At 51.2% G+C, this 140,613-nt stretch overlaps 4 protein-coding genes across 7 annotated transcripts; 3 read left to right on the forward strand and 1 right to left on the reverse strand.

Annotated features, from left to right (window-relative positions):
- Window positions 1–715: 715 nt before the first annotated feature.
- Pla2g6 (phospholipase A2 group VI) lies at window positions 716–52,646 on the forward strand. 4 transcript variants are annotated; one of them, XM_038343495.1, is made up of 17 exons: window positions 716–811; window positions 9,762–10,107; window positions 22,059–22,274; window positions 23,247–23,430; window positions 26,185–26,372; window positions 29,319–29,415; window positions 30,249–30,431; window positions 34,102–34,210; window positions 35,224–35,388; window positions 36,829–36,907; window positions 43,503–43,666; window positions 45,292–45,442; window positions 49,428–49,564; window positions 49,832–49,986; window positions 51,083–51,250; window positions 51,640–51,713; window positions 51,937–52,646. In XM_038343495.1, exons 2-17 carry the CDS (start codon window positions 9,899–9,901, stop codon window positions 52,079–52,081), a joined length of 2,424 nt encoding a protein of 807 aa, XP_038199423.1. In that variant the 5' UTR covers window positions 716–811; window positions 9,762–9,898; the 3' UTR covers window positions 52,082–52,646. The 4 variants fall into 4 exon arrangements, with proteins under 4 accessions (XP_038199423.1, XP_038199422.1, XP_038199421.1 ...); XM_038343494.1 differs by lacking the exon at window positions 716–811 and adding an exon at window positions 895–1,414; XM_038343493.2 differs by lacking the exon at window positions 716–811 and adding an exon at window positions 5,591–5,891.
- An 836-nt stretch (window positions 52,647–53,482) lies between these two features.
- On the forward strand, window positions 53,483–82,972 carry Baiap2l2 (BAR/IMD domain containing adaptor protein 2 like 2). The gene is made up of 14 exons (XM_038343610.1): window positions 53,483–53,613; window positions 54,371–54,446; window positions 54,860–54,946; window positions 55,502–55,563; window positions 68,630–68,701; window positions 68,924–69,040; window positions 69,604–69,750; window positions 79,375–79,527; window positions 79,799–79,937; window positions 80,055–80,268; window positions 81,618–81,740; window positions 82,001–82,208; window positions 82,530–82,573; window positions 82,727–82,972. The coding sequence occupies exons 1-14, from the start codon at window positions 53,563–53,565 to the stop codon at window positions 82,800–82,802; spliced, it is 1,569 nt and encodes a 522-aa protein (XP_038199538.1). The 5' UTR covers window positions 53,483–53,562; the 3' UTR covers window positions 82,803–82,972.
- A 1,823-nt stretch (window positions 82,973–84,795) lies between these two features.
- On the forward strand, window positions 84,796–88,755 carry Slc16a8 (solute carrier family 16 member 8). Its single transcript, XM_038343726.1, has 4 exons — window positions 84,796–85,009; window positions 85,659–85,802; window positions 86,006–86,785; window positions 88,433–88,755. Exons 1-4 carry the CDS (start codon window positions 84,796–84,798, stop codon window positions 88,753–88,755), a joined length of 1,461 nt encoding a protein of 486 aa, XP_038199654.1.
- A 1,978-nt stretch (window positions 88,756–90,733) lies between these two features.
- On the reverse strand, window positions 90,734–111,555 carry Pick1 (protein interacting with PRKCA 1). The gene is made up of 13 exons (XM_038343995.1): window positions 111,377–111,555; window positions 111,115–111,212; window positions 110,049–110,160; window positions 101,586–101,714; window positions 100,026–100,092; window positions 98,888–98,977; window positions 95,551–95,604; window positions 95,183–95,245; window positions 94,368–94,501; window positions 94,021–94,113; window positions 92,997–93,047; window positions 91,895–92,039; window positions 90,734–91,480 (listed from the first exon to the last, which is right to left on the reverse strand). The coding sequence occupies exons 2-13, from the start codon at window positions 111,153–111,155 to the stop codon at window positions 91,209–91,211; spliced, it is 1,251 nt and encodes a 416-aa protein (XP_038199923.1). The 5' UTR covers window positions 111,156–111,212; window positions 111,377–111,555; the 3' UTR covers window positions 90,734–91,208.
- Window positions 111,556–140,613: the final 29,058 nt, after the last annotated feature.

The raw sequence follows: 140,613 nt of genomic DNA on the forward strand, positions 1-140,613 counted from the left end.
TTCCTTGATATCTGGAGTTATGGATGCGGGACAACAAATAAAACTCTATCACTTAGCACTTCCAGTTTAGGGGCTGGGTAGGCTGCTCAGTTGGAAATGCTTGCTGAGCTGTTACGATGACATGAGTTTGATCCCCAGCATCTATCGAAAAAGCTAAATGTGTGTTTATAACCTCAAAGCTGTGACAGAGGAGACAGAAGGACTCCTGGGGTCCCATGGCTAGCCCAGTGGGTGACGAGGGATTAGGAAAAAGACATCCACACAAGCGCCCACGTGCAAACATTAACGTTTCTGGTCTTAATTCAATCTAATCAGAAGTCCCATATTTTGATTTCAATCTGGCTTAGGAGAACCTGGCAAAATCAAAGCAGGTTTTTCCTGGTTATGTCTTGTGGTTTTGTTGGCTTTGTTACTATCTTTATGAGCTGTCATGAAGGAAGAAAAGTTCAGGGCGAACCCGGGTTGCTTGTGGTCAGGGCGAGCCAGGGGCAGCCTCTTGCCCCTCACCAACACGTCTGCCAAACTGTCGTCACGAGGACCTTCGGCCCGATGCAGACATGGCCGCCATCAGCCACGCAGGATTGGCTCCAACGGGAATCTCGACCGCCCCGTGGCAACAGAAGTGGCTTCCATTGGGCTGTTTTAGAAGATGGAGGCGCCCGGCCGCGTGTGCGGCCGACCTTGGGGGCGGGGCCGCAGCCTGCCTGCCGCATGGGCTCAGTCGATTGGTGGAGAGCCGTAGGGGCGTCAGGTGGTCGGGGCGCGTTTGTTTGCGGAAGTAGGAGGGCGGAGCAGTGCTGAGTAAGCGGAGGTGAGTGACGGCGCGGCGGGGGCGGGGCCTGACGGCCCTACCCAGACCTTCTGGATCCCTCCCCCCCCCGCCCCCCAGTCTCGGACGTCGCCAGTTGGACCCTCCCTGCTTAGGACCGGCCTCGAGTCTCCGACTGTGAGGCGCGGCCTCCGTTAACTCTTGTCTGATCCCCCCCCTCCCCCCAGTGCTCCCGGCTTCTGTCCTTTGATCCCCTGGTGTCCCCAACTCCCATCCGCGTTCTTCTCGGTTGCCTTCCTTAGTTTCCCTAACTTCCTAAATTAACCCTTTTCCCAGCTCAGTGCCCCGGCTTATACCCTGGACTGCCCCTTGTCCCCAATTCCTCCCTGTGCGCTTCTAAGTGCTCCTGGTTTTCTGCCTCGGTAAATTATTGCCCTATTTCCTCCAGGACACCTGCTTCCTGTGTCCCTCCCTTTGTGTCCCCCTCCCGCCCCCCCATTTCTAACTCCCTGCTTATCTTTTCTCGTGCCTCTGATTTTCATCTGCTCCCCAGTGTTCTCCCCAGTTTTCTAGCCCCCAATTCTGGGTTTACCTCCAGCTCCCACAGATGACCTGGAAGCTGGTGACAGGGAGCCTGTGACCCAGGTGATTATGTGACTGTGCCAGGGATTGGGTGTGAGACTGGGAGGGCACAAGGGCTCATGGATCTGTGCCTGTGTTTTTAATGGGCTACTCACATGATCCCAAACAAATACTAACCCTTCCTCTAAGGTTCCCTCACCTGCCCTCTTGCCAGCCCAGCAGGATTGGGCAGGTTTGGTTTGGCATTGTTGAAGCTCCACCCTTGGGCGAGTTCAGTGTTTTGTTTTTGTCCCAGCCTTTCTGGAACTTGGAGGCCCTGTTCTCCCCGGGTCTCAGTTTCCTCACTGTCCCAGACAGGACTGTATTTCCTGCCCCACTATGGCTACCGTGAGGTTCAGTATTTGAGAAGAGGTAGAAGACAAAGCTAGTGGCCAGTGTGGCCCTGTACAAGTGCATATGTCATAGGCAGGATGGAAAGGGACCGGTGATGGGGGAGAGAGGAGCGGAAGTACATTTCCTTTTGCTCGTGTTTTCAGTGTTTGCTAATCACCCCTGTTACACAGGCTCTTTTATTCATGTTACCTTTACTGTTCATTCGTTTTCCACTGAGCAGATATTGATGCAGCCAGTGCTGCTCCTACCTAGCATGAGGAAGGGAGGCCAGTGGCCTCCCTTGCCAGGGCCATGCTCATGAGCTTGGAGCTGGATTTTCAGTGGAGAGCGTCCCCAGTGTATTGTTTTCAAAAACGATTTATTTTTATTTAAAGCATATGGGTGTTTTGCCTGCGTCTAAGTGCACTCCATGTGTGCCTGGTGTGGATGTGTGTTGGGGGAAGAATAGGGGCTGGATCTCATGGAACTGGAGTTACAGAAGGTTGTGAGCTGCCGTGTGGGTGCTGGGAATTCAACTCTGGTCCTCTTTAGAGCAGCAACTCTTCTGAGCCACCTCTCCAGCTCTGAGGGTTCCCAGTGTCTAATAGATTGACTTGATTTTTGGAGTTGACAGTATTACAAAGAGGTCTCCATGTAGTAGAAATCGTACTTTGAATGTTGTTCCTGAGCTATTGTCATGTGACTTGATCCTGCCCATACTGGGCAGTTGCAGTGACCCGCGCCCAGGCAGCTGTGGTACCCGAGGGGAATGGCAGACGTTGTTCAGTGTACCATGTTGCTGAATCACATTGCTTATGGGGCAGATGCCCTCCCTGCTTTTCCTCCTGTGCCCCACAGTGTGACACCAGCCGTGTGACTGTCACGTTGTATAAAGGTTCCTATTGTTGGCTCAGTGCTCAGGGCATTTCCCCACCCTTCTATGTGATTATGGTAGCACACTTAAGAGGGGATTTCCTATTTGCCCAGAGAAGTGTTATCACCAAGATACAGTAAAAGGAGCTACCTTAATACTGTGCCTATGTGTGCATTCTGCACCTAAATGCCCTATGTATGTACATAAGTAAGTGTGGCCTGTGTGGAGGGCATACACTCCCGGGCATTGTGTACAGATTGAAAGCTATAGGAAGGAAGTCAAGAGCGACCACAGGGTGGCACACGCCTTTAATCCCAGCACTTGGGAGGCAGAGACAGGCAGATCTCTGTGAGTCTGAGGCCAGCCTGGTCTACAAGAGCTAGTTCCAGGACAGGCTCCAAAGCCACAGAGAAACCCTGTCTCGGGGGAAAAAAGCAAACAAACAAAAACCAGCGACAACAGGCCTCATACCTGGATCAGTCCTTGGGTCCTCAACCTGCAGCCTGGGGGTGGGGTGGACAGGAGAGGTGCCAGCTGCTCAGGAGGATGGTACCCTAGTGTTCCAATCATGAGACATGTGTGACAGGCAGTTTTGTGTGTTTGGGTGTGCGTCTGGAAGCCCCTACAACCATCATCTGATATCTGCTCAGATATTTTGGCCTGTTTCTTCTCCTTTTATGACTATCTGGTTCAGGTGGAGGCAGCCCCATCACTAGACAGCTTTCTTGGCAGGCTAAAAGTGAGCTTGGTTCTTGGTACCCTGCTGGCTAGTGAAGCTGATGTTTCCAGGAGGAACCAGTCCAGCGCCCTCTGGTACTTCTGTAAGTCCCAGCAGTGCTGGAGGAAGGGTCTCCTGGTGATGGCTGGGGTTGGGTAAGGCAGGATCTTCTCAGAGGGAAACAGAAGGCTGGGTTCAGCTCCTTTCTTTGTGGAGAAAAGAGCCTGCTGTGCAGAAGAAGGTGGGGCCTCTTGTTACTTACTCCAGGGATGCCAGGTGGTAGCTCACAGACATTCATTTACTCCCGTTCCTCCAGTGATTTGTTAAGCTAATGATAAACTTAATGTTTATCAGACAGCTGCTGGAAATGGGTGCCATGTCCTTGAAGAAGGAATAAAAGCAGTGTCATGGTTCCTTTGTGAGGGACCCCCATGGTGTGGGGTTGCAGAGGAGATAGACTGAGAGTAAAGAGGGCTTCTGAGAGAGGTGGCCCCCAAACTGGGTCTTGAGAGATAAGAGAGGGAAGGTTTATTTGGGTGCACACTTCTTATCTGTCAGGAGAGAGAGGTTAAGTGGGGCAGTGGGTATTGCGGACCAGGAAATGAGGGTGCTGGAGTGCCTATGCACACTGAGGCACAAGCCTCATTATCTCCCATGTCTGGGAGATAATGCTGGGGCTGAATGACTAGAGTGTGTGTGGGGGTGCAGGCTGGCCCTCTTCTGGGAATTCGGACATGGGGTCTAGAAAGTTTGGGTTTTCTCTGAAGTCCTTGGGGCGTACAGGGTCAGCAGGGAGGCATGGCCATTCAGCGGTCATGCAGCAGGGGAGTATGGTCATTCACTCTGTAGTCTACCTGTGGATAGGCACAGAGGAGCCATGTGGGTAAGACTGGGCCAGGATCTGGGCTTCACACACCTCCATTTAGAAACATCTTGAATGCCAGCTGTAGGAAGGGGCCAGTCCAGTGCTTGCTTTGCTTTTGGAGCAACGAAGAACCCAGAATGGTAAGGAGAGGCTCTGGCATATGCAGGGAGAACATTCTGGGTCCTATAAAAGGGACTGGGTGACTCCTGGCTCCCACCTAGCAGCTTCTACCTAAAACCATCTAAGAGTGAGGAGGTCAGACAGACAGTGGTAACCTTGGCAAGAGAGTGACCCCAAAGAGTGGCACAGCTCCTGTCTCTCCTGAGACCTGCCCAAGGACCTTCGTGACTGAGGCGGATGCAAACCTCCCTCAGCCAAGACAGACAACGTGCTTGTCCATGGTGGCCATGCAGGCCTCCATCCTTCTGCCCATTCCCTCTGCTGTACAGGCTGAGGGGGTTCTCCCCATCCCCCTTAGGTGCCTTCTGTCTTTCCCTTAGAACTTGAGCCCTGTCCTCTAATGTCCTTACCCGGGGATCGTGCACTCGGAGCAGAGCCTGGGCTGTGAACCCACATATCCCCTTTTGGGGAACTGCAGACCCTTCCAGGGTCCCCCCAGGACTTTTGTTTTTCATTTTGGTGACCTTGTCTTTTGAACCCTCCATTTGAGGCCCTCCCTGGATGTAAGTTCCCTGTCTCTGTTGTAAGTCTACTAGTCTTTGCCCTTCCTCTCTTCAGTCCTTCCAGGACAGTCTCAGATCCCACAGACACTGTCTTTCTTCCAGAAACAAACCAAGCAGGTCCACTGGGCCCTGACCAGGTGGGTGATAGACACCGAGCTTGACCACGTGCTGGAGTGAACACTGGCACCACCATCATGGACAGTTAGGGCTTTTCTCTTTTAACTTGTAGCACTTACACTCGGAAACAGGCAGTCTGTGTCAGATGCCCCATCAAGGAGCCAGCTCTGGCACGGAACAGAAAGGTCAGTAGTAGAAAACGAATGTTATAGGAACATAGGAGCTAAATGAAGCAAGCCCAGCAGGTGAGGAGGGCACCTAGTGGAGGATCTTTACAGGCTCTTGGAGCTGCTTGTTCCCAGTCCGAATTCTCGCCTGTTGCTAGCCTGGAAGAACCTAGCTGGGCCCTGAGGTGGTAGGGACAGGATGGCAGGAGAAAGGCCTTGTAGCATCCCTGGCTGCCCATGCATGCTTGTTCCAGGATGTGACCCACAGGTCCCTAGGCTTCATTTCCTCTCTTCAGCTGCTGAGAACAATGGCTGCTGTTGAAATTGTCACAGGGGCTGGCATCCTGGCCTTTTCCCTAGTTACATCATTGTGTCACTCTGGCCCCAGCAGGCTGGATGGAAGCCAGGCCTTTCAGCACAGGGGCGGTGTCTCTACTAGAGGGTGCTGGGGTGGGACCTTCCTCTAAGTGAGACTGCTGGACCCACTGGCGAGCGGGTTAGACCAGCAGGGCTCTTGGGTGTTCTCGAGGCTCTTTCATCCCTGGAGCACTATTCCACATCTGGCCTGGCCGCTGGCAAATCTGCATGAAACTATAGATAGCTCTTCTGTGCTAGGCTTGACACGCAGCCCAGACTACACACCTGCTTTCCATAAAGCCATAGTAATTTTGTGTGCCACTTGGGAAATCAAGAAAAGCAACAGTGTTACCCACAAAAGCACGATCTTCACCTCCAGACATCCTGGTATGCTTCTTTTATCTATTTTCCTTTTTTATTTTGGGTTTAATTTATTTTTTATATGTGGGGGGTGTGGAGTGCATGCGATGGTGGACGTGTGGAATCAGAGGACAACTTCATGGAGTCGCCTCACCCCCTCCACCTTAGCATGGCTTCCGGGGGTGAAGTCAGGTTTCTGGGCTTGCACAGTAACTGCCTTTACCCAGTGAGCCATCTGGCCAGTTCTTTTTAAAAAATGTGCAAAATATTTTCTCAGTGGAATTTTGTCATAAGAAACTTGATGGAAAACTTTAATCCCATCATGTGGGAAACAGAGGCAGGTGGATCTCTGTGAGTTAGGACAACCTGGTCTACAGAGCAAGCTCCAGGACAGCCAGGGCTGTTATACAGACAAACCCTGTCACAAAAACAAAACAAAACAAAACAGGAAAGGGAGGGAGGGAAGGAGGGAGGGAGGGAGGGAGGGAGGGAGGAAAGCAGAAAAGAAAGTTGAGTCAAATCGAGCAGTACTTTGTGCAGGGGTGAGAGGCTTGCTTTGGAGTCTCTCACAGAGGACACAGCACTCATGCCTCACCCTGTCAGCTGTGTGACTTCCGGCATGTCACTTAACTTTTCTGTTACTTGGTGTCCTCCCATGTAAAGTGAGGATAATGGCACTGGGGTGGCTGTGCAGAAGGGATGATCATGTATATGATTTTTATTACATTTTACCATTTTTATTGTCTGTGTGTGTGTGTGTGTGTGTGTGTGTGTGTATTATGTTGTATACGTGGGAGCCAGAGGATAACCTAAGTCAGTTCTCTCCTTCCACCAGTGAATCTGAAAGATCAACCTAGGTTGTCAGGCCTGGCTGTAAGTTCCTTAATGTGCCAAGCCACCTTGTCACCATGGTAATCTTACTTTTAATCATAACCTTATGACCTTATGTTGTCTGTCCATACTCATTCTCTGCTATTTTGTGATCTTTGATTTTTTTTTAAGAGTCTCTCTTTGTAGCCCTGACTATTCTGGAACTCACAATGTAGACCATGCTACCCTTGAACTTAGAGATCCATCTGCCTTTGCCTCCTGAGTGCTGAGACCTGTGCCTCTACACTCTGTAGGTGGAGTTTTTCTGTGCTGGCAGCTGCTCCTACCTAATCACTCAGAAACTTAATATTAACTGTAAATTCTCAGTCAATAGCTCAGGCTTTTTACTAGATAACTCTTACATTTAAATTAACCCGCATTTCTTATCTATGCTTTGCCGTGTAGCTCAATACCTTTTCTCAGTACGGCATGCCCATCTTGCTTCTTTCTGCATCTGCTGACAACTTGACTCCACCCTTCTTCCTCCCAGCAGTCTCGGTTTGGCTCTCTCACCTAACCTTGTCCCCTTCAGCTGTTGGCCAGTCAGCTTCTTTATTAAACAAATCACAGCAACATATGTTCACACAGTGTAAAGGAATAGTTCACAATGCCCAGCTGTGATCTTTGATCTATGTTGTTCTATTTCTTGACCCAATAGCCATTGTTCAATTTTTTATTTGAATTTAGTCCTACATGTGAGATCATGTAAAATTTTTCTTAGTGTCTTATTTTATTGAGCCTTGTGTCTTACTGGTTTTTTAAGGTTTATTGATTTTTATTTTGTGTATACTTACTTATTTTTTCTGCATGTACGTCTGTGCACATACATGAATACATATGTGAATACCTGGCATCTGTGGAGGCAGAAGAGGGTGCCAGATCCCCTGGAACTGGAGTTTCAGATGGTTGGGAGCTGCCATGTGGGTGCTGGGAACTGGAAGAGCAGCCAGTGCCCCTAACCTCTGAACCCCCTCTCCAGCCCTGCCTACTTTGATTTGTCAAGACAGGGTCTTACCACATACTCAAAACTGGCCTGGAATGTGTAACATACCCAGGCTGACCACCTGTATTTGCCTCCCGAGTGCTGGGATATCAGGTGTGGGCCACCAAGCATGACTGCCCCTGTGTTCAAGGAAAGGATCAAGGCTTGTGTTCTTCCCACCACGTCTCACTATTGTCATAGAAGCTGCAGTTGTGTTTGCTAAGATTTAGTTTCCTTATCTGTAAAATGGGGTGGGGTGACTAAATAAAGGTAGCATTAGAGCAGTACTGTCTTCCAGGTGCCAGGCTAGCCCCGACTTCACCATGTGGGCCCGGATGCCCCTGAACTCCACCCCTGGAGTGGTGCTGGGATTATGGGTATGCATGAGCGTGCCCAGTTTATGCAGTGCTAGGGTTTGCAGACTCTGGGCTTTGTCTTTAGTGTATGCCAGGCAAGCACACTCCCAACAGTGCCAGCTCTTGATGCCATTGTTAGCACCAGGGCCACAACTGTCTGAGAAGGAAGCAGGATGCTAGGTGGCTAACAGGTGATGTGTCTGTAGTGTGGAAGTCATGGAAAGGGCTTGTGTGTGCACCTGGGTGAGGGACACCAGAGTGGTTTGCCTTCACCATGCATCTGGAAGAGCATAACGTTTACAACTAATGAATATCTTATTTCTGGAATTCTCCATGAATGCTTTCAGACTGCAGCTGCTGAATCTGGAAAGGGAAGCTCTGAGGTGGCATCATAACTGACCCCACTCTTTTCTTAGCTCACTCTGTAGGCCACTTGATTTGTCTCCATCCCATCTCCAAGGCCAGTCCTCTTTTTCTACCTTGGACCAGAGCAGAACAAGGCTGAGAACTGGTCTCCACGTAGGTGCCACCTCCCTCAGGACATCCATAGTGCGGTGCTCTGTCTGTGCTGTCTGGCCTGCTTTCTGGGAGCCTAGGAAAACACACATCCTAACTCTGGGACTGGGGGTACAGTCTGATGAATGTGGGGCCCTGGGTTCCATCTTTAGTGTACATGACACATGAATCCAAGACTCCTATCTAAACCGGGAGACAACTTTTGTAACAGAAACTCTGACTGAATTTGTAGGTTTTTTTGGTTTTTTGTTTGTTTTGTTTTGTTTTGTTTTGTTTTATCTCAGCTAAGGAGGTAGCTCAGTCATTCTAGTGTGAGGACCTGAGTTCATCCCCAGCCTACTTGTGAAAAAGCTGGGCAGTTGCACGGTAGTGGCCATGCCTTTAATCCCAGCAATTGGAAGACAGATGCAGGTGGACCTCTGAGTCTGAGGCTAGACTGATCTACAAAGTGAGTTCCAGGGCAGCCAGAACTGTTACACAAAGAAACCCTGTCTCAAAAAAACCAGCAAACAAAAACAAAAAACAAACAGAAAAACAAACAAACAAAACAAACAAAGCTGGGCACAGTCGCCTGCACTTGGGATCATGGTGCTGGAGAGACAGACAGGAGGTGCTGGGTCTCACTTGCTATCCCATCTGGCTTTCTTGGCAAGTCCCAGGTCAATGAGAGACCCTGTCTCAAACACAAGGTGGTAAGCCCCTGAAAGTTGTCCCTGGTCCCACAAGCACGTGCAGACATTGGCACACATCTCTGTGTTCACAAATCTCCAAACACACACTTGGTGTGTCTGAGCCTGAGTCCACTTTCATCCCGAGGACCCGTCTCCGTGACTGCTTTCAGAGCTCTGTGAGAAACCAGTGACAGGGTGCAGAGACAGTCACTCCCCGCCCGCCCCCTTCCTAGTGGTGTGGTGCATAGTGAGGGGCCCTTGGCTTTGCTTGTGGAATCAATCGACATGCGCATGCCAAGAGTTGCTATCTGCAGAATGTCATCTTTGACTTGGAGGTGAGAAGCTGTTCACTTGCCCAGGCCTTGCCTCAGACAGCACATCCACGCCCGCTGTCCTTGCTGTCCACAACGGTCCTCTGTCAGAGTGTCCTGGTCTGGCCTGGGACTCTAGAGCTTTCCGTCAGACCTGCCGTTCCCCTCAGGGCCATTTCTTTCCTTTTCAGGTTCCTGCTGGTCCAGAACCGGGGCCCAGAGCTGTGGGGATGATTGACTGCCCGGCAGGACACCTGTAGGTGGGCACGAGAGACGTTGTCCAACTGACCAGAGACCTTATGCTCTGCCGCCACCTGCCCCGCGGAGGATGCAGTTCTTCGGGCGCCTCGTCAGCACCCTCAGTAGTGTCACCAACTTGTTCTCGAACCCGTTCCGGGTGAAGGAGGTGTCGGTGGCCGACTACACCTCAAGTGAACGGCTTCGAGAGGAAGGGCAGCTGATCCTGTTCCAGAATGCTTCCAGTCGTACCTGGGACTGCATCCTGATCAACCCTAGGAACCCACAGAATGGCTTCCGGTAGGTGACGGGCAGTGGGAATGTACCTCTCCTTTCATTCCCTCCCTCTTCGGCTTTTGGGGTTCATGTGGATAGGGCTTCTTTGGAGCTCGGCCTAAAAGTTCTAGAACTGGAGGGAAGGGCTGGGAAGAGAAAATAGTGGATCAGTTCTTGAGTCCTCACTCCTGTAGATGGCGGGAAGGAGGAAGGATGGGGAAGCTGAGAGGGACCCACTGGGGTGGCCTTCAGCTGGATCTCGGTTTGGACAGCTAGTGTGTAAGGGCTGGCGCTAGGCCTGCTGGGACTTCTTGAGCCTAGAAAGCTAGGGCAGGATGCCTGGGCAAGGCAGGGTGGGAAAAGGGGAGAGTCCACAGAGCCAAGCCTCCATTTCAGAGTCTGATGGAGCTGGGCTGCCTGATGTCGAGGTGGGTTTATACCAACGCTGTTTCTGCTTGTTATCCCATCATCCACCTGTTCACAGGAGTCCTATGAGATGACACACATGGTCTGTGTCTTTAAGGAACCTGCAGACTGGTGAAGGAAGCCACAAGTGCACAGGTCTGCTAACATGTTGTAAGGAGTAGAGGTAGAGCCCAGGTAACCATAGGGACACAGGAAGCAGAGCTGCTACGGAAGAGGGATTGCTTTGTTCCAGAGGAGAAGGGAGAAGGCTGTTCGAGGCCTTCAGAGGCAGGGAGGGCTCATGCAGAGGACCTGGGTCAGGCAGCTCTCCAGCTCCAGGCATCTGGTGCCCTCTTCTGGCCACTGAAGGCATCTGCATTCCTGCATATACACATACCTACATATACATAAGCAATTTAAAAAATGTGAACTACAACAGACATCTAGGAGAGTATCTCACTCAGAGATTCATCACAAATACCTCTGTGCTGCCTCATGCTGAGAACAGAGCACACTGCTCCCAGAGGCCCCATTCACTCAAGTTTTCTTTTCTTTCTTTTCTTTTCTTATTTTTCTTTTTTTTGTTTTTTTTTTTTTGGTTTTTCGAGACAGGGTTTCTCTGTGGCTTTGGAGCCTGTCCTGGAACTAACTCTTGTAGACCAGGCTGGTCTCGAACTCACAGAGATCCGCCTGCCTCTGCCTCCCAAGTGCTGGGATTAAAGGCGTGCGCCACCACCGCCCGGCTTCTTTTCTTATTTTTAAAGGTTTATTTATTTATTATGTATACAGTGTTCTGCCTGCAGGCCAGAAGAGAGCACCATATCTCTTTATGGATGGCTGTGAGCCACCATGTGGTTGCTGGGAATTGAACTCAGGACCTCTGGAAGAGTATCTTGTGCTCTTAGCCTCTGAGCCATCTCTCCAGCCCCTCTTTTCTTTTTCTTAAGACATAGTCTCATTAATTATCCCTGCTGTCCTGGAACTCATATGTAGAGTATATGTATTAATATGTAATAATTTTTTTAAATGTGTAGACCAGGCTGGCCTTGAACTCATAGATATCCGCCTGCCTCTGCCTCCTGAGTGCTGGGATTAAAGCGTGGCTCACCATTCACTTCTTAACCACACATTTCTCAAAATGCAGCTGTTATCAAGCAGCATGTGACTGCACATCATTATTTATTGTGCAGTTGATGGAGATGTAGGGTCTTTCTTGTTTTTGCTATGTGCATACCTTCCTGTTGTTTGTCATGTCCCCAGGAATGCTGGTGGGCCCAAGGCAGTGACAACCTGGGTAGGTAATGATCGTGTATTTTCCTACTGACTGTGAATGTGATTTCTTGATACTGTTTGTCCCGAGACTTGATATTGTCAGTGCAAAAACCTCGATTCATTCCTTTGAGTGACTACTAGAGCATTACTGTAATTTTATTGTGTGTTTACTTGGTTACAAGTGGACTAGAGCCCATTTCAGCAGTGCTGAACCATTTGGGGCATCTTCAGTGATGTACCTGCTCAGCTCTCAGCCATTTAAAATAGTTGCTTTTTAAAAATATTATTACTCGGGGCTGGAGAGATGGCTCAGAGGTTAAGAGCACTGACTGCTCTTCCAGAGGTCCTGAGTTCAATTCCCAGCAACCACATGGTGGCTCACAACCATCTATAATGAGATCTGGTGCCCTCTTCTGGCATGCAGGCAGACATGGAAGGAATGTTGTATACATAATAAATAAATAAATCTAAAAAAAAATATTATTACTCGCTGGTTGTGGTGGCGCACTCCAGTAGGATTTGCTGAAGGAGGCAGAGGCAGGAGGATCACGAGTTCGAGGCCAGCCTGGGCTACATATTAAAAATATATTATTACTGGCCAGGCATGATGGTGCATACCTTTAATCCTAGCACTCAGGAGACAGAGGCAGACAGATCTCTGAGTTTGAGACCAGCCTGGTCTACAGAGCAAGTTCTGGAATGGCAGGGCTCTACAAAGAAACCTTATCTCAAAAAAACCCAATATATATATGCGTGTGTGGTTTTTTTTAGTATTTATATATATTTACATATGTTATATATGCATATATATTAGTAATATATATGTATTTATTAGTGTTTTTTTATATTTATATGTGTATGGCTATTTTACCTGCATGCATGTCTGTGCATCATATGCATGCCTGGTGCCGGCAGAAACTGTAAATGTATACAGCACACATGATCATGAGTCCCTTTCCATTCATGCTTTTGTAATATTTGATTGTTTTCTCTTATTTATTCATTTATTTTGGTTTGTTTTTTTTAAGACAGGGACTCACTATGTAGCTCTAGCTGTCCTAGAACTCACTATGTAAACCAGACTGGCCTTGAACTCATAGAAGTTCACTTGCCTCTGCCTTCCAAGTGCTGGAACTAAAGAATGTGCCATCATGCCCAGCTATTATTTTTTTTAATTTTTTTTGGTTTGTGTGCCTGCCTCCAGAGGCCAGAAGATGGTGTCAGATTCTGAAGCATTAGTCTAATTAATCTTATTAAAAACCAGGAGTCAGATTATCAGGGTAATAATGTGAAAGATCAGAGAAACAAAGGAGCAGCTACCAGTTGCTTCCTACCTGCCTCCTTCCTGCATCCAAAAGGAGTTGAGATCCTGTCTACACCTCACCTCAGCACTTCCTGTCTGTACCTCTTGAGTACTGGGATTTAAAGGCATGTGCCACCACTGCCCAGCTTCTGTGGTTAGCTAGTGGCTAGCATCACACTGATCTCCAGGCAAGTTTTATTTGTCAGAACACAAGCAAAGAATCATACAACATTTCCCCCCTTTTGTCTAAATGGAAAGCAAAGGTTAAAGGTTTTAACCAACATAGAAAAACTATATACAATAAGTACAATAATTATATACAGCTATATAAGGCAATAATTACATTAACAATGTCTAGTCCACTAACATTTGACAAATTCAGAGAAAATACTCCATTATCTATCATATCTTGGTGAGTCCAAAGTGTTGTACCTAATTCACTTTCTAATCCTGTACATTATCAACCAAAAGTATCTTTTTATATCTCTCAACCGTATACACTTTATATCTCTTTGGTGAGTTTCTTTTCTGAACTTGTCAGCTAGGAAAACTGTGACTCTCTAGTCCTCAACTTCACCAGACCCAAGGAGGAAATAACAAAGCCTGTGTAAGCAGGAAGTGCAAACAAGCAACTTCCAAAACAGCCGGCTGCCTGGACAGTCACCCAAGGCTTCTCTGTAATGTTGGGGCATCCATCTTCAGTCTACCAGCCTAGAATATCTGACAGAACTTTCTGTGAAATAGTATACTCTGAAGGGCTGTCCTACCTTGTCTTGAAAAAGTTTGGCAATCACTTTCTTTTGTGTTCTGCTTATCCAATTTGGACAGCACACTGTCAGCAGTTGAGGCAAGGGCAGTTTCTTGCCCAGTGGCTAACTTTTGCCACAAAGAAGGTAAATTCCATATAGAATTTCTTTGATGCCCATCATCTTCTCTGGTGCTGCCAGGAGCAGACATGTCTCAGTGTCATAAAAAAAGAACCTTCTGTTGTTAAAACATAAATGCCATATTCTGTAGCTCTCTGAAATGTTTGAAGATGACATGCCTGTTTAAAAATTATCTCTGCTTGACCCTTAAAACATACCTAATATGACTACAATTTGATTGTAAAAGGTGACTGACTACTAACCTACATTTCTTTAATATAATATAATAGCTTGTAATGATCATTTTCAAGGACTAGAAATTTTCTTTACATTGTTAAATGGTCTGTATAGGTTACTATACCTTGAATAAGAGTAAAAATATATGTACAATATGTTCTAACAAAAATAACCCCAAATTGGTATCAATATACAAATATCCATACTAGTGTAAAATATTTAAGGCCAGTAGCTTTTTTGGTTTAAAGGTAGATTCTATAATTTATCCTTTCATCTTCTATCTCCTATATATTTTTATATCCCCTTTTTCTTTTCAGAACAAGATCCCTGAGTCTAATCTCCTTTGTTCAGTTTATTCCTGACTGTTACCAATAACAACTTGTAACCAACCCCCCCAACAATGAGCAAGATCCATAACCCATTGAACAACCCCAAAATGCCCACCCCACCTCTTGGGAATGTGGGCGTTGTGTTCTTAAAATTATTTCCTACTGTCTGGGGGCAATGACATCTGTAGGGGACCCTGAGAAAACTGGATAATTATCAAGTCCTGGGAGAGCTCGCTGTATCATGTGTTGTCCAGGCTCTTTGTAATGGAAAAGTGCAAGGCTTATTTCAGGTCCTGGCTAGAATAGTCTGGGAATGGTCCTGAGCAGTTTGTAGTCCAAAGCCGATCTATGGGTGGTGTTTGTCAGCTTAGTGGTGTTATCATGGTTCTGGTGGAATTGTCATTGTGGGGCCCCCTCCTCCTTTTGGAGACTTCAAAGGTTGCTGTTAGGCATGGTCATGGTTCACTGCAGAAAACTTAAACATTTTAAATGTCACATGTAGCAGATCTCGAAGAGGGTAAAGGACTATAACTTGTTATGTACATCAAGAGTACAAAAACTTAATTCCTAGTCACCTGATAGAAACTCAAACCCGAAGTCATGTACAGAAAGCTAGATGAAGCCTTCTTAGAATTAGTTAGTACTCTATATGACCATTAATATCATGACAAAAAGTTTAATGTTTATATTCATTTTATAATTTTTAAGATAATGTTATACTCTAAGAAAAGTGTTAAAGATCAAAATAAAACTAAAGAATTATGAGATTAGTGGTGACAGAATAGTCCTAATTTTGGTTATTCTCCTGTCCCATATTAGGTGGCTCTTCTGACACGATACAAGGATTTTGGATTTTCTTTTAATAAACATGTTTGGGTTTAGAGAAGGGAAGAGCCATGCTCCCACTCCAAAGCTAGCTTTAATTTTTAATTGGACTGGGACTACATAAAGACCATTTGCATTATATGTCTGTAGAGAACAGCAGAAACAAACATTTGGGAAGATTTATGAAATTTTATTCTGTTGGAAATGTGATATACCAATAGAGCAATTTGTTCTTTTTCTTGGGCCACTTTCTCTGGATGATTCATCCTTTTTCTTCAGGTGTCTCATTTGTTCAGTAGTCTTCAGATTCCATAGCTGGATGCCTTCATTCTCCTGAAAAGACAAAAACAAAACCCTGCCCCAACCCTAAATTTGGGGAGATTCCCTTTTGGCAAGTTATGTCTGATCAAATGAAAAGCATTTGCTAGTTTTATAAGTTAAAACTATTTAGTTTGAATGGCCATGTTGTTTAGTGAACTGTCACCTCTTCTAACCAAGAGGTCTCTCTTGCTCAAAATCTAATCTTTATAATATTCGCTTTGTAGTTTCTCCTGAAATTTTTGTTTTATCTTCTAAAACTGTTCTGTCATCCAGAGCAGTATGGTTTTTTTTTTTTTTTTACAATAAACCTTACATCCTTTAATTGCTCTGTGACAGAAAATGATTGAACTGAATTTGACATGGGGGCCTGTGAGGGCCCCCCCTCAAAGTGTTTTCCCATGTCAAAAGGTTAGCTTGTCTGTCCCTAGCTGATCTGCATTCACTGGTCCAGTGTAGGCCTTTGCTACACCTACTGTGTACTCCAGAAGGCAAGGGCCTTCTGTTTAGAATAGAAGAAACATTGTTTCTAGAAACATTCCTAGAAACAATGTTTCTACTAATCTAACATTGTTGCCAAGCAGTGGTGGTACATATCTTTAATCCCAGCACTAGGGAGGAAAAAACAGGCAGATCTGTGTGAGTTCGTGTCAGCCTGGTCTCCAGAGCAAGTACCAGGACAGGCTCCAATAACATTGTTTCTAGGAATTCCCTGTCTACAATCCCTTTTTTAGGGGATCTTGTTTGCCACAATTAAAACATCTGACATTTTGATTTTTCTTCAAGCCTCTGGAAATCACCTGTCCTATCCAATTATCATCATAATGATGACATTCAACATTGACTATATCTTGGATCCAGGCCTATTTATCCTTTTGCATTGTGATTAGCATTTTAAAAAGTCAAAGAATCAATTATTATGTGTCTGTCTTCTAAATTTGGTATTATTCTATTCATAGCCAAAATCAATTTTCGTAAAAAAAAAAAATGAGTGAAAATCTCTATTGGGTCTTGTATAACTTTAGTAAATGACTCAGTTCTCTTCTGACTTCTTCAGTTCTGTTGTCCCAAGAATTCAAAGTCATCATACGGAGACTCTTTCTGTACATCAGCATAATCACCCTCTCCACGAAGGTGGTCTTGGGGAAATTTCTATCCCTCTAGCCCTACTTCATTGTTCAATGGTCCTAGCCTCATCTTTCCACCAGGTCCTCCATTGCAATTGAGGACCAGACTGCAATACTGCTCTAACCAAGTCTCTCCAGTCTTGTGGAATAATTCTTTTACTAGTTGACCATGAATTTAACATCTGCTTCACAAAAGGTAAATGTATACCATACCATATCAAACTATTGCTTCCTTAAATCTCTGGATAAATTAAGGTTGGTTGTTTGAAAACCTTGGGCTGTTCCTCTCTAATATTTTTTTATTTTTTATTTTTTTAATTTTTAAATTTTTATTAAGATTATATATATATATATATATATATATACATACACACACACACACACACACACACACACACACACATATCATTCCTTCCATGTATGCCTGCAGGCCAGAAGGGGGCACCAGATCTCATTTATAGATGGCTGTGAGCCACGATGTGGTTGCTGGGAGTTGAACTCAGGACCTCTGGAAGAGCAGTCAGTGCTCTTAACTACTGAGCCGTCTCTCCAGACCCCCCCCCCCAACTTATAATGTAATGTTGAAGTTGGTTCTTTAAATTCCTCTGTCTTTTTCTGATTATCTCTTAAAGCTTGCAACTTAAGAGTCAAAATGGCAAGATCTTCTTTAGTAACTCCTGTGTCTTGGCACTCATATCAACCAACATTTTTAGGGAGAAAACAAGAATAATCAAACCAAACTGGGCGGTAGTGGCACACGCCTTTAATACCAGCACTCAGGAGGCAGAGGCAGATGGATCTCTGAGTCTGAGGCCAGTCTGGTCTACAGAACTAGTTCCAGGACAGATCTCAAAACTACACAGAAACTCTGTCTCAAAAAACAAACAAAACAGAAAAAAAAGAATAATCAAATCAATAGTGTTTATAATTGGACATTATGTAAGTCCAATTTAAGTTAATTATCCCCTCATTTGTTGTTCCATTTCTAAAGCACTCATTGTGTAATCACACAGAAACCTAACTCCCTCCACTGTAACAGTGTTTCCCATTTTTAACGTGGGACAAACTCTTTTTAAAAAATATCTGATTCTCCCCTTTAAGAATTCCCCACTGTTTCACCAAATCTGGTGACGGTGGAATGTGAGGCGTAGCATGTAGCCCCGCCTGAGTGCAGAATGGAGCGGAGTGCGCAGACCGTGAACAGCTTGACTGAGGACAGCTGCGGCTGATCGTGCCTCAGCAGCCTGAGGAGAGGGTCCAGGAAAAGCCCACAACCCATGGGGGAAAAGAAGCCAAAGAGTCAGTTGTCTGCACGAGGGAATGCGCGAAAGCTGCTGACTCTGGCGGTGTTTGACCTGTGGTGTAGGCTATAGAGAGGCTGCAACAGAAAAATCCCAGACTCTGGGGCGGGGTGGGGGGGGGGGGGGAGGATAACTGGTGGTGTGGAGACTCCGCCTGGTGCGGTTCCCTCCACGTGCAACTCTGGTGGATGCTGGTGACTGCAAAACCATGGGCAAGCAGCTATTTTGTGAATTTGTGCTCCAAAAGTTGGACACCAGATGAAGTGTGAATCTAATTAATCTTAATCAATAAAAACCAGGAATCGGATTTGGGGTAAAAACCTGAAAAATCAGAGAACTGGGAGCAGCCTCTATTTGTTTCCCATCCCCTTCCTGCATCCAAAAGGGGTTGAGATCCTGTCTGTACCCCATCTTATCACTTCCTGTCTACACCTCCTGAGTGCTAGGATTAAAGCCATGTGCCACCGCCTAGCCTCTGTGGTTAACCAGTGGCTAGCTCTGCCCACTGCTCTGGCAAGTTTTATCTGTCAGAACACAAACAGCACATCCCACAACAGGACTCCCTCGGAGCTGGAGTTACAGGCATCTGTGGTCCGCCCTACATGGGTGGATGCTGTAAACTGACCTCTGGTCCTCTTCAAGAACACCGAGGACTCTTAAAGGCTGAGCCATTTCTCCAGCCTCCTCCAATTGTTCTTTTTTTGTTTGGGGGTTTACTGTACAGTCTTCTCCCAGGATTTATTTCCTTTCGGCTCTGTGGAGCTGTCATTGTGTTGTCCTTGACTTCCGTGTTGACAAGCCAACTGTCACACTGTGGTCATCCTCTGTCATGTTCATCTCTGTGCACTTGAGTACACATCAGGTTCCGCTGGCTTGTGTTGAACAGTGCCTCAGTGCCAGTCATTGCTGTAACAAAGCATCCCAGGATGTAGTGGCCTCAAGCAGTACTGATTGATTTAGCCTAAAATCTGCGGTCTGAGCAGAGCTCAGTGACAAGGACTCATTTCTCTGCAGGGCACCTGCTCGGACGGCGCGGCTGCACTTTTCTCTTCACAAGTGTCTCAGCCTGCCTGGTTGGTGCTAGCACCCGCGCGGCTGTGAGTTCATTCAGGACCCAGGAATCTCCCCTGTTGCCCCAGCTCCCCATGGCATGCCACCAGGTCCTGAGAGACATAGAAGCCTCCAGTATCTTCAGGCCTCTGTAAAGACACCGGGACAGCTTTGCTGTTGCTTATTGTAGTGATAAAGCAATTAGCCAACCAGGTCAAAGAGCAGTGCAATATAGATCCTGGTGGCTTGGTGAAGGGCTTGCCAGAGGATTCAAAGCCCTTTTGTACAGCCTGTACACGGTGGTAGATGTGGACTGGGTTTTTTGTTTTTGTTTTTGACACAGGGTTTCTCTGTGTAACAGTCCTGGTTGTCCTGGAGCTCACTCTGTAGACCAGGCTGGCCTCAAACTCGCTGAGATCCACCTGCCTCTGCTGCCCGAGTGCTGGGATTAAAGATGTGCACCACTACCGCCAGATGGGGTTTTGTTTTTTTAAAAGATTTATTTATGGTACAATGAGATGCCTCATTGTAAAGGTTCTTTCCACCAAACTTGACAATCTGAGTTTCAATCTCTGGCTGGTACCCACATATGTATGTATATACATACAAATAAATAAATGTAATAACATATTTTTCCAAAAAAGACTTATTTGCCTGTGTGTGGGAAGACAACTTTCAGGAATCCCTTTCTTCCTTGTGTCAGTCCGTGAGTCCTGAGCATCAAATTTAGGTTGTCAGGCTTGGCAGCAAGCCTCTTTACCCACTGAGCCACCTTGCCTGCCTTATTTTTAGCTTATTTTGGTTTTTGAAATAGGGTCACAGACCATTGTGCAGGCAGCTGTGAAACTTACTCTGAGGCCTAGGATGCTCAGACTCACAACAATCTCTCCGCCATCAGCCGTCTGAGTGCTGGGACTATAGGTGAGCACCATCATGCCCAGCTTTGGCATATACATTTTTAGGTTTTGGGTTTTTTGTTTTGTTTTATTTTGTTTGTTATTTGGTTTTTATATGGAGATGAACTCGGAGGATACAGTAAGTCAACAGAACTTTTTAAAAGTCTGTTTCAGAAAGTTTGAAGATATTAACCTTTCAAATAAGACTTCCATCTGTTCCCCTCTTCATGGTTTGTGTCCCTTCCCTTTTTCTGGAGTTTTCCATTCTTTTCTGTCCCTACACTCCATTCTGCCTGTTTTCTGTGGACTCTTCTCCCAGTTTTCTCTTCAACACTGTCCAGTCCGCTGAACTTCAGCTTTTTCAGACAATGTCTCATGTGTCCCAGGCTGGCATCAAGCTTGTCACATAGCTTAGGATGATGCTGAATTTCCCACCCTCTATGCTGGACATTGTTCTAAACAGAGCAGGTGAAGAAAAACCAAGTGTGACTACCTGGCTCACTGCCGCCGCCATGGTGGGCAGGAGGAGAAGTCAAGACCTGCCAGGATGGAGGCCCAGCGTTCCTCCTCCTGTGCCTGAGTGCTGGTGCTGTCTGCAGAGCAGGTGCTGCCCTTGCTGCTGAGCTCTTCACGTTGTTGCCCTCCCCAGAAGAGCTCGCTGGGCAGTGGTGGTGTACGCCTTTAATCCCAGCACTTGGGAGGTAGAGGCAGGCAGATCTCCGAGTTCAAGGCCAGCCTGGCCTACAGAGTGAGTTCCTGGACAGTCAGGGCTTCACAGAGAAACCCTGTCTCGAAAAACCATACTGGTCTGTTCCTATAGTCATTCTGTTGAGAACCACGACCGGCATAGAACAGGCTTGGTGGTGTTTGCTGAGGGCACTCCAGGAGAACAGGCTGGCTCCGTCGGACCAGGCTTTTATGGGCCGTGCCTGGTAGAGCCAGCTGGCTTCTGCAGTTGTACAGGTGTGAGACAAAGTCTGGACTGTTGAGAACCATGGCCAGAACTCCAGGTCACCACCCTAACGGTAATTTCCAGTAGTGCAGGTAATCTGTGTCACGTTTCAGATGGGGCTCAGAGAAGGGACAGGATTTACCGAAGTCATACAGCACCTCATAGCAGAACTGAACTCGAACCCAACTCCTTTTCAGTAAACGGAATTTTGTTTTCTGATTAGAAAAATAGTGCATATGCTCATTAGAGAAATCTAGAAATAAGAGAAATGGGTAGGAATGTTACATTTATTCTGCTTCTATACACATTTTCACACATATGTCTACAGTTCTTTTGCATAGTTGACATCACTTTGTGTTATATATTATTTATATTCTGCTTTTTCACTTGCTACAAAATAAATCTCTCCTTGTTCTTTTAAAATAATTTATTACATTTTAATTTTGTATTTGGCTATGTCACAGTGTAGAGCGGGGGTCATGTCACACAGTGTAGAGCGGGGGTCATGTCACAGTGTAAAGTGGAGGTCAGAGGGCAACTTTTAGGAATCGCTCCCTTCTTCCATGTGGGTTAGGGTTAGGATGTTAGGGTTAGGGCTTAGTGCTGGGGTTAGGGTTGTTAGGTATGGCAGTGGATGCATTTACTCACTGGATTATTTTGCTAGCCTCTCCCTATTGCATTAAACCATTTTAAATGGCTGTGTAATGTCCATTGCATAGATAATTGAGCTGTAACTCATACGGTGCCCTGTAGCTGGCCATCTAGGTTAGCTATTACTTAATTCTGACCATATACAAAGAGCCAGAGTTTGAGACTGAGGCTCTGAATGTGGCAATCAAAGCAGAGGAGACTATGACATGTCTTCCATTACATGAGCTATAAAATCACCAGATGAAAGACTTCAAGCACAATTAAATTCAAAGTCAACTCTATTTTCGAGGGTGCTGTTAGAGCAAGGGGATCAGGCTGCAGCCTGGGGCAGAGGGTGACTTGTTTGCGGCATCCACAGTCTGACTATGCTGGGCACTACCCCTCAGTTGGCCCAACTTCTGTCCCCATGACTCACTTTAGTGGCCCCTCTTCCTTGGCGGCAGACTGTTCCAGCTGGAGTCAGAGGCGGACGCCCTGGTGAACTTCCAGCAGTATTCCTCCCAGCTGCCGCCCTTCTACGAGAGCTCCACGCAGGTCCTGCACGTGGAAGTGCTGCAGCACCTGTCCGACCTCATCCGCAGCCACCCTAGCTGGACAGTGACGCACCTGGCAGTGGAGCTGGGCATCCGGGAGTGCTTCCATCACAGCCGCATCATCAGGTGGGCGGTCGGGCCGTGAGGGTGCGTGTTGTGTGGGGCTGGGCCACTGGGGTGTGGTGGGGGTGTGATCGCCCCTGTGCAGCACACATGCTGCGTGTGTGGAGTCTCCCCACTCAGCCTTTGTTGTGTCTGTGGCTTGGGTAAGAAAGGAACAGCACTGCCCTGGCTCACGAGTGGACACTGATTATAGTCAGAAGGAAATTCAGACACCGAGTTCTTTCAACTACTCAGTCATCTCAGAGAGAGGCTCTGGAACCAGGCTATTCATTCAATAAGAGAAGGCTGCATAGGGGCTCGGACCATAGTCTCCTTCCCAAGCCCCGCTGTTCTCCTGGAAGCTTGATGGCCTCTTTTATATCCATCTAGTCAGTGCTGTATCTGCAGATTCCCTAAAGAGGTCTCCTTGGATGTCCTTGCAAGTCACTGCCTGGCCACCCCATACTTCTCTGTTCAATGCCTGGGTTCTAGCTAAAACCTCACCAAGTTGGGCATGGTAATGTGTGCCTTTAGTTTTAGCACCTGGGGGGCAGAGGCAGACAGATCTCTGTGAGTTCGAGGCTTGCCCTGTCTACATAGTGAGACCTTATTTCTAAACCAAAGCCAAAACCTCTCTCTGAGCTCTCCAGCTCCCATGCATGGCCTTGGACACTGTGGTGTCCCATCTCACAACAGTTCCTGGAGTACAGAGGCTCAACAAGTGTCTATGTTATGTGACCCTTTTCTGTGTCATCCTCTTGCCCCCTCATGCTGGCATAGCCCAAGGGCACATCTCCCCACAGGTGAGCAGAATGCACTACAGCCTGGCACAGCTCAGCAGACACAACACAGTGGCTCTGGCTGAGCTGGGGCTCGAGTCACCCCAGAACCCCCAAATCTTGCCTGGATCCTGCTTCTGCACTTGGGCTTCTTAGCATCCCTGCCTTTGGTCCCCATCTTATCGCTTACCTATCACTGCCCACCCCACCCCAACAGCTGCGCCAACAGCACAGAGAATGAGGAGGGCTGCACCCCACTACATCTGGCCTGCCGCAAGGGTGACAGTGAGATCCTGGTGGAGTTGGTACAGTACTGCCATGCCCAAATGGATGTCACTGACAATAAAGGAGAGACTGCCTTCCATTATGCTGTACAAGGGGACAATTCCCAGGTGCTGCAGGTGAGTGGTGGGTGGTGGGCACGGGACCAAACAACCAGGCACCTCCTTGTGCCTGAAACTTGCTTTGGGGCCTTAGGTTCATGGGTCACTCTGAGGCTTCTCACTCAGCCATTCTTAACCCCTGAGGCTTCATCCTTCCCCCCATTCTCACCCTTCACCCCATGACACTTAGAGGGAGACATATCTTTAGCCATGAAGTTTCTCCAGCTCAGTGAGCTGAACTCCATGTAAACTCCAGTCAGGCATGGAGCTTAGGAGCTCAGACCCTGGGCTGGGTGCATCAGGTCAGCCCTTGCTCAAGGTACACTGAGACTTGACCTAATGTATGGGAACTGCCCAGCACCCAGAGGCACTCGTGTTGATTCTGTAAGCACTAGGACAGATGCTGTTTTAAGTTATTTTTAATGTATTATTTTTATGTGTATGGGTGCTTTGCCTGCATGTGTGCCTGTGCACACCATGTTTCCAGTGCTCAGATCTTCCGGTGACAGATCTCCTGGGGCTGAAGTCACAGACACTTGTTTTTTTTTTTTTTTTTTTTTTTGGTTTTTCGAGACAGGCTTTCTCTGCAGCTTTAGAACCTGTCCTGGAACTAGCTCTGTAGACCAGGCTGGTCTCGAACTCACAGAGATCCGCCTGCCTCTGCCTCCCGAGTGCTGGGATTAAAGGCGTGCGCCACCATCGCCCGGCCAGTCACAGACACTTGTGAGCTGCTGTGTGGGTGCTGGGATTCAAGCTTCTGCCCTCTGGAAGAGCAGCCAGTGTGCTTGTCCGCTGAGCCCTAGTCTAAGCAGGAGATGGAGCAGTGCTGTTGAGAAGCCACCATTAAGTGGAAAATAAAGGAGGACACTCGGTTTATGTTTTATTGTCTAGAAGGAGCAGGTCCATCTGCAGGTTCTGTCCTCTCTGCTTGGCATCCGGATTGTTCTAGGAAACACATCTGTGTCTCATGCAGTCCAAGAGAAGGCATGCCTAGGGCTGGAGGAGGAACAGCGGTGTGCCTGGCCAGTGGTCATGCATCGCACCTGCCCCCTACTGACGCTGGCTGTGCCTGCATCATGTGTTCTATCAGTTCTCAAAATGCCCTCCAGGGTTTGAGTGCTGTTGTCTTTTCTTCATACAGGAAACTGAGGTTCGGTAGAGCAAAAAGTGTGCTCCCTGAGGGCCACCAACCTGGATAGGGCAGGCTGGCCTAAGCTTCCCCCATGTTGCCAGCTTGCCCCACTTCTGGGTCCCCAGCCTTCCTCATGTCACAGCTGTCCCCAGTGGTCATAACTGTCATCAGAGAGATGGCATTGAGCTCCAAGTGAGAGGATAAAATCCTTCCTGCTTCCCACTAGCACAGTCACTCTGGGTGTCTTTGGGCAGGCTTCATCTCTGAAGGAAAATTACATCCATGTTTGGGCAATTTTTCCTCATCATTGTTTCCTAAAAACACAGCACAAACAACCGTTCATCTAGCCGCACGGTGGTGTCCCACGCCTCCTTTAATCCCAGCACTCAGGAGGCAGAGGCAGGCGGATCTCTGTGAGTTTGAGGCCAGCCTGGTCTACAGAGTGAGTTTCAGGACAGTCAGGGACCCTGTCTTAAGAAAGCAAAAGCAAAGCAAAACAAAACCAAACCAAATAACTGTTATCTAGTATTCGCATTGTATTAGATTATAGACGTCATCTAGAGATGATCACAAGTTCTGTGGGGTGTGCAGAATGTAATCCCAGCTAGCTAGGATGCCAACACAGTTCCAGTCCAGCCTGGGCAACAGAGTGGCTCCCATATAACAAAGTACATGGGAGGGTATGTGTGGGCTCTTTGCAAAATAACCATTCCATACAAAAGACTCAAGTACCTTAGGATTTGGGTAGACAGGAAGGGGCGGTACCAGGGATTGGACTCAGAACCTTATGCATGCCAGGTAAGCATTCTACCACTAAGTCATGTTGAATTCTTTTATTGAAGGCATAATACCTGTGTGCAGAAACATATTCTGCAGGACTGAAGGAGTCCCAGTTCCCTTTCTCTGACCAAAAGCAATTTAGGGGAGAAAAGAATTTACTTGGCTTACACATTTAGATCTCAGTCTGTCAAAGAGGAAAGTCAGGGCAGGCACTTAAGCAAAGACTGAAGCAGAAACCACGAAGGACCACTGCTCCCTGGCTCCTCACTTGCTCTTTGTGCTTGGCTTAGCTAGATGTAAGACCACCTGCCTGAAGATGGAGATCCCAGTGGGCTGGATCTCCCGCATCAATAAGACAGGCCCTCAGAGATACGCCCACAGGATAATGTGACCCGGACCATTCCTCAGCCGAGGCTTCTCCTCGCCCAGGACTCTAGGCTGTGTCACATTGACTAAGCAGGACAGAAGGACATCTGGTGGGCAGCAAGAATTGCTCCACCTAGAAAACTTAAGGTTCTTTTAGTTGTTCTTTTTATACAGTCTCATGCAGCTCAGACTGGCCTGGAACTCACTGTGTAGTAACTTGGTCTTCTGCCCCAGTTTCCCCAGTACCGGGATTACAGGCACGTGCTACCACACCTGGGTTAGAAATGTCCACATGAGCCACAGTCAGGCCGGATTCCCTCGCACACCCCAGCTCATTGTCAGGCTTTCTTATCTGCCCGAGTGCTGTTCATGCCCTTGCTCCTCTTTATTCTCGTGGAGTCGAATGTTGCTTCCCTTTCCGTGTCCGGAGGGAGGTGGTCCCTGGAGTGCTAGAGAGAGGCACGGCAGACAGCTTACCTGCATTGTCCTGTCAGCTCCTAGGGAAGAACGCCTCGGCCGGCCTCAACCAGGTGAACAAGCAGGGGCTGACCCCGCTACACCTGGCCTGCCAGATGGGCAAGCAGGAGATGGTGCGGGTGCTGCTGCTCTGTAATGCCCGCTGCAACATCATGGGACCTGGCGGCTTCCCCATCCACACGGCCATGAAGTTCTCCCAGAAGGGGTAAGTCTCGCCCTCACATGACCCCACCCCTGCAGGGCCAGGGCGGGGTCCCTGGTTCAAGTCTCCTCAGGTAACCGGCCAAGGGCGCTGGCCTCGAGAAAGCACTTGGTGCTCTTAGGTGTTGGTGATGGTTGTTTTGTTCTCCCTCCACCCTTTCCTCTTTCCTCTTCAGACTCTTTTGGGGGGCCCACCACCTCGCTTCCAAATAAATCACACACAGAGACTTAATTCTTATTTGTACCCAGCCTTGGCTTGTTTCTTGTCCACTTTTCTTAAATTATCCCAACTACCTTTGCCTCTGGGCTTTTCTGTTTTCTTCTGTATTTCTTCTTAATTTCACTCTTAGTCCGTGACTGGCCCCTGATGTCCTCCTCTCCTTGTTCTAGCTTGCTCCTTCTTTTTCCTCTTCTTGCTTTTTCTCCTATTTTCTCCTATTTATTGTCTCTGCCTGCCAGCCCTGCCTGTCCTTTCTTCTGCCTCACTATTGGCCATTCAGCTTTTTATAACCCCATCAAGTGTTTTAGACAGGCAAAGAATCACAGCTTCACAGAGTTAAACAAATGCAGCATAAACAAAAGTAACACACCTTCAAATAATATTTCACAACAATGTGGTAGCTGTACACCCAAGTCCAGAAACCACTGTGCAAAGAATAGACCATTTAGAGTTTTGTGCTAATGCATCCAGGTTTCTGACCGTGAGCCTTTACTCCCTATGCTGCCCAGCCAGAACAACATCAGGGGTCAGTTGGTTTTCACCCTGGCTCCTGTGCTAAGCCCTGGCTTTGAGAAATGAATTAAAGGAGGCCTGTCTGTGGAGCAGGCCAGACTTGAGCCTTCTCCTCACAGCACTGAACTACAGTGTCCTGGAGTGCAGAGGTGGGAAGCAGACAGGTGGGCTAGGGACAGGTGTGACCTGAGTGGACACCAGGTGACACATGCTGCCTGTGTGGGCCTTCTCGGTGCCCTCGGTGCATCCCGAGTCACAGTCCAATGACGACCTTTGTGCAGAGAATGCAGTGTGGGGACTCTTTGTCTTGTTTTCTTTGTTTCTGTTTCATTGAGTTCTGCTCTGATTTTTATTGTCTCCAGCTGTCCCCTGGGTTTGGGGTTAGCTTATTCTTGTGTTTTCAAATTCTTGAGTTGTATCATAGAGTCATTTATTAGTGCTCTTTTTGATTTTTCAGTGTAGGCACTCAGAATTATAAGTTTTCCTCCTAGACTGCCTTTTTCATGTGTCCCAGTGGTTTTGTGTTGTGGTTTTTTTTTTGTTTGTTTGTTTGTTTGTTTTCATGTAGTTCCAGGATTTTTTCCCCTGATTTTTTTAATTGACCTACTCGTCATCCATTAGTGAATGGTTTAATCTTTGTGAGTTTCCATGATGGAGATCTTCTGCTTAGTGTGAGAGTGTTCCCTCTCCTCTGCTTGGTGTGTGAGTGCTCCCTCTTCCTTGTGCCCTCACCAGCACTGGGTCTGATAATAGCTGCCCTCACAGACAAGAGATGGGATCTCAATGGTTCTCATTTCCATTTCCTGGTGGTTATTGAGGTTCAACAGCTTGACATAGACCTGTTGCCATAGACCATTTTTATGTCTTCTTTGGGGAAATGTCTATTTGGGTCTATAAAGTGAAGCCATTCCCGTGTTGGAGATTCTACAAGACTGTGTAATGGGTTAGAATGTTTTGATTGTGCATAGAATTCTGAGATCCAAAGGTAAGCTCCTGGACAATCTTAAAAACAAAACAAAACAGGCTGACCTTGAATTCCTGATTCTCCTGCCTCTGCCTTCCAAGTGCTGAGATTCTAGTCATGTGCCACCGCACTTGATGCTATTTTGGACATTCTTTAGTCCCCTTAAAAGCTATTCATGCCCATCTCTGTGTCTATCAGGTGAAATAGCAGATCACTAGCTTCCAACCAAGCCCCCAAATAAGAATGTCACCATTAGCAGATAAACCATGGCAGGGATTTGCCAACCTTGCTGCAACCTGCCTGTAACATTCCAGGCCACACCTGGTAAATTATTTGCTTAAAAATATTTATGTTTATTTTTTTATGCATGTAAATGTTTTGCCTTCTTGTATCTTTGCCCCTCTGTGCATGCAGTACCCATAGAGGCCAGAAGAGGGCATCAGCCACCCTGAAACAGAAATTACTGTTCTTAGCCGCCATGTGGGTACAGGGAATCCAGCCCAGGTCCTCTGGAAGCACAGCAGCCAGTGTCCTTAAGCTCTGAGCCAGCTGTCCAGCCCCGTGACTTGCTGCTGCTGCTGCTGCTGCTGCTGCTGCTGCTCCTCCTCCTCCTCCTCCTCCTCCTCCTCTTCTTCTTCTTCTTCTGTTTTTTGAGACAGGGTTTCTCTGTGTAGCTTTGAAGCCTGTCCTGGAACTAGCTCTTGTAGACCAGGCTGGCCTCAAACTCACAGAGATCCACCTGCCTCTGCCTCCCGAGTGCTGGGATTAAAGGCATGCGCCACCACCACCCAGCTGTGACTTGCTTCTTAAAGTTGTTGTTGTGCTTGTCTTGCATTTATCTCTGTTCATGTGCAGCCCAGGGATGAACTGGTCCTCAGGCATAGCAGCGAGCTCTTTTAGCCGCTGCACCATTTTGTGTCCCACCCCCACACGCTTTTGGAGAAAGGCCTATGCAGCCTGGAATTTGGAATCCTCCTGCCCCAGCATCCTGAATGTTGGGATTGCATTCGTAATTACATTTGTAATCCCAACCACACTTGGCCTTAGTTTTCAGTTTTTACCCTGGCACATAGGTTGCCTTTTCATTTTGTTGGTTATTTCATTTGCTGTGTATCAGTTTAATATAGTTGTGTTTATTTATATTTGCCTTGGTGTGCTATCTCGGAGGTCATCGTCAGGCCTGCTGGTTGGCCGTATTGCAGTCCCATGTCATGGCTGGTGCAGTGCACCCTCACTATCGCGCTTTCTTCCAGGTGTGCGGAAATGATCATCAGCATGGACAGCAACCAGATCCACAGCAAGGATCCTCGCTACGGAGCCAGCCCGCTCCACTGGGCCAAGAACGCCGAGGTAGGCAGAGCCGGCAAACGAAGGGCTGGGCAGGTCCCAAGGAGACAACTGAGAGGATTATAGTGGTCCCTGGTGACAAGTCACACAAGGTGCATGGGCAGAGGTGCCCAAGAGTTGAGGTCCCACTGCGCCTCACTTGTAGAAGGGGGCGATGGTGATATGGCCACTGGGCACAGCAGCCCACACAGAGAGCCTGTGGTCACCCACGCTGAGGTCTCTCCCGAAGCGCCCCAGTGGCTCTGCCCTCCTGAAAGGATGCCCAGGTAGCCTAACCTGGCAACACATGCCGGCCACCAACGCCCCAGCCTGTACTTGCATGTGACGGGGAAGAGGGCTGGGCTGCTACCTTTGTGGGACACCAGCTTGTTCAGACGTGTTCCTTCAGTGCCAGATCTGTGAGGCATGGAAGTGTGTCCCATGTCAGGTCTGAGGAGGGAGCTGCAGCGACGGATCCAGGATCCAGGCTCAGGCTGCAGGAAGGGTGGATGGGGCTTTAGGCTTAGCATCATCCTCCCCATAGTTCAGAGTAAGCCAGGATACCATGCAAAGGCCCCTGGGACACATCCCATGGAGGACTGCAGGGAGTCGGCGCTATGGAACCTGGTCCAGAGACCCCTTTATAGCTTCAGGAAAGGACCAGAAGAAGCTTCTAGAATCAGTCTGTGTTTCTTCACCTATTTGTCACCTAGTTCCTAGCTCCTGGTGTGTGGGGGTTGAGGTCTAGAGTCACTTGCAGAACTGGGGTCTGCCTCTGAGCTTCTCTTCCTTTGCTTATACTGGAGGACTACTCAGGGAGGCTGCCCCCTGAGTGCCTACCTGGTCTGTGTCCCCAGATGGCCCGAATGCTGCTGAAGCGTGGCTGTGACGTGGACAGCACAAGCACCGCAGGAAACACAGCCCTGCATGTGGCGGTGATGCGCAACCGCTTTGACTGTGTCATGGTGCTGCTGACCTACGGAGCCAACGCAGGTGCCCGTGGAGAGCATGGGAACACACCACTGCACTTGGCCATATCGGTGAGCCTGTGGCCACATGGCCTCCCTGTGCTGGCTCTGCCAGCTGAGGTGGGGGTGTGGGAGGAACAGTAGAGGCACCATGTTGGCTCACCCTCCTCCTTTCCTTGGCTGCTGCATCATCAGATATGCCTCCTCCCTTAGCCCAGAGTACCTGGTGGCAGCCACTGGTTTGTTAGGAAGTAGACTTCAGCCTTAAAGCATCTCTAGTGGGATGAGACAGCAGTGTGAGTTTGCTTAGCCCATGGCTGGAACAGCCCTGTCTGCTGCCCGTCTGGTCTCAGATGGGACTGAGGGAAGCAGTCAGCCATAATCAAGGACAGCCTGTTTTGTACCATTACTGTAGTAGGCACATTGCCCAAAAGGCCGAAACTCTAATAAAACCAAGGAGGCTGTTAGCCCAGGCTGGGCAGTTGGAAGAGTCTAGTTCTGCAATTCTCTAGCTTTTTGATCTATTTGGTCCATTTATACTCTTGAAAAATGACCAAGCTAAATATCTGGGCATAGTAGCATACTCCAGGAGCCAAAGGCTAGGGAGTCCAAGACCACCTTCAGCTGCACAGTGTTCAGGGCCAGCCTGGGCCAGATGAGACTGTCCAGACAGACAGACAGACAGACAGAAAGACGGTGTGCACTTGTATTTCAAAACTCAGGCAGTAGCCTGGGCTACATGGCAAGACTATCTCAAAAGTAAAATCCATTAACTAGATGCATACATTAGTAACATGTCTTTCTTTTCTTTTTCTTCATTCTTTCCTTTTTTCCTTCTTCTTATTGTTTGTTGTTTTACTTTTTTTCAAGACAGGGTTTTTCTGTGTAACCCTAGCTCTGTAGACCAGGCTGGCCTCAAACTCAGGGGTCCACCTGCCTCTGCCTCTTCAGAGAAGGTGAGGCCTCCCATGGGAAGTCAACATCTCTTGAGGACTTCCCTGCTGTATCTAGGCTGAGCAAGGAATCCCTCCATAGGGAATAGGCCCCAAAGAGCCAGTTCATACGGCGGCATTATTTTACATGTTGTGAAATGCTTGTGAATCTTTTTCTGCAGAAAACCATGACTCCTCATGTCTCCTGGAGCATGTCTCTAAATCCCTCCCCTCTCCCATGGCTGGGGAGTGTACACCATCTTAGATGTTTGCCGAGTCGCTTTGACGCTACACCAGAACTCGTCATGTGGCAGTTTCTGACATGCCGACTGCAGGGGCCACTCTGAAGGCATCTCCCTGAACTATGTCATACCTCTGCCTCTGATTCCTCTTGAAGTTTGCAGGAATCCCTTACACATGCATGGCTTCATGTTGAAGTTGGGAAATACTGGCATAATGAATGTGCAGCAGGAAAGCCTTTCAATGTGAGGTAGAGGTTAACCTCGTCATACCGTGGGCAAATATGAGAAAATTGTGATTTTTTTTTCCTTCAAAGTTTGAATTCTTTCTTCCCTGAGACAGGGTTTCTCAGTGTAGCCCTGGCTGTCCTAGGTCTTGCTCTATAGACCAGGCTGTCCTTGAACTCACAGAGATCCACCTGCCTCTGCCTCCCGAGTGCTGAGATTAAGCGTCTCTACCACCAAGCTGAAAGTTTAAATTTTATCATGAGCAAAAAAAAAAAAAAATTGTCATTTGTTTACTTAAAGCAACAGGCTCACTACATTTATTTTTTCATTTTGTTTTGAAACAAGAGCTCTCTATGTATCTCTGACTGACCTGGAACTCTATATGTAGACCAGGCTGGCCTCAATCTCAGAGATCCTCCTTCCTCTTGAATGCTGGGATTAAAGGCATGCACCACTCACTATGCCTGGCCTTGCCTTCACTTTTAAGAATATGTCTCCTTGGTGCCTAAGGCCGAACACCTCTAGTTTTTTGGCAGTCTTTCCTACCTTCCATCAACCAAAACAGTTAGTTGAGCTGGTAACTCACACCTCTGTCTAATTCTTGCTGATGCCTTCTTCAGCGGAGCTGGCCTTTTTCTTTCTTATTTTCCTTTCTTTTTTGAGGGTGCGCGTGTAGTTGTAAAGAACAAGAGTCTGCTGACTGTGCGCTTGAAGCTAGTGTTGTGTGCACTCTCAGGCTCTGCAGTTTCGTCCACCTTTGTTTCTGAGCCATCTGAAAACCCTGTGACCTCAGACTGTCTGGAATGTTCTCCCAAACTCCTGGGCCCCAGGTCTCACTCTGAGAGCTGTTGGTGTGGTTTTGTTTCCTGTACTGTGATCCTCAAGGAGGGGGGGGGGGAGACAGACACCTGTGCCTAGCATGGATTTTTTTTTTTTTTCGAGACAGGGTTTCTCTGTGGCTTTGGAGCCTGTCCTGGAACTAGCTCTTGTAGACCAGGCTGGCCTCGAACTCACAGAGATCCGCCTGCCTCTGCCTCCCGAGAGCTGGGATTAAAGGCGTGTGCCACCACTGCCCGGCCCTAGCATGGATTTTTGAAACAGAGTTTCTCTGTGTAACTTTGGAACCTGTTCTGGAACTTATTCTATAGACCAGGCTGGCCTCGAACTCACAGAGATTTGCCTGTCTCTGCTTCCCAAGTGCTGGGATTAAAGGTGTGCGCCACCACCACCCGGCTATGGGGGCCATTCTTGTTCAAACCACCACACCATGGCTCCTGGGTTGTCAGCCCAGGTACCTTGCTTCCTGTGAGGAAGATCTGGGGTGAATCTTTCTGTGCCAAGTCCTGCACAGCTGGTCCTTGAACCTTGACTGGGTGATGCGGGAAAGAAGAAAGAACAGATGGCATACGGAAAAGCTGGAGTGGGGTGGACCACGCTGGCTCTGCTGGGTCAGCTGCAGTATGACAGGACTCAGAAGCTGCTCATTGATTATGTGCAGCACAAAGGGGAGGGGCTAGCTTGTCTCAGTGGGGGGTCTCTGTGGGGGCAAGGGCTCAGGTTGCCATCATATGGGAGGAGGAAGCTGTGGTTGCTAGTTTTTACACACACTGTCAACATCTGCAAACTAGAGGAAGACTGCCAATTCCAAGCCGAACTTGGGAAGGCTTTGAGCTTCCCATGGGCCTGAGGCATTGGGGTCCTTGTCGTTATGCCCAGTTAGTAATACACATCCACCCAGGATTTCAGCTGCTCCGGTGTTCTTCAAACACTTCTCTTAAATGTTTTTGGCCTGACAAGCTTACCGCTGACACGGTAATCCAAATCAGACCAAATTAGAAGAAGCCCAGGTTTAATGGATGCCTGTGCTCCCAGGTGTCCCTCTGGGAAAACACCAGGGGGGAAGGAAAACCAGGAAGACCACGCATCTGTCTCTGGGGGACAATTTAAATAGCCTGTGGGAGTGGTCTTGACCCTCTCTGGGAGGGGTCACCATTTGATGGGTCTTCTCAGAGGTGGTGTCTGGACTGTGGCAACTCCCAGGGGACAAGGCTTGAAATGGAGCTCTCCACCCAACATTTCAAAATGGGTGCCAGGAGCTGGGGTGAAGCCCCCCACTCAAACATTCCAGACTGTTTGGATAAGGATGTTAGGGGTTGAGGTGACGCTTCCAACCAAACAACTTCTTCTTCCTGAGCTCTTCAGCCCCCACTGAGGGGTGCACTGAAGGTCACTGGGGAAGGTATTCTTGGTCATGTCAGGAGGCCCCAGAGTCTCCTCATGCTGCTGAGAGGACTTGTGAGCAAGTTGATGGACTCTATTCTTCTCACCTTCCATCCCCAACAGAAAGATAACATGGAGATGGTCAAAGCCCTCATTGTATTTGGGGCAGAAGTGGACACCCCAAATGACTTTGGGGAGACTCCTGCATTCATGGCCTCCAAGATCAGCAAACGTATGTCCTCTGCCATCTGGGATCAGAGCTGGGGGGGGTGGCGGTATAGAGATTGAGGAGGGACATCCCAGCTGTAAGGTGTCAGACTGGCCCTGTTCCCTGCCCAGTGGCCAGGAGTGTATGCAGCTCAAAGGGAGCCTCCTTCCCCAAAGACAGGGATGCAGACCCACCAAGGGCTTGCTGAGCATGGTCCTCACCTCATGGTGAGGGTGTTCAGGCTCTCAGTGGGATGGGCCCAGGTGTGCAGCAGCAGAGCAAGCATGGGGTCATTGCCTGTGCCGTGCATGTCCACATATGCCCAAACTTTGTACGTGCTGGGTGCATGAATAGACTTGCATGTGCATTGCTGCCCTGTCCACCATGATCAGCTTCAGAGCTGTACGAGTCAGCTTCCCTTCACAGATGCCTACATCCCTCCTGAGGGCTTGCAGAAGTGTGGGGTCAGCGTGGGTGTGGCCCAGATGGTTTGACCTCTTCTCCCAGCAGAGAGCTCAACCCCACCATCAGCTTAAACAGCCTAGATGGACCCCTCTCCTCCTTCCCCCTCCTCCCCTTTCCAGTTTTGCTCAGTCTTGGGTTCAGAGCCAACCCTGCAGAAAAGACATGGAGCTCAAGGTGGAAGCAGGCAAAGGTGCTAGTTGTGGCATCCTTTCCCGGGTCTCCTCTGGCTCATCTTTCTGGGTATCTGCAAGGGACAGCCCTTGTTGTTTTTGAGAACTGCTGACCATGGAATTAGTTGCTTTGCATCATAGGTGGTGTAGAAGGAGAGAGGGGATGCCCACAGTAACTAGGATGACTGATCCGCTCATACCCCACAGTCCTCCTTAGCCCCTTCCCTGGTGCCAGGAGGCTGCTTTGATGTAGCAGACCAGCCAGCTTGCTAGTCAGGGTAGTTCCTCCACACAGCCAGGTCACGGGCTAGATGGGAACCATTTGCAAAGAGGGGGGGGTCTCACTTTCTAGTTGACACCATGTCTACTCTCTGCCGTCTCTCCTTCCCAAACCCTGACAAGTGATTACCAGGAAGGCGCTCTTGAGTCTGCTGAGAACTGTGGGGGCTGACTACCGCTTCCCACTCATCCAGGGGGTCCCCACGGACCAGAGCTCTGCAGCAACACCTCACCCCTTCTTCTCTCTGGACAAAACTCAGCCCCCAGAGATCAGCTTAAACAGCCTAGGTAGGCCACTGCATTCCCTCCCCGCTCCTCAGCTCTGACTGGGCCCTCGAATCCCAGCAGCCCCCAAAAGGATCATGGCTTCAGGGCGGAAGTAGTTGAAGGGAAGAGAGCCAAGGTTTATCAGCCAGTGTAGGCCACCAAATGACCCACACATCCCTGAGGCCTACCAGGTCCAGCATTCCTGAGAAAATGCCCTGAACATTGGCTTAGGGTGGCCATTTCTCACGGCACCTCTCAGGCGGGCGCTGTCATAGCCTCTGGTTCCCTGGGAGGGAAGAGTGGGTGATAAGGGGTGCTGCTAGGCCCCTTGGCTTCAGCACTCACATCATTTGAATCTGTCTGGCGTGAGAGGTGATGTGCCCCCTGCTGGCTCCTTCAGTTACTCACAGGCTTTTGGAGTGGCCAAGAAGCCACTGATGCCCTTCGAGACCATCCCGGAGTAGATGGGGACCCTGTTCAGGGCCTTCTGTGTTCTGGCCCACACAGGGACCTAGAATGTTTGGGAGTAAGAATCCCTAAACAGAACTGAGTCTTTCCCAGCCAAAGCTCTCAAACCGTGGAGGGAGAAGCCCCAAGCCCAGCCCCTCCTGCCAGCCTAACCAGGCCTGAAGCTCTGGAGGGCAGAGAACTTGAAACCCCTAGCACCCCATCTTTCTCTCTCCGTTTACAGGCAGTCACTCAAACCAGGCTGGATGGGCCTGGGGTGCAGCAGTGAATGGGTAATGCCTAAGCCTAAAGAAGCCGCTGAGCCCGCCCTGCCCCAGTGTAGCTAGAGCTCTACACCCCATCCCCCCTTCTCAAGCTGCACACCCAGGCATAAGCACCGCCCCTACACCCTCTCCCTGACACCATCTGCTGTCTTGCTGGCCAGTCCCCTGCATGTGTCCCTTGCCTGCTCTGTGGCACATGCCTGCTAATAGAGGCACTGCTGGCACCCACTTACCTTGCTGCCTCTAGTTCACTGTACCGTGGCTGTCACCTCGTCATGCAGGGCGACCTGAGGGTTGGTGTTGGGGCTAGTGCGCAGAGGAAGACTAAACTGAAGGTCTGCCGTCAAGGCATGAGTGGCTATCAGTAGCATCAGCTCGGACATTGGCCCGGGACACAGCTGGGAGGTCAAGCTTCAGGGTGATAGGAGGGGTTCCAGGAGTTTCTGGGAGCTAGCTGGACCGGTGGAGAGTCTCCCCAAAGCAGCAGGCTCCCTCCTCATTCCAGCTTGCCCTTGCCTAGCAGGCCCGTGGCATCAAGCACAGCTTGATCCTGGAGCAGAGAGCCCCTCCTAGGGCAGGAGGCTGACGGTGGGGGCGGTGGAGTGTGAGTTCAGCCATAGAGGTGGAACTTAGCCATGAGCAGGATGGGGTACAGTTCTGTTTGCTCTAGAGACCCCTGGGGTCTGGGAGAGACCTGCTGGCTCCAGAGTGTCCTGCCCTGTTCCCACAGAGCTTCAGGACCTCATGCCCATCTCCCGAGCCCGGAAGCCAGCGTTCATCCTGAGCTCCATGCGGGATGAGAAGCGAACGTAAGTTGAATGAGGGACAGGCTGAGGTGTGGAACTTCTCCTGCTGCCCCCACCCCTCTCCTAGCTGCGCAGTTGTGGTAGAGACAAGTCTTTGGACCTGTGGTGGCTCATCAGTGGCAGATGATGCCCCATCCGGAGCCCAGCATAGGGCCACACCACAGGGTTGAGCTTGCGCTCATGCAGTGTGGTTTCGTCGTCTTTCTCCTTGACATTATGGTTTATGGGCAGAAGGTTGCCCAAACCCCTACTGGAGAGATGCCTGCATCTGCTTCCCTCTGCTGCCAGCTTTCCAACCTGCCTTCCTCCCTCCTCAGACCCAGAGCTTCCCTGTTGTGTGCCCTGGCGTTGTAGGAGATAGGCCTGGGAGATGGGTCAGAGATAGAGGTCAGAATTCTGTCATGGTCACCAAATCTACCAGGAGACACCCCAAACCATAGGTCTTGTACTCTGGGACCAATCCTTGTCTGTATTAAGAAAAAATCCTGATATATATACATATATGTCTATGTATACACATGTATATGTGTCTAGATATGTCTACATATACACGTGCATATGTGTACATATATGTATGTATGTTTATGTCCACATATATGCATGTGTATATGTGCAGATATGTATATGTCTATATATCTATATACATGTGTATATGTACATATATAGAGAGAGACATATATACATATATATAGATATACTTGGAAAATTTTACAGTTTTGGAAAAGATAGGCAAGCCTCTTGATGTGTTTCTGCTTTGGACACAGTGCTCCAACTTAGAGAAAAGAACTGAAGTCAGGAGATATGCACATGTGTGTTGAACTGTAGACCTGAGTTATGGGAACTGGTAGAGAAGTTTCTTCTGGTGCTAGGGGCCAGGACCCACTCCCAATCTCGTATTAACATTCTTATAGATATCCTAATTCTTAGTGCCCCACTACCATTGAATACTTCCAAATCTTGGGCTTGATGCACAGCCCTGGTGAACACCGGCCAGTACACTCAGTAGCCAGGACAGGGACTGGCCATTTCTACAGCCTCCCTTTGTTGCCCTGTACCATTGTCTGGTCTTTGTCCCACTCCTGCTGGGTGCCTTCCTGGAGGAATAGTTATCTGGCTTAGTAGATGCCTAGTGTGAGCCCCTGAGAGGTGAGTCAAGGTTCCTGTCCTCTTGGGAGCACATACTGTGTGCTGTGCTTGCAGAGAACTTACCCCCATCATCGGCCACAGTTTCTGCTTGGAGGTGTGAACCTCCTGGGGCACAACCCGCCTCTCATTTCCATGGCCAATGCTTGCATATGTTTCCATATGCCCTGGAAATACACCTACCCCGTTCCTGACCCTTGCTTCCACGGTGCCTCCTGCAGTCACAAACCATTTCATAGGCTTGCACATATGCATAAACCTCTGTCGAGGCCCAGGCAGAGCAGCTGTACCCGAGGGAAGACGGAGAGCTCCTGACCAGAGCGGGAGGAGGATTGCTGACTCCTCAGTAGATCAGGGTGGACCTGCGAGGGCCGTGTGTGAGGAGATAGGAGACCCTTGAAGGACCCACAGGAATGTTAACCTCAGCCTTGCACTATGGGTAACCTTGCTCTTGCCAGGCCTATGTTCTGAGTTTTGCTTGTTTGCTCAAGCCTTTCAGCCAGGGCTCTCCAGACTTCCATCATCTTCACTGCTGCCCCTGCACCCTCTGAGCTCCCTGAAGGGCCAGGTGTCTAGAAGACTCTTACATGCGGGACAATGGGCTGCTCCACTGCCCTCCCTGTCACACATGCCGACACCCAGTGCCATGCAGAGCTAAGCTGCCCTGTCACAGGGAGTTGTGCGGAGGTGGAGTGTGAGCAAAGAAGGGTTCCTTCAGAGGGTGGCAGGACCACCACAAGGGAGTTAGTGGCTGGGGCATCTGTTGCAGCTAATCTTGCTGGCATTGGGTGGGTATCCTGGTTCATTTCTGCTACTGTAGGAAAACAGTAGCAAGCAGAAGACATCTTAAGGGAGAAGGGAGTTTATTTCATCTTCTAATCCCAGGTAGAGTCCACCACTGTGTGGAGTCAAAGTAGGAATTCCAAACTACTAGTCAATCCCATCTGCATTCAGGAGCAGAGGGATATTAGTGTGCACACACTCGCTTGTTTGTGCTCAGCTTGACTCCTCCCCTTGTATAGAGTTCAGGACCCACCGCCTGGGGAATGGTGCTGCCCACAGTGGGCTAAGTTCTTTCTCCCCAACAGATTTGAACAGGGCAGCCCAGCGTAGGCAGTCTCTCATCGAACTCTGCTTGGTGACTCTTCTTTGTGTCAAGCTGACAGTTAAAGCCAATGATCATGATCGAGCTCTGACAGGCAGCAATTCAAGCTGAGAAGCAGCCAGGCGTGGTGCACATATTTGTCAACCTCACAACTCGAGAGACTGGGGAAGGAGGGTTGTAAATTCAGGGCCAGTCTGAGCTAGTGTGAAACTCTTATCTTACAGCATCAGAAACGTAACAAAATCATAAAACTGAAAGGGAAAAATGAGCCTAGAAGAGAGAGTTGAGCATAGACTGCAAGCGCCCCTAGGGCATGGACATGGAGGCCTGTAGAAGGAACGGCAGGGTCAGCTTTACACCCAAAATAATTACACGGAAACTGTATTCTTTTAAATACTGCCTGGCCCATAGTTTCAGCCTCTTATTGTCTAATTCTCACATCTTTCTTTAACCCATATTTAGTAATCTGTGTAGCACCACAAGGTGTGGCTTACCAGGAGAGATCTTAACCTGCGTCCATCTCGGAGAGGAGAAGCATGGAGACTCACTATGGCGACTGCCTGAAGCGTCTCCCCAACTCTCCCAGAATTCTGTTCCGTCTATTCCGCCTACCTAATTTTCTGTTCTCTTAAAGGGCCAAGGCAGTATCTTTATTAATAATGAAAGTAACACATAGACACTCCTCCATCATTTCCCCTTTTTCTGTTTAAACAAAAAAGAAAGGCTTTAACTTTAACATAGTAAAATTACATGTAACAAGAGTTATCAAGCAAGAATTACAGTTACAATATTTATATCTATTTTTTATCATAACTAAGGAAAACTATAACTACCTTATTCTTCAACTCCATCAAAGACTCCAGAAGGATATAATATTACCTAAGTAAACAAGTCATTTGCAACTTTCAAACTCTAGAAATGACAGAGACAACTCGCTGCCTGGACAGTCACCCAAAGTTCCTCTGTACCGTTGGGGCATCCATCTTCAGCCTACAGGCCCATAAGTATCCAGCAGACATTTCCATGAAGCAGGAAATTCCAAAGACAGTTCAGTCACTTTCTGCTGTGTCCTGCAGAACGTCTCGCAGACTCTTTCATGAATCAGGAACCCCAAAAGGCCATCTCCCCTTTAGGCAAGTTCAGCAGTCCTCTTTCTGTGGGTTCCTTGTGTCCAATTTATGCAACAGTCCAGGCAAGAGCAGTTTCTTGCCCAAATGGCTAACAAACTCCATAAGTAGCCTCTTCGATGCCCATCTTCCTCTTGAAGTAGATTGGTGCTGCCAGGAGCAGATGTGTCTCATTGTCATGAAAAACCCTAAGTTATTAAAACATTTTAAATGCCATATTCTGCAGTCTTTGAAAGATATGAAGAATGCCTATCTGAAATATATCTATGCACATCTAGAAAATCTAACATGACTACAAGCTTGACTATTATCGATGATTATCCATTAACAACCTATATTTCCTAATTATACATTACAGTTTTTAAAATGAACTACACAATCAAAATAGCTTAATCAAGATCAGAAATACATAAACATATAACAAATTGACCTTAAAATCCATACCATTGCAAATTATTTATATCTATCATCTCCCCCTTTAAATGTAAAAGAACATTTATAAACAATATTCGGGAAAATGGTCGCAGTTATTTCTCTCCAAACTGCTTCCTGCTGAATGGGGGCGTTGTTATTTAGGTCTTTCATGGTATAACCTGTCTGCCAGGTTCATCTCAGTCGGCAGTTGAGCGAAGTAATTTTTTGAGGGTGTTCACAGCAACCTTTCAGGAGGGCGTGGTCTATCATACCATATTGGGATAGAAGCAATCCACAGAGTCTCATCCTCTGTGAAAACAAAAGAAGAAACTCTTTTCCAAAGCATCATGTTCTTAGATCCAAATTCTGAAGTCATACCATTAAGATGTCCATTCTGGTCTAGACTGGCAGCCCATATAATGAAATGTCTCTCTGTACTTAGCTCCTTTACAGTCAAAAATTTCAAAGAAAACACAATAAAATACATAATCCAGACTCTCTGTGAATTTTCCATTTTTACGTGGCTTATTTTCACTCTATCACTTTACTTCATTCTGTCTCTTTAAAGACTTTACCCCTATTTTAAGGCATTAACTTTATTCTCTATATATTTATTTTTTCCTCTCTCAAGCCTACGTATATTTATCCAACATTGTGACTCATTTAAAAGTCTTTTATGTCTGAATCTGTCCTATTGTGAATCTGTAATTTTTCTACTGTCGAGAAACATGTTTGATTTGCGCCTTTACTTCGCTAAGCACTTAAGACTCTAAGCTGTGACATTCCTAGGTCAAAAACAGGTACTGTGTGCTTGCCACACCCATTCCAACATGGTGGAGCTGCTTGTGACTGAATCAGTTGCATTTCTGGGCTGCAGAGTGGCAAGCTGTTCTGGATGTTGGCTCCACCTCTCTCCAATTTCAAAATGGAGGACATACCATTTTCTAGTAGCTCTGGGGCCGCCAGGTAGGAGCCGCAGTCAGCACTTTAATTCTGAGACTGAGCGTGCAGCACAGAAACTCTTTTCATCCAAGTTACAACCAAATCTGACACACAGAGCACCGCGCAGCCTGGAAACATCTCTCTCTATGGCGGCAGAAATCCGCCATGTTCTCCCGCTCGCCTAAGCCTGATTCCGCCATCTGCCCAGGTGCAGGCAAGGAGCAGGGAGCCATTGGCCCGGTCTCAGTGCACTCTCCTTCCTATCCCAAGTGGGAACACAAATATCCAGGCCCATAAAAGCCACTGAAATGCTTTATAACCAGAGTTTGCACTGGCGGCACAGCACCAGGAAGCTGCGTTTTAAAATGACTCAGCTTTTTTTTTCTGCCACTATTGCCGAAACAGGAAATCTCTCTATGGCACATCCAGGCAAACAGCAAAAAGCTGTGTTAAACTCTCTCTCTCCTTTAATTAAAGCCCTCTCAGGTTTTTAAGTGGATTTAGTCACCACTTTGGAGCGCCAATCTGTAGAAGGAACGGTGGGGCTGCGTCCCGCCACCCGGCTGCTGGCTAGCTTTACACCCGAAATAATTACACGGAAACTGTATTCTTTTAAACACTGTCTGGCCCATTATCTGTAGCCTCTTATTGGTTAATTTTCACATCTTTCTTTAACCCATATTTAGTAATCCGTGTAGCACCACGAGGTGGATCGCTTACCACGAGAGATCTTAGCCTGCGTCCATCTCGGAGAGGAGAATCATGGCGACTCACTATGGCGACTGCCTGAAGCGTCTCCCCAACTCTCCCAGAATTCTGTTCCGTCTATTCCGCCTACCTAATTTTCTGTTCTCTTAAAGGGCCAAGGCAGTATCTTTATTAATAATGAAAGTAACACATAGACACTCCTCCATCAGAGGCCTAGCACCTTGCATTTATTTTCTGCCCTCTTTGGGACTAGGTTGGGCTGAGCAGGAATGTACAACCTTTTAACACTGAGACATGACATTGTCACCTACAGAGTTCACGCACAAGAACTGTGTAATCACACACACATACTCTCTTGACACACATCCATTCTCTCTCTCTCTCTCTCTCTCTCTCTCTCTCTCTCTCTCTCTCTCTCTCTCTCTCTCACACACACACACACACACACACACCTTATGCTTTAAGTCACTTTCCATTGCATCCATAGCTGTCCTCAGCCACATGCAGCTCACAGGCTGCAGGTTGGATAAGCCTGCTACAGTGTGTGACTCAGAAGCCAAGCATGTGACTTCGTGCCATTCTCTTCACCTCTGACCCTCTTTCCAAGATAATAATAATGACATCAGGGTACCTCCTCAGAGGGGCTTGGGTCAGTGAAGTGAGCTAATTCTGGCTCCTTTCCCCCAGGTCCCAGCATAGAGTGTCCTTCCTCCCTCCCCTCCACTTCCCTGATCCTCCTTCCACACACACCTGACCCTGCTGGAAAGAACCAGACCTTCCTCCCCCTCCCTGTTTATTTCCAACAGACATTGGGTCATGCCTGTAGCTGACCTGAATCACTTCTGTACAGGGTCACAGAGCTGTGACCCTGCTCCTCGCCATGCTCCCCACCACAATCCCCGCCCCACTCCTCATCCCATTTGCCATCCTGTTCCTCACCCCAATCTCTACCCTGGCCTCCACCTTGTTCCCCACCCTTCTTTTCCCTGTGCGCATCTGAAACATTTACTTCTTCCCTTTCCCACCTGGTTCCATACCCAATAGCAAGTAGGCTCCCAGGCAGGCTCTTTTGCTTTGTTCATGTGTCCCCTGCTATGCAGAAGCTCAGGGGACAAGGAGCCGAGAGTGCCATCATGAGACCCTCTTATCCTCACTGCAGCCATGATCACCTGCTCTGCCTGGATGGAGGGGGTGTGAAAGGCCTGGTCATCATCCAGCTCCTCATTGCCATCGAGAAGGCCTCCGGTGTGGCCACCAAGGACCTCTTCGACTGGGTGGCAGGAACCAGCACCGGGGGCATCCTGGCCCTGGCCATTCTGCACAGTAAGCATAACCTCTGGGTATGGTGGGATGGGCAGGTGGGCCATCTGCCCTCATAGGTTGGGGTACAGAGCTAGTTTAGGAGGGTATTATGTCTCGGTGGTCTTCAACCACCTCCACACTCCTGCAAGCCAGAAACCATAGAACCTGCCAGCTGCTGCCAGTACAAATGCCTTTGATGAATGGAGTGGGCATTTCTGGGATAATGAGTGAGTTGCAGGATGCCGGAGCCCTGAGCTCTTTGGACAGTCAAAACTCTGGCTGGGAAGAGGCACATGGCACAACCGTGGGAGTACCCAGGCCCGAGTATCCCCTAGACTCTCAGTCCATCACCCCCAGGCCACTGGCCCGCCTCCTTTGATCTAGCTTTGCAGAAGTACAGACATTTGGCTAACTGGAGGTTGCCACATAAGGCCAGCAGCATTGCCATTCAAGAGGCCTGGCATCTGTCTTCTCTGGGGAGTGATTGAGCTGTGTACTGCTGGCTGATTGGACATTCCTAGAATAGGGATCAACTATACCCCTATAGGCCTTGTCCCTGGTCTCCATCTCCCCGAGTGGTACCCCTTGCTTGGATGTTGGTCAGATTCTGTTTTTGCCAAAGTATCTGCCAAAATCAGAATCCTGGTGACCCAAAGCCCTGGAGGCACCAGAGGAAGACAACTCCCTCCACCCTAAGTGTAGACACCATGAGAACTCACGGACTGTGAGGCTGTGGAGCTGAGTCCTGGCTTCAGGAGGCTCCTGGTGAGACAGTGGGCACCTGGGCATCTGCTGGGCACTGGGGTGAGGCCATGGGGTCAATCTAGGGACTTTGAGAAATATGGGTGTACCCATCCCAGGTAGCTGTCAGGGGCCGTTCCCTGCGGGGCTCTTTTGGGAGCTGCTGGGGCTCGGCCATCAGCAGTGGTCTATCAGCAAAAGCGTCATTCGGGAGATGGTTGTCACCCTGGTTCTGTGGGGTGAGCGCAGAAGGACTCTGATGACCATGATGTCACACTGCACATCAGACCAGAATCAGGGCTTCGAGGAGTCAGCCCCGCTCTTCCCTGAGTCCCTTCTGGCCTGTGAGAGGAGAGCTACCTCAGAACCTGCTCTGCCACAGCACATGGCGTCTTCTTCCTGCAGAAGAGGCAGAGGTCCCAGCCCAGCTGCAGATGGGAAGACCTGTGGTGGGAGTGAGAAGCACCCAGTTAGCCTCACACAGTCCTGCTTCAGCCGACCTCTCTGCTTGCACACCCTGGGCTCGAAAGAGCTTGTGAGATGCCTGGGCACCTCCTCCCCCATAGCCTGCCTGGCCCACAGACTCAGAGGACAGCTGTTCCTCTTTTACTGTAACAGGGAAATGGAGCTGACTTCTGTACAATTTTGTGTCCTCGAGGCCCTTTTTAGTAATGCAGTTTTAAGTAGCGAGCCCTGTAAAGGGCTTTCTGCCTGTGTGGCCAGGTTTTATAGAAGGGCCTAGAAGTTCATGTTCCCTGAGCCCTTTGACAGATTTCCTCCTTCATCACCTCCTGCCAGCGCCCGCCCATGCTTCCTGAAGCTTGCAGCTGCTTAGCATGCTGTCATCCCACAGGGGCCTGCACGTCACCCTAGGGTCTCCCCAACTCCTCATATTTTCTTCCTAGGTAAGTCCATGGCTTATATGCGTGGCGTGTACTTCCGAATGAAGGATGAGGTGTTTCGGGGCTCACGGCCTTATGAGTCTGGGCCCCTGGAAGAGTTCCTGAAACGGGAGTTTGGGGAACATACCAAGATGACAGATGTCAAAAAACCCAAGTAAGCCATGTTCCCCACCTGCCCAAACCTGGGGAATAGGACAGCACTTCATCCCATCTAGATGAGAGACTTTTCCTGAGAACATGGGGAGACTGCATGAATGGAGAGGAGAGGAACCGGGAGGGTCAGAGCTGGTGGCCTGGAGCTTCCTGGAGAGAGCAGGGCCTGCTTCCTCCAAGCCAGCTGGACCCCTTTGGCAGATGTAATGAACTCCTTAACCTTTCATGGGATATTGTCGCACCAGACCGTGCTTGTTCCCTGTCCCGTCACGTGGCATCTCTGCTGGAGCAGCTCAGCAGTGCCCATGGAGGGGAAGGAGGAGGGCCACCCCAGGGCAGAAAAGCTGAAGCTAAGTTTCCTTGCAGCTGGGAGAGAAGTAAGCTAAGCAGCAGGCAGGAAAGCTGCTAAAGAGACCCCAGAAGAGCCTGCAGCGTGCCGCGGCTCTGAAGACAGGTCTGAAGCAAGGCCCATATCCTTGGCCAGGCCATGAGCTTAAAAAGGCAGGAACATGGCAGCCTTGTCCTGTGCAGCCCTGGCCTCTAACACAGACAGGCCACTGGACAGTGTCTGTCAACCTGCTGAGTGACTAGGGGCAAGAGAGAGGAGGGATCTGCCTGGAGGAAATGGAGCGTGAGCAAGGTTCAGCAGCTTAGGGTTTGTTTTTTCCAGCAGGAGGGTTGTTTCTTCATTCTTTCTTGTTAGTTTTTTGAGACAGGCTCTAGTTGTATAGCTTTGGCTGTGAGCTATTGTCCAGATTAATGACTGATATGAAGGGGCATAGTTCACTGTGGGCAGTGCCATCCCTGGGAAGGTGGCACTCAGTTGGATGAGAAAGCAGGATGAACAAGTCAGCAAGCCGTGCCTAGCTTCCCTGAGAGCTGTAACCTGAAATCACCCTGTCCTCCACAGTGTTTCTCACAGCCCAGGAACCTTAACTGAGACATGTAGTCGATTCAGTTCTGAAGTTCACTGTTGAAGTCTGGAAGACCTATCTTAGTATGAGAGTGGAACACTGTAGACCCCACGATTCATTTTTCAGGGCCTATGTGGTATTTTATGCATTTTGGTGTTTGTTTTATGAAATTAGGGACTCTAATATTTGGCACATAGTAGCCGTCTGTTGTCTCCCTTGGAGGCAGTTGGTCTTCTCTGTGTAGATTCTGCCGGTTGCTTGCCTGCTCCATGTTGCTGCTCAGCATTAGGCTGCAGATGTGGATTCTTCTGATTTGTCCATGTGGTCTCTGCCAGGGTTTGCCCTGGCGTCTTTCAGGTTTTGGAATCCTGAGTCATCACTTTAACTTTTGTCTCTGCTAGCTCATTACCCACCGCCCCGTCTCTCTCCTTGTGGGTGTTTCCTCTGTAAATTAGGTTAAGCCCGTATTAAATGCATACTTATCATCTCTAGATCTTTTAACTTCTCTTGCATTTGCTTTTTTAAATTTTTAACATTTATTTGAGAGATACAGAGAGAGAGAGAGACAGACAGAGAGACAGAGACAGAGAGAGACAGAGACAGAGAGAATGAGAATGTGAACATAGAGATCAGAGGATAAGTTTAGGATAGTTTCCTTCCAGTGTGTTGGTTTCAGGGATTGGTCTGAGGTTGTCAGGACTTGCAGCCAATGCGCTTATGTGATGAGCCAGCTAACTGGTCAGCCCTCTCTTAAATTTTCTACCTTCTTTCTCCCACTTTTTTCTTTTATTTTTTCTTCTTTTGAGACAGGATTCACTATATAACTCTGGCTTTCCTGGCAGGTTGGCCTCAAACTCATAGAGATCCACCTGCTTCTGCCTTCCAAGTGCTGGGATTAAAGGTGTATGCCACTGTGCCCACCTTGTACCATTTGATCTCTTTGTGTTGCAGTCTGGATAGTTTCTTACCTGTTTTCCAGTCCATTGATTTTCTCTGTTGCTTGGTTATTTAACCTATCTGCTATTTTAAAAAAAAGTTCATGTATGTATGCATATGAGTATACATTCCCCCGCCAAAAAAAGCACTCTTTGGTCTGCAGAGTCATTACCTGTAACCTCCTGTCCCCCCAAAATACCACGAGGCTTGCTCTGCAGTCCCTGCTCAGTGACAGAGTGCTTGCTTAGTGTGCGCCCAGCATTGCAGGGCAACAGAGACATTAGGACGCCTGCATTTGTTTGCTGTTCTGCACATAGCATGTTCTGCACATAGCAGCACTGTGGTCCATCACAGCCTGTGCATGTGTTTTGCGGTCACTAGTCTGCCTTGACTCAGTGGCTGTCTTCTGTCACTGAGCTCTGTTCCCAGCTCTCATGGCGACCTCTCCTGTGTGCACCTCCCTGTTTGGATGTTTCCTGTCTGCACTGCTTCTTAATGTAAAAATTAGATTTTTTGAAACTCAGAGTGGCCCTCCCTGCAGAGGGTTTTGTGCCATCTCTCAGGTCTGCAGGCTTGTTACCATCTCTGCCACTTTTACGGACTGGGTGGTTGTCATGGGAACTCTTTGACTTTCCGCAAGTGTTGTGAACACAAACTAGAAGTTCACAGGCAGCTAGAAAGAGTCTCCCATTAGACCTTTGGTGGATTTTGGCCCTCGTATATTCATCTTGTCAGGGGTCCTAGCTTTTTAAGCAATATTTATTTTTTTCATTGTGAATGTGGATGGGTGTGGGTGCCCTCAGAAGCCATGGATTCCCTGGCGCTGAAGTTACAGGTGATTACGAGCCTCCTGACATGGTTTCTGTAAAAGCAGGAGGTACGCTAAACCACCCAGCTATTGTCAGCTCCTCTCAGGCTTTTACGACTAAAATCAGGGGTTGGAGGGATGACTCAGTGGTGAAGAGCACTGGCCATTCTTCCAGAGGACCGGGTTCAAGTCCCATCCTTCACTGACACACGTGCACTGCTATTGCAGTTAGATCAACTCTGCGACAGAGTACACAGGGTGGGTAGCTGCCGCGGTGCTGAGAGCAGCCAGATGAATGTCCTCTCCAGGGAGGGCACTGGAGCTCACAGAACCAGGCCTCTGCAAGGATCTGAACACACCCTAGTTTCCCAGAGCCTGTGCCCGGGCTTTTTATGTCCCAGAGTTAGGAGGAACCTTCTTTTTGTTAGTTTATGTGTGAATGTTTTTCCTGCATGTATGTCTGTGCACTACATACATGCATGGTGCCTGCAGAGCCCAGCAGAGAGCCTCAGGTCCCATGGCCTAAAGTTATAGATGGTCATGAGCCGTCCTGTGGGTTCTGGGCTTCTGAAAGAGCAGCAGGTGCTCTTAACTGCTGCACTGTCTTTCCAGCCCCAGCATGCAGCTGCTCTCAGCCGCCTTTCAGCGCGGGCTTCTACCCAGCTGAGTAGTCACACTGTTGCCTTGGTTTTTTTTTAAATATTTATTTATTATGCATACAATATTCTGTCTGTGTGTATGTCTGCAGGCCAGAAGAGGGCACCAAACCTCATTTACAGATGGTTGTGAGCCACCATGTGGTTGCCGGGAATTGAACTCAGGACCTTTGGAAGAGCAATGCTCTTAACCACTGAGCCATCTCTCCAGTTGCCTTGTTTTTAAACCACTGGCAGCACGCTGAAGGCTCTGCCCCAAACCTTGCTTTTCCTTACCTCCCCTCTATCTTGGCATTCATGCCTCCCAGTAAGCACCACCTCGAGTGTTCTTCAGTGGCCGGCACCCTGGAGTGAGGAATCGCAGCGTTATGGCAGCTGGCTTGCTGATGGACAATGACATTGCTAGTCATCTATTTTAAAACAGATGCTGCCATTGGTTCTGAGCGACCTTCTGGGGTGGGTGAGTTTCCAGAGTGGGCATTGGATAGCGTGAAACACCTGTGAGGAAGGCAGGCGACATTGGCCAGATTCCCTCTGAATCGCCCCAGGTCCACAGGAGATGCCTGTGTGAGGACTGCCAGGAAGAAGCCCACTAAGAATAGGGTCCAGGGCGTGACCCTGGAGAGGAGCTGATGGGCGACTGGGCCAGCTCTCCTCTGTTGCTCCCTACAGGGTGATGCTGACGGGGACACTATCCGACCGGCAGCCAGCGGAGCTCCACCTATTCCGGAATTACGATGCGCCAGAGGCCACTCGGGAACCTCGCTTCAACCAAAACATTAACCTGAAGCCACCAACTCAGCCTGCAGGTCAGAGCCGTCTGTTTGCTGTGTCCATGGGAAGAGCTAGCTGAGGCTGGAATGGGGTGGGGAGTCACAGACGGGGCACTGGACGCCCTCCCACCCACATCGCCGTCTTGGCTGGTTAAGGACAAGTGTTGCTGGAGGCTGTTAGGAGAGAAGAGGCCCCTGGAAGTCCACAGTGGCAAACAACCATTCAAGACTTCCTAGTTCCCCTCTTCCTGTACTGAAGGGACAGGTCTAATGTCATTAAGTCACCCCCTTTTCCCACCCTAGACCAACTGGTATGGCGGGCAGCCCGGAGCAGTGGGGCAGCCCCAACCTACTTCCGGCCCAACGGACGCTTCCTGGATGGTGGGCTCCTGGCCAACAACCCCACGCTAGATGCTATGACTGAAATTCATGAGTACAATCAAGACATGATCCGCAAGGTGAGAGCCTCTCAGGTCACAGTTTGGGCATGACCATACACCGCTGATGAGAACGGGCTGCTTTGACACGTTGCCCGTTTATCCAACACTCGGCAGCAGTCATATCTCTCGCTGGGCCTATCTGATGGGCACTGTCTGTGGTAGGAGACTTCTGAGGCCCCATCCACACTGAGTGCAGAGAAGGCTGTGGTCAGGGCTAGCACCTGCTCAGCACCTGCTGGGCGTGGGGAGGGCAGTGTACAGCTGCTCATCTGACACTACCCAGCTGGGCTCACTCTTGCCTTGCAGAACTTACATCCTGCTTGGAGACACCATATACAGGATACTCTCCTGTATGTGTCAGAGGCAGGAGGAGGAGGGGGCCGTGTGGGAGAACTGAGGTCTGGGGCAGGGCTCCTGAGTGTGGAACCTGTCCTGAGGCAGTGAGCCAAGGGCAGGCGGTGATCCTCAACCAAGTCGTGAGGGCAGGGTAACAAGGCCTGTGCGCCAGGGGAAGTGGAGCAGCGCTGTGGGGGAACTGGCCCTGCCCCGATTCCTAACTTCCACTAGTAGCAGTGCCTGTGTGAATGCCCTGGGCACTCAGGATGCCATTGCTGTGCAGTGCTGGAGAGGCACCTGGCCAGCTGTGCCTGCTGCTTCCGCAGTCACGGAAGTCCAGCACAGCCCTGGAGCACTGTGATGCATCCTTGGCAGAGAGGGTGGGTTCCTCAAGGAGTTCAGGCAGTCTCCGATTTGTGAAGTCCAAGTCAGGGTCTATTAAGGATGAGGAGCTGGGGTCCCTGAGTGGGAAGGAATTCCATCAAGGTCACCCAGCAAACTGGCAGCAGGGCTGGTTGGGCAAGTACAAGGCCGCCTCTAGTCAGAGCCTCAGCACCCACTCCCTACCACGTGCCCCGCAGGCCTCTTCTGTCCTGAAGGTGTGGCTGTCATACTCACACCAGCTGTCCCAGGGAGCAGCTGTAGGGCTGTTCAGGATTCGAATCTGGGCCTACTCCTGTTCACGGCCTTGTCTCTGCCCCTCACAGCCTTGTACCCAGCCTTGGCCTCTCTCTGACCTGTGGAAGTTTCCTGACTACCTTTGTCCTCCTCACCACAGGGCCAGGGCAACAAGGTGAAGAAGCTCTCCATAGTCGTCTCTCTGGGGACAGGAAGGTCCCCTCAAGTGCCTGTAACCTGTGTAGATGTCTTCCGCCCCAGCAACCCCTGGGAACTGGCCAAGACTGTTTTTGGAGCCAAGGAACTGGGCAAGATGGTGGTGGACTGTGTGAGTCGGCATCCTTCCCCAGACCTTTTCCCTCAGGGTCTCCACCTCTGGCCAATGCCCACACACACTTCCATGTCCGCCCCTGTCAGCCAGCTCTAGGGGATAGCCTGACCAGGTCCCACTGGGGTTTCACATGTCCTTTGACTGTAACTCTCTGTACACAGCTGTGTGGAAGACCAGACGCACAGGGAGGGGATGGGAGGCTCTTTGTCACTGCCCTCACTGCCACTCAGATCCTGAATGGATTCTGCACAGTTAGGCCTGTCACCGAGGCCCAGAGAGGTGGACCTGTTCAGATCACTCTGCTAATGAATGACTAGAACCCAGGGATCTCGGAGGGTGGGTAGCTGGGCGCTGTGGCCCAGGCTTATGGGGGCTGCTTTCCTCAGTGTACAGATCCAGACGGTCGGGCCGTGGACCGGGCCAGGGCCTGGTGCGAGATGGTTGGCATCCAGTACTTCAGGTAAGCTTCGGGTCTGGCCTGACTCCACCCACCCCCATCTCGCCAACAGAGGTCCTTGCCCACCATCACGTGATGAGACTCATTGACACACGTAACTGCCAGCTCTTGATGTGGTCTCTCCCAGCTTCAGGGCAGTGCTCTGTTCCCCAGGCCCTCCCCAGCCCAAGTTCTTGTCCCCACCCAGGCTGGGCATCCTGAGTGACCCTCTCCTTTCTCGCAACAGGTTGAACCCCCAGCTAGGAACAGATATCATGTTGGACGAGGTCAGTGATGCGGTGCTGGTCAATGCCCTCTGGGAGACGGAGGTCTACATCTATGAGCACCGGGAGGAGTTCCAGAAGCTTGTCCAGCTGTTGCTGTCGCCCTGAGCCCCCGGGCCCTGCTGGCAGGGGTGGGCCAGGTCACTAGCACACTTAGGACCAGGCTGGGCCAGGCAGCTCTGTGTCCACCTGAGGACTGGGGCTCAGAGCGCAAACAGTTCCCACAAGGCACCTCTTCTGACCCACCTGCACTTTGCCACTCCAGGCTGAAAACCCAGAGTCCCCTCGGCCCTCTTACCAAACTGTGAAGGACAGCTGGCTCCATCAACTGCCCCACATATCAGTGAGATCAACACTAACGTGCCTAGTGTGCCCGGAGAGCTCCCAGGTTCCCTGGCCACGGCAGCCCACCCCTTCCTCCCTCTTCCTGAAGTCAGGGACTAGAGAAATGGGGTTCCACCTCATCATCAGATGAAATCCAGGCTATTGAAATCAAGCCCCATTTGACTTTGCCCTTCTACACCTGCCAGCCACCCCACCCCTGCAACCACCCCACCTTAAGAGTCCTGCCAGCTCCCAAAGGTCGATTCTGTACATGCAACTCTTCTCTGGAAGGAGAGTGGGGAGGGGTTCAAGGCCACCTCAACTGTGAAATAAATGGGTTTCAAATCAAGTTCACCTGTGTAGTGTGTTGTAGTAGTGTGCTGTGTCCCAACCCCACTTCCTCAGACGAGACCGGGACACCCTCTTCTCTGGCCCTGATATAACTGACAATGGAGTAGGCAGTTAGTGCCCGACCCGTCAGCCCAGGGAAGCCTATGGGAACCTCATTTGAGACTTGGCAAGCAAGGGCTGAAGGTCTGCCCACATGCTGGGTAGTGAGAGAAGAGGGCTACACTCTGCCCCAGGTCTGTGGGACTCGGGTTCGTGTCATCCTTGCTCTGACATTAGGAGGCAGGAAATTAAGGCTGGGGAGGGAACTCGGTGGTGAAGTACTTGCCCGGCATATATGAGGCCGTGGGTTCCATCCCCAGCACTGTGGGCAGGGGTGCTAAGTGGTCAGGGTCCCCCTCAAGGCGTTAGGTCCCAAGCAGAGATGAGGCCTGTCAGAGCAGAAAGTCCTCCACGTGAGTTTATCTCTAGGATGCCTCAGCTTGCTCCAGCAGGAAGGTACATGTTCCAGACCTATAGGGTGGGCAGGGCTATATAAGGACTGAGGAAGGACTGGGGGCTCCCAGGCACAGGTCCTTGAGTAGGAGGTGACCTGGGAAAGTGGCTCATCCACGCATGCCCACCAGTACACGCCCAGACAGTAAATAATTGAAGGGCCGGTCACAGGAGCCCGCCTGCGTCATAGGATGCCTTCCCCACAGGGTCTGGTTACGCCCCAGATCGCATTGACACCCCCCTGGCTGGTGAATAATTAAGCAACCACCCCTTCCAGAGAGCACTCCATCTGCAGGCCCCGCTCCACAGCTTCCTCGCGGCCACCGCCTGAGAAGCAGAGCACTGGGGACCTGTGGAGACTTAGCCCAGCACTTCCAGCCCTGCGAGAACCACCGGCCTCCTCAGTTCCAGCGCCACCTTCCATGGCCCCTGAAATGGACCAGTTCTACAGGTCCACTATGGCCATCTACAAGGTGAGCTCATGGGCCCTGGCCAGCATGTAGTGGCCAGGTTGGCTCCAGGACAGAGGGAGCGCCCAGGCTGGGCTAATCTGTAGGTGTGGGAGTGGAGGGGAGTCCTTGGGAATTGTATGCAGCACCTTTCCCCATGCATGCCTTGCACACCCTCACCTGGGAGGCAGCAGGAAGCCAGCCTATTGGATAGATGAGAAACCGAGCCTACGGAGGTTAAACAGCTTGTTAAGGTCAGCAAGGGAAGAGGAGGCGCTGCCGGGATTGGAGTCAGGACCTAAATTGGAAGTGTCAGGATTGCCTTCACTGTCCAGTGTTCTCCAGCTAGCCACAGCCCAGGGTGGTGACCCAACCACACTGTGAACCCCAGGGGCCTTTTTGCAAAAGGCGATATGCGGGGTGATATCAACAGCCCCAGGAATCTATTCTGGGGAGGCCTGGGCACAGGATGGGCTGCACTGTGCCCAGTGAGGTGGCAGCAGATTGCTGGGCTTCATTCAGCCGGTGAGACCAAGACAACTCTGAGGTTCTTCATATCAGGAGGGAGCAAGCCTCTCAGGGGCAGGTGTGTGGCAGAAGCTCTCTGCCAGGGGCTCCTGGCTTGGATCTGGCTCCCCAAAGATGCCTCCGAGACTCTGTAGGAGGGAACCAGGATTCTGGTGACCTCAGAGGTCAAGGTGGGCTTCACAGGGCTAGGTGCCTCTGTCCATCTATTCTTCTTTCCACCACCATGGCCTGCATCCTTTGCCCTCGGGTCCAGAGCATCATGGAGCAGTTTAACCCTGCACTGGAGAACCTGGTGTACCTGGGCAACAATTACCTCCGTGCCTTCCACGGTGAGTGTCTGGCACTCACCCCTGCCATCACTGGGGCTGCAGCCCACAGCTTAGCACTCCTTCCTAACTGCTGGGCTCACCCTCAGCCCTAGGTCCCACAACCCACCCGTGTCCCACACACTCCGAGACACTTTCCACACAGCCCACTCCTCACTAAGTTCCCTGCCCTTAGCTTTACAGTACACCTACCCACACCTTCGTGAGCACACAGGTGCCTGCAGCCCTCCCTCGAGACACATGGGATCAGTCTTCCTCGGCTGCAGACAGGGCAGGGGCCTCTTTCTTCTCTGGCAGTATCAAGCTCCACACCTCACCCAAGGGCACCTTTCCCCATCCCGCCACATCTCAGTGTCCCCTCCGCACAATCGGGAGCACAGACTGAGCACTGGCCTGACCTTTCACCTCTCCTGCAGCTCTGTCTGAGGCAGCTGAGGTGTATTTCAGCGCCATCCAGAAGATTGGGGAGCAGGCCCTGCAGAGCTCCACATCACAGATTCTGGGTGAGGTTCTGTCCTCTTCACCCCCACCCTCAGCCTCTGCCTACTGTCGCAGCCCAGCTCTTTACCTATGGCTTTATTTGTTTGTTTTGGTTTTTTGAGACAGGTTTAAACAGACAGAGTAGCCTTGACTGTTCTGGAGCTCGCTTTGTAGACCAGGCTGACCTAGAGATCTGCCTGCCTCTGCCTCCCGGGTGCTGGGATTAAGGCATGGTAGTCTGGCTTGACTGTATTCTTATAGTCTCCTCAGGTCTAGGGCGTATGTGGCCTGTGCTCTGGGGTTCATTAGGGCTTCCTTCTGCACATGTGCCTTCCTAGAAGCCCCCACCTCAACACAGGCCTGTGGCCAGTGCTGGGAGCCCCATCTCTCATGCTCGCACCCCACTTCTTCCCTACCCTCCCTGTAGATCAGAGTTACCAAGTCTTGAGTCAGATCCATGTGTGAAATGCTTGGACTTTGGTCCCCAGTCCAGCCAGAAGTGTCCTGACTGGCTTCTGGCACGAGGAAGGCAGATGGAGCAGGCTCTCCACACTAAAGACAGCCCCTCTTGCCTCCAGGTGAGATCTTGGTTCAGATGTCGGACACTCAGCGGCACTTGAACTCAGACCTGGAGGTGGTGGTGAGTATCAGGCCCCAGGGCCAGCATCGCTCGAGCAGATGGGCGTCAGCTCAAGAATGAGGCCCAGAGGCTGAGGAGATAGGCCCGAGTGGTCAAGTGCTTGCTACGCAAACCCGAGGGCCTTGGGTCAGGTCCTAGCACCTTGTAAAAGTCCAAGCATGGTGGCACGCCTCAGCGTGGGGACGAAGACCGGAGGATCCTGGGACTCGCTGACCAGACAGATAGTCTGTGAGTCAGTGAGCTGTAAATAAGTGAGAAACCCTTTCTTGAAAAAAGCTTAAGGTGGCCATGGAGGAAGTGACTGCCTGCCCCACTCTCTAGCTTTCTCATACGTGCACACACACATGCACATGTGCCCCTACATATGGACACATACAATCCCACACATGCCTATACCAGAGAGAAAGAGAGAGAGAGAGATCACCTCTGTCTAGGGTTGACTCCGCTGGCCCCTGACAGTATGAAGACAAGATGGCCTGGTTGAGCCTCAGCAAATCAGCTGCTGCCTCATTTTCTGTCCCATTTTATCGAGGAGCTGAGTCTCGGGGTCTAGGCATCACTGCCCCCAGTTACATAACGAGTGGAGGAGCTGAGAAGAGAAAGGTCTGCAGCAGCAGGCCCGGGACATAGCCCTTCCCCACCACAGCTCCCCCTTCCAGCTCCCTGTCGCAGCCATGGGGATCTGAACATGCTATGCCATTGACTTGGGGAGAGAATACAAGTGCCTTGGCAAAGACCTCAGGCCTGACACACCCAGCAGCGCCATCCACTCCTGAGTCCCAGCCCTGCTACCCCCCACAGCTGGCCCTCTGCAGATGCGGTCATGGGCTGCCATCCTGCTGCTTTCATGGCCTGGAACTGCCAGCCCTGCAGTCAGACATGTGCCCCTTCCCCCAGCAGGTTCCATGCACCCTTTCTTCCTGGCACCAACAGATGCTTCTGTTTGCTCGTAGCACATTAGAGTGAACGCAGGAAGCTAGTTCAGGCTCAGAGCCCGGCTCCACCACTTACTGGTTTTGGTACCCTTGGACTCTGGACCTCAATTTACCTACCTTAAAAAAAATGGAGATAATCACATTTCCTGGTAGTACTCTCTAGTGGGGGTAGAATGAATCAATAAATTGAAGCTGTTTACTACGGCTGGGCTTATAGCTCAGAGTAGAGTGCTTGCCCAGCATAGGTGAAACCCCAGGTCTGATCCCAGCACGCCATAAAACGGGCATGGTGGTGTAGACCTAGAATCCCAGCATTTATGAAGCAGAGGCAGAGGGACCAGAAATTCAAAGTCACACCCAGCTGCATAGTGTGAGACCTTGTCTTAAGAAACCATTTTCCTGGCAGGGTGAGCCCTGAGTTCTTGAGCTGGTCTATGGGCTAATGAGACCTTAATTTGTCTATGCCTGCTCCTCTCAGCTACAGAACCAGCAAAGGCAGGGGTATTCTTTCTTTGTAGCTCCAGGTCCTGTGGGCTCTAGGCAGGGTTTCCCCTGATGTGGAAAGAGGCTGAACTGTGGAAAGGGAGTGGAGCGTGCTATTGGAGGAGAGATGGGGAGCTTCCCAGAAGGCACAGGGGCAGGCAGAAACAGACCAGAGTCTGGAAGCCGGGCAAAGTGGCAAGGTGGGCATACCCTGATGGTGAAGAGGCCTTGGAAGACTCAGAAGGGGATTTCAACCGACAGTTCCTGATTTCTACCTTGTGGGGGCCTGGATGTTAGGGTACCCTTTGGGGCTTTGTTTGACACAGAGACCAGTGTTCCCAGTGGAAAATGCCTACAGTACTATGTGGCACCGGGACTTCACAGACACTTGGTGGCACAGCACTAAGATCCCAGCACATGCTTAGACTTGTTCTTGGTTATAGAACTTGGCTCTGTGGGTCCCTGTGGTTCACCCGGGGTGCGCAGGGACAAGTGTCACCCAGACCCACTCTGTAAGGAGAGCTGCCTCTCCAGGCACCAACATCTTGGCTATGACAACTGGGTAGGGCCCCCAGCCAGAACCACACCAAGCAGAACAGCATCACAGGCTGTCTCTTTGGTTCTCCATTCCCTGCAGATCCTGGGCACTGTTTGTTGGAGGTGGCTGGGATGCAGACAGAAATCTCGCCCTCCCACATCGAGGGATCGAATGTGCTCCACAGTGAACTCAAACCTTGCAGTAGAGAAAAGGAGTGCAGGGCACGGAGCGTTTGGGAGGACTGCAAAGCCATGCCAAGAAAGGGGTGCTGGGGAAGACCTGGAGGAGCTGTGGAAGTTCCCCCAGGGACAGGCACGCAGGCTATAGCAGCAAGGAGCCAGCAGAAGATGAGATGAGCCAGTAGCAGGGCCATGGGAGCCATTGGGGGACACTGCTCTCCAGAAGTGGCATTATCCCTGGCTCTTTGAGTAAAGAAGAGACAGGCTCTGGCTTAAATCTCTTTCAAAACTTTTCAGGTAGCAAAATTAAAGATAAATTCAGCACATGTCGCTAGGTTAAGATGATGTAGCCCAGCGTCATCATTAGCTTTCAGGTCTAGAACTCAGTCTGTCCCCAGACCCGGGCACTGGAAGGCCCCCTCCTGTGTGCCATCAGACCCACACCTTCCCTCCCTGCCCCCACAGCAGTGAACATATAAGCTGGCACTTTTTCAGTTTGCCCCACAAAGACCTAAAATGTGAGGTTTTTCTTTGTAAAGACAAGGTCTCTCTGTGTAGTCCTGGCTGTCATTTCTTCAGGTCGTTTTTAAAACTGACTTCCCTGAATTTGCACCCTTTCTTTTTGCTGGCTGTTTGAGCACCTGGGCCCCTTGGTCTGACCTCCTAACTCCTGGGAGTCTCTCCCTTGTTCCTGGCTCAGTCTGGTGGATTTTTCTGGCCTTGTTTCTTTCACCCAAACTTAATCTGGGTCTTTTTGTTGGGGAGCACCCTGCTCTGTAGACCCATTTATGAATGGGGTTCCCCAGCACTGCCAGTTGGCTGAGGAAGTATAGTTACCTAAATATGTCTGTCTTATTAATAGGGTTTCTATTACTGTGAAGAGACACCATGACCATAGCAGCTCTTATAAAGGAAAACACTTAATTGGGGCGTCTGTGCCCTGTAGACGGGTTTAACGCATTATCTTCATGGTGGCATGTAGGCAGACATGGTGCTGGAGACGGAACTGAGATTTCTACATCTTGGTCCACAGGCAACAGGAAGGGAACTATGTGTCCCACACTGGGCGTAGCTTGAACATTAGAGACCTCAAAGCCTGCCTCCACAGTGACACACTTCCTCCAACAAGGCCATGCCTACTCCAACAAGGCCATACCTCCTAATAGTGCCACTCCCTATGGGCCAAGCATTCAGACACAGGAGTCTATGGGGCCATTCCTATTCCAACCACTACAATGTTTATAGAGTTATGATTTCTATCTCCGTGGCTACCTACCATGTGCTTCACATTGTAAAGGGCAGAACGCCCTCCTCTCCCATCAGCTCTCAGGACAGTGAGTACTGACCCTCCACTATCTTCCTCTAAAGGTAACCCAACTGCTGTTAATGTGCATGAGTGTGTGCCTGAGAGAGGGTATATGCACATGAGTGCAATTGCCCATGGAGGCCAGAAGAGGGCATCAGATTTCCTGATGGAGTTGCAGGCACATGAGCGCTTCACAGTGTGGGTGCTGGGAACTGAACTCTAGCCCTCTGCAGGAGCAGTGTGTGCTCTTAAATGGTAAGCCATCTCTCCAGTTTTAATTTGATTTTTTTTTTTTTGGTGGTGGTGGCAGACGACTTTATGGAAGGTTTTTCTTGGGTTCAAGACAAGTTAAGAGAGTAAGTTAGAGTATGTAATTCAAGACTACAAAAGACCCTAGCTGAAGAATCCAGGTTCCATTGTTAAAAATCAAAATGATAACTGAACTACAGAAATCTCCTATTTTTGGTAATCACAATAAAAAAAAAAAAAACCAAAGTCCACTCAGACTGCGCTCCCTCCCTCTCACCCTCCCAGAAGGGAGAGAAGAACTTTAATTTGATTTTTTAAAAAGGATTTATTTTTACTTGTATTTCTGTGTGTGTGCCACATGTATGCAGAAAACAGCATCAGGTCCCTCAGAGGGGAGTTAGAGGGGCTTGGGAGCCACCCCATGTGGGTTCTGGGCACAAAACTCACCAAACACTAACAAGAGCAGCAAGCACTAACCACTCCAGCCCTAACTTGAAGTTTTCACCTGCACTAATTTTTGCTATCTCTTCCGCTACCACCAGTGTTAGTGGTTTCAGCCTCTTGTGTCTATTTTGGTCCTGAGCAATAACTGTCTCTATGGAAGGTCTTTAGCCAGGGAAGCCTGGTTCTCCAGCATCTGTGTCCTGTAGAGAGGATCCTGGACATTCGCTGGCTCCTGTGCTCTATCCTCAACCTTCCTTCCTTCCTCCCTTCCTTTCTTTCTTCCTTCCTTCCTTCCTTCCTTTAGATGTGGACTTGGCCGTTTCTCCACATAGGCCTGATGTTTTTTGATTCTGATATTGTTTTTAAGTTTTCTGGCAAGTGGTATTTTGAGACACTGGGTATTTGGGCACTGGGAGCATTGAATGCTCCAAAATTCATCATTAATTCTGGCCTTTCTTAGTGGCCTGTGCTATACATATGCACATGGAGAGTTACACATTCATATCTGCATGCATGTATATGCATGTATCTGTATGCATATACACATGGATCTCAGGATAAAATGCCTGGAGCTTCCAGTTCAGCCACAATGTTCCAGCAGCTTCTCCATCAAGGGTCCCTCTTCTTGGGCGTGTGGAGAATGAAGCATTAGAATGTCCTGCATCCCACATCCCACACAGCAGCCTTGGAGCAGCTATTGCTGGCTGCACATGTACCATTTTGGAGAGCAGTTGCAATGGGCTGTGTCCAGGCTCCAGCACCCTGAGAGCTGTGGCTGTCATCAGAATATTCCACACCTGCCCCAGCTGTCTCTGCTTCATCTTCCTGCTGTGACTCGGCAGTACCCACAGTATGACTGTCCCTCAACAGCTCCCACAGGAAGGGGATCCTGGGACAATGTTCTCTGAGTTTTGCTGCTGGGTAGCATTTATTCTTGTTATAGTAAAAAGATAATTTTGCCTCCCCCATCCTTTCTTGCTCCCCCACTCCCTCCATTTCTTTCCCTCTCTCCCTTTCTTCCTTTCCTTTTCTTAAATCTAATAACTTTTTTCTAGAACAAATTTTGAGATTGATCAGTCTGGGTTATTTTCCGTTACGTGATGCACATCTTTCTGTGTGCGTTTGTGTGTGTGTGTGTGTGTGTGTGTGTGTGTGTGTGCAAATGCCCAGGTGTGCTCATGTGTGGGTGGACCAAAGGTCAACATCAGTAACTTCTGTCTCCCTCCATCTTGGTTTCTCTCACCTGGAGCACCAGTTTAGCTAGTGAGCACCAGGGATCCACCCACCTGCCTGCATCCCCCAGTAATAGGATTACAGGAGCATCACATGCCCAGATTTTCATGTGGGTGCTGGGTATCCAAGCTCAGGCCCTCATAATTAAGCAGCAGGCACATTTCCACTGAGCCATCTACCCAGGCTTGAGATGTAATTCTTCAAAAACTATTTTTATTTGATTTTATGCATCTGAGTGCTTTGCCTGCATGTGTGTCTGCTCACCATGTGTGTGCAGTACCCGTGGAGGCCAGAAGAGGGCATCCTCTGGGTCTGTAGTTATAGACAGTTAGGAGCCTCCCTGTGGATGCTGGGAACCAAACTCGGGTCCTCTACTGGAGCAGTTAGTGCTCTTATCTGCCAAGCCATCTCCCGAGCCCCCTTTTTCATCCTCCTCCTCCTCACCTTCTCTGATGTCTCTTGTTTTGTATGAGGCATGCCCTCGAGCACTAAGGCCAGAGTGATGTCAGCGTCTTCCTCTTTCTATGGCTGCCCTATCACCTAGAGGCAGGATGTCTCCCCAAGCCAGAAGCTCAGTTTTGGCAGACTGGCTGACAGTCCAGCCCCTACCCCAGTGCTGGGGCTACAGACACACACACAGATTTGAACTCAAGTCCTCACATTTAGGGAACAAGTGCTGAGCCATCTCTCCAGCTCCATGCTTATTAAATATATCATTTCAAGTTTATTTATTTTTTAATTATTTATTTGTTTTTATTTTTATGTGCATTGGTGTTTTGCGTGTGTATATGTCTATGTGAGGGTGTTGGGTCCCCTGGAACTGGAATTATAGACAATTGTGAGCTGCTATGTTCTGGAAGAGCAGCCAGTGCTCTTAACTTTTGAACCATCTCTTCAGACCTTCAATGTTTTTTGTTTGTTTGTTTGTTTAAATTTTAAGCAGTTGCCTTGAGTTACATTTTTTGAGTTATATTACTTTATTTTTGCATTGTTTCTTCAGGGGCCCCTGTTATCTCTACGTTAGACCTTTAAGACCAGTGTTTAAAATTAGCCTTTTCCTCTTGGGTACTTGACATTTTCTGTTGTTTTTGTTTGTTTGTTTGTTTTTGTTTTTTTGCTTTTTGTTTTGTTTTGTTTTTGAGACAAGGTTTCTCTGTGTAGTCCTGGCTGTCCTGGAACTCTCTTCATAAACCAGATTGGCCTCAAACTCACTGAGATCCGCCGGCCTCTGCCTCCTCAGTGCTGGGATTAAAGGTGTGTGCCACCACAGTCCTGGTGACATTTTCTTTCTTCTTTTTTAAATATTTATACTTTTGCTTGGATGCATACATGTGCCATGGTGCATGTGTGGCCCGTGGGTTCTGGCACCACCACCTCCAGGGAGCCATGTGGGTTTAATAACTGGAGCTGGGTAGACTGGGGTTGTAGACGAAGCCCCCAGGCAGCCGGTTCTGTTATTACTGTTGTTATATCATTATGGGCCCACTTTATGACTTATAATTTCATGTGTTGTGCGTATGGATGCTTCATTCTGTCCTAGAGCCTAGTGACTCGACTGTGGCCGTGCCCACGGTCTGCCTCTGTGGCCCCATGTCACCAGGCGGGTTCCTTCCCAGCCAACAGCTGTAGCTCTGGGCCGCCAGGAAGAAAACCGCTGAGACCTTGCGGAAGTCCTTTGTGGATCTGTGATTTCCTTTCTGTTGGACGGCGGGGAGTGATATCTTTGGGTCAGAGACTGACATATAGTCAGTTTTGTAAAGAACTCCGAAGACGTTTCTGAAGCGTTTGACCCTTACGCCGCACCGTGACGGGCAAGCATCCCTGCTGCTCAGCTCCTTGCCAGCATCCGTGCCGTCAACTGTCTTCTGTTTTGTCCTCTTCTGGTTATGGGATGTTCCTCACTGTGGCTTTGTTTTATACACCCTGGATGACTGTGACTTTGATGGGCTCGCAGGACATAATGTGTGTGGTCTCTCACAAGCATACGCTTAAGTGTTTTGCCATTTTATTGGGCTATACTCATTATTGACATTTTATTTTGAGACAGGGTCTCACGATGTAGCCCTGGCTGGACCCAAACTCACAGACCTCTGCCTGCCTCTTTCTCCCAAGTGCTAAAATTACAGGAAAATGCCAACATGCCCAGCGTATAACGGAGTTCATTGTATAGTCAAATTATGAGTCCTTTGTCAGGTGTACATATTCAATGACTGCCTTTTTCCAGTCTTAGCTTGTCTGATTGTCTTTTCTTTTTCTTTTTACGGACAATTTTTGCAGTGTCTCGCTGTGTAACCCAGGCTGGCCTTGAATTCACATCAGACTCCCCATCTTAGCCTTTCGTTTGCGAAGACTCCGGACACACACACTACACCCAGCTGCCTAACCATCTGTTTCTTTTCTTTCTTCCTTTTTCCTTTTAATGCTTTTATTTTTGAGATTACATCATCTCTCTCTCCCAAACCCTTCCAAATCCTCCTCCTTGCTTTCATTAGCACTGAGCAGTTGGTCAGATTTTCAGGCCCAGGCCCGACTCTCCTCTTGTTGAGCAGGTCTGAAGTCCAAGAGGACACTGTTGGTCAGCACCCATGTGCGCATGCCACCGCTGCACCCTGACGGTTATCTGTCATGCCGTGCTGCCTGGTTTTATGGTTTATTGGTGCCATAACTGAATATCTGTTTTATTTTTATTTTATGTATATGGGTGTTTTGTCGGCTTGGAGACCAGAGAAAGGTGTCAGATATCCTAGGGGACCAGAGTTAGAGATGGTTGTGAGCCACCATGTGGGTGCTGGGGATTGAACCTGGGTCCTCTGGAAGAGCAACCAATGTTCTTAACCACTGAGCCATCTCTCCATCCCCTTTATTCACTGGGTCAGATAGGTAGCAGGAGGATTTCTGACTTCAAGGCCAGCCTGGTGTACAGAGTGTGCTTCAGGCCAGTCAGAGCTACACAGAAAAACCATCTCACAAGAAATTATATAACACACATACACACACGCACACACACACGCACACGCACACACACACACACACACACACACACTCTGGGGATCATCAGATGTCCAACACCACTAAAAACTCTCCTTCTGTCATCGGCAGACACAAAGTCCTGACTGGAAATTGACTGGTGGCACACAGGGGGCCCTGTCTGGGCTCTTGCTCAGTTCCATGCTGACTTTCTGTTCAGAGGCCAGTCCCATGCTGTCCCCTATGTAGCTGAGGGTGAGCCCTGAGACCAGGCAGGCTAAGAAAGTCACTTCTCTTCATTGAGAGCATTTGCCTGCCGAGACCCCTTTCCATCTATCTATCTATGTATCTATCTACCATCTATCTATCTCTAGCATCTAGCATCTATTTGATATTTATGTATTATTATTATATTATTATTATTTTGGTTTTCTGAGTCAGGGTTTCTCTGTGTAGCCTGACTATCCTGGAACTAGCTCTTGTAGCCCAGGCTGGCCTCAACTGACAGAGATCCACTTATCTCTGTCTCCTGAGTGCTGGGTTGAAGGTGTGCCCCACCACTGCCCAGCTTTTTGTTTTGTTATGTTTTTCTCTTTCCATTTATTTATAAGCCACGAACTTAGTCTGTGGATTTCTTCAGGAAAGCCTGCTGGAATTTGACAGGGATGGCTCTGGGGGAGGAGGGTTGCCATGTGTCTTCAAATCATTACGCTAGATCCCCTGTTTATTTTTCTGAGTAGTGTTGTGTTATTTTCAGCCTAACAGTCTTACACATCCGGAGAACAGGTTAGTTCCTGGTTTTCGGGTGTTCTAAAGTCTTTGTGTGTGTTGTGTGCACTGTATGCGTATGCGTTCATTTGCCTGTGAGTACTAGGTATGTGCGTGCCAAGACGCAGTTGTTTAGGTCAGAGGACAACCTCGGATCTCAGTCCTTGCCTCCTGCCTGTTTGAGATACAAAGTCTTTGTTGTTCACAGAGGCCTGCACCAGGTCAGCAAGCTCAAGGGATTCTCCTGTCTCTGTCTTTTCTCGCCAGAGGCTCACTGGGGTTCCCTGGGCTATTGTGTACTGCTTTAAATGGGTTCTGGGGATTTGAACTCAGATCCTCACATTTGTACAATGAGAGCTTTACCCACCCTCCGTCCGCAGAGCCCGATCTGATGTTTTTGAAGTCGCTGTCAATGGCATCACCAACTTCATTTTCCAATTGTTCGTTGCTTAGCTGGGTGAAGTGGCACATACCTGTAATCACACATTGCAGAGGCAGGAGGATTTTGAGTTCAAGGATAACTTGGGCTACATAGCAAGACCCTGTCTCAAAATAAAACCTCAGTTGTTCGTTGCTTGACTTATGTTCTAATAGGATCAGTGTGGCTCCCACACTAAGAACCTTTGGTAAAGGGAAGAAGAGCAGAAGCAGGAAGACCAGCAGGGAGGCTGCAATCCTAGAGGAGGGATGGCTGTGTGGTGGGGGAGGGTGGCTGTGCGGTGGGGGAGGGTGGCTGTGTGGTGGGGGAGGGTGGATGTGTGGTGGGGGAGGGTTGCTGTGTGGTGGGGGAGGGTGGCTGTGTGGTGGGGGAGGGTGGCTGTGTGGTGGGGGAGGGGTGGCTGTGTGGTGGGGGAGGGTGGCTGTGTGGTGGGGGAGGGTGGCTGTGTGGTGGGGGAGGGGTGGCTTGCGGTGGGGGAGGGTGGCTGTGTGGTGGGAGAGGGTTGCTGTGTGGTGGGGGAGGGTGGCTGTGTGGTGGGGGAGGGTGGCTGTGTGGTGGGGGAGGGTTGCTGTGTGGTGGGTGGTACTGGGAAGAAATTAGGCTGGAGAGAGCCACCAGAATCTTCTGAAAGATGGAGGATAGATGCAAATGGGAGAAACTGAGGATGACGTCCAGACTGACCAGCTAGGCCAGTGGTTCTCCACCTTCCTAATGCCACGACCTTTTCATACATTTCCTCACAGTCTGGTGACCCGCCCCCATTGCTACTTCATAACTGTAATCTTCCTACTGTTATGAATCGTAAATAGCTGCTATGTGACCCTAAGGGGCTCGCGACCCACACGTTGAGAACCACTGAGCTAGACCTACAGGGTTGCTGTCAGCTTTTTAGCCAGGCATCAGCGGTCGGAAAGTCAGTCGTGTCGGGATGGGGTCTGGGCTAAGCACCTGTGAATTATCAACACCAGCACCGAAGAGCTTACCAGGGTACGGCAGAAGTAGAGCCCCAAGGGGAGTCAAGGCTGGAGGAAGCTGCAAAGCTGAGGGAAGGCATCTGAGGAGGAGTAGGTGTCAATTGTGTGGAGTGATGAGTCCCCAGACTGACACGGAATGTCACGTTGTGGTGTTGTGGGTCGCTGTCTTAGGTGGATGGGAAAAGCGTTGTTTGGGCATGATGGCTGAGCTGGGGGCCCAAGGGGAGAAGAGCTAGGGTTGTTCTATTGAGGCAGCTTCAAGAGACTCCTTATCCAGCTAAGGCTGTGGCTTGGTGGTAGAGCTAGGGCCTGGGTTTTACACCCAAGCTGCAAAGGAAGACAGGGCGGCTGCCGGCCCCTCACAGGGCTTGGTGATCTGCATTGCACGATTTCCTGCGTCTGTGTCCAGGACCTCACAGGATCCTCTAATGCCATGAAGGTGCCCTGTAAGGACAGGCAGAAGGAATCCCTCAGCCTAACCTGGGTTTGGTGACTTTCTTGGGTCCTAAGCCACCTGTTGCTAACAGGCGTTCCTCTGGTTTCTCTGCAGCGAGACCTTTGCCTTAGTTCAGTCTCTGCTAGACCAATTCAGCTTGAGGGAGACTTTGACACACTGTCCCACTTGACCCCACCTGACAGTCAGCCTGAGTCTTGTCCGCCTTCAGCCATCACAGCCACATCACAGCAGCGGGAGAGACTGAGATACGGCTGCCCTGTTCTATTGTCCTTGACTATGGCATTGCCTCAGCTCACACAGGACATGGGAGCCCCATGAGCAGCCTCAGTTTTGCCACTGCACTGGAGAGCCCTGCAGGGTACCCTTGCAGGAATTCTTCAGCATGGCTGTCAGGGCAGGCTGCTTCACTTCCCACGGCCACCCACGAAGTTCTGTGTCTTGCTCTGTCCTGGTCCCCACAAGCAGGCTCTCCCAGTAAAGCATCCTGAGTGAGTCTGGCCTGTCAGTAGTTTCCCGTGGGGTAACTCATATCTGTGGTCCCAGAAGGGCCTGGGGATGAGGATGTGCCCAGCCCCACACCTTCCTCAGGCTCTGGGGTTTGTGTTTGCTGACTGTGCAGGAACACACACATGCGTCTGCACAGAAACCCCGACTGTCTCTTTGGTGTGAGTAAGCATCATGAAGAGAGCAGGCAGACAAGGATGTAAAATATAAGCTGACAGCACTGTGAGGGCCACACCCCTCCAGTGGTCCCGTCCAGCAAGAATGCTCATCTGAGGTTCCGGAATGATCCACTTTTCTGTTTGCTGCTCTTATAAGCCTCCTCAGACACGGCCTGGTGGCAGCAGCTGTGATTCAAGGACTTGTACGAAAAGGAGCCTCAGGGTCCCTGGCAGACACCAACAAGCGCTTAGGAACAACCTTGAGAGACCCTTAAAAATATTCTAGTATACTAACTCTGCTCATGGGGATGCTCCCTGCATCCCTTTTCTGTGTGGCACCTTAGCCCCATGGGAAGGGCCCGGAGCAGCAGGAAGCCTCCCACGGTGAAGAAAGGACACAGAAAGGGCTCTCGGAGCTGGTAGAAGTGAACTTGTCAGACAGGTGAGGGTAATCTTGTTCCCATGCAGCTAGCACCCAGAGGCTCAGACTTGACTCCTCCCTAGCCTCGTGAGGCCTCAGGGAAGCCGAGAGAGGGTAGAGGGACGTGCCAGGGTCCTACCCCGCCCACAGCATCAGACCAAACTCTGGGAAAACTGAGGCCCAGAGTGGGAGATCAACTAGTCCGAGGTCACAAAGCACAGCTGAAGCAGAATGAGGGCTGACACACAGCTCTTTTGAATCTCAACTCAGCAGCCTTCTCCTGCCACCCAGGGGATGCTTACAGGGGCTCCCCACGTGCCTCCCCCTTCCCGGGCCTCTGCGGCTCTGGACCTTTGTATAGGGCAGGTCCTGCCATGCTCTGGGGCCTCACTTCCCTATACACAGTGCAGTTCCAGTGGAGTTTGGATAGGGAACTGCGGTAAATTCTTCCCCATGGCCGGAAGAGCAAAGGAATGGGTGTGCATTATGGAAACCAGTGAGGGCTGTGGGTTCTGCCTGCGGCGGCAGAAAAAATTCTCAGCAGAGGGGCATTTGAAGATGGATCGGGAACTACAGACAGAGGGAACAGAATACGCAGGCCCAGACTGATTCAAAATGAGACCCAGGAGCCTGCAACACATTCACTGAAGGGTTCCAAGCCGGAAACCATCTGGTCAACTCTGCAGTCCTTCCTCTAGCCGCATGATCTTGTCATCCCCTTGTTATCTGTTATGTGGGCCGGGGCCCCCGTGTGTTATGGATAATGGTGGGCGGCATTGTAATAAAAAGTAAAACCGTGGGGCTGGAGAAATGGCTCAGCGGTTAAGAGCACTGCCTGCTCTTCCAAAGGTCCTAAGTTCAATTCCCGGCAACCACATGGTGGCTCACAACCATCTGTAATGAGGTCTGGTGCCCTCTTCTGGCCTGAGGCACACACACTGACAGAATATTGTATACATAATAAATAAATAAATATTTTTTAAAAAAAAAGTAAAACCGTGCTCCTCACAGGTGCAGACGTTCCACGGAGACCTGCTTCAGCACATGGAGAAGAATACCAAGCTGGACATGCAGTTCATCAAAGTAAGTCTGTCCCTCTGCGCCAGCCCCTCCCAGACAGAAGGAGTATTGCGAGGGCGCGCACACAGGCACGCAGGCGCAAGAGAAGGTCACATAGGCCAGCGCCAAGCATCCACCTGCCTCAGGCTGTACGCAGTCCCATTTGGGCCCCTGGCTCCTAGTCCACTACTCTGAGCCCTGACCTCTTTGATGTGGGGATCCCGGTGTCTCTCCGTCCTGCCTCAGGATAGCTCCCAGCACTATGAGATTGAGTATCGCCACCGAGCGGCCAACCTGGAGAAGTGCATGTCTGAGTTGTGGCACATGGAACGCAAGAGGGACAAGAATGCACGAGAGATGAAGGTGTGAAGGCTGAGGGGCTGGGGAACAGGTCACTGGGGAAAACCCTAGCACCCTTGTGAGCGCCTCCACCCAAAATGATCCCAGCTGTGGGGATCACAGCAGGGGAGAGTCACCAAAGACCATCCTCAGCACCTTCCTCAGCCTCACTGAGAAAATGGGACCATTGGGCCTGTGGCTCTTGGATTGGTAGCCTGAAAAGAAGCATCCAGTCTCTACCAAGGGCACTCCCAGCCACCCGCCCCGCCGCCGCCCCCCCCCCTCCCCGCCTCAGTCTTTGGACCCCAAGCCCGCAGTTTAACCTCTGCTTCCTTTACTGCCCTTTTAATGAACTCCTGTCTACTCTCCCCAGAATCTTCCTTCCAAATAGAGCATCCCTCAACCTCTCATTCCTGTTCCCAGAAACCGCCCTCCCTATGGCCACTCTGCACTCCCATGTTCAGGGTACCAGAGACAGAGGGACACAGGCTGAAGTTGCAAACCACGCATTCAGCGGAGGACTGGAGAGGGGGCATCCGAGGACAGGGCTCAAGCCCCCAGCCAGAACCTTCTCCTTCTGCCCCCAGGAGAGCGTGAACCGGCTGCATGCACAGATGCAGGCCTTTGTGTCCGAGAGTAAGCGCGCAGCCGAGCTGGAAGAAAAGCGGCGCTACCGCTTCCTGGCCGAGAAGCACCTGCTGCTCTCCAACACCTTCCTGCAGTTCTTGGGCCGGGTGAGTGGGGCTGGGGAGAGGAAGCCGTGGCCTCCTGAGTCAGCTGTGTGCAGGAAGCAGGGGTGCGCCTTCCTTCTCTCTTCCTTGAGTAGAAATCAATCTCACAACACTCTTGTTTCTCTATTCATTCGCATATATTATTAATTCTGATTTGTTTTGCATACAAGCCCTTATTCGTTCATATGCAAGTCATTTGTTTAATTTGGTTAGAGGACAACTCTGTGGGGTTGGTTCTCTCTTTTAGCCTTTACTCGAAGCACTGGTCAGGCTTTGGCTCACTTACAAAGAGCTGTCCTGCTGGCCCCCATTTTTCTTGTTTTTTCTTTTTTTTTTTTTTTTTTTTGAGACAGGGTTTCTCTGGGTAACAACCCTGGTCATCCTGGAACTCATTCTACAGACCGGGCTGGCCTCAAACTCACAAAGATCCACCTACCTGTGCCTCCCGAGTGCTGGGATTAAAGGCGTGCACCACCACCACCCAGTGCGTTCCCATTTCTTTAAAAATGCTGAATGCACGTGCCCACCTTTCATGCATTTGGTGACTGGGCTGTTCAGTGATTAGACGTTAATTGTGCCATCTAAGTGGACTCTGGAAGCTTTGTGCTCTCTGCTGGAACAGTGTGGTTTTCTCTGTTCTCTTGGATTTCTAATGGTTTTGCTTTCTGTACTTAGTTGTGTTGTTTTGTGCTTTGGGGTGTAAGACTATTAGGCCCTTCTCATTAAGGTCATCTTTCTTGTGTGCTTGATAGCTCTCTGAGTCAAATTTGATGTTTTTAACTGTGCTCTGATTTTAACAATTCTTCTTTTTCTTCAAGTATGGGCTTCCATTAGCAACACACAGGCTGAGTTTTGGCTTTTGGGCAGTTTGACATCTGTGGTCACCATTGTCACTTCCTCCTCCGTCTTTCTTTCTTCCCTTCTTTTTCCTTTCTTCTGTCCTTCCTCCTCCTCCTCCTCTTCTTTTTGAGACAGAGTCTCAGATAGCCCATGTTGGCTCCTAACTCACTCTGTAGCTGAGAATGACCTTTAGCTTCTGACCCTCCTATCTACCTCGACTGTTGGGATAACAGGCACATTCCACCATATAGTGTTATGTAGTGCTAGGGGCTGAGCCCAGCAGGGGCTGTCTTTGTATATGCCAGCAGATACTCCACTAACAGGCAGATACTCCACCAATAGGCAGATACTCCACCAGCAGGCAGGTACTCCACCAACACGCAGATACTTCACCAACAGGCAAATACTCCACCAGCAGGCAGATACTCCACCAACAGAGCTGCCTCCTCAGCCCACAGCCTGCGTCTTCTAAATGCCTATTCTTCTGTCCCCATTCAAGGACGCCTAGGGTGTCCCCTGCTAACTGACCTGAGATACTGTGTCCCCTGTCCTCCCCTGATTCTTGCCAGGCCTGACGAGTTACTGTGTATAGTCCTCATGGTGCCCTCTTAGTCCCTCTCCCTGTCACCTATACATTGTTTTCTGTCTTCTCTAGAGCAAGTCTCTAGCCAGTCTCTCTAGATGGCTGACAGTCTTTAGTAGACTCAGTGCGCAGCTGTCAGTCATCAGCCTAGAACCCTTGCATTAGGCAGCCCAGTCCTCGGCTGTCTCTCTCCAGCCAGTCTACCTGCAGCTCTGGATGACTCCCGGTCACTTCCTGTCTCAGGAGAGTTGCCCACTGTGGGCATTCATATCGGTGTGGGGCTTTTTGTCACCAGCTTTCCTTTTTCTGTGGAATTCTGTCTGGATGTCCAGTCCCTGCTGGACACTGTAGGAAGACATTGTTTGGAGCATCCTTGAAGGAACTAGTGTGGGGCAAGCTTTCATTTCCATTGGGCATCCAACTGTCAGGTTGATGACTGTATGCTATTGCTACATTTAACCATTTGAGAGACTTCCAGATACTTTCAGTTGGCAGTGTGTGATCTTACCACACCCTTGCCTGCTCTTATTACAGCCATTTTGCTTTTAGCCATCCTCCTTGGCATGAGGTGGCATCTCTGTGTTTTGGCTTGTATTCCCCTGGCTGTGTTTCTCTAAATGCTAAAAGCTGGGTATTTTTTCCCTGTTTGGTGGCCACAGCATCTTGCCTTTAGGAGGAAGCTGCTTTCTGTCCATGCCCTGAGCAGCTAACCTCCAACCTCCTTAAGAGCAGGGTTGTTCCTTCCCCAAATACCACTCAGGAGGGAGGTGTGTGTGAATCAAACCAACTTCTTCTATGCATAGGCGATAGGAAGCATGTTCTCTGTCTCACTTGGGATGTAGGATACCCCAGATCTAACCCTGGGAGCCAACTATAGATGCTGTGTCAGAAAAGTGAGGCAGAGGCAGACAGACATGATCTTAACAGGCTGAGGCCACTTTATTGGGACAGCAAGGGGCCCCAACCTTCTCACGGGATAAAGGTTGAGCTTGCTTAGTGGGGCTAGTATATACCTAAGGGACAGGTATATATGCCCACGCACATATGTGGGTAGCCACCAGGAAGTTACAGCTAATTTTGAGGTTTTACTGGGAGCTAGGTAGGTTGTTTCTAACACAAGGGGGTGTTGTCTCTGCAGGAGGAGTGGACTTTATGACTAGGGGCTAGTGCCCCAGACAGTCAAACTCACTTCCTCATGACCTAAGAGTATTAGCCAACAGATCCCAGTTCTGGGAGGGTGAAGGGGCTAAGAGGGAGGGGCTGTGACTTTTTTCAGGGGGTCTTCTTCCAGCAGGAGGGAGTCAATGGTCTTAACGGTGGAGGTGGGGTCATGTTGGGGTCCCTTCCAGGTGGGATAGGGGATGGTAGTGACCCTCTGGGCAGTGAAAGCTTGTAGTCTTTGTTGGAGAAACTTGGCGAGACAGTTGAAAGGGCAGGGACCACTGAGTAAAGTTAGCACGATCAGAGTGACTGGGCCTGCCAAGGGGGTGGTCTGTGGGTCCCCAAGTAGTCAGGTGTCCTTTCTCTGTGTTTGAGTCTAATTGTTTAGCATTTTCCCATACTAGGCCAGGTTGGTTCCCATGAAAACAGCATCCTGCCTCTAGGAAGGCACAGGTGCTTCCTGTGGGCAGTCATTAAGTCCTCTGCGGTTTTGGAGGACCGCCACAGCCAGGGAATCGATTTGATTTTGTAAAGTGCCTAATGCTGTGTTGTCCCAAGGTCAGGTCTCCTTTAATCTGATTGGTCAGTTGGCCGTGTGGTAACCATTGGAACCCATCATTGATGCCTCTGTAGGGCCACCCCCAGGAGTACTGAAGCAGCCCGGGGCTTCTCTTCTCCTGCTGTTATGGACAAGATATTGAAAAAAAGTCACACTGGCATCTAAACCTAGTGTGAGGTGTTGGGACCATCCACAACAAAAATACCTCTCGCCAGGGTATGGGCATGGGGATTAGAAATATAGTAAAGAATGAAGATGAGAATGAAAATTATAAAACAGAAAAACATATAGGATAGTATCCAGAGGGAATTCCAGTGAGTACCGAAAATTCACCCGCATTTAATTTCCAACTGCTTAAAATACCCTGACCCCAAAAGGTAGAAGTAAGACAAAAGCCTGCATTAACGTGATACACGGAAATGAACAGATCAATTGAAGGTCGCAGGCTACATCCACAGTTAAACATTCTGTTGCTAGAACAAAACAAGTCATACTCACACCCTAGACCAAACACTCTGTGGGAAAACCACTCCCTGGGGGAATCCCAAGTTATCTCCTTAAGGGAACTGGAACTTAGTTGGATCCCTAGACTCTTGTTTGAGGTAGGAACAATCTACTTCTCTATCCCTGGAGTGCAAGGTCTGGCTATTAGCCACACCTGTAGACAATAACCTTGCGAGAGCAGAACTCTCTGCTCGACACCTAGGTGGGACCTTTGTTTTGAGGTAGAAGCTCAATAACCTTGGAGGAACTAGAGGAAAGTTCCAACACTCTGACCTTTGGTCAGTGTGGAAACAAGCTCACATTTTCGGGCATCCACAGTGAGGATGATTGGCACATGGTCCTCTAGGTTAGCAACTGTTAAGTACCATCCCGACAGGCAAAGCAAGTCCTGTTTGATGCCCTTGCCTTGGGAACCAACCGGGTACAATTTGGTTCTGGCCCTACGCAGTTGGCCTTGCCAATGATCTGAACCAGGGTTCTGGCTAAGCAGGGTTCATCTGTTGACTGGTTTGGTCTGCACTAGGTTGGAAATGCCTGCCCGGTATATGTCATTGGCTGGCTCTCAGACAAATCCAGAAACTCTTCCCTGGCTCTGGACAGTGGGGCATGGCTGGAATTTTCCAGCTGGAGCATTTTTACGAGAGGGATATGGGGATAAAGAAGGGCGAGTGTGATTGTGGGGTCCTGACCCCAGGAGTGAGTTGGTGGACTGGGATTTGTGCTCGCAGGAGCAGAAATGGTTTTGGCTCCTAGGGACAACTGTAAGGTTTGGAGTGGTCATTTGTACCGTGGATGTATAATCCCAGTCTGAAATTAAAAAATATTTTTTTAATAGTTAACTCCCAAATTATGCCTCCCAGCCAATAAATGAATTGACTCCCTGTGTGGGTGTCCCTGCTCATGCACCTATTTTAGACTAGCAAAATCAACCCAGGAAAGACCAGTTAGTGTCCACACATCCATCGTCATGTTTCCGAGGGGCATGGCCTGTCTGGAGGCAGCCACGGTGCTTGAGTCTCTTCTGGGCCAGGGGCAGTCGTGGCTTCCATGTTGTGGGTGTTATCATAACACAAGTTCGTGCAGGGTGGGAGGTAAGACACCCATTCCACATTCCAGCACCACTGAAATAAAAGTGTGCAGGGCTCTATTTATTTATTTATTTATTTATTTATTTATTTATTGTGTATACAATATTCTGTCCACATGTGTGCCTGCAGGCCAGAAGAGGGCACCAGACCTCATTACAGATGGTTGTGAGCCACCATGTGGTTGCTAGGAATTGAACTCAGGACCTTTGGAAGAGCAGGCAATGTTCTTAACCATTGAGCCGTCTCTCCAGCCCTGTAGGGCTCTTCTTGAGGACATTTAGTTCTATTGATTGGGGTCAAATGGGCAAACGGTTAGAAGGTAGGCCACGTGTGTCTGAGAGAAAGAGTGAGGGAGAACTGAGGACCCGAAGGGGTTATTGGGGAAGAGTGTGTGGGAGCTGAGGAATGGGTGAGATCTAATCAATAACCGTGGAGAAGCTGGACTCTGAATTAGGGGAGTGTGGGGAAAGCCTGACGGCCAATGAGGTCCTTGAGTGAGCTTGTAGTGGGGATGGGGTGGGCCAGGAAGTGAGATTTTATTTGCCTCAGGGAGAAGTGTCGCCACTGTGGCCAGCGTCTGGAGACAGAGCAGCTGGTGTCTGGTGACCGTGTCTAACTGTTTGGAACAAAAGGCTATGGGAAGATATGTACCCCCTACTTTTAGGCAGACTATTGTAAGGATGGGGCTGTGGGAAGGCGTGCAGAGGGTGAGGATGAGGGCTGGGCAGCAGGGAGATTGGTACTGGCTGGTGGGGATGTTGTAGGGAGGAGGTTCATCAGCTGGATCAAAAGCCAGGGCACTGGAGGGCGTTAGGTTGGGGTCCAGGCTTTTCGTGGCAGAGGACCTGGTGGGCAGAGCAGGAATTTAGAGAAGAGGTGAAAGTGAAGGGCAAAAAGCCTTGGGCATAGGGCACCTTGGACCACTTGCTATTTCATTTGAAAAAGTTATCTAAGTCTGCCAAAATCCAAAATTTCGAATTGGGGTAGTGATGGCCACTATTGAAGGGGCATTGAGGCCAGATTTGAGCAGATTTGAAGGAGTTTGGTGGCTGGAGCTCAATAAGAAGAAGTTTTTTGTTTTTTTTTTTTTGTTTTGTTTTGTTTTTTTTTTTAAGAGAGAGACAGGGTTTCTCTGTGTAGCCGTGGCTGACCAGGAACACACACTGTAGACCAGGCTGGCCTCAAACACAGAGATCCACCTGCCTCTGCCTCTTGAGTGCTGGGATTAAAGTCATGTGCCACCACGTCCCGGCTAAGAATGAACTTTTTAGGATTACCTTGGAGGCGAGCCAAGGGAGAGTCTTTTTGGGTAGATAATTTAGAGTCCATTTGATAATTTGGTTTAAATTTGAAATGAGAAGCAGGACTGGTGGGGAGTCTTGTCTGGCATCCCCCAGGTTTAGGGAGAAGATGGAAATGGACCCAAGCATTGGGAGAGGCATCTCCACTAAGACTCGAGGGGATCACCAAGTGAAATGTAGGGGTTCCCAGAACCTCTGAGCTTCTGTGATTTGGAGGGAATAAGAAGCCCCTGGGGTGTGGTCAGAGAACCTGAGTTACCTTGTCCTGCAGAATTTGGGTGTGTGGATGGCAGCAGTCGGCCTGGAGATGAGAGTCTGAGAAGTGGCAGAATGAAGATGGGTGGGAGGACTCAGAGGAGAGCAAAGGACTGAGCTCAGAGCTCATGTTCCCGCAACAAGACTTGCATTAGGCCACAAAGACCAGGTCTTAGGTCAGACTGGTGGCTATTTAGCCCATATAGTGAGCGAAGAGGGTGTCTGTACTCCCAAAGAAATGACCCTGGAGGAGTGAGGAAGGAGGGCTTTCTGCCTAGAAGACCCAGATGTAAGAATGAAGCAGAGAAGCACTCGAACTGAGGCCACTTGATTGGACCAGTGAGGAGCCCAACCCTCCCACAGGGTAGAGCTAGGGCATCTAGAGGGACTGGGGACATTTCTAGCTACCAGGAAGTTACAGCCAGATTTTGTGGTTTGACTGGGAACGAACAGGATTTTGTTTTCAATACCATGCATATTGTTTCTAGGGTGAAGCAGCCTGGTAAGACTGGGGACTAAGCAATTCCTTATGGCTTCGGGCTATTGCCCAGTGCAGCCTGACTCAATTCCTCATGACCTGAGGCAATTGCTGTATGTTATCCAACATATTGTATTATAATAGAAGCAGAAAGCACAGAGCAAGACGTGAAGCCACTCAAGGGAGGGCCTAGGCCCTGGAGGGTGTCTTTCCCATTTCTCTCTGCTGGTCAAGCCTTTTCCTCCCACCTCACCCAGCTCCTCAGTGTCTCCAGACGCAGATGGAGTGGGTGAGCCTGAGGACACAGGCTACACAGTGCTGACTGTGTACGTCCGCCCACAGTACAAGAGACACACTCATGTCTGGGCACCTCGACAATAGCTTGGGGGCTGCTTTTTTTTTTTTTTTTTTTGGTTTTTCGAGACAGGGTTTCTCTGTGGCTTTGGAGCCTGTCCTGGAACTAGCTCTTGTAGACCAGGCTGGTCTCGAACTCACAGAGATCCGCCTGCCTCTGCCTCCCGAGTGCTGGGATTAAAGGCGTGCGCCACCACCGCCCGGCTGGGGGCTGCTTTTTTAATCTTGGCTAATCAGAAAGTAAAATGGCCTCTCTGTGGAATGTCCCCTCGTAAGTATGAGTTATATACGTAAGATTGGCATTTCTTCCATTTTCAGAGGTTCCTCCGCACACTGGGATCCATCAATCTTTTCTTTCAATTTGCTTATTATAGTCAATTTCTTTTATCCTTGTGTTGTTTGTGCCCATGAACGTGTGTAGGGCCCATGGCTGACCTCTGTTATTTTCCTCTGTTGGTCTCCAATTTGCTTCCTGGGCCAGGTTCTCTTGCTGAACCTAAAAATCACTGGAGCTTGCTTGGCCAGGCTAGCTAGCCAGCTTGAGAGGCAACTTATGACCTCCAAGTTTTTAGGGGTTCTGGAGATTGAAATTCCCATCCCCAGTGCTTAACCACTGAGCCGGCTCCCTAGTCCTCATTTTGTTTCCTGGCAATGTTAGGGGTGGACCATGAAGCCTGGTGCATGCTAGGTGATTGCCTACCCTGGAGCTATGTCCCAGCCCAAAAGCAGATTTTTCAAGTTCTGGAAAAACCTTGGTGGCAACCTGTGACTATGTAATAGCCCAGGCTAGCTTAGAACTTGCTGTGCAGCCCAGGATAGCCTCAAACTCACAGCCATCCTGCTGCTTCTACCTCCTGAGTGCTGGGATTATAGAAGAGCACCGCCTCTGCTTGGCTTATGCAGTGCAGGGATGGATTGCAAGACTTGGTGCATGCTAGGCTAATGTTATACCAACTAAATGACAGCCCACCCCCACCACTGCCTGCATCTGGCTTTTTTCTTTCTTTTCTGTTTTCCTTTTTGTTTTTATTTTTTAAGACAGGGTTTCTCTGTGTAAGCCTGGCTGTCCTGAAACTCACTCTGTAGACCAGGCAGGCCTCTACCTCATAGAGATCCGCTTGCCTCTGCCTCCTCGGGGCTAGGATTAAAGGCATGCGCCACCACAGTCCTGGTGACTTTTTCTTTATATATATATATATATTTGTGTGGATGCATACATGTGCCATGGGGCATGCGTGGTCCGTGGGTTCTTGCCTTCCTCCTCATCCAGACAGGGTCTCTTATTACTGCTGCTGCTGCACTGCGAACCCTAGGCCTGCTGCGCTGCGAGCCTCCCGCCTCCCACCTCGCTGCAGGAGCGTCGAGCTTACAGATGTGTGCCCTGCATCAGGCTTCCTGCTTGTGTCATGAGGCTTGAGCAGCTAGCGTTTTTACCCTCTGAGCCATCTCCTCTTCTCACCCCTAGTCACTCTTCATCCCAGAATCCCCTTTTCGCCCCACCCGTACATTTTTAGACTCTTGCATGGTGTCTTCTCTGGCCTTGGAACCCCAGCTGCCCTCTTCCTGACTGGGCAGGGCTGAGAGAAGTAAGTGCTGCCAGGCCAGCCTTGGTGTTTTAGGCCTGGTCAGGGTCCCTCAAGTCGGGCAAAGGTCCCTCTAGACTAGACAGGCAGGGCCCAGTGTGCCAGCATCTCTGTGAGCTCCTATGCTAACTGCTGGCTGCAAGGAAACATGGTGTCCACCCAGGTCTGCGGGGCCAGCCGCTCTCTGGTCATGGCAGCAGGAAACTGCTGAGGTTGCCAGCGCTGCTCTAGCTTCCAGGGAGAAATCCTTGAAAGGTGGCCATGGGAGGTGCCTCTGCCACTCAGTGACTGAGACCGTAAGGCTGAGAGAGTAACAGGGCCACTAGGAGAAGCAGATGAGATAAAGGCAGGATGTCATTGCTTGATCTCCACTTTATTAACTGAGGCAGAGTCTCCCACATGGCCTAGACACTTCTTTACTCAAAGTTCCCAGTTCACCTTATTTGATATGATACAGCATCCAGCTTGTTCAGATTAGAGCCCACGAGATGCATGCTTGATGAAGGACCATGGTCCCCTATGGAGCCCAGAGCCTGACAGGCCCATGGGTTCCCTGGTATAGAATGGGCCAGGGAAGAGTGGGCAGGCCTCAGGCAGTGTGGTTAACCCCAGCAGGTCTGGGCTACCCCAGCTGCCTCTGCGAGGGGCAGGTGTGCAACCCTTTGCACGGGAAAGGCAGGCTCCCAGATAAGGGGTGGTGTGTTGCTTTGTTTTGGTTTTTGGAGACTGTGTTTCTCAGTAGCTTTAGAGCCTGTCCAGGAACCAGCTCTTGTACACAGGTTGGCCTTGAACTCACAGAGATCCGCCTTCCCCTGCCTCCACAGCCCGGCTTAAGGGGTGGTGTTTCAGGCAATCTCCAAGATGTGATACCTGTTGGGTCCCAGGGTCTGCGGCCACACTTGACCTAGTGTTTTCCGACAGGCCCGGGGGATGCTACAGAACCGCGTGGTGCTTTGGAAGGAACAGTCGGAGGCCAGCCGCAGCCCATCACGTGCCCACTCCCCGGGGCTACTGGGCCCTGCACTGGGGCCGCCCTACCCCTCGGGCCGCCTGACGCCCACCCGGCTGGACATGGTGAGGCCCTGGCCGCCCCCGCCGCCCTTCGCGCCCCCGCCGCCCTTCGCTGGGTCCTGGGTACCACCGCCCTGCATCTGGAGCCCGCCGCCCCCCGCACCCCCGCTCTACGCTGCACCCCTCGCTCCCTGGCGCCGGGGGGTCGCCTCTGCGCCCCCGTGGTGGCCCTACCGTGTCCCCAATCCATACGCCGACCCCTGGGACTGGGGTTGGGGTCGGGGCTAGCGAGGCTCCGCCCCTCCCGCCCCACCCCTGCCCTCTCCCCTCGCAGCCCCCGAGGCCCCTGGGAGAGTATGGTTCCCCCCGCAGCCGGCATAGCTCCGGCTCCTACGGCCCCGAGCCGGCCGAGGCGAGGTCCGCGTCCCAGTTGGAGCCAGACCGCCGATCACTGCCCCGGACACCGTCGGCCTGTGGGTACCCCAAGCACAGAGGTGCAGGGGGCGGGCCAGGGAAGGGGCTGGAGGCTGGGCTGAAGCAGGAGGGATGAAGGATAGACTGTTGGAAGAACTTTCGCTCATCCCCCGCAGCCTCGCTCTACACCAGCAGCACCCAACGCTCACGATCCAATTCCTTCGGCGAGCGCCTGAGCGGCGGGGGTGCCAGGAGAGTCCGTGCCCTAGTCTCCCACTCGGAGGGTGCCAACCATACGCTGCTGCGCTTCTCGGCTGGAGACGTCGTTGAGGTGCTGGTGCCTGAAGCTCAGAATGGCTGGCTCTACGGCAAGCTGGAGGGCTCGTCCGCGTGAGTGGAACCCCAGGGTCCGCGCTCCACCGAGATTTCCAGGCCTCTCTGGCCCCTTCTCCGATTCCCGCCCTGCCTCAGTCTACCCAGCCACTCCTGGGGTTGAGACGAGCCTTGGAGAAAGGGACAGATGGGATGGGCCGCAGGCTCTCAGAAATGAGGGACTCAGGCAAAACCCTACTGCCTTCATGCCTTCTGTGTGCCCCGTGCGCGCTCTTGTGCTGGAGCTGAGGTGCAGGGAAGGACCCTCTCTGCAGGCAATGCACAGCTCACAGCCGGAAGAACTTACACAAGCTGTCTGTCCTGCACCCTAGTGTGAAGGGGGGAGAGCCAGACACCCCTCCGTGTCCACACAAATGGGACTGGTGGTCCTCTAGGGAGTGTGCAGGGCTCTGGACTCTGCAGAAGGGGACAGGGTGTGCTCAGCCTGCCACTCTCCCAGGACTTATAGGAAGACATAGATAGAAGCCAATGTGTGAACCCTGAAGGGCCAAGAGGTGACAGCTGGGAGCACTCCCACAGAAGACTGGGGGGGGGTGAATGACAGGTTGTGGGGAGGTTGTGGGGGGGTCTAGGTGGAAGTTGTGGGAACAGAAGATGGGAACTGGGTGGTAGAGACTGAGTAGGATGTGGAGTGTGAGCACGTGTATGTACTGAGGGGAACTCATGGGCGGCCAGAGGAGGCCCGTGGGTGACTGCCCAGGTGAGTGATGGGTGGGTGAGCAGAGGTGGGCCTGAGGGAGCTATTGTGACTTCTAGTTAAGGGTGTAAGTCGATGGATTGGTGCCCTGTGGGTCAGGAGCAGAGGTGACTGACGGCTCCTGCCATTCAGACCCTCATCACAGCACATAAGGCTTGCAGAGCCTCGACACAAAGCCTACTGGATACCAGCAGGGTGGAGGTCAGGGAAAGGGTCTCCTCCCTGGGTGCGGATGGTTACGTTAGCCACTTTTGGAGAATATTGTCCCAGCATCTGCTGCCTAGCCCCATGGGCTTCCTGAAAGATTAGGGGGTACCGAGTCTGGTGACGAGGGACGCTCATAACTGTGCCACTTACTAGCCTAGGCCAACTCCAGACTGGTCTGAGCACTGTGACATGGAGATGTGACCTGAGGGCCCGAACAGCCTGCTCGCCAACTTAGATGCCAGCTCCTCTCCTAGGAGCCTCAGCCCCTGCTGGGATGTGAGGTTTCATGTCACAGGCTCTGTTAGGTCTTGACTACCAGGAAAGCCATGTTGGTGGGGCAACCCAGGCTTCTGTCTGAGTCTGAGATGCCTTCAGAGCCCAGAATGGCTGCTGCCCTGTTTACTTGGCCATGTTCAAGGGGCCATTGCTGTCTTCCCTACAGGAGTGGCTGGTTCCCTGAGGCCTATGTGAAACCTTTGGAGGAGATGCCAGTGAACCCCATGAAGCCTGTGACCCCCGTGAACTCCATGGCCCCCATGAGCCCAATGAATGAACTGCCTTCCAGGTACCTTAGTTAGTGGGTGGGGCCCCAAGGGTGTTCCTGCCCCTCCCTCCAGGGGACATCTATGAGATAATGTATCTCATGGGTCTGTCCTCTTTGGCCTCTGGAGAACTGTGGCCCATATTCCCCACCTTCTCATGAAGGCTGTTGTGTGTCAGGGCTCCTGCGACAGTTCTTCCCTCTACCCCCCCCCCCAGCCCCGCACAGCTTCAGGCCCAGCAGGTGGGAGGGGGCACCAGGCTGGGCTGCTTTCTCTAACTCAGGTTCTACCCCCTCCGGGGAAGCCACAGCCTTGATGACCTCTTGGACAGGCCAGGCAACCCTGCAGCCTCATCAGACTACTGGGATAGCAATTCCCGCTCCCGGACCCCGAGCCGAGTCCCCAGCCGTGCCCCCAGCCCCGCACCCACACCCTTGCCCAGCAGCAGGCGGAGCAGTGTGGGCAGCATGGGGGCAGCCACCGACGTCAAGGTCAGCCCACCTGTCCTCTGCCTGGCCGATATGGAGTAGCCCAGCAAGGGAGACCTTGGCCACTCTTCTGCCAGGGAAGGGAGGTGGGGGGGTGGTGAAGGAGTGCGCACGGGGTCACTGGCCTTACCTCGCAGGGGCAGTCAGCCCCAGCCCGTGGCATTGTGCAAGGCCTAGAGTTTTCTTTGAAACCAGACTACGGGTTGCACAGTGTCCTCAAATCTAGCCCTGCAGGACCTCTTCCTCCCAGTCCTGTGCTCTCCTGGGGCGAGGGGTGGGACCCCGTCTTCTCTTCGCCCCTGAACCTGCCCTCCCTTCATGCAGAAACTTATGTCCTGGGAACACCAACCCCCAGAGCTCTTTCCACGGTGAGTCCCAGTGGGCAGGAAGCCAAATGGGAGCGGGTGACTCAAAATGGGAGGGCAGCAAGAAGCAGACGCTTGGCCAGATGCCTGGGCACTCTCCCTAGGTACACAGACCAGGAGTCTCTGCCCCCCCTCACCCTAGCCTATCCCCCACAGGGGTACAAATCCCTTTGCCACCGTGAAGCTGCGCCCCACTGTCACCAACGACCGCTCAGCACCCCTTATCCGCTGAGGCCATGTCCTCCACCGGGGCCTGAGGTGGCCCTGCGCACCTGCCCAGGGCTCTTCCAGCTGACAGCCGCAGTAGCAGTGGATCCAAGATGCCAGGCGCTACCCAGGGGACCATCCTTACCCCTCTGCCCGCAGCCCAAAAACTCCCTGAGGGCTGGATCTGCAACATAGGGCAGGATGAGGGGGTGGGGGCACAGAGCAGCTGGTTGCTTTCAGGGATCCCAAGACTCTCCCCAGAACCCAGCCTCTTGCCTCCCATCTTCTTCCCGCCTGTGCCCCAAAGTGAAACACCTCCTCTTCCATCCCTGTCCCACACACATCCCTTTTTAACTTTTGTAAATGATAAAAATAAATAAAGGAAGTGGGCACAGTGGCAGTGAAGGTGTCTGATTTGGGAGCAGGGTAAGGCCTTGGACGTGGGGATCCTCTAGGGTGACTGGAGTCTCAGGTCTATCTCCCCTCCAGTAACTCAGGACTCTTGAAGTCTTTAGGGCTACACTAAAGCTCTCACCGTCACCCCACCCCCATCTCCAAATGCACCCCAAGGAATGGTGCCTGTTCCCCTTAGCTGGGACACAGCACCTTTGTTCCAGCCCCTCCACCCCTCACGGTCAGGCTCAGGCCTGGATTAGCTTTATCCAAGAGAAGCCAGGAGCCCCTCCTGGAATGTGACCTGGACCTGGGGAGGGAGCAACGGTGTATGGAAGTGGCTTGACAGGCTGGGTCTCTTCAGGGTACCACTTTGCCCCCAGCCCCAGATTACACCCCCCCCCAAGGCAGGGCTTTGTACCCCTGTCAGAAGGACCCGGGAGGTGAAGGAGGGTCTCCTTGCCCTTTGTCCCACTGGGTCAGCCCTGCTGGCTCATGGTCACTTGTGCTCAACTCCCTTACTGGTAAAAGCCTCTTAGCAGGGGTGGGATGAGGGGACTCTAAGTCCCAGGCCTGGAGTTGTTTATTCAGCCGGAGTGCAGCCATAGTCGCCAAGGTTGTAGGAATCAGTATCTTCCAGCCTCACGGAGCTCGAGGAAGCCCCTCTCTGCAGGCCTCAGGAGATGTGAGGCTGGACCCTAAATCCAGAGTCAGGTCCAGGTGAGTGTGCAGTGAGGGCTGTCAGGGGCCAGTTTCTTGTCTCTGTGTTCATAGCCATGCGGAGGGGGGCAGGTAAGAAAAGTCAGAACCTGGAGCTGGGGGAAGGCAGAGTCCTAGGTGTCCCTGGGGAGAGGTCCTGGAGGGAGAGCCCAGGACCTCCAAGGGCTTCCCTGGGCCTCCCACCCTCCTGTTCCGTGGCAGATGCCATAGGACTTGGGAACCCCTTCCTAGGGATGGAGGGCCTAGGTTGTGAACTGCTGGGGCCTAGGTCTCTCTTCTAGGCCCTTTTCTCTTCCCCAAGGTTTCCAGCTGGCGTACAGGTGCTCACTCAGCCATCTTACTGGTGGAGAAACTGAGGCTCAGCCAGGAGAGGAGACTTTACAGGGCAAACTCCTTCCAGAACGGGAAGGACAAGCTGCACCAAAGGCTGCTGAGACCAGGCCAGTATGTCCTGCTGTTTTAATCATGACGTATTCCTGGTCACAGAGGAAAGTTAGGACAAGCTGGAGGGCCACTACCGCTGGCAGCCACCCTACTGGCTGATTGGCTCATCTGTCCACAAACCTACATGTATTCATGGTGACACTGACAGTCCCCCTACACACACACACCACAGTGGCTGCTGGGCTCTGGCATTCACTGCACCCCTTCCCCTGCCATTACTAGGTCCCAGAGGTGAGAAGCCCTAGCGAGGAACCCTTGAAGTCCAGTCCACTCACCCTTCACAAGCCTTTGCAGGAAGGTGGGAAGACTTGGGGTGACCTTCCTACCTTGCTGACTCTATAACCCTGAAAGGGCTCCGTGGGTGGCATGGGGCTGTTTCTCCTTGCAGGTCTCAATTCATTTCTCTACAGCACCCACCACTGCCTTTTGTTCCCCCCTCTTTTCCAGCAGAGGTAGAGGCAATGGGCGCTGGCGGCCCCCGACGGGGTGCAGGCCCCCCAGATGGTGGCTGGGGCTGGGTAGTGCTGGGCGCCTGCTTCGTGATCACCGGCTTCGCCTACGGCTTCCCCAAGGCCGTGAGCGTCTTCTTCGGAGAACTCAAGCACGACTTTGGTGCCGGTTACAGTGACACAGCCTGGGTGTCCTCCATCATGCTGGCCATGCTCTACGGCACGGGTCAGCACTCCTCCCAGAGCCTCCTGGGGTCTAGCGCCTGGGGTAGAGGCTCTAGTGCCTAAAGAAGCACCGCCCCGGCCCCCGCCCCCACCCCCACCTTCGTTGGGGAGCACATGGAGGCCTCGACCCTAGGAAAGAGTAGGCAGGGCACATGGATGGAAATGGAAACCCGCTCCTACTGCTGGCCTGGAGGGGTTGGGTTCATTCCTACTAGCAAACCTACACTGGGCGACATCAACCCGGAGAAGCATTCCAGCTCCGCGCAGCCCCAATGCTGGAGTGTTGGGAGGGTAGGAGCCTTCAGGAGGAAGTCTGGTGGCAGTCTGGTGGCAGGCAGAGGCAAAGAGTGGAAGCCATCCTTCCTACTTTGGTTCTGGGCTCTCAAGAGGGTAAGAGATGGGTGGCCACTAGACAGACAGACAGACAGACAGACAGACACACACACACACACATACACACACACCACCCTGTCTGCCCAGTCAGACTGTGTGACTCAACCATAATGCCCTCTTTGTCTCTGAAGGGGTTCAGGGGAGAGTTAAATACCCCTTCAAGCTCTTTCAGATCTCAGAGGGACAAGGCAAGACCTGGCGCATTTTCTGGAGGGGAGATTGGTCTAACCTAGACGATGGCCCTACTCTGCCCACAGGCCCCTTGTCCAGCATCCTCGTGACGCGCTTTGGCTGTCGCCCGGTGATGCTGGCTGGCGGGCTCCTGGCTTCCGCAGGCATGATCCTGGCTTCCTTTGCCTCACGCCTTCTGGAGCTGTACCTGACGGCTGGAGTGCTCACAGGTGAGGGCACCCATGTCTCTCCCTGCAGGAGTGTGGGTACAAGTCGGGAGTCCCTGCTGCAAGTCCCCAGTTTCCCTCAAAGGGGCGGGCCCCTGAGTCTCCTAGCTCACTCTCCCGGTTTCGGACTTATCCTGATCCCGGCCCAGCCTGGCCCTGCCACTAAGGCCAGAAGGGGCACTCCAGCTGCGTCGCCTCGCCCGCAGGCCTGGGCCTGGCCCTCAACTTCCAGCCGTCGCTCATCATGCTGGGACTCTACTTCGAGCGGCGACGTCCCCTGGCCAACGGGCTGGCAGCGGCGGGCAGCCCAGTGTTCCTGTCCACTCTGTCGCCGCTTGGTCAGCTGCTGGGGGAGCGCTTCGGCTGGCGCGGTGGCTTCCTGCTTTTTGGCGGCCTTCTGTTGCACTGCTGCGCCTGCGGGGCCGTCATGCGGCCACCACCAGGGCCCCCGCCCCCACTTCGCCCAGATCCGACGGAGGACCGCGCGCCCGGCGGCCGAGCTCGCCGCCGCCTTCTAGATGTGGCGGTGTGCACCGACCGCGCCTTCATGGTGTACGTAGTCACCAAGTTCCTGATGGCACTTGGGCTCTTCGTGCCCCCCATCCTGCTGGTGAACTACGCCAAAGATGCAGGCGTGCCTGACGCTGAGGCCGCCTTCTTGTTGTCCATCGTGGGCTTCGTGGACATCGTGGCGAGGCCGGCGTGCGGTGCCCTGGCGGGCCTGACACGCCTGCGACCCCACGTCCCCTATCTCTTCAGCCTGGCCTTACTGGCCAACGGGCTCACGGACCTGATCAGCGCTCGTGCGCGCTCCTATGGCACCCTCGTGGCTTTCTGCATCGCCTTCGGCCTCTCCTACGGCATGGTGGGCGCGCTGCAGTTCGAGGTGCTCATGGCGACCGTCGGTGCGCCCCGTTTCCCTAGTGCGCTGGGCCTGGTACTGCTCGTGGAGGCCGTGGCTGTGCTCATAGGACCGCCCTCTGCCGGTGCGCACCGTAGGAGGGGTAGCTAAGCCTGGGAGCTGTTAGTATAAGGGAAGTCCTTAAGGACGACCTTCCCAGGGATGAGGGAGAAGGCAGGCCCCTTTACTGGAAAGCCTGGTTGGTGGACTCCCTTTATTACTAGGTAGTTCCTCCTCCAGGACCACCTCCACGGGGGATGAGGATGGAAAAGCCAAAGGTCAGTCTCAAGAAGAAATACAAATAGCCAAGCATCTTACACGTCAGTCTTCTCAAGCAGATAACATGAAGGCCTAGTGGGAGAGGGGTAGGGCTGGGGAGCGGGTTAGATTCGGAAGCTTAGCCCGAGTTGTGGACCCGGATCTGCCCCTGCAGAGAGCTAACCTGGACTGAATGTATGTGGATGCTTTAGTTCAGCCAGCCTGTAAGCCAGTACAGGGAATCAGCCCGGCTAGGGGCAGAGAAGGGGTGCTCAGATGACACCTGGAGAAGAGAGGTGCTGGTGCCCCCAACACCTGTCTGTTAAGCCTTCTGCTCATCCTGGCATAGTTCAGCGGGTGAGGGCACAGTGTGAAGGGGGGGGGGTTGCTGGGGGAAAGTGTCACTGTACAAGTGAGGGCTGAGCTAAGACAGGAAAGGTAGCCGTGGGGACCCCGACATCTTCCTGAGTTGTCTGCCCTGAGGCTCCAGAGGGCCAGCCTTAAGTGAGAGAGAGGCCACAGTCAGGCTTCAGGAATGAAGAGCGGAGCCCAGGCTGCAGCAGAGATGAGTAAGCTGCCATCTTTTCCTTCAGAGCCAGCCAGATGGCAGAGTGTCCCAAGCAAGCTTTGTCTTCCTGCTTGACTCAATAAGAAAGGCAAAGCCCCCGAGCCAATGTGTGGGTACCCTCTCTTAAGTCCACCACCCCAAGAGTCTCAAAGCTGGCCCTCCTGGAAGCCCAGGGACCGCCTACTGTTGGGTGGACCTAGTAGGAAAGAATGCAGGTCCAGGGAAGGGCACTCCAAAACTTCATATGGCCGGAGACAGGACTGGCTGTGAAGTTATGGTCATCAGGAAACTTCCCGAAGACCACAGCCTGGGTGTGGACACGGGAACAGTCTAGAATGAGGCCCATGGAAGAAAATACAACAGAGACTGGGCATGTCACCCTGAGCTGTCTTAGCACATGTGATGTCCTGGGTTCAATCCCACACAACAGATCTAGAGATTTCCCCCACACATGGAGATACTGTGCACAAGAAAGGAAGCACAGAGCCCCACTTCCCAGCCTGTGCTCAGGTGCCTGACCAGCTCAGTTTGGACAGCTTGCAGCTCCTGATGAGGATGCTGGGCCAAACCCCTATAGACCAGGTTATGTAGAAAGAGTTGGGAGTCCTTACTGCTAGCCAGGTCCAGCTACACTGCCACCCTAACACCCACAAGTGGGCCAAGTCGCTGTAGGCTTGCATTGATGTGGAGGGGGAACCTCGTAGACTATATAAAAGCATCTTCAGAAGCATTATATTGAGGTTCAGGGAGGGGAAGTGACATTCTGGGCCTCACAGAAAAGGATCCATGTGGAGTTCTGCATTTGTAATCAGGAATAAAGCCAGGGCATTTGTGTATCATCAATAAGTCCCACCCAGTTAGTGTAGAGAAGACCTCACAGGTTGACACGGCTCCCCTCCCCTCCAGGCCGCCTGGTGGATGCCCTGAAGAACTATGAGATCATCTTCTACCTTGCTGGCTCCGAGGTGGCCTTGGCTGGAGTCTTCATGGCAGTCACCACCTACTGCTGCCTGCGCTGCTCTAACAATACCCCATCAGGTCCAGCTGCTGAGGGAGGAGCCGGTAACACCGAGGATGTGGATGCTGAGAGGGATTCTGAGCCAATGCCTGCCAGTACTGAGGAGCCTGGCAGCCTTGAGGCTCTGGAGGTGTTGCGCCCCAGGGCTGGGTCCTCAGGACCTGAACCAGAGGTGGAAACAGTGCCTGGGCTGGGTCATGAGTCTGTGTAGACATTAGGCAGATGGCCAGCAGGCATGACAACATGGCTTCCCCTCTGAGGGCCTGGCTCATGGGGAGGCAGCCTGGGGTGATCCACTGGGTACCCCATCTGCCAGGCCATTCATTCCCAGTGAAGTGTGGGCTGACAGGAGCACAAGTTGATAAAGGAACTCTATCTACTGAAAGATATATCCTGCTCCTGTGCCTGCCAGGGCGAGGGCCACCTGAGCTGGGGAGGGGTAAGAATAGCCAGAAGGGTCCCCATAAGGTCCCCTGAGCCACTGGAGTCCGTAAGGAATGGCACTAGCTAGAGACACTGGGGGCTGGCGGGGGGGGGGGGGGGCTATATACTGAAGCCCATTTGGCCACCATCTGCATGAGAGGCACAGGGTCAGAGGCAGAGACCGACCCTGGGTCTTCTTCCTGGCCAGACTTCACAATCAGTTCCAGAGAGCATGGGAGGCAGGTGGTCAGCAGCAAAACCTCAGAGGCCCTCAAGGTGTGAATGTCCCCTCGCTGCCCTGAGTAGCCACCCCCCAGAGGACATTCTAGTAACCCATCACTTTTAGTCAGAGCGACACGGCTTTGTGTTCATCAGTGGCCCTGGCACCTGCTCTCTCCTCCCTCAGGGACTTGTAGGCCATGACCTCTCTCAACTGGAGATTCCGACTCAGTCACCCAAGTGCCACACCTGGCGTGTGCACTCTGACCCATGTGAGAGTCTTCCTGTCTCACTCTTCTAGCTGGGAGACCTCAATGGAGTTCCTACCACAAATGGTCCCTTCCCACCTACTGGTCCCAGCTGGGCCTCATTTCCATCCAAGGTTTGGGGAAACCAGGCAACATTCAGTTGCTTACGCTCACCTATGGCTCCCAGACTCCAGAAGGGACAGCATCTTATCTAAGCATTTTCCTGAGAGTGCTTTCTTGGCCAAACATTGTTCTAAGCCCTTTATGTTAGCTTACTGATTCTCCTAAACCCAATGAAGTAGAATTTATCCACACTTCAGATGGGGAAACACGCATCAGGAGGCAGAAATCAGCCCTGGGTTGCACAGAGGCCATTATTGGGTCCAGAGCTGTAGTTTGTTTGGTTGTTGTTGTTGAGACAGGGTTTCTCTGTACAGTCCTTGCTGTCCTGGAACTCACTTCATAGACCAGGCTGGCCTTGAACTCACAGAGATCCACTTGCCTCTGCCTCTCGAGTGCTGGGATTAAAGACATGTGCCACCATGCCTGGCTTCAAGCTGTAGGCTTTGATCTGTGCCCTTGACCATCAACTGATGTCTCTTGAGAGATGCAGTGTGGCCAGACAGCTGCTGGGCCCTATGTGGGTGGACGGTGACAGGCCATCTCCCCCAACCTCCAGCACCTGCCTGAGAATCCTACCTGGTTTCTGCAGGACTGCAGAGCTCAAAGCCACAAGCAAAGGTGCTTTTCCATTTTGGACCTCGCCACCTTGCACCTTCCTTGCCTGTTCTGTTCTCAAGACGGCCACATCCGCTGTCCTAATGGGCATTGCAGAGTAAACGAGTTGTAGGTGTGCACCACACCCAGCCAGGCAGAGCAGCCAGGCAGACTACTGCCTAAGGGCGGCGGCATCTCCCTAGCGCCCCCTGCGCCCTGAGCTCAGCAGGCACTCCTGGAGTAGTCTTCCCTGAGCAGTGTCTAACAAAGGTTTACTTCACAACCAGCAACACGGAGGGCTGAAGGGAGAGTGCTCAATGATGCTGGAAGAGGGGAGCAGGTGACAGTCAAGGCTTTGGGTCCCTGCAGACTCGAGCTCAGGTCCCACTGTTCTCATGTACAGTCCTGAGCCTCTCAATCCGATGCTACGGGAGCAAGAAAGCTGCTCCTGCAGGTGCTGCGAGAGGATGAGTGATGGACACAGAGAGAACTGCCTAAGCCTGTGTCCCATGCTCCCTCATGACCAGAAGGCAGCTGAGATCTGGTTGCAGAGGGTCTGAGCCATTGCAAGAAGCCCGTCCATTCTGTCTGGGTTTCTGTTTATTCAATACAGGCCCAGCATTCAGTCCTTGAGGCTAAGTCAGGAACAAATAAATATAGGCTGCCAAGGTGTGCATGTGGACTCAAGGGGCCGGCTTTGTATGCTGGCCCCAGCCTCGGATGTCCACCCAGTTCCTGTTCCCTGCAGGCTTGGCACCACCGAGGTACTCACAGGGACAGGTCCTGCGCTCTGCCTGCTCCAGCCCCTCCTCTTTTCTGTCCAAGGCCCAGCTCTCCCTCCGGTTGGGAGGTGGGAAAGAAGGATGGGGGCCAGAGTCCAGGTCCCAGGCTGCAGCCTGGGTTCACTGTGCGAGGACAGAGGAGCAGGGAGGCAGGCGCCCCGAGCCAGCAGGCTTTTATGCGCCACTACACGCCTTCGCTGTCCTACAGTGGCCCCGCCCCGCTCCCGCTGCGGTCCTCCCAATGCCCTGCCCCCCAGGTTCACTTGAGGGGGCACTCAGGAGTCACACCAGCTTCCGCCCTTGTCCATGGGCCCAGTGGCCCCACGTGCATCCTTGGACACTTCCCTAGCTGCCCCATCCTCCTCATCCTCGTCCTCATCCTCTCCATCAGTGAAGCCGCCCTGGGCAGGGCCATAGGCTAGAGTGGTGTGTGCCAGGTCCACCTCAATGGGGAAGACGTCGGCGTCCCGCAGCACTGCATAGCAATCGTTGTAGTACTTGGACATGGTGGATACGAAGCGCTGCAGCTGGAACACGATGTCCTGGACTGGGGCAGAAGGTGAGCAGACAGGCCCAGTGTCTATGGCTGCCTCCTAAGGGAACATCTAGAGCTGGCCTGTCCTTCCTGCTGGGACACTTCCTGGGGCCCCTGGTCTTAGGACAGGTGGAAAGGGGCATAGCCAAAGGCTTCCTGGCCCTGCCTAGTTGGCCATCTACCTAGTCCTACAAACTCTTAGCTCAGGAAACAGAGAAGGCTGCCTGAGTGAGTGGGTCACGGACCCAAGCCCTGGCCTCAACCCAGCCAGGTTCTGGGTGGACTCCTACCAGGACCTGGTCCTGGGGCCTAGGGGGACTACCCTCTCTAGCCTCATCTCTGATCCAGGGAGAGAATGGCACCCATCCTGGGGCTAAGAGCCAGGAAGGACTAATGGGTAGTGCACAGGCCTCTAGTGCCCCTCACCATGCTTCTGGTCCAGCAGCTCCATCTTCTCCAGCACATCCTTGCGCATCTGGGAGAACCGGGCTCGAGCCTCCTGGCGGCAGCGCAGGACCAGGCGGTACTCGTAGTTGCCCGTGCTCACTCGGTACAGGGGCTCTCCTAGGGCCTGCGCAGGCCAGCCTGTCAGCCCTCCTGGGTGGGCCTGGGCCTCCCAGGGACAGATGGGGCTGGAAGGCTGCAGGGCTGGTCCAGCTCATGACTGTACCACAGTGGCCCTTCAGACGCCAGTGACAGACAGAAGCTCAAAACAGAAATATCAACCACAGAAACACAAACACAGCTCACATGAAATAAATATTTGTCAAAAGATGGACCCTGACTGCAAACAAGTCACAAACTAGAAACAAAAACAACGAAAAACCACCAGGGGCTGGAGAGTGGCTCAGTGGTTAAGAGTCCTTGCTGTTCTCAGAGGCTGAGCTCAGTTCCCAGCATCCATGACTCTCTGTCATTTCTGACCTCCACAGATGCCAGCCATGCAAATGGACACACACCTTTAATCCCAGCACTAGGGAGGCAGAAATCCAGGCAGGTGGATCTCTGTGAGTTCGAGGTTGGCTTGGTCTACACGAGCTAGTGCCAGGAAAGGGTCCAAAGCTACAGAGAAACCTGTCTCGAAACACCTCCCCCCCCCCGCCAAAAAAGCAAACAAAAAACAAAACAAAACAAAAAAAAGCAAATGGATACACACACACACACACACACACACACACACACACACACGTGTAAAACACTCAGGTATATAAAAACAAAAAACACCAACTATTTTTAGAAACCAAAGCATAGCTCAGAAGTGAAATCAGTAAGCTTTTTTCTACAGGAGCCTTACAACCTTGGGGTACCTGGCCTAGAGAGCACTGGGGAGTCAGTCACTTCATGACAAACTAGCTGGTACTCCAAGCCAGAGGAGCTGGTAGAATGGGCTGACAGCCCCAAACTCTAGGAACTAAGACCCCAGGATGCCTGACACACTCAATACTCTGGCAGACCTAGAGCCCTCTGAAGGGGTAGTGTGGGTACCCCAAGCCCTCCCGATACCAGCCTGGGCCCCTTCGGTACTCACAATGCAGCTGTATTCCTCATCGTCCATCTCCTTCACCTTTAGACAGTAGGACTGTATGGGATGGAATGGGTAAGGCCAGGAAGTCAGTGGCCAAGCTTCCTGGACTCCCATCCTCATGATTCCAGCTCCACGGGACTACCATGCCTCCCTATGCCCTCAGGTCCCCTGGGAACCTGGACACACCAAGAGAACTGCAGCCACACAGGTCACCTAGCTCTGGACCACCTGGGAAAGGCTGGCAGCAGATACGGACAGAGGCCCAGGAAAGGGGTGGCAGAGGGATGCAGAACTCCCCTTGGGGTGCAGGCCTGAAGGCTTGAGAAATCCAAAAGCAGCTCTGGGGATTGGAGGGTGAGGCTCAGCGGTACAGTATTTGCCTCGCATGCATAAGGGCTCTATCTCCAGAAGAGCAAAGATCCAAAACCAAAACCAATAGGTACTGTGTGGTGGTGCTGGTGGAGCAAAGCAGCTTAGGAGCTTCTTGAAGGCATGCTGTGCACAGGCCTAGTCAAGGCTCTGAGAAGTGCCCTAGCAAAAGCCTGAATACTTAACAGCTCATTATCTTGGCTTCTTTGGCAATCTGATTATCATTTAGGACTCTGAATGTCCTTGAAGTGTCCCAGATCTAGTCTGAGCCACTGCTAAGGAGCTCAGGGAGTCTCAAGGGGCAGAAATGACAGAGGATGAGAGCTTTCCTGCTCCTAGGTTCCAGGTAGCTCCAAGCTCCCCTGGTGTGGAAATGCAGAATCTAGGCTGCTTCTGATGTGTCAGGCCTTCAATCCCAAACCCCTGTCTCAACAGAGATCTGACCCCATTCTGCCTGCCAGGGCACAGCTACTGGCCTCAGAGCTGGTCTCCAGGGTGGGTGCACTACGGCTGGCCAGACACTGTAGACCCTCACCAGGGACTCAAACTTCACAAACAGACACTGCAGACCCTCACCAGGGACTCGAACTTCACAAACAGACACTGCAGACCCTCACCAGGGACTCGAATTTCACATCCAGACACTGCAGACACTCACCAGGTACTCGAACTTCACATCCAGGTATTTTTTGATGGTGAGGCGCGTATCAGGGATGGCTTTATTGAGGTACGTGTTCAGGTCCGTCAGCATCTAAAAGGTTGGGTGACAAATGGCACAGATATGTCAAGGGTAGAAGACTATGTCAGGCCAAGGGCACATTGTGACCCAGCAGTCTTGAGGTCAACAGGAATGCAGGAAGGCACAGTAACTGATGGCTGGCTGGCCACAGAGGTGACCATGCTAGTGTCTGCATCCAGCACCTGACTCCAGCCCAGAACCCCTCCTGTGCTAAGCTGTCCCTCCTGCTCTGGCCAGTGGGGCATGCTGCACTCTGAGGGACCCACCGGTTTGATGGTTTTCAGAAGCCGAATGCCAAACTTCTCAATGCTGCGGTGTGCATCAGCAAACTTCACGAATGCCTCACTTGCTGCTGGCTGCGGCTCCCGCACCCCAATCACAGAGAACACGTCCCCAAAGGCTGCATGACAAGTTTGCCTTGAAGCCCCCACTTGACCCCCTAATGGAGAAGCCAGGGGCTTGCTGGGCAGCAGGACAGGGGCATGATGAACAGAAAGCCCAGGTCTGCTCAAAGGGTCTACATTCGAAGGAGGTACATCTTCAAGAGGCCTGGACCATACTCCCCAGGAGCTGCATCCTCATTCTGAGTTTAGGCTCTTTGGGGAGCTAGCTTTTGTCCCCCCAACCGACCAGACAAAAGAAAAGGCTAAGTGAAAATCTACGGTGGTCATGCCAGGCGAGAGTAGAGTGCCAGGCTGAGAATCTGGACCCCTGGGTTCAAATGCCAGCTCTCCAACCTTGAGCCCTGGGCACACTTCCTGTCTGGGCTTCATTTCCTCGCCAGTAAATGGGGTTGTGTCTTTCCTGACCACAAGGAACTGAAGAGACCACACGAAGAGACGCTGCCGGCACTGTAAGTAGCAGCAAGGTGCGTGGCATCCTCCAAAGGCCAGCTGGACCAGATGCTCCATGGTCATTGCCACCCAGTGTGAGGCTGGAGGTCAGAGCTGGGTGTTGGCCTTGGCATAGGGATGAAAAGGGCCCCAGAGAGGAACCTAGCCACACCTCACTGTTTGGTGTTACTGAGCCCTGAGGGACAGGGGTTTGCAGGGTCACATGGCATGTCTGGGGATGCCATTACCCCGATGTGTCTGTGACAGCTCATAAAAGGCGCGTAGGAGATTCTTGGTGTGTTCCGTCATCCCTGTGGGAAGAGACACAAGTGACAGAAGATGGAGACAGAAATCAGGGATCACATTGGCCCCCCAGCCTCACATTCCACCTGAGGTCTTCACTGGGCATGAGGTCCCCAGGCTTTTCCCCAAGGCCTGGGGATGAAGGCTGAGTTGGCCCTCTATGCAGATCCCATGTGACAGGCAGCTGGGATTATGTATGACAGTCTCCTAGGGGATCACTCTAGGCGTGTAGGAATTTGGAAGGACGCCACTCCCACTCTCTAGGACAGGGTCCCCAGGGCAGAACAGCAGCAGGCACTTGGTGGCTACCTACCTTTGTACAGCTCAGCGGTGCGCTCCAGCTCCTCCAGCCGCTTTACCAGCCCGTCTGTGGAGGTCAAGAACAGGGAGGGTAACAACCCAGCCCAGCCCACTCTGGAGAGGAAGGGTAGCCCCCTGAGCCTCTGCCAAAAACAGAAGGTCTAGGGTAGAGTCTGGGCCCCAGGCCTTATTCAGCAACTCCCCAGAAAACATCGAGAGGCAAGAGTCAGGCAGGGCTGGCTCAGGACCCATGTCAGCAGCCTCCCTCCACCTACTACCGGCTGGGCCAATCCAGGGGCTGATGGCCTTTTCAATATAGGCCTAAATCATGAGTGTATGAGGGTGAGTCCAGACTCAAGGGTAGCTTCCCATAGGCCCATAAAGCAAATCCTGGGCCAGCAGCCAGGCTCCCCACACAGCAGTTAGAGAGGAGAAAGGCCTTTTGGTCATGGCCTGGGAGGCTGAGACGACTGCACAGGACTGGCTGGAGTACGGGGAAAGAGATTCGGGAGGGCTTGGAGGAAGGTCTTACATTAGAATTTGCTGATCACAGCCAAAAGCCAAACAGACATAAACTAAGTACCCACTTATCTCTCCAGCTTACCAAATTCACTTGACCCCTTGCTGCCAGAGTACACAATAAAAGCCCAGAGTCCCTCTCAGACTGAGCTAAGCTGAGACCAGACAAGCTCCCTGAAGAGGCTTGGACCAACTGAGGCACCCGGAAAGGACCCTCTCCGACCTGTCGAGCTGCCTGCAGGCTGTGCAGTGCGCTCCAGGGTCCCAGCTTTGTGGGCTGTCACTCATGCTGGGATGGACCTGGTGATGGAGTTGTCTCTGAGTCACTTCTGTTCTTGTAGGGGCCTCTCAGAGATTCACCAAGGTGGACTTGGGTGATAGCTGTATCTGATCTGCCGTGGGCTCCCTATCTGGAGTAAGTAGACATGCGCATTGCAGCTCCTCAAGTAAAGTTTCGTCACCAGTTTGGCTACCACCCAGGCCCACAGCCAGGCCTTGGGTTGGCCCACGCTAGCACCGACCTGATCTAGGACCTTCTAGAGCTCATGAAAGAATTGGTCCTGTGGAACAATACCCACAGGATCTCCAAGACTGCGGTGGCCACAGGCTATCCCAGAGAAGTTCTGGTGAGGCTCCAATGATGATGGTGTGCCAGAAACCAGAGGCCTTGAGCCAGGCCAGTGACTTACTGCAATGAACACTTGCCAGTAAAGCTGACAGAACAAAGGGGCATACTATAGGCCACACCAAAGCCCCCAATGCCACCAGGAAAGGAGGAGAAGCAAAGAGATCATTTTGTTGTTGTTTTGAGTTTTTTTTTTTTGTTTTGGCTTTTGTTTGTTTGCTTGCTTTGTTTTGTTTTCTTTTGTGGGGGGCGCAGCAGGTGTGAAAGGAAGATATGGGGTGAGCAGAATTGAGGTATATGATGTGAAACTCCCAAAGAATCAATAAAAAATTAAAAAAAAAAGCAGGACTCTTAGCTTCTTCTCCATCACCATGTCTGCCTGCACTCTATGTCCCACCATGATAATGATGGACTAAAGCTCTGAAACTGTAAGCCAGCCCCAATTAAATGTTTTCCTTAATAAGAAAAAAAACGAGGTGGACTGGAGAGATGGCTCAGCGCTTAAGAGCACTGACTGCTCTTCCAGACGTCCCAAGTTCAATTCCCAGCAACCACAAGGTGGCTCACAACAATCTGTAATGAGATCTGGCGCCCTCTTCTGGCCTGCAGGCATACATGGAGGCAGAACAGTGTATACATAACAAACAAATCTTTAAGAAAAAGAAAAAAGTTTTGTCACATAATACCACATTAGGTCCAGGGAGTGACTGTGGTAAAACCAAGACCCAGGTCATGCCCTTGGACTCCAGGTCCAGCAGAAGAGCTCAGCCAGTAGCCAGTGACCAGAAAAGGTTGGGGCAGGGGGTAAGGGAACAACAGCCACCTCAGCTCCACCGGGACTGGGGCTGGAAATGGGAGGAGGCTGACAAGAGGGTGGAAAGCATTATAGACATAGATTTGGGGGTGCAGAGAGCATGGACCTCCTCGGGCTTCCCAAATCTGATCTGTCCCCACCTGTGGGGATGAAGTACATACACCTTGCATGAGAGGGGGTAACCCTGACCAGGCCTGAGAGAACCTGCAGCCACACAAAGTCACCCTGCTATGAGCCAGCACACTGAACGCCCCCTGACAGCCCCTGGCCCTTCTACAACCTGCACCTGTGGACAGGGACCACTCAGCCTATTCTACAGAGGAAGCTGAGTGATAGGCAACTTGCCTGGAGTCATAGAGCCATGCCTAAGCAAGCAGAGCCAGGCTCCCCTGGCCTTAGTGTGTTTGCTCAGGCAGAGGCTTTTGAGCAGGAGGGGAGGGACACGGCACACACGGAGACTTCTCTCTGGACAGGAGAGCTGGCTGTGTGGGGGCTGTGAGTGGGAGAATCGAGGGAGGGTGGACACCTTAGAAGTCTTCAGGAGGCTATGGGTCACCGCAGTCTCCAGGTTCTAGCTCCCTGGGGCACGCGCACATGGCCAGCAGGCACAGTTGTTTTTAGCTGGGTCATGGGACATCATGACAGCTTCAATTTTAGAAATCTTATTTACAGCCAGGGAAATTGCAAGGTTTGGGGAAACAACAACCAGTTCTAATTCCATCTCAATGCATGGTGACTACAGTAACAAGGATTTATAGGCACCACGGGGCTGAAAATAGCAGCCGCCACTTTGTACCCCATTTGGAACACGCTCAGGCCCCACCCCCACTCTCCCAGCCAATAAAGCCCGTGTGCCCAGCTGAGCCCACGGTTTCCATGGGTATTTTTATCCTCCCTGAGTACACGCATAGCATTGCTATTTATAAGCATAGGCTGGCGATGGCAGGAGCAGGAGCACGGGTTCTATCGGCCTCCTGGGGAGACATCCAGTGCATGCGTCTGCCTGTGTGTAAAGTGCCCGCACACGGCTTCTCTGAGCACAAGCAAAGGAAGTGGTAACAGGGTGGCAGTGCCACCTCCTGGTCAAGGGCAGGACTGAGGTGGACAGCACAGGAGCAGGACAAGTGTGGCTGGGCAGGGAGCATGTGGACAGTGGAGTGGGACTCAGCCTGGCCAGGCGTCCAAGCTGGCAGCGAGTACCTGTCCTCCCAAGTCTGTCCCCTCCCCACCGCCAGGCAGTGTCCTAAAAGCCCACAGCTGACAGTTATAGTAGCTCTTGGAGAGTAGAAGAGGACCCCAGGGATACAAAGGTGTGACTTGACTGTCCATGTTGAGGCAAGGAAATTAGCTTGATGGACAGCTGACCATTAGGCTGGCGGGAGGAGGACTCACCATTGCACAGGATGGCACGGCTCAGACCCAGGGCATCAGCTGTGCCCGAACTCATGTTCTCCACTAGCCGGTGCTTGACTTTCTTCAACACTGGGGCAAGAGAGAAGGGGCCAATGAGTGTGCTGCTGACCAGGCCATCTAGGCCTGAGCCCCATCACAACTGCAGGCTGTGCCAGTGGATGGAAAAAACTGGCCCAGGGCTTGGTGTCTGGAGCGGTCAGGAAGCAGGAGCGGTCAGGAAGCAGCGGCTCTCAGCAGTGTGTGTCCTGGGCTACCTGTCCTACTCAGCTCCATCTTGGAGGAGCCATACAGGTAAACACGGAGTACTCAGCACAAAGTGAGACCTGCTATCTGCCAGCGGTGTCACTGAGGGCACGGAGCTTGTCCATGCTAAGCAGTGGCTGACAGCCCAGACAGAGGGGGCCTTGTCCCTTCTCCCTTCCAGCCAGCATGTGAGATGACTTGTGCCAAGGCAAGGCTCTGGAGGTGGGTTCTCAAGCTGATTACATCACAGTAGTGGCACCATTAAGTGTCACTGGCTGGTCACTGCATATAACCAGCTAAGGTCTTGGAAGGGCTCAAGAACAAGAATGTTAGACCTGGCGTGATGGCGCACACCTTTAATCCCAGTACTTGATAGGCAGAGGCAGGAGGATCTCTGAGTTAGATGCCAGACATGGTCTACAGTTCTACTTAGATAAACACCTGGTGAGCTCATTTGCCCTTAGCCTCTGTCCTAACGGGCTGTGGGCTGTGGTGATCACAGGCTGATCTGGGGGCTCTGCCAAGAGACTGCCAAGTCTCTTGTGCCTTACACTGTCGTGTGCTTGATCCACAGGAAATGGCAGCTAACTACTGCTGTCTCAAGGCTTCTACAGAAGCAAGGTCCTGCCCTTCCAGTCACAGACAACCTGCCAAATAGCCACCCACAAGGTCCAGTTTGCACCCTAGACTTTCTAGAAGTACACTACAGGAGAGGCCATGACACACAGGCCAAGGCCTGGCAGCTGGAGGTGTAAAACACAGGGTAGTGAGAATGCAGGGCCAGGGGCTTGGGAATGGCTACTGCCAGCCATTCTGCCAGCTTGGACAGAAAAAGCCAGAACCCATGGCACATGGCTGCTCTGGCCTGGCTTACCAATGTCCAGGGACATGCCCTGCTTAGGGTCCGCCTGCAGCTTGTTGTAATGGATGGTCACCTCCCCCTGCAAGAGCAGCACAGACACAATTAGGACAGTGGCTGCCAGCTCCAGGCCCTCCCAGAGATTATTTTCTACACGTCTGCACTAGAACACCAACAAGAAGAAGCAGGATTTCTCAGGGACTCCAGTCCAGCAGGAGAGGTTGAGTAACCTGGAGATTCACTTAGTCCCATATTCTAGTGGCTGCTCGGGGAGGGTTTCTGACCACAGGAGGCCACCACTGTCACTCTAGTCCTTGCAGTCCTAAGGCCTTTGAGACTGGGACTGAATCTAGTTGCACCAAACTTGGATTAGAAACATACACACAAAGCATTGACCAAGTGAACAATACAGTCAGTTAAGGGGCAGAGTGTGAAGGGCTCCCTTGGGACTGACGTGGCCCTGAGTTCTGTGGTCTGCCTGATCCTGGAAGGGCAGTAAGAGGAGCTACGAAATCATCCTCTCCTTTGTGAGGACTAAATACCAGGGTGACTCAGGAATAGGACGATGGGAGACCAGGGTGGTTTTTGTCGAGTGGAAGGGGACTGTGGGGGCTGAAGAGATGGCTCAGTTCTCAGCGCCCACATGGTGGTTCACAACCATCTGTAACTCCAGTGCCGGGGAATATGACGCCCTCTTCTGACTTCCAAGGGCACAAAGCACAAATGTGACGCACATACATACTTGCAGTCAAAATGCATATAAAATAAATTAATCCAATAAAACAGTATTTTTTTAAGGCAGGGATAGTAGGAGCTGGTCCGAGAGCCTTGGAGGATAGTGACAGGAAGGGGAAGGCACTGCCCCAGTCTACGTAAGTGGGCCCACCCTTGACTCTGGGACTGCCTATCATCCGTGGTCTGCACTCTTCCTGCAGCTCGCTCACCGGCTTTCCCAAGGGTCTCCAGTGGCTCAACTGCGGGGGAAGAGCAAGATGGCCATGCTTGTTTTGAGAGTGACAAGGACACTGGCTCAAGCAAGGCTCTCAGTGGAACATCCGGGGTGCGGAACTAGCAGGAGGGAAGGGTGTGGGCTATATCTGGCCTGGAGATGCCTGAGCTTAGGGTTCTTTGTAGCCTGAAGTCCCTGGGGAATTTGGGAAGCAGTCCCCACAACAGAACTCTAGGGCAAACATGGCCCAGCTGTGGTCACTAGGATTCACTGACACAGGGAGGTCACTGTTGACATCTAGCTGCCTCTGCAGTTCCAACCAGGGACATCATAGTTTGTCTGAGTGTTTTTGCACTTCTGGAAGCTTAGAGGGGCTCAGAATAAGTCCCAAGAATTCTTAGCATTTACTGGCAGTCCAAGGGGCCCAGGAGAACAAACTATATCCCTCATATTGCTATAAAGAAGTAGGCAGTGACCCCTAAGCCTGCTAGGCCCCTGGCAGTCTGGGTGGCTCAGCAGGGACCTGACAGCCTCTGCCTCACACTCTGTCTGGAGCAAGCTTCCAGCTGCTCCCTCAGTGGTCCAGCTGCTCCCGCAGGGGCCAGCTGTTCCCACAGGGGTCTTACCTTCACCTCCTGGATCATCTTCGCCACCTCTACTTTGGTTTTTCCTTTGATTGACTTGCCATTGACCCCAGTGATCTCATCACCAGCCGCCACCGTGCCATCCAAGGCTGCAGGCGTGTTGTCAAATACCTGCGGATGTGTAGGAAGTGGGGGACAATGGGATGGACCTGGAACCTGGGCAGCCCTCTCTCTACCTCAGGCAGTGCCAGGAAGACAAGAGGAAAACTCCCCATTCTTGAGAAGACAGACTGTGACTCCCAACAGGTGAGATTCTTTCTCTCTAGGAAATACAGGGGCCCCACGGCCCTCGCACCTGCTCCCTAGTGTCACACTGCCTTCCATGGCTTTCCCAACAATGCTGCTCAGCAGCCAAAAGCACTTCTCAATTCCACAGCTACTTTGGTCTCCAAAGAACAGGCCAGGGATGCTCTGAGCAAGGGCCCTATGCCTGTGAGTCCTTGTCCCAAGTTAACCCCTTCACCAGGAGTTGTGCTCACTGGCTGTGAGGTGGCCTTCTGTCAGATGAGTGTTTAGTGGTAACAGTAAGAAGACAGCTGTCTATAGGGCACAAACACGGGCAGACACAGGGGCACATACAGACAGGGTATACACACACACACACACACACACACACACACACACACAGATGGAGGAGCACAAACTGGACTGGAGAGTAACTACAGAGATACCAACACTCTCGAGCAGTAGTTCTGTACCTCTAAGCTTGTTTTTGAGATAGGGTCTTAGGTCTTACTCTGTAGCCCAGGTGGGCCTTGACCTAGCAAACTTCCTGCCTCAGCCTCATAATAACAGAGATATGAGCCACCATGTCCGGCTCCTGTGTTACCTTTAGTTTCTGAATTTTCTAAAAGAAAAAGGCATGTCCAAAGGATGCATTGTAATGTTTTTACAATGTTACAGGAAAAATGAAGTAAGGAAGGTAGACATTTATGAACGGTCAGAACATATGACAAGTATCACAAGCAGCAACCGTGAGACAATGGGACATGGAACACTGCCAAGAGAAAGCGGGCATAATCAGACAGAGGGATCCTAGTGACGCTGGACTTCACCACCTCAGCCGATGGACACTGTGAAGCACCTGTTAAATATGTCAGTGAAGATGTTTCCTGAGAGGATGAACTGTGGGGGAGCCTGCCCTGAAAGTGGATGGTACCACCCCACATGCCTGGCTAGCAAGAGAGGATTAGGAGAAAGGTTGCCGGCATAGGTACCCTCTCTACTCTAAGGCCATCAGGGGCGAGCTGCTCTGCTCCTGCCATGAAACACGACGAAACCAAAATGGGTACTTCCTTTCTCTAAGCCTCCTGAAAGGTACTGTCATGGCAATGATTAAATCCAACACAGAAATAGACACTAAAGAGTGGGGGCACTGCTGTGATGGAGATGATCACGTGAACCAAGCATGACCATGCAGTCCTTAAGCCTGGTTTGCAGAGGAAATTTAGAAAAGTTGGGAGATGCAGGCCAGAGAAACCCCAGATGTGGTAAACTTATCCCAGTGGGCAGTTCCAGTGGTAGAAGGAGAGCCAACTCCTACAATCTGTCCTGTCTTCCACTCATGTGCCATGGCAAATGTGCACATGTACACAGACACACATACGAAACAGATACATGTTAAAAACAGAAACAAGACTATGGGGATCTCTAGAGATAGCTAACACATTTGGACACGGTTGGCATTGTAAGACAAATAGGAACCTTTCAGGGGCCAGAGTGGGTGCTGTGGTTTAAGGTGAGTGTCAAGCTGACAAGAATGTGACAGACCACTTGACTGGACTGAGAAGTGTACCTTTGCTGTCACATGGTTGGTGTCTGTGAGGATGTTTCCAGAGAGGCTACCTAAGGGGCTGTGTGTGCAGGTGGCACCGTCCCATAGGCTGGAGCCTGAATGGAGGGAAAGGAGAAATGCAGCCAGCACAGTGCACACGCGCTCCTGTTCTCTGGATGCATCTGATGTGACTGCTCAGCAACAAGCTCCCTGCAATGAGAGACAGAATCCTGTCCCTCCCTTAGCTGGCCCCCTCGGGTTTCTGGACGCAGTAGTGAAAGCAATGGGGTCCACATTTGTAGACAAGAAGATGTGACCACAATCTGCAGACTCAGTGAGCTCCCTGACAATATCAGGGACACTTCTATAGCTGGAGAAACTCTAAAAACCTAAATCCTAAAATTCCTACAGAGATCAAGGAATTTCGAAGGCCAAAATAATCTTGAGAAAGAATATGAAAGCTGGGAGACTCACATTTGAGTTCAAATTTTCCTACAAAGTTAGAGTCATCAAATAGTGTGTCACTGGCAGAGAGGACAAGAGGTCAAGAAAACAGACAGTGATTGACAAGCGAACTAGGAATATTGAAAGGACAAAGGTCAGACACTGAATTAATAAATGGGACCTCCTGAAACTGAGAAGCTTCTTTAAAGCAAAGGACACGGTCAACAAGACAAAATGACAGCCTACAGAATAGGAAAAGATCTTCATCCACCCCACATCAGATAGAGGTCTGATCTCCAAAATATACAAAGAACTCAAGAAATTGGACACCAAAAGATCACATAATCCAATAAAAAAAATGGAGTACAGACCTAAACAAAGAACTCTCAATAGAGGTATCTAAAATGGCTGAAAGACACTTAAGGAAATGTTCAACATCCTTAGCCATCAGAGAAATGCAAATCAAAACAACTCTGAGATTCCATCTTACACCTGTAAGAATGCCAAGATCAAAAACACTGATGACAACTTATGCTGGAGAGGATGTGGGGAAAAGGGAACACTTCAGCATTGCTGGTGGGAGTGCAAGCTGGTACAGCCCCTTTGGATGTCAGTATGGCGATTTCTCAGCAAATTAGGAAACAACCTTCCTCAAGACCCAGTAATACCACTTTTGGGTATATACGCCCAAAGGATGCTCAATCGTGCCACAAGGACATATGCTCAACTATGTTCACAGCAGTATTATTTGTCATAGACAGAACCTGGAAACAACGTAAATGCCCCTCGACCGATGAATGATAAGAAAAATGTGGTACATAAACACAATGGAGTACTACACAGCAGAAAAAAATGACATCTTGAAATTTGCAGGCAAATGGATGGATCTAGAAAACATCATATTGAGTGAGGTAAACCAGACCCAGAAAGACAAATATGATATGTACTCACTCATAGGTGGCTTTCAGACATAAAGCAAAGAAAACCAGCCTAAAACCACAACCCTAGAGAACCTAGACAACTGTGAGGACCCTAAAAGAGACATACATGGATCTAATCTACATGGGAAGTAGAAAAAGACAAGATCTCCTGAGTAAATTGGGAGCATGGGAACCATGGGAGAGGATAGAAGGGGAGAGGAGAGGAAAGGGAGGGGAGGGGAGAAAATATATAGCTCAGTAAAAGAAGAAAAAGAAAAGAAAAAAGAAAAAAGAAAAAAGGTGAGTTGCTAGGCTCTTTCAGATGTTGTGCCTCATAAGGAAAATCTGAGGGAACAAAGAGATCCCAGGAGAGTCAACACGTGTTTTGTGTTCTAGTTGATTGGCTAGGACAGGTTTTCAGATTCCCGTTCATGCCCAAAAACTCAGACATGGACTTTCAGGTTTGGGAGAAAAATTTCATGGTGACTGAGGGATGGCTTATTAAAATAAACTAAGTAATTGACTACAAAAAAACCCCACATCAGTCTGAAGAAAGCACCCATGGCAAGAACAGAGACACTTAATTATTTTGAGTTAAAAGGAAACTGCAATACAATGAACTCTAACATCACCCTAGGCAAAGTAAATCCCCAGTTGTTCTTACAAGAGTCCCTAGAATAGTGAAAGCCACAGAAACAGCGAGGAACATGGGAGCTGTAGGGACTGAGGAGAGGGAGTCAGCGAGGTCATCCCCAGCCAGTTTTAAAAGAGGAAGAGCTCTGAACTAGATAGTGGTGATGGCTGCACCACATTGCGAATATATTTTAATGCCACCTAAGAACGGTTAAGAGAGTAAATTTTGTGGTATGTGTATTTGTGACAACTGGAGAACAAGAGAGGCAGTAAGGACCTTACAGGGCAGGATGCCATCAGAGAACAACATAGGAGACCCTCATGTACTGGAGAGGTCACACAATCCGCGTTCCAAGGACCCAGCACAGCACAAACGCCTGCTGCCTGCAGCTGTCACCCTGACACCTCAGATGCAGGAATGACCAGTTCCGCAAAGGCTTGACAGGTAAGAATAAGCACACATAAGTAAAGGTCCCCATAAGAAATGGGACACAGTGCTTGTGGCAGTGGATAATGGGGTGACACCATCAAACTTCTAACTAAATCCAGTGAGATGCTCAGTAGAAAAAGGGGCTTGCTACCAAGCCTGGTGAGCGAGTGCAAACCCTAGGACTTACATGGTGGAAGGAGAAGCAACTCCCACAAACCGCACTTCAGCCTCCGCACATGACACAGGAGCCCCCCCACCAAATAAGTGGGTTTTAAAAATCTTTACTGATGAATGGATTTTTGATACTGGGTCTCTCTACATAACCCTGAACTCACAATCTGCCTGCTTCTGCTTCCCTACTGCTAGATTAAAGGTGTGGGTCACCAAGTCCAACCTTAAAGTCTTTATTTATTTAAAAAAATAAAAATTAGGGAATGTTAACTGGGCAATGATGGCGCACGCCTTTAATCCCAACAGTAGGGAGGCAGGAGCAGATGGGTCTCTGTGAGTTCAAGGCCAGCCTGGTCTACAAAGCAAGTTCCAGGACAGTCAGGGCTACTAGCGAAACCCTGGGAAGATGACTCGGTGGTTAAGAGCACTTGTACTTGCAAAGGACCTGAGTTCAGTTCCCAGCACCTATACTGTGGTTTACAACCGTCTGTAACCAGTTCCAGGGGATCTGATGCCCTCTTCTGACCTCCATGAGCACCAGGCACGCATGTGGTGCACAGACATACATGCAGGCAAAGCATTCACACACATAAAATATATAAATCTAAAAAATGAACTTTTTTTTTTTGGTTTTTCGAGACAGGGTTTCTCTGCAGCTTTAGAGCCTGTCCTGGAGCTAGCTCTTGTAGACCAGGCTGGTCTCGAACTCACAGAGATCAGCATGCCTCTGCCTCCCGAGTGCTGGGATTAAAGGCGTGCGCCACCACCTTCCGGCAAAAATGAACATTTTTCAAAAGTTCTGATTGAAACTTACCCAAACCTAGCATTAATTGTAGTGATGGGGATGGAGCCAGGACTCAGTGACTCTAGGTGTGTCCCCTAGCACTGAGCCAGCACAGCCCTTTGACCTTTACTCTTGAACTTGAGCTCAAGCTAACGCTGAGGACTAAGGGAGCAACACTGAAGGAAGTCTCTAGAATGTACACTGCCCATCTGCCTGTCCTCAAAAAGCCAGAGGACACGCTCCATCCCGATGGAGACGGAAGCCAAAAAGGGGGCCCTGGGACTGGGAATGAAGAGCAGAGGTCCCCAAGGGGTTAGATGAGGACAGATGACAGTCTGAACAAAGAGGGGGAAGACGACTGTGGAAAGTCTGGGAAAGCAAGAGGATTGCACAGGGGCAAATAACAGGAAATACCAAAGAAAGGAGAGGCTCTGCTCAGAAAGAAGCGCAGGCTGAGCATGGCCGCACAAGCCTCTAAGTAGAGCACTTGACTTAGAAGCTGGAGGATCAGTGGGCTCAAGGCCAGCTTCAGCTACAGGGGAAATTAGAGGCCAGCCTAGGCTACATGAGATCCTGTCTCAAAAAAAGAAAAAAGAAAAAAGTCACCAATTCAAGACTAAAGAGGTGGTTCAGCAGTTAAGGACACTGGCCACTCTTCCAGAGGACCTGGGTTTGAATCCCAGCACCCACATGGTGGCTCACAACTGTCTGTAACTCCAGTTCCAGGGCACTCAATGCCCTCTTCTGACCTCCACAGTTAACAGGCATAGATGTGGTACACAGACACACATGCAGGCAAAGTATTCACACACATTAAAAATTAGCAAATAAAAGAAAGGAAGACACCAGTTCATCAGAAAGTTCAACACAAGCGTTCAGAAGGGTGGGGCTTGTTTGTGTCCCTTCTCTAACCTCTTGGTCTCCAGAGCTGGTCAGGGATTTGGAAAATGTTTCCTGTACGTTGAGGTAGTGCTAATATTGCATCAAGACAGTGTCTGTGATGGGAAGATGGGATAAGAGGGAGATTTGTGGCTTTAGAAGAGAGCTAAACGGTGGTGGCGCACGCCTTTAGTCCCAGCACTCGGGAGGCAGAGGGAAATGGATCTCTGAGAGTTCGAGGCCAGCCTGGTCTACAAGAGTGAGTTCTAGGACAGGCCCTAAAGCTACATAGAAACCCTGTCTTGAAGAAAAAAGAAGATAGCTGAACTCTTATCTCCTGAACCAAGAACAAGGGATCAATCAAGAAAACGAGCAACAAAACCAGGAGGGCTAGAGAGGTGGTTCAGCAATTAAGAGTGCAGCCTATTCTTGCAAAAGACCCAAGTTCAGTTCCCAGCCCTCACATCAAGCAACTTAGCTTCAGAGGGATCTGACATCTGTTCTGCATGGACATCTACACTCAAGTGCATGCATGCGTGCACACATGCACACAACTAAAACCAGTAATAAAACCAAGCAAAGCAGGAAGAGCTGTATCTGCAGCAGCAACTGAAGGGGAGGGCGAGAGGAGGGTGGGAACCACTGGTGGCACGGGCCTCAGTGTACTCTGTGCACTCGACTTGCTATAAACGAACAAAGCAAACCTCATGTTATGATGCAGTTCGTTCAAACAAACCCGCCCTTCAGGTCCAGAACAGATGGGCCGGGGGAGTGGCCCTGAGGCTGAGCAGGCACGTGGTCAGCAGGGACCTGAGAAAGGTCTCCCTCAGTCTACTGGGGCAGAGACAAATCACCCTTGAAGGTAGAGGTAAGAGCGGATGATCCTCCCTGAAGCCTACTCTGCTGGGTGTCCCACCAGGAGACAGTCTGAATCCTTCAAGGACACAGAAATGTAACTGACTGGTCACCACAGTAGACAGATCACCAGGGCAGCTTCCTCAGCAAAACCATGAAGTCGCTCCCCTAACACCAGCGCAACAGCTGGGAAAGGCACAGCTGCCGGAGAACCACTGCACCTGTGTCTTGGTGAAGCCGCATAAGGGCTCTGCTGCATATTCACAAGAACTCAAAGACATTTGTGCTTACATATTTTACTTCATTCATGTACTTGGTTTTGTTTCTTTTGAAACAGGGTCTCATGAAGCCCAGTACACTTATTTAATTTTAAAATTTTCATGTGTATGTGTGTGAATATATGTGCACCATATGCACGCAGGGGCTGGAGGTGGCAGAAGACGGCATCAGATCCCATGGAACTTGAGTTATAGGTGGTTGTGAACTGCCTGATATTGGTGCTGGGAACCAAACCTGGGTTACACAGTTTAAACCCTCATTTTCCAGATGAGAAAACTGAGACCCGGCGTGGATAAGAAACTCACTGGTATCTGGGGATAGACACGTGAGTCTCGGGCTGCTACTTTGTTTGTTTGCTGACACTAGGTCTCGAGTAGCCCAAACTCATTCACTGTGTAGCCGAGCGTGACTGTCCAGCAAGGACATTATTATCTCGTTGCCTTCCTACTTCAGTTGGCAAGCAGGTTCACTAGAGACTGGTACTGAATGTCTGTTACATGCTAAGACACTGGCCAGCTCCGACTTCAGTCGGACACACATGGTATAAGGCCAAGAGTCTACCCAATAGCCAGATCAGAACCCGCTGCATGCGAACAACAGATGGAAATGGAAGGCCCATTAGCGCAGTGGCCGGTCTTGCAAAGAACAGAGCTCAGAAACAAGGAGGACCAAGGAGATGCCTCCGCAGGTCGAGTGCTCACTATGCTAACCTGGTGGCCCGATTTCAAGCTTGGGATCTCACAGTAGAAAACTGACTAACAGGGTTGTCCTTTGACCTCTGTATGTTTGCCATATATGAAGGCACCCATACTCATATACACACACATCAAACACACATAAAAATGCAAACACCAACCGTAAAATTGTAAAGAAACGAGACAGACAGACCTTTGTCTCTGTTTGTGTGCTGGGCTGGTCTGCCACTCTGCTTTCATTCTTCAAGCATCAACTTTTTTTTTTTTTTTTTTTGACTCATAGCTGTCTGTGGCCTGGAACTCACCTATTAGTCTAAACTGGCTGGGCAGTGAAGCCCAGCATCCCCCTGTCTCCATCTCCCCAGCACTATGGTGACAAGAGCATACTGTCACATCAGTGCTTGAGTCGGGCACCTGAGATCGAACTTCGCTACTCCAGCCTGCGCGGCACACACTCTCCTGACTGAGCCATCTCCCAGCCCTTGTGAGTGGAGAAATGAACCTCTTTCTGTCACATGCAAGAAAGGAGACGACTTGCTCCACCCAGGACCCTGCCCCCACCTCCAAAGTGCGCGTCATACCTGGACAATATAGAGGCAGGGACAGTATTGGGCCCCTCCTCCGATGCTTATCCCAATCAGGTTCTGAGCATCCTTCTGCAGGGTGACCTTCCCAGGCACAGTGGGGATTCCTCTGGAAATAGAAGCGAGCGAAGGTGAACTCTGGAGAAAGGGTGACTGGAAGGAGCAGGCAACACAAAGTAGCCTCTGCCTGCCTCAGCCAGAAGGAGCACTGTCACCAGACATGCTCAAGAGTCCCGCAGAGGAAGGGCCGGAGCCCAGACCTGCCACAGTCTGCCATGGGACTCAGGTCAGGCATTTCCTCTGCTTCTGTTCCTTCACTCACAAAACAAAATGAGGCTCCCTGATCAGAGACCTTACAAGAAAAGGGCATGGAAGGCTCTCCCCAATCCTTGCCAGAGCGGGCAGCTCCAAGGAAACAAACACATAAATTCAGCCAGGCCCCATCCTTTTCCCCTTCTATAGAATAAAGTTATCCAACCATCCTCCAGCCATGTCCCAATTCTACTGCTAGTTACCAGCCAGCATTCACAATCAGTGAGCTTCGGTGTGCCTCGTGGTGAACAGGCTCAGGTGTCAGCTTGGTTACTGAAGACCGATCACTAACAACCAAGGGCTGCTCACCCCTTACAAAGGACTAACACACAAGGCCATGAGATCTACTCCTCACTCTGGATCAGCCAAATCTAATTTTTGAAAGTCTACCTTACGGATCCTCTATGCTGGGGAGGAAGGTCGGTGATGTTCCCATGCAGCCTTTGCAAGCTGGCTCTGCTGCCACCTTTGGAACACCCTCCCAGACCATCCCAGCAGGACCACTCTGCCTGCTGTGCTGTGGCTTGGTCATGCGCACATGGCCTGAATCATTATTATCCGTTAGCCTACCTCATACACACACACACACACACACACACACACACACACTCACATACAGATGAACCTACTCGAATGTCCAGACCTATTTCTGCTTCCATACCCTGAGAAGTAAAAGTGTGTGGCTAGGACACCCAAGGACAAGAGGAACCTGGGTCCTCAGCTCCCGGCTCTTGAGGAAGAAAATACTCACAATTTATCCTCCTCGATGTCATAGTCTAAGTCTGCAAACATGGTGCCGAGAGTTGGAGCCGACTGGCTAACTGCCCAGCTCGGGAGGGGAATGGGAAACTGGGTTTGAGAGAGAAAAGAACACAGGGCTTCAGGGAACTGAAGTGCCCAGATGCCAGCCCCAAGCTCCCACCCCTCCCTCATCCGGGACAGCAGGCCTCTGGTCCTCCCCTCTGGACTGGGGTAGGGAGCCTAAGGCTGGAAGGGGGGCAGGTGATTCTTACTTGGTACAGAGGAGGACCCCAGGCCAGGGCGAAGGGCTCGGATTCCAGAGTCCGCCCCACGGTCTCCAGACCCTTGGGAGCCGCTTCGGTCGCTCACTGAGAGAGTCGGTCCCACAGCCGGGCCTGGGCCAGGACGGCACCTGCACCCACCTGCCGTTCCACCTGGCAGCGACCGCGACTGTCGCGTCACTTCCGGTACAACGCGGAAGTCCCGCCTCTCGCTTTGGGTATTTGCCCCAATCCCTGCAGGCAACCTCTTTCTCTCCGCTCCCAGCCTTCCTGAACCAGGAAAAAGAACAAGTGTTGGTGGAAGTTCGCTGTTAATGTGAAAAAACGGGAAAGGAAGAAAAGGTCTAAACATGCTGGCGCACCCCGCCCTAGGCCGCTCCACCATCTTGGGGAGGGAAGGGCTCTTCCCGGCTTCCTTAGCGGCACTCTGGGGACCACTTAGGCCCGGCGGTTGCCAGGGCAACGGAAGCATCCTGGGGACGGCGAAGTTCAGTAAAGTGCAAACCTCGCTTTCACATTTTCAGTACCACTTCCGAAGGAAAGCCTGTGATTCCCCTACAACAGAGCGTCAGAACTGGAAGGTTCCCGCAAGATCTCAGTCTCGGAAAGAAATTAAGTCCCTGAGAGAGGCCGTAACTTTGTTCAGAGATGCTTTACAGTTAGTGTAAGAACCAGACCTTGGTCCTGAAACCCCTACTGTTTGGGGTCCTTTGAACATTTGAACTAAACTCGGAGCCACAAGAGGTAAATTCAGTGGGCTTTTAAAGGGCAAGTTTGGTTCGTCTCTCCTGCATGTACCTCGGTTTCCCCACAAACATTAGCGTTCAGTAAACGTTTCTGAGGTGTTTTGACAAAAGATCCCTCACACCGAACCTCCTTCCTTAGTCCTGATGGCCCTGGAGTCCTAATAACGATACAGCCCCCATGTCCCTCAGGCTCAACAAACAGCAGCAAAGCTTCCCAGCTTGGGAGGCCAATCTCATCTGCCCACCGACGCCTGCTGCCGGAGATCATGTCAAATAAGTTCGCTGGAGGAGAACGGTCCTGCTAGGACCACAGTGCTGGTGCCCACCTCATCTGAGCAGAGTGGGGCCAGTGTCCTTATCCAGCTGTAAGGAGCTACATCGACGAGGCACGGAGTCCTTGTGCTCACAGGCAAGCACTAGAGGAACCAGGAATGTTAAACACGCAGGGCTGTCTCTTCAAAGGGAGAGATGTACAACCTGTTTTCTGCCCAGAAGGCTGGGAACGGAGGCGGTTAATTGCTTGGTGACCTTTGCACTATGTGCATGTCTGAGACCACACTGGATACCTCTCCGGACCCTTATCTTCAGCTTGTTTTCGCATTTAATCTATAGAAGGCATCTCTACGGAAGATACCACTTGTACTTTACAGAGTTCCGGTGGAGTCACGCCTCGATCTTTGATGTGCAATGACTGAGTTAATTATCACCCAGAAACTTTACCGAATTGTGCTGTGCTTATGTATGCCAAAAATAAACTCAGGGGCAGACCCAAAAGTTTGCACCAACACCGACCGGCCACTGAGTCATTCAAGATGTTGAACCAAGCTGCCATCTTGCCTCTCCTGGATTGATACTGCTCTGTTGGCCATGGTGTTCACAGAGACCCCTGCCATGGTGTGGGATAACTATCCACCTGTCCTATGGAAGCCTTCCCATTGCTTACAGGGGGCCCGAGCCGAGTCTCAGCAGGTGTGCTGAATGCCACCACAGCAGCCACCTTCCCGTGTCCACACTCTGCAGCTCGGATCACTGTCAGAAGCCTGGCTCATCTTCACCCCATGGAAGCGGAACAAGTCCTGGCAGCTACCCTGTACAAGTGGGGAATGGGATCGGAGAGGCACCTTCCCCTCATTGCATGTGGTTTCACCGTTCACCAAGCTCTGGCTTCAAAGCTGGTGGCTTGTTTTTGAGATAACAGCTCATGAAGCCCAAGTTCACTACCTTGAGAATGGCCTGAAAGTTCCAACCTCCTGCCTTCCATCCTCAGCGCTGCTTGCCCAGTTGAGGTGGAGCCAGGGATCCAACTCAGGGCTTCCTCAGCCCTTCTCCCTGACACAACCCTAGTTCATACCCAGGCTCTGCCATTTGATAGCAGGGAACTGGGGGCAAGTCACTGACACACATCTGGCTGGGTGTAAAATGCTTGTAGAAACTGACATGGTTCTCTATGGGACCAGGAGATGATTGGGGTGGCCTCAGAAGGTCCAGAAGGCTGGACATCTTCAGGGAGAAGTGACCAGGATGGCAGTAGTGGCCTGAGTCTCCTCCATAATGCTGGAGTCACAGGCCAATGTTGGGTACTGAACTGGGCTCAATGAAACATCATCCTCCAGCCCAGAATTTGCATCAAATCCACCTCTCCAGCCCCTAGATGAACAGCAGAAGTCCAAGCCCCACCATTCATTTCACTGGGAACCTTAGGCAGTCACCATTTCCCTACATGCCTTGGGTGCCTGCAGAGTGACCGTCCTCCCAAGACAGCCATAAATGCGGGTGAAATGTGAATGTGTTTTGTGAGTAAGCTCTGCCACATAGATAGCAGAGGCTTCACATTGCTTCACAGGAAAGCAGTGTAGTCAACCTTTTCAAAGGGTGGAGCTGACCATGCCTCCAGTGGGCCGTACAGTTCTTATGCTTCTGTGTGTGGCTCATCCGGGACGTGTCCTGAATTCAGATCCCTGGGCTCTTCTCGGACCTGCAGAGGGATCCTGTAGGATGCATTGGCATAATCTGTGAGTGTTGTCTAAAGATGTCAGAGGCCCAGAATGCCGAGTCTAAATACCAGGCAGGGCTGTTGAGGGCACCAACACTCCTGAACAGGGGCCTTCCCATCCCTGTAGAGCAGGGTGCTGTGTGGGTCCAGAGGAGTGCTCCAACCAGGGCAGGCTTCCTGGAGGAGGAGCTGTCTACAGGAGGTTCTCTGTGCCAGTAGAGGAAGAGAAGAGGATAAGATGTCTAGAGGCAGGCTGGGATGTCTGACTTCAAAGAATCCATGTGGTAGGAGAGACAGACAGCTGGGAATGGTGTCTCATGAGAGCACAGGGTGAGCCCCGCATGCACAGTGCTCAGCAGAGACCTCTTAGAGACGTCTAGGCCCTTCGTCAAGGGCTGCTGGGCTCCTGGGGTTTAAACCAGAGCAAGGATAACCACTCATTTCAGATTGTTCCCTGACACACTCAGGCCCCGCCTTCCACTTTATTCCCCCATGTACAGGCCCCGTTCCCCATTCTCTCCAAACGTACTGACCTCTCTTCTATCTCGGTCATGCCACTTAAAGCTTGCGGCCATGTGCAAGCTATAGCCCCTTTCTAGGCCTTGGTCCACCAAGATTGCACCTCTGTGGTTACCTGCTTGAGATTCAATCCCCAGAGCTACTTACTGTCACACATCCTTTTCCCGAGGAAGTGCTGCCACCTGGTGGCTAATTTCAGTACTACCTCAAATAGGCATCACCAGGGTCAGCCAGCTGACTCAGGGCTGACAGCAGAGAGTCTGCAGTATATGCACAATGGCGAGGCTGGTCATTAGAATGCCAGGCTGTGCCTGACCCTGTACCCCTGAGCTGCTGCTGTGCCCAGCACAAGGCCTACATAGCATGGAAGGGTCACCGTGAAGGTCAAGAAGTCAAGGGTGGGTCGGACCCACTCACTCATTCCTAACTTCATTTTATAAATATTTATTGAGCACTTGCCAAGTGCAGCCAAGAGGACAGCAAGTGAAAGAGACAGTGAAGCCTGCTGCTGACAAGTTCGTAAGAGCAAGTGGGAGTGGCAGGGGAGATGGGAGAAAATCAGCGAATTCCAAGATGAACATGGTGGAGTAGATGACCGGCTCTATTCAAATGGTTTCTGAGGAGACACTGGAGATGCCAGTGAGGGGGCAGCTGGCAGAGACCCCTGTGATAATTGCACATCAATACCTTTGGGGGGTGACATGAGATGACTCAGGAGGCCAGCAGGGCCACTGTGTGCTCATACGAGGAAGTGTGCAGGTGGCATATCTATCGGCTTACTGACCAGCCCTCTCTCTCTGCTACCTTCTACCATATTGTAAGCTGCCAGAGCCTGAAGCCTAGCCTAACCAATCACCCTCCATCCCCAACTCCTAGCACAGCGGCAAGCACATGGCTGGCATTCCACAAAGATTCTGTTTGGCTAAATGAGCAACTGTCCTGATCCCACCACTTTGGCAACCCTTTCTGCTCGGCCACTGCCTTCAGTCAGCTGACTAGGCCAGCGGTGGGATGTACACTTCAGAGGGGACCAAAGTCCCTCCAACCACTGGCCCAGCCCAGCATGCAAAGGCTGACCTCTGACTCGCCCCAGCACTCTACCCTCTGGGTTAGGTCAGTGATGAAAGCCATGGCAGCCTGGAGGCGGGGAGTAGAGAGACAGTATCTGATTGTTCCCCAAGCCTACTGGCCACTGAGGACTAGGTCCCAGATCGTCCCTCCCTCCCTCTCCCTCCCTCTGTGTCTTTTCTCCCTCTTCCTTCCTCCTCTCTCCCTGCCTCTTCCAAATTCTAGTGGGAAGTTATTACCCATGCAGATGCTCGGCACCCCACAGTGCACCAGAGATTCAGAATCAGCCATCTGGCTTGGGGTCCACTTTGGAAAGAGCCTAGGACTGAAGCCAGAAGACCTCGGCCCCTCTTTCAGTCTGTGACCTCGAGTGACATATGGCTTGGGATGCTCCAGTGAGTGCAGCCACACAAGAAGGCTCCAGGAATGACAGGTGGAGACGGATGTGAAGAGTTCCTTGTCGGTGTCCTGCGGTGTCCCCCAGTGTAGCCTTGTGCTAGCCCCTCAGTCTCAGGGTCCAGCTGTGCTGCAGGGAGCCCTGAAGTGGCACCCTCGGCTAAGGCTGGGTGCTCAGCAGGCAAGGCTCCACTCCTCTGCTTGGTGTCCGGGGATCTTGCTGGTCCCCATGATTGTATTGAACTGAATGTAGATGCAGCCAGGAAGAAGTCGATGTCTTGACTCGCCTTGTGAGTTACTGGCTGCTTCTGGGCATTGATTTGGGTCTTTCCCTTTTCTTTTTCTCTCTCTGTCTGTCTCTCTCTTTGTTTGTTTGCTGTTTTGGTTTTTTAGTTTTTTGGTGTGGTTTTTTTTTTTTTTTTTTTTTTTTGAGACAGGGTTTCTCTGTGTAGCCCTGGCTGTCCTGGAGCTCACTCTGTTGACCATGCTAGCCGCAAACTCACAGAGATCCCCCTACCTCTGCCTGCTGAGTGCTTGGATTAAAGGCAAGTGCCACCACCGCCTAGCCCTCTTTCATTCCTTAAGGAAAGTCTCAAACATGCACAATTTTTTTAAAAGATTTATTTATTTATTATGTATACAACATTCCTTCCATGTATGCTTGCATGCCAGAAGAGGGCACCAGATCTCATTACAGATGGCTGTGAGCCACCATGTGGTTGCTGGGAATTGAACTCGGGACCTCTGGAAGAACAGTCAGTGCTCTTAACCTCTGAGCCATTTCGCCAGCCCAAACATGCACAATTTTAAAAACTAACCAGGAAGCCAGGTTTCATCAATGACTCCTCTACACCGTATTTTCAGTCACCCCTGTCAGCTCTGTGCTCCTCCCCTATAGAGGTGCCAATTTTTTTTATTATTTTTAACTATGTATATGGGGGGAGAGGTATGTGGGCACAAGTGCAGATGCCCTTGGAGGCCAGAGCATCAGATCCTCTGGACCTGACGTTCCAGACTCTTACAAAACATAGGTGCTGAGAACCAAACTCAAGTCCTCTGCGAGAGCAGTATGTGCCTTTAATTGCCTAGCCATCTCCCCAGTCCTGGTCATCATAACCAAACCAAGGTCTCACATAGGCCAGACTGGTCTAGAACTGTCCATAGAGCCAAGGATAGCCTCCTATCACCACCTCCCAAGCCCTTTGATGACAGGCAAGCAGCATCGTATCTGGTCTGTGTGATGCTGGGGATGGAGATGCACCTGCCTCTGCCTCCTGAGTGCTGGCATTAAAGGTATGTGCCACCACCGCCCGGCTTTATTGCCATTTTTTTAGACTTGGGTTCTGGGAACTTGGGCACAGCAAGCAATTTACTGATCGGCCATCTCCTCAGTCCAAACAAGGTCTCACCATATAGCCCTGGTCAGCCTGGAGCTCGCAAAGACTCATCTGCCTCTGCCCCCCCTCCACTGCTGAGATCAAAGGCGTGGGACCACCATGCCAGACTCCAGCATTCACTTTTAAACCTCTCCAGCTAGCTTTCCTGACGTGCAAACTGCTCCGCCGTCTGTGCACACATTTCTCTCGACAAATACCTGGGATGCTATCACTGGGTCCTGCAGTAAGTACAGTTTATTATCTTACTTACTTTCAAAATTTTATTTAATGTGGTGTGTGTGTGTGCGCGCGCTCATGCAGGCTCACTCATGGAGGTCATGGAATAGTGTTAAGGAATAGGATCTCTCCTTTCACCATGGGACCCAGGGATCACATTCAGGTTCTCAAGCTAATGTGGCAAGCGCTGTTATCCACTGAGCCCTCTCACCCACCCCAAAGTTTTAATTTTTTAAAAGAAACCGCTAAACAATTTTTTTCAGTAACACTGTAAATTTTTTATTATATTATGTTATTATAAGTGGAAGATATTTTAAAATCATATTTTTTAGACTCAGCCAGGCTGACAGACATCTGTAATCCCCATTCTCAGGAGGCTGAGGCAGGAGCATTATGAATGTGAAGTCACTCTGGACTACATAGTAAAAACCCTATTTAGCCAGGTGGTTGGTGGCACACACCTTTAATCCCAGCACTCGGGAGGCAGAGGCAGGGTGATCTGTGAGTTTGAGGCCAGCCTGGTCTACAGAGTGAGTTCCAGGACAGGCACCAAAGCTACACAGAGAAACCCTGTCTCAACAACCACCCCCCCCCCACACACACACAAAAAAAAAAACCTATTTCAAAAAAACAAGCCAGCCAGGTGGTGGTACACGCCTTTAATCCCAGCACTCAGGAAACAGAGGCAGGTAGATCTTTGTGAGTTCTAGGATAGCCAGGACTACATAGTAAGACCCTGTCTTTTTTTAAAAAAATAAAACTTAACAAACAAACAAAAAAAACAAAGAATGATGGAGGTAAGAAATGAAGACAGGGAATTTTATTCTGTTGCCTTTGATGTTATGTGCAATCATTTTTAAATCTGAATATGATCCACACACCACACACAGCCACCACCACTTTGACTGTCTACTGCATCCATCCAGTGTTGTTTGGGCCTTTGCAAGGCTACACAAGCTTCACCAGTGTTTAATTCCAAAATATTTTTACTATGTCCCTCCTACCCCCCGCCAAATATTTCCCCACCTACATTTACTTCCTGGCTCTCTTTCCCCAGCTCTCCCCAGTCCTTCTCCGCTTGTGACCTCAGAGTTGCTGCTGTGGAATTTCAAAGAACAGGAATAATTTAAGTGTGCCCCGTCGTAGCTGGCTTCTATCGCTCATGCTGGAGTTACAGTTCATGGTTTTGTTGTTGGTTTGATTTGTGCCTTTTTATAAAAGACACTCTAATCTCTCACTATACAGCCCAGCCTGGCCAAGAGCTATGTACACCAGTCTATCCTAGACTTTCAACAATCCTCATGCTTCTGCCTCTTTTTTTTCTTCTTTTTCTCTTCATTTTAAATCTTATGTGTATGGATGTCTTGCTTGCATGTTATATGTCTGTGCAATGTCCATGGAGACCAGAAGAGGGCATCAGATCCCTAATACTAAAGTTACAGTTGTGAGCTCATGTGGGTGCCGGAAATCAAACCCAGGTCTTCTGGAAGAGCAGCCAGGGTTCTTACCCCCGAGCCATCTCTCCAGTCAATGCCCCTACCTCCTGAGTGCTGGGGTTGCAGGTGTGTGCCACTAAGCCTGGCTTTGCAATTAAAACAAAAAACAAAAAACATTAGCAGGCCGGCAGGAGGGCTCAGTAGTCACTAGAGTTCAATTTCCTGGACCCTCACAGTGACTCACATCCATTGTAACTCCAGTCCCAAGGGATCCAACACCCTCTTCTGGCCTCTGAGGGCACCAGGCACAGGCTTGATACACATTCACGGACAAACACTCATACAGAAATATTTTTTAGAAACTGCCGTGTGTGTGTCTGTGTGTCTGTGTGTGTATGCACACGAGCACGTAAGCATGCACAGGCCCAGGTATGGAGGTCAAAGGTAAGCCATGAGAGTCTTTTCTCTTCTTCTACCATTCATATTCTAGGGTCTGAAGGCAGGTTGTCGGGCCCTGAAGTAGAAGCACTTTCATGCTGAGTCATCTTTCCAGCCAGCAGTTAGTCTTTTATACTGCTTCGATGGATGTGTCTCCTGGGTAAATTTCACTTTCTGGTTATTTGCCTGTGGATTACTTTGGGGTTTTGTCTAGGCAACTGTGGCTCTTTAATGTCACTTTGCATCCTCCTTCCCAACCCCTACACTGCTTTATCTGAAAGTTTACTGTATAGCCACCACCTGCCTTGGCTGGGCGCTTGGATACAACGCGAACAGAAACTTGGATGAGTGGCGAATGCAGCGAGTCTGATGTTAAGGGATGGGTCTCCTGCCCCTTTGGAAACTGTGCTGGGCTTCAGCAGTGATCTTCCTTAGCTCCGAGGCTCCTTCCCCACCCCGACCCTGTGGGTCTAAGACCGTTCACCCCAGGGAGTTGCTGAAATGTGTCTCCAGGGCTGAGATGGCCTTGGGACTGTCTCCTAAGTTTGCCCATTCACTGACGAATTGTGCTGACAGATTCCAAGTATTCCGCCAGGCTTGCGTTTCTAGGGTGTGTACATGTTATTCTGCCTGGCTGGGTCCGTGCTGCTGGGACTTATTTAGGAGTGCTAATGTATTAATGTTTGAGTAGGACCCATTTCCTAGCAGGCTTGTTCTCTGTGTGCCTTTGATCATGCTGTGGAGGGGACAAGGGCAGCCTTTATCTAGGCCTCCCTGTCTGTCTCTGTCCACTCCTTCCTCTCGCACTGCTCTAGCTTGAAGCACTTGGCCCCATGAATGCTCCTGAGGGTGCCAAAGAGCGAGATGCTCTCTCCTGCTCAAATCTGAAGTAGCTGTGGAGCTAGAGAGCCTGAGACCCAAGCTCCAGAGGTGCCTACAGCGAGCTGCGACCCCCAAACCTCACTAAAAAGAGCATCATGATGGAATCCCGCCCCCCCTCATCCTGCAGAGGAAGTGGCTAAGTAGGGGCCAGGGTCAGGGGTTAATGACCGTATTGTGCTCAGGGCTGTGGATAGCTCAGCTTGTCAGTGGCAGCATCTAAGCATTCGTAGCCCCAGGGAGCTCCTCTCCTTTCCCATCCATCCTTCTTGGAAGGAGGAGTCCCTGCTGGCCTTTAATTGCCATCAGGTCATTATACACAGTGAGGACACCAGGCCATCTTCTCTGGTGGGGTCTGCTTTGCTGAGGCCCCAGATATAGCCCTCCACCTCCTCTGTCTGCAGATGCTAGTTAACTCCCCATCATCGTGAACTGCCTGGATGTGGCAGGGACCAGGGTCCAATGAGGGAGGCGCGCGCGCGCGCACACACACACACACACACACACACACACACACACACACACACACAAATAGAATAAAGTGCAGTTAGAAAATAAGCAAACTCAGCTGTGTGCAGTGACATACAACTGTAATCCTAGCACTCAGGAGGCAGAAGCAGAATTGCCGAAAGATGAAGGCCAGAGTCAGGTCTACATAGAGCTCCAGCCTGGCCAGAGCTACATAGTGAGATGGACCCTGCCTCAAAGAACAGTAAGTTATCAATAGATAAACTCACTAAATTCCACAATCCCAAGAATAAAGGTTCAATTTTTTTCTATTGTTGTTCCAGATTTTTAAATTTTTTTAAAAAAGATGTTTATGTGTGTGTTTATGCATGTTCATGTGGGTGTGTAAAGAGGCCAGAGCAGGATCAGATTCCCCAGAACCAGAGTAACAGGTGACTGTGAGCTTCCCAACACGAGTACTGGAAATCAAACTCCGGTCCTCTGCAAGAGCAGCAAGTGCTTCGCTGAACCATCTCTCCAGCCCTCTATTACATTCTGAAAAATGTTTGCATGTGTATAAGCATGTCTGTGCAATCTCCCCACCTTCCCCGGGTAACTCATGTGCACATGCATACGGAGGCTGGAGGACAACATTGTGGAGCCAGTCCAGGGTGCGATCCACCTATCTTTAAGACAGGGACTCTTACTGGCCTAGAACCTGACAAGTTTTCTAGGTCGGCTGCCCGTGAGCTGGGGGAATCTGTCTGTGTTCTCTTCTCCAATGTCAAGAATTGCAAGCATGTGATATCACACCTGGCTTTCTCATGTGGGTTTTGGGAATTGAACTCAGGACCTCAGGTTTGTACGGCAAGCACATCATCAATTGAGTCATCTCCCCAACCTGTCCTGTTTTCTCTCTCCACGTGTTTAAATGCAGTGGATTCGTGCAGGGCTCACTGTTGGTTTTGACCGCACTGCTCCTAGTTGAAGCTACCTGAATGCACATATCTGCAGATGTCCTGGGTTTCACATGAGCTTACACCATAGACACTTCTCTACAACATTAAAAATCCTGCAGGAATGTTATTTTTCACCACCGCAATGCATTCTGTTATGTGAACGTTCCTTGGGTTCCCGTCCTGGGCTCTTGACTGTTAAGGTCACAGCCGGCTTTTGTTATTGCACACATTGCAACAGCATCTCCAGGAACCGATTTACACAGACACATCTTTAACAGAGTGTTGTTGAGTGCAGCCTCTTCTGGAACCAAGTCACCACAGAGACCGGACTGGCACGTGGTCCTTTGGGAAGCAGCCCTGCCCTGCAGTTGTGGCAGGTGTGTCCTGTGTGTCACATGGTGACCCTGAAGCCCGCCATGGAGGGAACCTACAAGAGTTGAGACAAATAAGGTTAACTCAGTAACGACCCCTGAGAGAGACCCTGGGCCCTCCTGCTCCTGTGCACCTTGGCTGGTCTCCTGTCCTGCTCCAGTCCTGGGAACGGAGCAGCAAGGATGACTGATGTCTATGGCAGAAGGTACAAGTGGTCTGGGAGGCTCATAGTTGTTCCCAGGAGATGAAGTGTCCGGTTTGGACAGCAGGGGAAACGACCCCTCCCCTGCAGACCAGCAGGGGGCCCTGTTCTCTCCCTGTCAGGAATATTGTGTTGGGTAAGCAGCCTCATGAGTAGGCCAAGAACTCTGCCAAGGGCAGACAATTCCTACTATGTGCTACAGCTTTGCAGCCCTTTGGGGGAAGAGTGGGAGGGTTCACACAAAGGGATGTGGCTGGAGACCACCCAATCCCTCTGAAGCTGCATAGCCCTTGCTCTCCTTGATACCCACACTGTAGGGTGATGACAGCTGTCCATGACCAGGTGGGGTATCTCTGTAAAACCATCCGGAACGGCATGGGTGTAGGACAGGTTTACTGCTCCCAGGCTGGGAATGTGGCCAGCACCGAGAAGGAAAACGGCAGCTCAGCAACTCCTGGAGATGCCAGTGCAAGGTACCCCAAGCTCTATGCACCCTCCTGCTCTCTCAAGACCTGGAGATGCCAGCTCTCAGGGTACCCCAAGCTCTATGTACCTTTCTTCCCTCTCTAGACCTGAAGATGCCACCTCTCAAGGAACCCCAAACTCTATGCACCCTCCTGCCCTCTGTAGACCTAGAGATGCCAGCTCTCAGGGTACCCCAAACTCTATGCACCCTCCTTGCTTCTCTAGACCTGGAGATGCCAGCTTTCAAGGAACCCCAAGCTCTATGCACCCTCCTGCCCTCTCTAGACCTGGAGATGCCAGCTTGCAGGGCACCCAAACTCTATGCACCCTTCTTTCTTTCTTTCTCCAACCACTGCAACATGCCCAGAAGGCAGGTACCTGTCACCCTATTTTACCCAGGAGGAGACTGAGGCCTCAGCGCCACAGTAGAGAGAGCCATTGCCTCCACGGATGCCGCCTGCACCACCCACTGATTCAAAAGCTTTGACATCTGCTGGGCACTGTGCTAGGTGCTAGAGGCCCGACAGTAACCCAGCCTGGCACAGACCTAGCCAACAGGGCAGAGAACTTTCTAGAACACAAAATAAATGCGACTTTATAAGCTCAGTGAGTAGTTAGGGCTAGTGGCACACACCTTTAATCCCAGGATGGAGGCTGAGGCGGGCAGGTGTCTGTGAGTTGGAGGCCAGCCTGGCTTATATAGAGTTCCAGGACAGCCAGGGCTACACAGACAGACTCTGTGTCAAACATCACACACACACACACACACACACACACAGAGAGAGAGAGAGAGAGAGAGAGAGAGAGAGAGAGAGAGAGAGAGAGAGAGAGAGAGAGAGAGAGAGAGAGAGAGAGAGAGAGAGAGAGAGAGCGCTTCCCTCTGCCCTCAGGATCCAAGCGTCTTCTCAGTAGCCACCATCAGTCCTCTGGGTTCACATGGCACCCCACATTTTCCAAGCTCCAGTAGGGCACATATGGGCTATGGGACTCCTTCCTCCCACACACCACGCACCACCTCCTTGCCTGCCTCCCCCCAGTAGCAGCTCCTCCATGCTTCTTACCTCAGCCTTCACTTGGAGCTAATCTCTAGCACCTCCACCATGAAGCTTTTCACCCTCAGCTTCCAGACAGAAGGAGGATCCTCCCTCCGTGTGTCCAGCCATCCTGACTCGCAGCATTTGAGACTCAACCCTTCTCTTTGAGGGCCACAGTTGTTCAACTCTCCCCCCACTCCTCAGTGCCCCTCACCACCCATCCCACCAAGTCCTCAAGTTCGGCGGCTGCCTCTGCCTTCCTAGGACGCAGGCCCAACAGAACGGAGACGGGAGCACACATACTCCCAGCCTGTGAACATGCTCTGTCCATGCGGGTGGGAGAGAAGGAGCAGTCAGTGAGCGTTCTGGCGGCTGAGCCCAGCCTCCTCAGAGCCATGGCCTCTGGGATTCTAGACACGGCCAGGAGGCTGTAATCCACCTAAGTGTTTCTGCCCTTCTCCTTCCGGCACTAGGCTATTTTGGGGTGGCAGGCGGTGGTCCTGGAAGACAAAACAAGTGAACTGGAGTTAGTGGGGGTAAGATCCAGGACCGGATCGTGTTGCTTCCCTGTGACTCAGTTTCCTCATTTAAAAAGTGCTGTGGGAGGGGACAATGGCACAAGCTTCCCAGGGAGCAGAGGCTTCATTCACTGTCTGGCTGGCTTCCTGACACTCCCCGTCTCAGACACAGTCTGTTTCATTCCGCAAAGTTCCGGGGAATTTGGTTTTGGCCCTCTCTAGAGGCCAGACCTGGTGTGCGTGTGCGTTGCTCTCTCTAGAGGGGTCTGCTGGGGGACACCTGTGCCTTGGCCCCAACCACAGCACCTGCACACAGTGGCCGTGACACCAACACTCCCCCTCTAGAGCCCCTAGTCTCCACCGCCCAGGACAGCAACTTCCTGGCCCCAGGAGGCCGCTGTGTAGACAAGCGAGACGGCTGACTGAAAGGTGTCTTGTCTCAGTGCAGAGCCACCGCGTGGGCTGGAAGCTTGGGAGAGGAGGGTCCCTTGCCAGCCTGGCGACAGAAAGTGGGCCACAGGACCTCAGCTGAGCCCTAGGCTCTCCCAGAGTGGCTTCTCCAGCCCTGGCAGCCTCAGAGAAGCCGCGGACAGCCTAGAAGAGCAGTTTTCAAAATGGCCGCCGCGGCCGCCAAGGTCCCTTCTCCCTAGGCGCCTGGAAGAGGGAGGGCAGCACGGCCAGGCCACGGTCACTCCTGCAGCCCAGGGGTGCAGCAGAGTAGGCCAGGAGGCGTGGGGAGGAGGGAGTTGGGGTGGGTGGGGGGCAGAGAAGAGCCAGAGAGAGAGGCCGGGAGAGGAACAAAAGGTCCCTTTGTGACACGGGGCAGGGAGAAGAGGGAGCGCATTACCCAATGCCCAGAAGCCATGTTGGTAACAAGAGAACCATTCTCTGCCTCGCTTGGAAAACAACTTGGAGCAGAAAGAGACAGGGAGAGATTTAACCCCATGGGCGCGGGCACAGGGGCCTGAGGCCACTGTGGGAGGCAGGGAGAGGCAGGAGCTGGAGGGGCCTATGGGGTCCAGAGCAGTGGGACTTCCTGTCTCCCAGCCCTTTCTGTAGTCAGAACCAGACTCCCAACATGGCCGCTTGGCCAAATCCCAGCTGCCTCTGGCATGGGGACGAGCCATAGACGGGCTTCTACCTGCCTAGGCCTGGCCGGATGAGCCATGAGAAGGGCCTTCAAGATCAGGGCCTCACCTGCCCTCTGGGGAACCCCCTGATTCCTAACATCTTATGGGTTCAGGTCCCATGGCTGGTCTACCCAGTTCCAAGGCCACTGCGGGGAAGCTGCCTCTCCTTGACAAAGTGCCTCCCATCTTTGCTGTTTTGTCTTATAGGAAGTTCTTCAAATCTAATTGAATTTCTTTATTCCCAGCCCAGCTTTCTCCTGCTGCCCCACCTTCTATGTACTATTCTTGGTGCCCAGGCTTCTAGAACAGGGCAGGGGACACTAAAAGATGCTTGTGCGTCCTCTCCCCCTCCTCCCCTTTCTCTTGACCTTCCTCCTCCATTCCCACTCTTTCCTTCCTCCCTCCCTCCCCCCTCCTCCTTCCTAACGTCTTCAAACAATGATGGAACTCGCTGTCTCCTCAGCGCTGTTCCAGCCCAGGGGCTATAGCCATGGAGAAATGGCCTGCTTTTGCCCTTGCAGTCAACGTTCTTGAAAGGGAGATGAATTATAAACCCATAAGCTGACATCAGGGCAAACCAGGAGGGAGGGGCCCATGAGAAACAGAATCGCTGCAGCTGCAATGGCGGGCGCCCATGATCCCAGGACTCCCAAGGCTGAGCTAGGAGAATCTCAAGTTCTAGACCAGCCTGGGCTACAGAGAAAGTGCCAGGCCCTGTCAAGAAAAAGGTGCTGGAGGAGGAGGGTGAGGAGGAGGGAGAGTAGCGGGGATGGGAAGAGAAGAAGGGGGCACCACAAAAAGAGTGCAACATCGGACTAAGATTCTGAATGAAAGAAGGAAGATATGTAGAAGAATGTTCTAGACAGAGAGATCACATGCCAAAGCCCCAAAAGGGACCGTGTTGCTGAGCTTAGGAGCAGGCAGGGAGCCAATGGGGCAGGAGAGGTCAAACACTGAGGGTCAGGAGCCCAGCTGTGAAGGCTAAAGGAAGGGATGATGTCAGGGGTCCACCAAAGCTTGGAGCAGGGGGTGGGGGGTTGATCTAATCTGTGCTGCATTGAGACAAGGACCCTGGCTGTCTGTGGGTTTGACGTCATAGGGGGTCTCAGGCATAGAAGCTGGAGACCCCAAAGGACTTTGCTACACCTTTGGAGATTACTTCCACAGGCCCCTCCTTCTTAGGTGGCTGCCCCACTATCATCCAATTCCTGCCGCTAATGTTTACACAATACCTACTAAGTGCCAAGAGCGGGAACCGTTCCTACTAGATGTCTAAGGTGAACTCCCTGGTCACCGGTGGGTGGGTGACAGGCCCCTGAACAGCACCTCTAGAGGACAAACCTCATCTACAACCTATGCCTTGGCTATATAGTATGAAAACCCTCCTTTGGACTGTTTCTAGGGACAGCCCCCCCACAAGTCCCATCTTGCTGTGGTACCTTGCTACAGAAGGCCCACAAAAGCAGAGTTTGACTGCAGGGCTTCCGCTCAGTCAGGCTGAACTCTGGCCTCCTGAAGCTTTATGTGCCTGTGTGTACAGCCACAGCCACTCAACAGATTTGTGGTCCATTAAAAAAGAGAATTCAGGGCTGGAGAGATGGCTCAGCGGTTAAGAGCATTGCCTGCTCTTCCAAAGGTCCTGAGTTCAATTCCCGGCAACCACATGGTGGCTCACAACCATCTGTAATGAGGTCTGGTGCCCTCTTCTGGCCTGCAGACATACACACAGACAGAATATTGTATACATAATAAATAAATATAGAAAAAAAAGACTTCATTTGGTTTCTTTAAAAAAAAAAAAAAGAGAATTCAGTCAGGTATTGTGGCACATGCCTTTCATCCCTGCACTTGGGAGGCAGAGGCAGGAGGATCTGTCTGGGTTTGAGGCCAGCCTGGTCTACATAAGTTCCAGCGCAGCCAGAGCTACATAGGAAGACCCTGTCTCAGAGAGGGGTGGCAGGGGAGAGGGATGGTGTGTAGGGGGAGGTGGGGCAAGAGACTATGAATTCATTCCTCAGAGGGCAGAGAGAGGTCACTCAGCTGAGGTCAGCGTCACTCAGCAAGTCTACTGGCTGGGCTTGCTGAGACACAGCTGTGGGGCAATCAGGCCAGGCCTGGGATTCTCAGCAAGACACAAGGCCCCTGTCATGAGTCAGAGGGCCTGATACCATAGGTGGTGGCTGCCGGGCAGTGGCACACTGTGGGGCATCCCCATGACTTGGTCCCATTTTTACCTTGTCCACTTGAAGCCCTTAGGATGGTGTCAAGAGAAAAGCCCGGTGCAGAGAAGGCTGCAGATAGAAACAGGGGAAGGGGTCCAGGAATGCGCACAATTCACAACGCCATCCAGCAGGTGGGCTCCTGCTACAGGCTGTGCAGGGAGCATCGAGAGACAGGCAGAAAAGAGAGAGGACCACGCGGTAAGAAGACCCTAGTCTACACTCTAATGTAAACTCTTCCACTAAGACACACCCTTGAGCAAGTCCTGATCTCGCCAGGTCTTTGTTTTTCTCCCCCGTAGAACGAAGACCATGCTGGCGGCTTTCTCAGAGATTGTATTGTCCAGTAAAATAATAAACTTCAGGGATGAGCCTGGCGCCTCAGTTAAACCCTGGCCTGGCATGGAGGGAGCATTACCAAAAGATAATTTCAATAATTAATGATTAACCGCAGTTTAGTTACAGAGCCTGATGCTCGTACAAATGAACCCTAGTTCCTATAAAAGTAAGTGACCCAGCCAGGTGTGATGGAGCACACCTTCAGTGCCAGCCAGCACTCTGGAGGTGGAGGCCGCCCCGTGGAGCTCTGTGAGCTTGAGGCCAGCCTGGTCTACCCAGGAATTTCAGGCCAGTTAGGGCCACAGGGTGAGATACTGTCTCAATAAGTAAATAAATAAGTAAACAAATAATTCAGAGTTGTTTTGATTTTGTTAAAACTCCCATTAGCCCTGTGGCCTCTGCTTCCCTGGGCTATGAGATAAGAGCTTCTGTGGTTTTATCCAGATTCACTGACAAGCCTGACCTCTCCAGGAAGCCAGATTTCCATCACAAAAGGAAATTACCGTTGTTATTCTCATTTTTCAGAAGGAGAAACTGAGTCTCAGAGCCAAGTCTCAGGCAGACGGCTGCTGTGAGGTTGGGGACGGTAACTAGGATTAGGAGAGAGCCCTTCCCCGCCTCCACTGCCCACCCTACCCCAGGCACTTCTCCTACCAACCCAGCAGGGTGGAGGTGGGGGTCATTGGTTCTTCTGGAACAATCCCACAGCTCAGAGGAGTAGCTGGAAGCCTCAAAAAGGCTGGGATTGGTCCACTACCCCTCAACCAGACAGTGTCCGAGCAGATCCCGAGGAGAGGAAGGAATTCGGAGAAATCAGGGGTGAGTGGAAAGGCCACCGCTGAGGCCATGGCCAGAGCCTGGAGCCCCAGAAGGCAAGAAAGACACTAGCGGGAATGGGGTGTCCAGGTGGGACGGGCAGCAAGACCCAGAATGGTGGACCTACAAACAGGCAATAGGAAAGAGCTTAGGGGGTAGCTGGAGCAGGGAGAGGAAGCTAGGGAGATGGAGGCAGCTATGTACGCCCCAGGGCTGTTAAGGGACCTGGCCCCCAGGATGACATTGAGACTGGGAGTCAGCCACCACCATGGTCACTCTTAACTCACAGGATCAAAGGGTCGACGCAAGTGGGGCAGCCTGCTTGGAGACAACGGATCACGCGGGGCGCGGCCCGTGTGGGCCCAGTGCCTTGGTCAACGCCACCCACTTGTCCAGCAGCCCGGGACGGAAGCCTCTAGGCCTTTCCACGCAGTACTGTCGTCAGCCAAGTCACATGGGGGCAGGCAGCAGTAGGGCTATGGCGCCTTCCGGTGGCTTCTCCGCCTCCACCCCGCCCCTCAGGATACCGCTACCACGTTTGGAAAACAACCGAGGAAATCAAGTGGAAACACAAATCCGCCACCCGGTTCCTCCCGTTCCCCCGGGGCCAGACATCCCCCCACCCCCCTCCACCCCCTAGCACAGGGAGGCAGAGCCAGCACAGCTTGGTTTGCTTTGGCGAGGCCCCGTGGGCACTGTGGCTCCTTCCCAGAATTCCCAGCAGCTAGGCCTATCACCCAACCCGTCCTTCCCAGAGGAACTTGGTGCACCAGGCTTGAGCCCCTTCCTTCCTCACCCCCAACCCTCTAGACTAGGGAAAATGACCTGCCTGGCTTTTCCCAAAGACAGACAATCACCCTGGTCAGGTCCTTTCTTCTGCAGCTCCGTGCAAACTGGCGAGAGCTGAGGCGTTACCCTCTTGCTTTCCCACGGGCCAGATTGGAGAAACTGACCCGGTTTAGAAAACAGGAATTATGGATGGCAAGAAGGGTCCCCGAGGCCAAACATCTCTGATCAGAAGCCCCTTAGTCCACAAGCGCTTGCTTCACTGTCCCCCAATCTGGCCACCTCACCTTTCCCAGCTTGACCACCCCTAAACACTTCCAAGTCCCTACTAACTCCATGCCCGCTACTTCCCTTGCCCAGGTCTGGCTCTGGACAGAATCTTGCTCATTCTTCAAGGCTTAGCTCCACTGTCCTCTACCAAGCTCCGGATCTCAGAAGAATGTCACCTGCTGCCCCTTGTGTGTGTGGATGGTGTCAGTGTGTGGCATCATTGGGTCCTTACTCTGTGTCTGACCAAGGGCAGGGCCCAGTGGAGGTGGGCAGAGGGCATGAGCAGTGGCGATGGTGGGCAGGATGAAGCTTGGTTGGGAGACAAGAACATTCTCGAAAGGTCAACGCTCAGTGTGGTGCCCTTCACACACCCTTTAGGGCTCCTTCTTCCTGATCCGGGTTTAATCACAGTAGTCGGTGTCCCCAACCTCTCCTGGGCCCCAGCTTCCAGGGTGCAGCAAGGTTCCTTGCTAAGAGGTTTGCTGGGGTGCGGGGGGGGGGGGGGGGGGGGGGGGGGGGGGACGGGGGGGGCGGAGTCAGGTAGTGTGCTTGTGGATTTTAAGTCACTTCCTATCAGGAATGCTTGGAGGGTTCCAGCACGACTCTTGGTGCTCTGATGGGGTTGGCCATTTAGAAAGTGGACAGAAGCATCCAGACTTCAGACCAAAACAGAGTCCAAGAAAGAGGGGACCAGAGCCCTCGGAAGGGGTTGGAGTATACAAAAGATTGCTGAGGGAAAAATTGTTGTGGCTGATGACTAGCCAGGCGGGTGATGAATTCGAAAGCTTCATGCCTAGATCATTCAAGAACAGTGGGGCCATTGATGCGCAAGGAAGTGGTGGGGGCAGGATGGTGACACAGGTTTGGGACGTGGATATTTTGGGGCTAGAAGCAACTCTAGACATCACATATGAGGGAGTGGCAGGCAGATGAAGAAGAGCAGCCACCTAGTCAGGAAACCTGGGACCAGGGCCTGCAGGTGACAGGAGGCTAAGGCTGGGGACTCTTCAAGGTCACAGGTGGGAGGTTTGTGCTAAGGGAATGGCACTCACTCTCCACCCTCAGGAGTTTCATGTCCTAGAGAGGAGATGGACACAGCCACGGTCCTATCTGGATCTTAGGAGTGCCCAAAGGCATGGTGGGGAGCCTGTGGAGGGATAGGGGGCAGGGAGGGTGACAAGAAGCAATAATGCCAACACTATCCCGAATAACCTCCTCTGTGTCAAGGGCATCCCATTTAAGCCCGGCGGCCATCATACAAGGTCCAAGCCACGCTGTGGTAAGGATGTTCGCAGGATAACTCATGATTAATAAAACCGAGACCTGGAGATTAGAGAGCAGCAAAGCTGATTTCCTGACATTTGAGAATTACATTGTAATTAGGCGAAAGAACACCTTGTTTCAACAAAAATGCAAATGAAGATTCATTTCAGCACCTGTCCTTCAACAAGCAGTGCGAGTGTGCACGATGTGCAGCGTGTGTGTGGTCGTGCATATCACATGCAAGCACACGGAAGAGTGGAAAAGAAAATGGTGAGACGATAGACCTGATGAGGTCAAATGGCGACCTTTGTGGCACATTTGAATTTTTGTACTATTTTTGTGGACTCTTCTCTCAGATGTATTGCTTAAAAATAAAACAAGCTGGAGAGATGGCTCAGTGGCTAAGAGTGCTTCCTGCCTTCCCAGAGGCCCTGAGTTCAATCTTCAGCACCCATGTGGGGCAGCTCACAACTGCCTATAACTCCAGCTCCAACGGCTGCCCCCTCTCCACATGCGTATAAATAAATAATAAAATAATATTTTAAAAATCTAAATAAAAAATAGAATCTACAGGACAATAAAGTACTATATTAAAACAAAGTCCAAGCATTGCCCCTGGTTGATAAATGAGCCTGAGAAGGATCAAGCGGACTGGAGGCCATGTTGGATCCCAGCTCTTTGGACCAGGACTTTTCCCAGAGACAGGGAGGGAAGGGCAATGCCAGATGTGCCGAGGCCCAGCGACCCATCCTGGCGCAGGCAGGTTGAGGCGTGGGTGGTCTAGAGTCTCCTGCCTGTCTTCAAGCCCTTTGCACTCCCTGCATGCCCCATCCCTTGCTAGCTGGTCGGTTTGTCCCACAAATGAGCTAAGGGCAAAGTGGGAGAGGCCTGCTTTCCACCCTTGTGCAGTCCAGCACATCCTGTCCCTAACCCCCTTCTGGTATGTGGTCCTCCAGTGACCTCACACAGCCCCGAGTGTGGGGTGAAGTGTGCCTGAGTCAAAGCTGAAACTGAGGTGTAAGTTAGGGTCTCAGACAGACCAGAGAGGGCTTGCTCACCCTGGCTACCATCTGCTTGCCCCCCTGGAGTAAACAATAAACCAGCACAGGAGAGCTGGGAACTGCACCCTGCAACCCTGGAGTGGCAGCGAGCTGGAGTCAACTTACCCAGCTCAAGAGAGCTACAGAGAGAGCTACCTGCTCTACTTTGCCCTACATGTCTAAGCTGTGCCTTTCCCTCGGAAACTTGACCCCGGTTGAAGGGAGAGTTTCCCACTCTGAGAGTCTGCATCTACCTCTGTTCTCCATCACCCTCAGAGCTGGTTACTAAGCTCCCTCCCACCCGCACACTGCTGCCCAGGGCCCTTTGCCTGACTCCACTTAAGGCTTCTTAAATCTGTCAAGCTCACTGGTGAGTCTTGGATTCGTGAAGTTGTCGATGTGCTCAGAATCCTCCGTGTCCCCCACTGGCCACTAATAGAAGCCCAAACATTCCCCTGGGATTTCCGGTCTGGCCCCAGGCAGGCAGCCACTGTTGTGAGTTGGTATGGAACAGCCCTTCATGCCTTGGTCTAAGGCACAACAGGAAGAGGTGACACTGGATGCTAAAGAAAGAGACCTGGTGGAACAACAGGGAGTTGGACTGAGGCTCTGGAACCAGGAAGGAGCTGGGAAACTGAACCCGAAACAATCTACCATTGGCCGCATGCTACCCAGGCTCTGAAGCAGGGATTGGCTGCTGACTTCAATTGGCGGCAAACACGGGCCAGTACAACCTTACCTGTGCTATGTGGCACTGACTCTGGTCAGTCTCCTCAACTCCTCTATGTCCTTCAAAACTCAACCCAGATGCTACCTCCTGGAGGGTTCTTTCCCTTGTCTATCAAGTTCCCACTCTGACCCATGCCTTCACCTGACTGTTACCCTCTAGGCTACACCCCCCCCCCCAGATAGAACCCAGCAGGCTTAGGAACCTGCTTTCTGAGTGGGGGCTGTCTCTTGTTACCTCAACTGTCATCCTCCCTCCCTCCTGGGCCTCAATTCTTCCCCTCTGTTTTGGGTTTTCTCTGAACTTTAAGGTCAAACTAGGGTTTCCTTTGATTTTAGTTATTTGTTTTGTTTTGTTGTTTTGTTTTGAAACAAGGTTTTCCTCTGTAGCCCAGGCTGGTTTAGAACTGAGCAATCCCCTGCCTCAGCCTCCTGAGTTCTGGGATTGTAAGCATGGGCCACCAGGCCCAGCTTTCCCCTCTCTGTCTAAACTAGATTTAGATTTAGATTTAAATTTAAATTTAGATGGTAGCCTACTATGTTCTCCTCCAAGGGCCATGAGGACACCTCCTCTTTTTTTAAAAAATGATTCATTTACTTGATTTATTAATGTATATGAGTAATGTTTTGCCTTCATATATGTCTGATGTGCCACGTGCATGGCTGGTGTCTATGGAGGCCAGAAGAGGGCATTAAATGCCCTGGAACTGGAGTTACGAAAGGTTGAGAGCCACCCTGTAGGTGCTAGAAATTGAACCCAGATCTTCTACAAGAGCAGTAAGTGCTTTAAACACGAGCTGTCTCTCCAGTTTGAGACAAACTCTCTGTGTATCCCTGGCTGCCTTGGAACTCACTCGGTATACCAGGCTGACCTCAAATTCAGAGATCCAGCTGTCTCTTCTCCCCAAGTGCTGGGATTAAAGGCCTGTGCCACCACTGCCTGGCCTCTCTTCCTCCTAATCTAAGGAAGAAGCTTCCTGTCTCCTTCCCTAAGCTCCAGTCCTTGGTGGGCAACGCTCCCCCGTCTGCTGCCGTTACTCCTACTCTGCAGACTTCCCTGGCAGTTTTTCAGGGTGCTTTATTTTCTCAGATTGTGCTTCCTGAAGGAACACAGACTGCGGCCCCCAAAACCAGTCTCCCTAGGTCCCTAGTAGAAACACACAGTGCTCATCAGTGCTCATAGGTGGACTGGGAAGGGTATGGCCTGTGCTTGCAGGCTGTAGCGAATTAGCAGAACCCCCATTCAGATGGGCCTGTCTGTCACAGCGAGCGCTCCCCTGAATCCCAGGGGAACAGATGCAAGAGGAGTATGTCTGATGGGCACAGGCTGCATGCTGCTCCATCCGTGCGGCAGAGGAGTATGTCTGATGGGCACAGGCAGAGGCTGCATGCTGCTCCATCCGTGCGGCAGAGGAGTATGTCTGGGCCCAGGCCCAGGCCATGCACTGACGCAAGCAGGTGTGTGTATGGGAAGATGAACTCCCTCCACACCACAGACAAGATGTTGTGGTCATGCAGTCACCACCGTCTCTGATCCATGCGCAGGCGGAGACAGCGCACACTGCCTATTTGCATGGACACACCTGAACACAAGTACAGACACCCTGCCTCTGTAATCTGTTGCAGGTGTCAGCACGCTGTCCACTGGGGACCACAGGGATCTATCTCTCAAGGGCCTTTTCTTTTCTTTTCTCTTAAAGAATTACTGACTTTATAAATGAGAGGGGCACACACATACAAAGAGAAAGACAGAGCGAAAGCAAGCAAGAGTGTATGTGTGCCTTGGCACCTGTGCGCAAGTCAGAGGGCAGCTTGGATTCAGTCTCTCGTTCCATCATGGGGTGTCCTGGGAACTGAACTCAAGTTATCAGTCTTAGCAACAAGAGTCCTTACCTCTGAGCCATGTCACAGGCTCCTTATACTATTTTTTTTTTAAGATAGAGTCTCATGTAGCCCAGGCTGGCCTCAAACTCCATAAGTAGTCAAGGATGACCTTGAACTTCTGATCTTCCTGTCTCCACATTCCAAGTGCTGGGGTTACAGGTGTGTGTCTCCACACCTGGTCTATGCAGTTCTGCAGATAAACCCAGGGTTGATGCCCATGAAGCAGGCACTCTACTAACTGCATTATATCCCCATCCCCTCTCAAGGGTAGTGAAATCCCAGAGTAAAGGCTACCTTCACCCACAGCAGCGTCTCACAGCACACGAGAGGCAGACCCTGCTCTGGTTCTTCCCGTGTCCTCATGTGGTCCCCTTCCACATCCCTGTCTTCATCTTCCCTTGTCTCTCTTGTGCACGGGGAATCAGAGAGTCCCCAGGCCTGGGGGAGGGCAGAGCATGCAGACAAATGGCAGGATGTCAAGGCGACGTGCTCCAGGGGTGGGGGCTGCTCTGGGAGGCTCCTGGTTTATGCGGCTACAATGGTTCTGGGTCTGGTCTCTGACACCTCCTTCCTAAAAAGCCGATGATTCTAGGCAGCTTCAGACCTCCCTCTAGCCCAGCTGGCCTCTGGGTAGCACAGTGGCCGGGCACAGCAGTGCCATAGAGCAGCCACTGTGATGCACTGGGCTGACAGGTGTCTGCCCTACAGTAAGTGTTCCATAAACATTAGCAGCTGGCCTTATGACGCTAGAGGGGGTGGCATCCAAAGTCCTTGTCTGAGCTAGAGGCTGGGAGGTTCATGACGATGAGCTGGGACAGACAGGGAAAGAAGGAGGGGTAGCTCCTGGCCTCTGCATGGACACGCGAGACATGCAAACATGCTCCAAGGTGTACCAGGAAGCAAGCAAAGACAGTGAGCGATTAATCCCTGTGGAGGAGGATAGAGAACTGTGACGGGCCCCTATCTATACGAGAGCAGATTAGTGGGTGGAGCAAGTTCTAGACAGAAGGACCACCTGAACAAATGCCCAGACATTGCTGGGCACCATGGTTGGGGATAGTCACTGTGAGACCCTCAGCCTCAAGAGAATCACTACCACGTAAAGTAGCACAGAGACAGGTGAGCTAGCCTTGACCCTGTCCCCCATCACCGTGCACAGGAGCTCCCACCCCACTCACGATGTGATGCCCCTTCAAGCTCTGTGTCTTTGTTTACAGTGTTTCCTTCCAAAGATGTCACCGCCTCTTAAGAGCACGGGCACCCAGTTTGTTTTGTCTATTATCATCAACAGACAGACCTAAACTAACGGGAAACTCTGACTAGCTGAATGAATGAATGGATGGATGAATGAATGAAGCAACTGTCACGTCTCAATGCGGATGAGTCACCTGATGACTGAAGGCAACGGCATGTGACCGCACTGCACAACTCAGAGAACACCACCAACACGCACCAGCAGGCCACCATGAAGCCTAGTTGCCACCATCACCACAACCACTCCGAGAGTGACTTTCTCTCCTTGTACCCCTCCCCACCCAGCCACCACCCACGCACACTTTCTCTCTTGCCTGGGGCAGCTGGTGGGAGGGGGCTGGGCCAAACTGGCGACTGGGGGAGGCTGGGAAAGTCCAGGCTGTCTCTCCTGGGGGGAACAGGGGCTGTGTGCTGGGATGCTTACGGGGATGGAGGAAGGGAGGGTCGACAGCCCGTACAGCTGCGGTCCCCTTCCCAGCAGCCTGCCCGGGCACAGAAAGGTCTCTTTGTTCTCTGCCTTTAAAGGCTAAGAGAAACACTTACGCATGGCAAATTAGCCCAAAAATGTATTTCTCTAAAGCACCCGATTGTCTCCCCAGCCTGCAGCTGCAGGGAAGTCCCAGGGAGCTGGAGAGGGGCAGCTTTGGGGTGACCCTGGGGGACGGAGAGGAGGTGGGGAAGAGGGGCCGTCTTGCCTTCCTGCCTCTGCTCTGAGACTTCCAGTCACAGAAGGGCACAGCTGGGGAGGGTCTCGGGGCTAAGGAGACAACCCACCCTTGTATTACAGAGAGGGAAACTGAGGCCGAGAGAAGTGATACTGCAGTATGGAGCATTGACCTGCGGCAGGAAAGTTCCCTTGGACTGTTCTCTCTGCTTTGTCCTCACTTGAGTGAAGAGGCTCATGGACCCCATGATCAGCCAAGTCAGCTGCCCCAGGTATGGAAGAAAAAGAAACCTGATCACTTGGCTTATCCTTTGTCCACCCAGGGCCAGAATGGGGGCGAGGCCACACCTACCATGCCTCCTCCTGAGCCTGGAGATGATCTCAGACACCTGAAAGTAGAGGACGAGGCTGAGGCCCACGGAGGGATCCCTCCCTAGGGCAGCAGGAAGGTCACCTTGGTCAATATATGAACAAGTCAGGTAAGGAGAAAGTTCCAGAATTCCACACAGTGTACTTCTGGAACCAGCTCTTTGTGGACCCTGCCAGCACAACTAGGTTCCCAAAAATGAAGAGGGCATAGTTGTGTCCCCAAGAGCTCACAGTCCTATGAGGGAGACAGACAAGCAAATGGTAACAAAAGTGTCCCACTGGGAGAAACCCCATAGACAGACCAAAATCAAGTTCCCCAAATCCAGGGAAGCCGATATGGAGATCTTTCCCAAAGAGACTAAGAGTGGGAGGAGGGCCATGCCAGGGTGGCTCCTGACAACCACTCTTGTGACAACCGCCTCAGACCCTGATTCTGTAGGATCCATAGATCATTTCTGAGCCCAGCCTGTGGTGAACAGACAAGACAGACCGCATCCTGAGGGGGGGGGCTCATCCACCAGCTGGGTGACATGAGTTTTCTATGCAGGAAACTGCTCAGCCGGCACAAACTACCCCCAAAGAGGGTTCAACTCTGTGAGACAATCAGATTCTTGGTGCACACTGGGGTAGGGAGGCATCCAGCAGGACCGTCACAGGAAGTGAGCACCAGACACTGGATGAGCCAAGCCTGTTGCCGAGGCATATGGCAGTTGCTAAGTGCAGGTGCAGGACATACATGCAGGCAAAACATTCAAACACATAAAATAAATAAATCTATCTGGGCGGTGGTGCCACATGCCTTTAATCCCAGCACTCGGGAGGCAGAAGCAGGAGGATCTATGTGAATTCGAGGCCAGCCTGGTCTACAAGAACTAGTTCCAGAACAGGCTCTAAAGCAACACAGAGAAACCCTGTCTCTAAAAACCAAAAATAAATAAATAAATAAATAAATATTTTTTGAAAAAATATAGAGTATATAGATGAGAGACTGGTGAGAGGGCTTAACAGGTGAAGCCTCCCGCCTCCAAGCCTGACTCAAAGTTTGGTCTCTGAGACCCACATGGTGGAAAGAGAGAATGGACCCCTAAATTGTCCCCTGACCTATACACATACCCACACACACTAGATAGATAGATAGATAGATAGATAGATAGATAGATAGATAGATGTAGTTTTTTGTTGTTTTTGATTTTTTGAGACAGGAGCCTGTCCTGGAACTCGCTCTGTAGACCAGGCTGGCCTCGCTGCCTCTGCCTCCTGAGTGCTGGGATTAAAGGTGTGCACCACCACTGCCCAGCAAGTGTAGTTTACTTTACTTTTATTTTATTTTTGCCTCAGGGTCTCTCTGTGAAGTCTTGGCTAGCCTGTGAGTCGCTATGGAGACCAGGTTGGCTTCAAACTCCAAGAGATCTTCCTTTACCTCCAAAATGCAAAGATTAAAGGTGTGTGCCACCACACCAGACTTGTAAGTGTAATATTTAAAAGCTAAGGAGCATGTGTGAGTGTGCAAATGAGTATGAATGAGCGGGTGTGTATCTGAGTGTCCTGTGGTTGCATGCAAGTGTGTGAGGTTGTGCACCTATGCCTCTGTGTGTGTGCTATGGTTGTATATGACTGTGTGCTCCTCTGTGGGTGCTCGTGCCTGTGAATACATATACACACACTCAGGTAACTAGTGTGCACACTTGCATTTGAGCATGTACATGTCAGTAAATTTTGGGCATGTGTTTGTGGTGTCTGTTAGGTGCATATGTGTGTCTCAATATATGTGTGCAATTAGATGCTTGCACAGTGTTGAGTTTCTGAATGGGAGTTGCCGGAAAATGTATGCAGAATATTCCTACTGGGGTACACGGGTGAGTGTGGTGTGAGTGTGTATACGTGTGTGGCTATGGAGGGACCCTCTCGGGAATGCTCCTCAGTAAGGGAACCCAGCTGAGCCTCTAGGTGTCAAGGGTATGAAGGAGCCAAGCTGCCTGGGCAATGTCCTCTTGGGTGGCTGTGGAGACCATGAAGAAGTACAGGGGACTTGTCTGCTATGGATGAAGCCCTCACTCGACTTGTTCCCTGGCTCAAGGTGATACCAGCAGTTGAGCCAAATCCTGAGTGGTGCACGGCCCCCTCTCCTATAGTCTAGATTCTCACCTCCAGCAGAAGCCAGAGCTATTACACAAGACTAAAGGACACAAGCACACTGTGTTAGGTGCCTGGGCTCCTCAGGCAGACTCTAAAATACCACCCCTCACTCTAAAATACACCTTGTCTGTTCAGGAGTCCTCAGTTAGCCACCAAGTGTCTAACTTCACTGGGCTCTCCCTTTCCTCCCTAGGCGTCCCATAAGGTGTTTCTCACAGGCAGAGAGTGCAGTCCTGGAGTATGGAGCTGAGACCATGGGAAACTTGTCTGTGATCCCTCTATAAAACAGCAGAAAAATTGATGCCAGGCTGCCCCTGTTCCTAGCAGCGTGACTCACACAGCCAAATGATGGTTCAACCGAGGGACCATGGACAGCCAATGGGCAAACAGATAGTATTCAGTGCCATGAAGGACATCGTATTTTTCACCATAAAAGGGAGGCAGGGAGGCCAGCCGGTGATGGGTCAGCAGGTGAAACTGCTTGCCATTCAATCCTGACGACCTGACCTCCATCCCTGGGACCCGGAGAACGGAGGCAAGAGAGAACCAGCTTCATAGATTTGTCTGCCAACCTCCACGTGAGCACCATGGCAACCATGTCCACATACACACATCGTGCACATGCTATGACATGGATGACCCTTGAAGACGTGTTAGGTGAAAGAAGCCAGAAACAAAAAGACTCCACTTAAATAACAGACCTGGAGTGGGCAAGGTGAGAGGCAGAGAGGAGAGCGTTGGTTACCAGGCAGGTGAGGGGAGCTTGAAGAGTTAGCGCCTGAGAGGCACAAAAATTTCAATTTAGAAAGATGAGAGAGCAGGGAGGAGGTGCAGCATATGTTTAATCCCAGCACTCAGGAGGCAGAGGCAGGCAGATCTCTGTGAGTTTGAGGCCAGTCTGCTCTACAGAGCGAGTTCCAGGACAGCCAGTATACATGTACAATCGCACTCAAGCACAAGTTGGGTTTTGTTGTTTGGTTTTGTGTGTGCATACAACTGTGTGTGTGTGTGTGTGTGTGTGTGTGTGTGTGTGTGTGTGTGCTGGGGATTGAATCCAGGATCTCATGCATGCTAAACTGTATCTTCAGTCTCTGAAACATTTCTGGAGAGACACCAAGCCGAGACAGTTTTATAAGAAAATCACTTCATGGTTTGGTTTTGTTTAAGACAGGGTCCCATGTAGTCCTTAGCTGGCTTCAAAGTCACATGTATCCGAGGATGACCTTAAATTTCAGATCACCCAGCCT

Source organism: Arvicola amphibius, chromosome 9, assembly GCF_903992535.2.
Source record: "Arvicola amphibius chromosome 9, mArvAmp1.2, whole genome shotgun sequence".
NCBI lineage: Eukaryota > Metazoa > Chordata > Mammalia > Rodentia > Cricetidae > Arvicola > Arvicola amphibius.

Excerpts from the sequence above, each read along its gene's own strand:
- Pla2g6 (XM_038343495.1), top strand. The coding sequence starts at position 9,899 with ATGCAGTTCTTCGGGCGCCTCGTCAGCACCCTCAGTAGTGTCACCAAC. Across the intron at positions 10,108-22,058 it reads AACCCACAGAATGGCTTCCG|ACTGTTCCAGCTGGAGTCAG; the intron begins GTAGGTGACGGG and ends CCTTGGCGGCAG. Across the intron at positions 45,443-49,427 it reads ACAGATGTCAAAAAACCCAA|GGTGATGCTGACGGGGACAC; the intron begins GTAAGCCATGTT and ends TGCTCCCTACAG.
- Baiap2l2 (XM_038343610.1), top strand. The coding sequence starts at position 53,563 with ATGGCCCCTGAAATGGACCAGTTCTACAGGTCCACTATGGCCATCTAC. Across the intron at positions 55,564-68,629 it reads ACTCAGACCTGGAGGTGGTG|GTGCAGACGTTCCACGGAGA; the intron begins GTGAGTATCAGG and ends TGCTCCTCACAG. Across the intron at positions 82,209-82,529 it reads GGGCAGCCACCGACGTCAAG|AAACTTATGTCCTGGGAACA; the intron begins GTCAGCCCACCT and ends CCCTTCATGCAG.
- Pick1 (XM_038343995.1), bottom strand. The coding sequence starts at position 111,155 with ATGTTTGCAGACTTAGACTATGACATCGAGGAGGATAAATT. Across the intron at positions 93,048-94,020 it reads ATGTGAAGTTCGAGTACCTG|TCCTACTGTCTAAAGGTGAA; the intron begins GTGAGTGTCTGC and ends CATCCCATACAG. Across the intron at positions 92,040-92,996 it reads ATGAGGAATACAGCTGCATT|GCCCTAGGAGAGCCCCTGTA; the intron begins GTGAGTACCGAA and ends TGGCCTGCGCAG.
- Slc16a8 (XM_038343726.1), top strand. The coding sequence starts at position 84,796 with ATGGGCGCTGGCGGCCCCCGACGGGGTGCAGGCCCCCCAGATGGTGGC. Across the intron at positions 85,010-85,658 it reads GGCCATGCTCTACGGCACGG|GCCCCTTGTCCAGCATCCTC; the intron begins GTCAGCACTCCT and ends CTCTGCCCACAG. Across the intron at positions 85,803-86,005 it reads GACGGCTGGAGTGCTCACAG|GCCTGGGCCTGGCCCTCAAC; the intron begins GTGAGGGCACCC and ends CCTCGCCCGCAG.